At 39.3% G+C, this 131,200-nt stretch overlaps 3 protein-coding genes across 8 annotated transcripts; 1 reads left to right on the forward strand and 2 right to left on the reverse strand.

Annotated features, from left to right (window-relative positions):
* Window positions 1-5,114: 5,114 nt before the first annotated feature.
* LOC308515969 (glyceraldehyde-3-phosphate dehydrogenase-like) lies at window positions 5,115-6,031 on the reverse strand. Its single transcript, XM_081086687.1, has one exon. It carries the CDS (start codon window positions 6,017-6,019, stop codon window positions 5,324-5,326), a length of 696 nt encoding a protein of 231 aa, XP_080942813.1. The 5' UTR covers window positions 6,020-6,031; the 3' UTR covers window positions 5,115-5,323.
* A 14,932-nt stretch (window positions 6,032-20,963) lies between these two features.
* On the forward strand, window positions 20,964-86,440 carry FXR1 (FMR1 autosomal homolog 1). 6 transcript variants are annotated; one of them, XM_081087848.1, is made up of 18 exons: window positions 20,964-21,260; window positions 45,187-45,239; window positions 46,943-47,036; window positions 60,527-60,598; window positions 60,975-61,123; window positions 61,350-61,443; window positions 61,883-61,999; window positions 63,873-64,043; window positions 65,437-65,515; window positions 69,150-69,259; window positions 72,884-72,970; window positions 74,220-74,277; window positions 74,365-74,427; window positions 77,942-78,145; window positions 80,054-80,254; window positions 80,964-81,044; window positions 84,553-84,644; window positions 85,375-86,440. In XM_081087848.1, the coding sequence occupies exons 1-18, from the start codon at window positions 21,210-21,212 to the stop codon at window positions 85,543-85,545; spliced, it is 1,947 nt and encodes a 648-aa protein (XP_080943974.1). In that variant the 5' UTR covers window positions 20,964-21,209; the 3' UTR covers window positions 85,546-86,440. The 6 variants fall into 6 exon arrangements, with proteins under 6 accessions (XP_080943974.1, XP_080943972.1, XP_080943975.1 ...); XM_081087846.1 differs by having other exon boundaries at window positions 74,220-74,427; XM_081087849.1 differs by lacking the exon at window positions 80,964-81,044.
* Window positions 86,441-93,766: 7,326 nt separating this feature from the next.
* Window positions 93,767-97,925, reverse strand: DNAJC19 (DnaJ heat shock protein family (Hsp40) member C19). Its single transcript, XM_081087852.1, has 6 exons — window positions 97,747-97,925; window positions 97,156-97,207; window positions 97,003-97,076; window positions 95,735-95,814; window positions 95,138-95,208; window positions 93,767-93,914 (listed from the first exon to the last, which is right to left on the reverse strand). The coding sequence occupies exons 1-6, from the start codon at window positions 97,747-97,749 to the stop codon at window positions 93,844-93,846; spliced, it is 351 nt and encodes a 116-aa protein (XP_080943978.1). The 5' UTR covers window positions 97,750-97,925; the 3' UTR covers window positions 93,767-93,843.
* Window positions 97,926-131,200: the final 33,275 nt, after the last annotated feature.

Consider the following 131,200-nt stretch of genomic DNA (forward strand, 5'->3'; position numbering starts at 1 on the left):
CGTGGCCCCTGGCCAGGTCCACAGGCCCGGACACCGCCACAATCAGCCCGCCACAGTAGTGACAGGCCTTGACATTTCAGTGGCAGGGCTGAGGGGACTGGGCACGGCCATCTTGTGGCTATGGGTGCCTGCATCTTTGTGACGGAGTGATGGAGTGATGAAGTGATGGTTAATTTCCATGCTACTCTTTTATTAGATAGGATTGTACTGGATGTTCTAGCCAGGCAATTAGGCAAGAAAAAAAAAAAAGACATCTGGATTAGAAAGAAAGAAGCAAATGATCTACTTGAAAATGATACAATTTTGAATGAAAAAAAAATCTAAAGAATCTACTAAAAAACCACAAGCACTAATAAATTATTTTAGCAAGTTTGCAAGATACAAGATCAATATGTAAAAATCAATTATATACACTAGCAATGAACAACCTATAACAAAATTAATAAAACAATTCCATTTATAATAACATCAAAAAAAATACTAAGGAATAAATGACCAAAAATAAGAAGTCCAGGACTTGTACCCTGAAAATTACAAAACATTATTGAAAGAAATTAAAGATCTAAATAAATGAATACATATCCCATGATCATGGACTGGAAGACTTAATATAACTATGATGGCAATATTTTCCAATTTGATCTACAGATTCAACATATCAAAATCCCAACTGCAGTTTTTGCAGAAACTAACAAGGTGATCTTAAAATTAATGTGGACATTCAAGTGACCCAAATCACCAAAACAATTTTGGAAAAAAAGAACAAAGTTGAAAGACTCACCCTTTTTTATTTTGAAACTTACTATAAAAGCTACAATAATTTTTTTTTAAGTGTAGTACTTGAACAAGAATAGACATGTAGATTAATGGAGTATAATTGACAGTGCAGAAATAAACCCTTACATATACAGTTGGTAGCTTTTTGTCTAGTATGCTCCCCTACCGGAGATCAAACCAAAACCCAGGTATGTGCCCTGACTGTGAATCAAACCAGTAACCTTTTGGCATACAGGACCACACTCCAATCAACTGAGTCACGAGACAGGGATGAAGCTGAGTCATTCTTAAAAATGGCTTTATGGTTCTTTAGAGACTATCCTTCCAACTGAAACTCCCATGACATAAGTTATTATTTCTGTATTTATAGCTACTGATCCACCCTCAGCTGCTACTGGATACAGCAGCCCACCTCTCAGAATCTCTATTAGAGAGCCACCAACTTCCCAGGCAATCTTCCTGGAAACATCCTGCTATGTGAAATTATACATTTTCCTTTTTGTTGAAGTCAATCGAGTCAGTTTTAGGTTATCTACAACCAAAGCACTTTCACTGATAATGGTGACTTAAAGGTTATTCTTCTCTTCATTGTATCCTGCTTATTTTGTGGGAAGGAGTTACTGATTGTTTGCGTGCGTGTTGATTTCTCTTTAAGAAGTTTCAGTGGTCCTGGTTCAGATGCTCTAAGCTTAGTGCCTTCAGACAAAATCAATGAATTATAATTATGAATAAAAATTATAATAAAAAAGTGTTTTTAAAATTCTCGAGAGCCTATCCCAAAATAAAAGGCAACATCCTTCGACTTTTCTCCTTAAGCCTCCTCAAGTGAGTTCTTTTTAATTGACATTTTACTTTTACTGTATTTTGAAAATTAGAATGCCCATATATTTAAAGCAATAACTATAATATACAGGTGTCCCCAAAAATGCAGACTCACTTTAACCGTTGATAGTTCAATTTTAATGTATTTTAATAAACACTGCTTTATAATTATTCAAAGTGCGTGTATACATTTTTGGGGACACTCTATATTTGCTTTAAAAACTGACAAGAAAACAAAAGAAGTAAAACAAAAAGCACTAATTTTGTACCTGGCTGCATGTTAAACAGACAATGAACCAATTTGAACCCAAATATAACTGCTATTTTCAGATGTCTGTTTAATTCTATAAATAACACATAAATATATTTTATTATAAAAGATTCAAACAGTCTCAAAGTAACTTTCCTTTTTATAAGTATTCGAATACATACGTACATATAAATTTAAGTAATTCACATAAATGGAGTCATTGTGAATATACTATTGTTCTGTGGCTTGCATATTTATTTAATAACTAGAGGCCCAGTACACAAAATTCGTGCACGGGTATGGTCCCTAGGCCTGGCCAGTGATTGAGGCACGAGTGTCTGGCATGGGAGGGCAGGTCCCAGCTGACGTCTGGGCCCTGGGCAGCACCTAGGTCCCCAGGCTCCCACATACCCCTCTCTGCCTGAGTCATCGGGCCGCCACTGGTTGCCTTCTGCAGGACAATCAGCGGGGCTATTGGGCTCCCTCAGCACCTGGGAGTGAGGCGGTGGCCCTGCACCCCGCTGCCACCACTGGTCAACATCTGCAGGGTGATTGGTGGGGTGATCGGTGAGGCAATCAGGCCCTGCTCGCATGCACCTTGGCCTGGTGCTGACTGTTCACCTGTTCCACCACCCCGCCACAGTCCCGCTCTCATCAGGGCTCACTGGGGCCGGCAGTGCCTCTAATGCCACCTGTTGCCAGCACTGCGTCGCCCGCCATGTTCTGTGCCTCCCCCTGGTGGTTAGCGCATGTCATAGCAAGTGGTTGAACTGCCTGTCAAGGGGACAATTTGCATATTAGGCTTTTATTATATAGGAGGATTTGTTTTAAAATGTTTTCTAAGTCAGTACGCAGAGCTCATTTTAACAACTGCATAATATTCAATAGTGGAGTGCATATAATTTATTTAATCATATCTATTAATGGATGTTTAGGTTAATTCTAACTTTTGCTTATTAAAACAATGCTGCAACTATAAACATTAATTTATTCATATTTTTCTATAGTATTTAAAAACTCAATTGAGACATATGTACCTAAAACAATAAAGTATTCTCTGAATTATTCCCATATGCTGCTCAAGTTACATATAGACAATTGTGTAACAGGTTATAATAATGTATCAATTGAACAAACAGATCACTGCCTACGTGGTCATTACCTAAAATAGTATGCTTAATAAATGTCTCATGTCTCAAAATGGAACTGTAACACACAAGTTCATGAGCTGACTAATCTAATTGGGAATGCCAGCTGACTTTAAGCATTGTTTGTTAGACCAAATTTTCTTCCTCCTTCCCCATAGTCTCCCTTCCTTCTCACATTTGTAGATATCAGTTATTGATTAAATATTTTATATTATACCTTTTAAGTCTTGGTACTTCCATTACCCACTGAAGTATATCTGTGTAATAATGATTATATATGGATAACTATTAAGAGGTGTTTCTAATTTTCACAACCTGTTAGAAGACTGAAAGATTGATTTTGAAAAGTAATCCTCTTTTAAGCAGTTACAGAATTATACTAGTCAAACTGTTTGTTTTTCATGATAAGGGAAGACTTGCATTACATTTTTATTGCCTGAAAGAAAACCCTGCCATGCTTTTCATGTAGTCTATATATAGATTTTTCTAATTCAGCAGAAAGGAACCAGATATTCTTTTTCACATAAGGTATCAAATACTCTTGTGGTTCATGGATCAACAGACCAAACAATGACACCAAATCTTCCTCACATATTACCACCTGCATTAGCAGTAATTCTTAGTTTAGCAACCTAAGAAGAATATTGTAACAGAATCAAGGTCTGGCGGTATCATAGGGTATTTTTAGATTATTGTGGGGTCATGATCTGCTCTTTTTAGGTGTGTATTTCATGTGGTAAAATTCAATAACTAGTTTTCCCAACTTCATAAAGTCCTTAAGGCAAAATGCATAATGAAAACTTTTATGGGGTCTCAAATAGTAACAAAGGATACATTTTAATTTTAATTCCAATGTAGTTTTCAGGAGTTATTCCACTTGTTTACTGTTGTGCTCTAGGTCTTCCTAGGCAGCCAGTTGTAAAAGGCTTCTGTGATTTGGCAGCATAAGAGCCCATAAAGCAATCAACACTAAGTCATTCCAATTATCACACATGCCAGGTCAGCTATCAGTCAAGTGCAGCAATAGATAACATTCCTTTAATGTGTAAGGAATTTTGTTAAACAAAACATCCTGCCAGGTTGAATTTAATTGTACTAAATAAAGAAAACTTTCAGAGACTTAGTGAATAGAAGATGGCAATAAATTTTACTTAAGTATTTCAGTTGAGCCTTTTAAAAAAGTCTTAATTATATATACTCTCTCAGCATTTTCATACTAACATCCAAAGCATTCTCTTCTTACTTTGACCAAAGATTGTTTTAAATTGTAGCCGAAACCGGTTTGGCTCAGTGGATAGAGCGTCGGCCTGCGGACTGAAGGGTCTCAGGTTCGATTCCGGTCAAGGGCATGTGCCTGGGTTGCGGGCACATCCCCAGTAGGAGATGTGCAGGAGGCAGCTGATCGATGGTTCTCTCTCATCGGTGTTTCTAACTCTCTATCTCTCTCCCTTCCTCTCTGTAAAAAATCAATAAAATATATTTATAAATAAATAAATAAATAAATAAATAAATAAATAAATAAATAAATAAATAAAATGTAATGATTTATGCCCGACCAGCATGGCTCAGTGTTTGAGCATCAACCTATGAACCAGGAGGTCACAGTTTGATACCTAGTTGGGGCACATGCCCAGGTTGTGGGCTCAATCACCAGTGTGGGGCGTGCAAGAGGCAGCCGATCAATGATTTTCATCATTGAAGTTTCTATCTCTCTCTCCTTCTCCCTTCCTCTCTGAAGTCAATGAAAATATATTTAAAAATAAAATAAAAAATAAAAGGCATCCAAATTGGGAAGGAGGAAATAAAACTCTCATTATTCACAGATGATATGATATTTTACATAGAAAACCCTAAAGACTCCATCAAAAACTAGTAGATTTAATAAATGAATTTGGCAATGTAGCACAATACAAAGTTAACACCCAGAAATCAATGGCATTTTTATACACCAATAATGAATTCTCACAAAGAGAAACTAAACAAACAATCCCATTTACCATTGCAACAAAAAAAAATTAAGATACTTAGGAATAAACTTAACCTAGGAGGTAAAAGACTTGTACTCAGAAAACTACAGGATGATGAAAAAAGAGATGGAAGAAGATATAAACAAGTTTTTTTTTTTTTTTTTGGCTGGGTGCAGTGAACTTTATTGATGGTGCACGACAGAGCAGGGCTCCCAGGGCCCCTCCCCTTCTCCGGGGGTCTGGGATGGAAACGGTGGTCAGGAGATTCTCAGTGTGTCAGGGGTTCGATCTGGGGCGGGGACTCCCCAGCAGCGGAGGGCCTCTCTTCCTCTCGCTGGGGCTGGTGGTCCGGGGGACTCTTACTCCTTGGAGGCCATGTGGACCATAAGGTCCACCACCCTGTTGCTGTAGCCGAATTCATTGTCATACCAGGAAACAAGCTTGACAAAGTGGTCATTGAGGGCAATGCCAGCCCCAGCATCAAAGGTGGAGGAGTGGGTGTCACTGTTAAAGTCGCAGGAGACCACCTGGTCCTCAGTATAGCCCAGGATGCCCTTGAGGGGGCCCTCTGATGCCTGCTTCACTACCTTCTTGATATCATCGTATTTGGCAGCTTTCTCCAGACGGCAAGTCAGATCCACCACCGACACATTGGGGGTGGGGACGCGGAAGGCCATGCCAGTGAGCTTCCCATTCAGCTCAGGGATGACCTTGCCCACAGCCTTGGCAGCGCCAGTAGAAGCAGGGATGATGTTCTGGGCAGCCCCTCGGCCATCACGCCACAGCTTCCCAGAGGGGCCATCCACGGTCTTCTGGGTGGCGGTGATGGCGTGGACTGTGGTCATGAGTCCCTCCACGATGCCAAAGTTGTCGTGGATGACCTTGGCCAGGGGGGCCAAGCAGTTGGTGGTGCAGGAGGCATTGCTGACAATCTTGAGGGAGTTGTCATACTTGTCATGGTTCACACCCATCACAAACATGGGGGCGTCCGCAGAAGGGGCAGAGATGATGACCCTCTTGGCCCTGCCCTTCAAGTGAGCCCCAGCCTTCTCCATGGTAGTGAAGACACCAGTATATGGAAGAATATACTGTGTTCATGGATTGGTAGAATTAACATCATTAAAATGTTCACACTACCCAAAGCAATGCAACTCATATTAAAATACCAACAGCATGTTTCACAGAGCTAGAACAAATACTCCAAAAATTTATATGGAACCAAAAAATGACCCCAAATAGCTGTAGCAATCTTGAGAAAAAAAGAACAAAGTTGGAGGGATCACAATACCAGATATGAAGTTATACTACAAAGCTACAGTAATCAAAACAGACTTGTACTGGCACCAGAACGGGCATATACTAGTAGATCAATAGAACAGAACAGAGACCCCAGAAACCAACTCAAGCCACTACGCTCAATTAATATTTGACAATGGAGCCAAGAGCATTCAATGGAGTCAAGACAGTCTCTTCAGTAAAAGTGTTAGGAAAATTGGACAGATACATGCAAAAAAATGAAACTAGACCATCAACTTACACCATACACAAGAATAAACTCAAAATGGATAAAAGACTTAAATGTAAATCATGAAACCATAAAAATCCTAGAAGAAATCATAGGCAGCAAAATCTCAGACATCTCTCATAGCAATATGTCTACAGATACATATCTTAAGGCAAAGGAAACCAAGGAGAAAATAAACAAATGGGACTACATCAAAATAAAAAGCTTCTGCACACCAAAAGAAACTATCAACAAAACCAAAAGGGAGCCCACAGTATAGAAGAACATATTTGGAAATGATACATCTGATAAAGGATTAATATCCAAAATAATATTAAGGAACTCATACAACTTAACAAAAGAAAGACAGTTCCATTAAAAAATGGGCAAAGGACTTAAATAGATATTTCTCCAAAGGGGACATAAAGATGGCCAAGAGACATAAAAAAATGCTCAAAGTCACTGATCATCAGAGAGATGGCAATGAAAATGACAATGATACCTGTCAGAATGGTGATCATCAACAAATGAACAAATGACAAGTGCTGGTGAGGATGTGGAGAAAAGGGAATCCTAATACAGTGCTGGTGGGAAAGCAAACTGGTGCAGCCATTATGGAAAACAGCATGGAGTTGTCTCAAAAAATTAAATACAGAACTACCATTTGACCCAGGGATCCCATTTCTAGGAATATCCTATATAATAAAAGGCTAATATGCAAATTGACCCTAACAGCAGAACGACTGGGAATGACTGGTCACTATGACACACACTGGCCACCAGGAGGCAGAAGCTCAATGCAGGAGCTGCCCCCTGGTGGTCAGTGTGCTCCCACAGGGGGAGCTCTGCTCAGCCACAAGCCAGGCTGATGGCTGCCAGCACAGCAGTGGTGGTGGTAGCCTCTCCCACCTCCTCAGCAGCGCTAAGAATGTCTGACTGCAGCTTTGGCCTGCTCCCCGCTGGCAAGTGGACATCACGGCTGCCAGAGGGATGTCTGACTGCCTGCTTAGGCCTGATCCCCTGGGAGTGGGCCTCAGCCAGCAGGTGGACACCCCCCAAGGGGTCCCAGACTGCGAGAGGGCACAGGCCAGGCTGAGGGACCCTCCATCCCCCCCGAGTGCACAAATTTTTGTGCACCAGGCTGCCGGGAGCCGGTCCATCCTTGCTGTTTCAAAGGACCTGGCATATATGGCATACTGTTCTTAATATGTTTGCTCACCTTCTTGGCACTATGTGTTTTAACAAAGGTCTCTGAGAAAGATTGTTTCCCCAGGTAGGGATTTTCCCCTGAAGTTAGGGAGGGAATAAAACCTCTTAACTAAGTGCCAGGTGGGTAATTAATCACTTTAACTACGAACAATCATGCTTAAGCTACATAATCTTTACTCCCTGGAATGGAGATAAGAAACGCCCTAACCTTTGAAATAGAGATTGATAGGATTGAATCAACTGGTATAAATACAGATGTAACAAGACAGCAAGAGACAGAGAGAGACAGAACCTAGGCACAGAACCTACACAGAACGTTCTCTAGAGACAGAAGAACTTCGCTGGAGAGAACATGGCAAAAGATCCTGGACAGAAACTGGCCTCAGAACCTAGAGACAGAACCTAGCGAGAGAACATGGCAAAAGATCCTGGACTGAACCTGACTACAGAAATTGGCAAGAGAACCTGACTAGAACCTGGTGACTGAACCTGGCTGGAGAACCTGGACAGAACCTGGCTGGAGAACCTAGTGAGGGAACATGGCTACAGAACCTGGCTGGAGAACCTAGCAAGAGACCATGGACAGAGAACCTGGCCGGAGATCCTAAACCAAACTTCGCTGGAGATCCAGACCAGAACTTGGCTGGAGATCCTGGCTAGGCTGCTGATCAACTGAACGCTGTCTCCGTGTCATTCCTTCTTCGCCGACTCCGTCCACACCTTTGCGGACCCCTGGACCTGCTGGGGTTGGACCCCAGCACCAGGCCTCTAATATATATATATATCCTAAGAAGCCTGAAACACCAATCAGAAAGAACATATGCATGCCTATGTTCATAGCAGCATTATTTACAATAGCTAAGATCTGGAAACAGCCCAAATGCCCATCAGTAGATGAGTGGATAAAAAAGCAGTGGTACATTTACACCACCATGGAATACCATACAGCAGTTAAAAAAAGGATCTCTTACCCTTTGAGACAGCATGGAGGGACCTGGAGAGTATTGTGCTAAGCAAAATAAGCCAGTCAAAGAAAGACAAGTATCACATGATCTCACTCATTTGTGAAATCTAATGAACAAAATAAACTAATGAACAAAATTCTATGTCCAGAGACATAGAATCTCAGAAGGAAGGCGGGGGAGCGTGGGTGGGAAGGAAGAGATCCCAAGAATTTGTTTGCATATATGCATAACCCATGGACACAGACAATAGGGTGGTGAAGGCCTAGGGTGGGGGTTGGGGGCAGGCTAGAAGGGGTCAATGGGAGAAAAAAGTGGACATTTGTAATATTTTCAACAATAAAGTTTTTTTAAAAAATAAATAAATAAAATGTAATGAGTTAGAATCAAGTTTGCATTAGTATTTCCAGAAGCACTTACAAATTAAGGAAAACAATTTTAAATACATTAGTATAGCACAGGAGGTTTTCATTCTAATTCTTATTCACTCTAAATAATCTTAGCTTTCATACCATTTATTTCATAAGTGCTTTCACAAATTTTAATTGTATGATAATATAGTGTTTCATTATTTTTTCAAAGTTTTGAAGTGTGAATTTTAAATGATTGTATTAATTACATATAAAAATAAATGACTATTCTAGTCTTTTAATTTTGCAGCATATGCAATTTCTTTGATTCCTGCTTGGTGGTAGCATGGGACTAGATCATAAAAGGGAGAAATTCTATTCATTATTCATTTCAATGACCAAGGTTTGCCAAATATTCATCATTAATCCCTTAGCTGCTTCCATTTTATAGTCAAGACTTGTAGTATGAGGCATGGAGATGTTGAATAAGTTTCCGAAGCTCACATATATATATATATATATATATATATATATATATATATATATATATATACACATACACACACACACACATATATATACATATATATACATATATATACATATATATATATGCAAATTGTCCCCTCAGGAGTTCGACCAGGAGACCAGAAATTCAATTGCTTCCTATGAGGTGCACTGACCACCAGGGGGCGGCACGAAATGAAGGAAGGCCCTGGCCAGCAGCTGGAAGGAAGGCACCAGTCGGCAGCCGGAAGGCCCCGATCGGTCCTGATCGCAGGCCAGGCCTAGGGACCCTACCTATGCATGAATTTCATGCTCTGGGTCTCTAGTATTTTAGTACAAAATCAGAATTAGATTTCTGGAAATTTCAGGATGGACAATTTGCCAAAATATCTTAAAATATCAATGCAATGACTGAAGACAGTAATGAATTATAGCTGATGACATACAGCAGTAGTGCAGAAGCTCATCATATTTCACATGTGTCCTACGAGGGGAAAAATATATAAACAGAATAAGAAAATAAGTAGCCTATTAACATATAAAGTATGTACCCTCACTAAGAACTAAAAAAAAAAAGAGAGAGAGAGAGAGATACATAGAAATATGTGTACAAGGACACACACTCCCAACAGTAGTTACTTTGGGGAATCAGGATTGTGGGAGGAAAGGAAATTTACATTTACATTTTACTTTCAAATGTAAATATTTTTGTTTTGCTTTATTTTTGTTACAACCAAAAACTATGATAGTCAACAAATATTTACTAAACTTCTACAGTGTATGGGCATTGTGTTTGGAATGTATCAGTGAACAAAACAAAATTTCCTCTTGCTATGGAGCTTACATTCAACTTCTGTTACATTGAATTTAAAAACAGCTGAAGAACCTTAAACTTAATTCAAAAACCACAGCAGAAAAATTTAACAGTGAGAATTGTTGTCTCAAGCAACATAGGTTACATTGAGGTGTGTTTATTTGTTTGTTTGTTTGTTGTTTATTTATTTTTAATGGCTAAGAGAGAAAAAGACCTATATGGAAAAAAGGGACAAAATAAAAACAATTTAGTAATAGGTAATATTGCAATATCCACACTATCTTTATCTTTAATACTAGTCATGTTTTATGTTTTTTTTAAAATATATTTTTATTGATATCAGAGAGGAAGGGAAAGGAGAGAGAGAGAGAGAGAAAGAAAGAGAGGGAGAGAGAGAGAATATCATCAATGATGAGTGAGAATCATTGATTGGCTGCCTCCTGCATGTCCCCTACTGGGGATCAAGTCTGCAACTTGGGCATGTGCCCTTGACTGGAATCAAATCCAGACTCTTCAGTCCGCAGGCCGACGCTCTATCCACTGAGCCAAATCAGCTAGGGCTGTTTTATGTTTTTAAAAAGTTATCTAAAGCATGAATCAGAAGACTTAAAGTAAACCAAGAATAGGAGTTAGAGTTTATATTTGTAATAGAATTTGATTTCTGTATCTCACATTTGAGAGACCTTTTAGCTTTTCATAACTTGGATGTCAGATGACAGGAGGAAGAAATCTGTGAAGGAAATGAGAGTACATCAAAATACAATCTGAATTGGGGCTTTGAGTCTTAGCCCACTGGTTCAGCTAATTTGCTGAACAAAGTACTGTTAATATTCCAGAGCAGGGGCATTTACTGATTTGGAGCAGAATAAACCAATGGACAAAGTGACTGCTTCAAATCTCCCTTTAATTAAAAATTGATCCCCTTCTTACAAAGGTCACTCATATTTTTTATTTTTATTTTCCCTTATGAAAAGTGGCTTATGTTGTTCCACACATAGAAGGCACTGATTTTTATTTATGAGCACATACATATTTTTCAAATGTCTTTCAGATATGTACATGAAACACTGTATCGTTCATGGTATCATTTCAATCAGCTTTAATTTGTAAATGTTCTTAAATTTATACTTGAAGATTTTTTTCTGCTACAGGATACATTTCACCTGCATTTGATTTTGGATGGTACAACGAAGTTTGCAGAATGCTGTATATACCTTGAAGTTTGTCAATTATACTGAAGAAAACACTAATTTCCCCAAGTACTCACCCAAAACAACCATAGCTATATTCCTATTGAATACAATAAATTATGCTATAGAGAACTATTGCACATATGAAGGTAAATTCTCACATACATTCATTCAACTTTCATTCTGCTAATCTTGGATTCTGCAATATATTTATATATAATATATGATAAAAATATATTTTATATATACCTATATATCACAAATTTTTTTGTACATTGCATGTATGTGTTTTTTCTTAATTTGTTTAACTACAAAAAAGAAAAAGTCAAAATAACACTGGTGAAGAATGACTTCTTAATTATTAGAATAAAGCAATCAATATTCTTGGTATTTAATATTGTTATTTTTTAAATGTTAATACTTGCCAGGTAAGCATTCCACATTTAAAATCACATTTTCCTGGAAGTAAGGAAATATTTTAAAGTGAGTCAAAATGTTCTTGATGCTTTTATACATGATTCTTCTAAAAGTTTCTTGGTAAAATGAAATAGTCATCTAAGAATAGTTGACATATTTTTTGGAATTCTCTATATTTTTAATAAGTTGACTTTTGTTTTTATCTTCTCAAACGAGAAATTCTATTTTATGAATTATGAACTAAATTGGTATTGAAAATCTTGAATTCATGCCTAAAACTCTGAATTTATGCAACACAGGCACATTAGGGCAGGCTAGAATGATTAATTTTGCTGTGGTGTTAGGAATCAGCCAGAGTAGGTTTTTACGGTGGCCAAGACATGGAGGTAACCAAAGTGGCCTTCCATAGAGGACTGGATAAAGATGTGCTACATATGTACAACGAAATACAACTCAGCCCACAAGAAAAGATGAAATACTGCCATTTGCAACAACATGATGGACCTTGAGAATATTATGCTAAGTGAAATAAGTCAGGAGGAAAAAGCTAAGAAACATATGATTTCATTCATATGTGGGACATAAAACTGAAATTCATGGACATAAACAGCCATGTGGGGGTTGCCAGAGGGAAAAGGGAGGGAGGCTGAGGGGGAGGGGGAGAGGGAGCTAATATATGGTGACAGAAGATAATTTGACTTTTGGTGGTGGGCACACAGTGCAATATACAGATCTTGCAACATATAAATCTGCACCGGAAACCTATGTGACCCTATTAATCACTGTCACCCCAATACATTTAATTTTAAAAAAGAGTCTGTTTTGATTCTCGTTTAATTCTAAATTAATCCAATGTCAATGAAAATACACACAAAATAGTTACATGTTGTTTTAATAATAGAAAGGAAAAAAGAAATAGGTAAAATTAATGAGGACCTAAATTTGCCAGGAATTTATACGGTTTTTTTTAAATTTTAATCCTTATAACAGTATTATGATGTAGGAAATGTTATTTTCAACAACTTAGAGGTGCAGAAAAGTAACCTTTTTAGTGCCACACAATTAGTAAGTGGTTGTGTGGTTCAGCCCAGGATTTGTGACTTCAGAAGCTCAGTCTTGAACAACTATAACCTGCTGCCTGTTTGGTCTTAATTTCCTTTGTCTCCTGTTTTACTGTTAATTTCCTATTTTCATCCTTCTTTCTTTTCTCCTCCCCCTCCCTTCTTTTTTTCCTTTTCCAATACAAATGGAGAAATACAAGAAAACAGCAAATATTACTTCCTTGTATTGAGAAAACGACACTATGGTTGTCCTAGATATTTTACCTTATTTATTTTTAAAAAATTTTAGAGTCAAAAACAGCAGAGTTCTAAAGGGCTCTGTCACTTAGGAACTGGCAGAAAATAGGTGGCATACTCAAATTGGGTAATTTGAGGAGAGTTTTATTTGTTAAATCTATTTTTATTGATTTCAGAGAGGGAGGGAGAGGGAGAGAGAGCTAGAAATACCAATGATGAAAGAATCATTGACCAGCTGCCTCCTAGGAGCATGCCCACACTGGGGATTGAGTCCATAACCTGGGCATGTGCCCTGACCATGGAATCGAACCGTGACCTCCTGGTTCCTAGGTCGATGCTCAACCACTGAGCCATGCCAACTGGGTGAGAAGAGTTTTAATAAGAAGAGGGTCCTCTGGCAGGTAACTTCTATCTTCAGTCAACAGATGCGAACAGGTGTCAGACAGTGGAACCAGCTCCTGTGGCTCTCTGCCCTCCTCCCATCTCCTGCTGGGGCTCTCTGTTGGCGGCATCCATCCAAAGCTGGGAGGCAAAAAAGCCTGCTGAGGCGGTCTGTGCAGTCAGTCTCCCAGGGCATGGAGGAAGCTGGAGAAGAGTGGAGAAAGGACATAGCGAACCAGCACAGGTGAAACTTGTGGTGAAAAGAGGTAGTTCAGCTACTCTAGCTAGACATATTTCCTTGTCTTCCAAAAGCTTTCATTTTTGCCAATAAAAAAAAAAAAGAAGCTTTCCTTGATTAAACCCATTAGAATTCATGTAATTTCTTCATACAGATTTCAATGACATTAAACATTTTCTCTGTGCCTGATTATCATATCTTTCATACATATCATTGTTCCTACATTTTTGCAACATGTGCATGTTATGTATGTTACTACTGAGTCATAGAAACAGCAGGCCTAGGGCCCCCTAGGTCAGATGGGTAGGCCCTGATACTAGGGTACCCAAGGTTGAGAGTTGCTATGGTCCCCAGACCATACTAACCTCAGGCAGCTGGTATTACACAGCTGGTATTCCTAAAGAATTGAAGCTCTGAAGCCAGACTCTGCTGATAGCTAGGTGTATCATGTTGGGTAAAATATTTCTGCCTATTTGCAAAATAGGAAGAAATTATACCATATATCTCAAAAGGTCATTTGTTCCAAGGTTTAGATGAATGAGTACTAGTATGTGCAGTGATTACAGCAATGCCTGACACAAATGTTAGCTTTTATTATCTCAAAAATTAATATTTTTGGTCTGACACAAATTGGAGGATTATAAGAAGACCATGTGTACAAATTAAGATAAATCAGTATAAATTACAATTAGTAAAGCAACTCAGCATTATATCCCATATGTGCCTAGAAAAATAGTAAAAGTCTAATAAATCCTTGTAGAATGAAGGAAAAGTCAAAGCTAGTGCTTTTTCTCCATTTTACTAAAGTTTATTTTTATAATTGAGTATTATTACTTAAAAAATGAATTTTATCCTCATTTAGCATGTAAGCAGCCCAGCCATTGTCTCTCTCTCTCTCAACTGGCCCACTCCTCGTTTGGAATGTATCTTCAATAAACCCCATTTTGCTTTATTTAAAAAAAAACAACTCAATATGAACATTTTGCATAGAAAATGCAATAATTATAAAACAATATCATTAAAATGCCTTCACAATATATTTGTCTAGAAAACCAGTGTCTTTGAATGAAGATCATCAATAAGATAAGCTTCAGAATTATCATACATGCTGAGTTGTTGTGAGTTAGTTACATATTATTCTCCAAAGATGTCATCTTGTCAAAGACAGCCTCTTCCCTAAGAAGATAATTCCTTACTTAAAGAAGCAAAAAATATGCCTATTTTCTAGCCTTGGTAGAAAAAGAATTTACAAAGCAGGATCAGAAAAGGAGTAAAACAAATCTATAAGAAAATTTATAATAAAATATCAAGACTGCTTGGGTGCATTAATAATTTTTTTTTTTAATTCTCGAGTTTCCTAAGTGAAGTCACATATAATTTGGTCTTTCTCATAATGAATGCCAAGCCAATCTTCATTTAAACACACTATTTGTGAATAAGTTTTATGGTTACTATCTTGATACTAAAGCTTATGCACAATTTAATTAGTAAACTGGGGAATTCAAAGGAAATTGAGGATCCAAGCATTATCTCCCCTTTCTCCTCTTTGCTTCCACACTTCACTTCCTGGGAGAAGATGGGGAATTCATATAATTTTTAAATTTTTACTCAACATATACCCATCTACAGAATATGAGGGTTAAAAATACTGACCATGACTTTTTTTGTGCTCTTTATGTACTGAGCATTTAGGAAATACTTAACATGTTGTATATATTCCAGAAATGTTAAATTGATGAATGAGTGAAAAACCATTTTTATAAGTATCAGTTATATTTGAAATCATACTAAATTTTCAAAAATCTTACTCTCCTTACAAATAATGCTCTCATATTCTGCAGATGGGTATATGTTGAGTAAAAATTTAAAAACTATATGAATTCCCCATCTTCTTCCAGGAAGTGAAGGGTGGGAGCAAAGAGGAGAAAGGGGAGATAATGCTTGGATCCTCAATTTCTTTTGAATTCCCCAATTTACTAATTAAATTGTGCATAAGCTTTAGTATCAAGATAGTAACCATAAAACTTATTCACAAATAGTGTGTTTAAATGAAGATTGGTTTGGCATTCATTATGAGAAAGACCAAATTATATGTGACTTCACTTAGGAAAACTTGAGAATTGTAACCACTTGGTTACATTGTAACCAATATATCTAATAATACCTAGCAGAGGAAAATAAACCTTATTTATGGATAAGAACCTAGTTTTTTTCAGTGGATTGAATCCAATGCACCCTCCTTGTCATCTCCTGCTCTTATGGTTTCTCTTTTCTTTTAATTTTTTAAAACTACATTTTTATTAATTTTTTAGGGAGAGAAGAAGGAAGAGAGAGAGAGAGAGAGAGAGAGAGAGAGAGAGAGAGAGAGAGAAACATTGATGTGTGAAAGAAACATTAAGTTGCCAACTGGGGACCACAACCACAATCTGTGACCTGACAGGGAATCAAATTGGTGACCTTTGGCGGATGGGATAACACTCAACCAACTGAGCCACACTGGCCAGGGAACTGATGGTTTCTTTGTAGCAGTGTGTCATTAGTATTATTACTGAAACTCCTTTTAAAAAAATCATTAACAACAAAAAAAAAATCATTAGCTTTTTCATAAGGAACAAAATGAAAAACAAAAGAAAAGCAAATAAATCTAAGAACAAAGAGTTCTATCTACCCTCAATTAGAGTAGATGTCTTCCCATATTTGCCCAATTGCATCTACCTGATTTAATGCTCTTTACACAGAACTATCTTCCTCTCAATATCACCAAGTATAGATTCAAAGCAAAACAATTTTAATCAAATTCACATGCAGATTATAGTCTCCTCGCCACTTCCTCTTATCACAATTGGCCAGAACTGTGGTACTGCCGTGCTTTATAGAGTTGTAGAATAATTTTCTTTGATGCACATTTCATATCATTTTGAAATGATATGGCCTGTTTAAAAATATGTTTTATAAAATCAATTCTTTCTCCTGTCTTAATAACTTGAGAATATTGGACAGTACAATTTTTGAAAGTTATTTATTTCCATCTTTTTGCCTTTGAAATGTCCTTTATATTGAAATTTGGAGAAAACACTATTAATATTCATCTGTGTTTCAAAGTAATTTTACTTATCCCAAATATATTTTAAAAATACTACAAAGTATATATCATCTGCAGTTATCTTTCAAAATGTCTCCTGGAAATAGTCAAAATTAGCAAAAGCAGTTAATCTAAAAATACAAAGAATTTTACAGTAAAATTGAAAATGTTGATTTTTTTTAAAGTTTTCAAATAATCTTTAAAAAATTTAAGGTATATCATGTACTCAGAAAAGTATATAAAAATCAGGCAGTCTAGACAATAATAATAATAGAATGAATACCCATTAGCTTAATATATAAAATATTATCAGTGTCTTAGAAACTATTTTAATATCCCTGCTTGCTGGAAAATCTTTGTTTCTCCCATCCCAGGAGGTAACTGCTAACTATTTCCTTGCTTTTCTTTATAATTTGTATTATCTATCCCTTATCAGTTTCATGCTTACTGTTTAGTTTTGAAAACCTAGTAAATGATAAATCCCAACCTTGGTATGTGGTAGGCAGTTAGGCAGACATGAGCAGAGCAAGGATGATGGGCCAGGTACGGAAGGTCACCAGGATGGAAAGCCCCAAGTACCTAGCAGAGGACAGTTGTAGGATGGACCTCCCCCCAAGGATGACCTTGTTCATGAGGTTTGGACACCCTGACCTTTCCTGCCTAGAGATAACATCTAGGCTTCAGTTGTATTTCAGCTCCTGGCCCAGAAAAACAGCAAAATCAGACAAGAGACCCATGGCTGACCTCAGGACCAGCTGCATTGACTAATGACCCCCTGCCCTGGTGCTGACCAACCAACCAATCAGGGGAGACCTAGATTTTGAAAGGATACACATGGAAAGCTGCTGAATGTTCTGATAAGATTTTCCCCTGGGCCCTAGTCAGTTGGCTCAGTGGACAGAGCATCAGCCTGAGGACTGAAGGGTCCCGGGTTAGATTCCTGTCAAAGGCATAGGCCTAGGTTGTGGGCTCAATCCCCAATAGGGGGCGTGCAGGAGGCAGCTGATCAATGATTCTCTCTCATCATTGATGCTTCTCTCTTTCTCCCTTCCTCTCTGACATCAATAAAAATAAAAAAATAATAAAAATAAAGCTTCCCCTGAGACCTCCCCTAAAATCTCCATTCTTAAAACCAGCCGTGGGCAAACTACGGCCAGCAGGCCGGATCCGGCCCGTTTGAAATGAATAAAACTAAAAAAAAAAAAAAAGACCGTACCCTTTTATGTAATGATGTTTACTTTGAATTTATATTAGTTCACAGAAACACTCCATCCATGCTTTTGTTCCGGCCCTCGGGTCCAGTTTAAGAACCCATTGTGGCCCTCCAGTCAAAAAGTTTGCCCACCCCTGCTTAAAACCCTTAGGACAGAGAACCCAGGGCGCTCTCCCTCCTGGGAGCAGGTCTGTGCCTGTGCCTTTCCCTGTCTTTTAAGATTCCCTTTCCCGCCTACACCACCACATGCGGCACCCCCCCCCCCGCCCCCCCCCCCTCCGCCGCCATTACCATTACATTCCTCACTCCCAAGCTCCAAGGGCCCTTTATTTCTATAACTGGTTTCCTAAGCCCATTTCTTCTAGGAATTAATTCTTCTAGTTCTGTGATTTACCAAATAAATGCTCTCTTATAGTTTGGGTCTTGACTCTGAATTCTTTCCTAGCCAGAACCCAAGTACCGAGGTTGCTGAGCCCAGATCCAGACCAACCCCACCCGTCTAACACCTAGTGCCGTTCCAGCCGCCTAAAACTGATAATGTATGGAAAGGGCTATGTTGCCAATGTTACTAGGTGTACCGCTTAATAATGCGCGTTTTGTAATCAAAGAAAACACGATAATTTCAAGGGAAACATCAAAAGTGCTTTATTCAAAGTAATGTCCATCGCAAGCTACACATTTCCCCATCTTTCAGGTAATTTGTGGACACCGTCCCAATAGAACTTTTCTGGTTTTGAGGCAAACCATTCAGAGACCCAATTTTCCACTTCTTCGTATGTTTTGAAGTGCTGCTCAGAAAGTGCATGTGCCATCGATCGGAACAAGGGGTAATCTGAAGGAGCAAGGTCTGGTGAATACAGCGGGTGGGTTAATACTTCCCAGGCAAGATCTTTTAACATGTCTTTAACTGGTTTTGAAGTGTGTGATGGTGCATTATCATGAAGCAAAATTACCTTGCCGTGTCCTCTGGCCCATTCTGGCCCATTTTATGATCAAAGTGTGGTTCAAATTGACCTGGATGTTCTTTGTCTTTCACATCGAAATCATCACTTTTAAAGCATTTAAACCAGCGTTCATAAGTATCTTGAGATGGAGCATGTTCACCATAAGCTTCCCGAAGTATATGATAACTTTCAGCAGCACTTTTCTTCAAAATAAAGTAATGAATTAAAACTTCCCGCAAATGCTCTTTTTTTTGGCATGAAATTTGACATTTTTAAGCATAAAAATATCTATGATGTTAACACCTTCAGAAAATTTGACATATGAAGTTTTGAAGCTTGTTGTCAATACAACAAAATAACATACATATCAAATTGCATATATATATCAACACACGCATAACTCCATCTATTGAAAAAAAATCCGCATTATTAACCGGTACACCTAGTACATATACCTTACAAGGAGAACAGAAACTGAACAGAATTTGTATGCTACCAATTGCTTCAGTTTCCCTGAGAGTTTTATTATTAATCCTTACCCAAGGATGTGCTCTTGCTCCAATTTAGTCTTATTGGAATTTACAGTATGGTATGTGAATTATATCTCAATAAGGCTGTTGGGGAAAAAAGCAAACTAGAACATTATACTTCTGAAGGATCATAATAGGATGGTATTTAATTTGATTGCTTTCTTCACCATGATCAACATTTTTAAAAACATTCTGTACCTAGCAATACAATAGTGAGCACTTTTGCAGCCACCATTTTCTTCCAGAACTTTTGGAGATTAGAAGTGCTGACCAAATATCAGGTACATGTTTCTTTAGGAACGCCCCTCTTATCCCCCAAAAAGACTGGGCTAGTGGGCATCTCCTTGAGAGTATAGAGCAGTGATGGAGAACCTATGACATGCGTGTCAGGGGTGACACGCGAACTCATTTTTTTGGTTGATTTTTCTTTGTTAAATGGCATTTAAATATATAAAATAAATATAAAAAATATAAGTCTTGGTTTTACTACGGTTGCAAATATCAAAAAATTTCTATATGTGACACGGCACCAGAGTTAAGTTAGGGTTTTTCAAAATGCTGACACGCCGAGCTCAAAAGGTTCGCCATCACGGCTATAGAGGGTCAGGAAAGCATCCCCCACCCCCTTTTTTTTTAAAGAAATTTTCTGTCAAAATGACAATACAATATACACATAAAAGAGTCCTGGTATTATTTGTAAAGATCTCGTTTTGGGAAAGAGTTTTTAAACTGTTAAAACATTCCAAGTGTCTGCATCCTGATGCTTACAGGACTGGTGTTGGTTCTGGTGGACAAGCCTCCCAGTGGGTTCTGCCTTGGTCCTATGTGTGGACGCCCCAAAGCCTGGCCGCGGGGGCACACGCGGTCCCGCCTCTGCACAGGGTCCCGGCCGCTTCCAGCAATGCTCTCCCCCAAGCGCCGCTGCCGGTGGTGCCCGCGGAAGGGGAGCGGAGGCGGAGTGTGACCCAGCTAACGTGCCCACACGTGGGGCGAGGGCTGGGCCCGACGGCGCCAGGTGCGGGACGGTGGACTCTGACTTTACTCCCGCCGACTTTATTTCATTTTTATTTTTTTTTAAGAGATAGGCGAAAGAATGTGGAGCACATGGGATGGACACTGTTAGGCTCTCTTCTCCCCTGGAAAGTTTGTGTCAGTGGGCAAGTGGCGCCCCCCATGTCGACTGCAGGCTTCCAGCACCTGCAGAAGTTGGGGGGCCAGGTGACCGACAGCGGCGGGATCCGGATGCGAGGGGCGTCCGGGGAGCTGCCTCCCCGCGGCCGCAGGGCGGGACCGGCGGGGTGGGCGACCCGCCGGAGCGGGGGGGCGGGGACGCAGGGGCGGGTCAACAAAGGTCGGCGATTGTTCCGGGAGGGAAGCCGGGCGTGGGCGGCGGCGCGCAGAGCCGCGGGCGGGGGATGTGAGGCGCGGAGGGCGCGCCCGCGGAGAGTCGGGGCAGCGCGGCGAGACCCCAGGGGTGTGGGGCGGGGTGTTCCGGTCCCCGCCCTGTTTCCCCGCCCCTCCCCCGCCTCCTGCACGCCCCTCCCCCGCCTCCCCGCTGGTTGGAAAGTTTCTAGAACCTCTTCCCAGCGGCCTTTGCGGTTCCAACATGGCGGAGCTGACGGTGGAGGTTCGCGGCTCCAACGGGGCTTTCTACAAGGTACCGTTCTGCCGCTGGGTCGGGTCTCCCGGCGGCCGGGGCAGGTGTGGGGGAGGCTCGGTGGTCCCGGGGAGTGAGGTTTGGAGTCGACCCGGGTGGCCGGACACACGCCCGGGGCCGCTGGGTTCCTGGCGTCTCCCCCCTCCGCCCGCGGTTTAACGGTCTCGGGGTCCGGGCTCCGTTATGTTTTGAAACAAACGTCGGGCCCGTCCGGCGTTTCGCTCCTCGCGGGCCTTTTTCTGGGGTGCGAGTGCGGGCCTCGGCCGGCCGTGAGGGGGAGCCGAGCCGCTGCGGGGCGGGCGGGCGGCCGGGCGGCGGGAGCCCCGGGGAGGGAGCAGGCCCGAGCGCCGCGCGGCGGGGGCGCCGAGGAGGAGGAGGAGGAGGAGGAGGCGGTGGGATTGTGCGGTCACAGCCGCCCTCCCGCCCCGCGGACCGGCCGAGCCGGAGCGCCGCGCCGACCCCTCCCCACCCCTCGGGGGGCGCGTCGCGGAATCTGAGGAATTCACCTTTGTCCGGGGCTCGGGGCTGATAAACTTGAGCGTCCGGAGGAGGAGCGGGGGCTCGGTGGGAGGGTTAGGATCCAGGAGGGGGAACTAGCATGCCTTGCAATGTGGCGGGTTCGAGTCTTTTTTTCCTTTTTCTTTCTTTCTTTTTTTTTTTTTTTTTTTGCGGCCTGGGGAATGGGGCGGCGCCTGCGCCCCTCTAGTCGGGAAGAAAAGGCGAGAGACTTCCCGGCTGTGAAGTGTGAGTTACAGTGTGAGCCAGATGAGGGACGCGGGCAGGGAAGTGGCCCTGTTCTGGACGGCAGTCCCCAGTGGGTTGGCTTGGAAGGTGTTGAGTTTTGTGGGGGTTCCCCCCCTCCTCCCCCCCACGAGGGTGTTTTTGTTTGTTTGTTTCCATTGGGAGGAAGGAGACTGGTGACGGTGGGATTAGATTAGGGCTGGAAAAGGGAAGAGGAATGGGAGGAGAATCGAGCAGGGGCCGCGGAGCTGAGGAGGAAGCCCGCACGGAGCGGTTCTGCCATTGTAACGGTCTCCGCCGTCCCGCACCCCCCTTCCCCCCCGGGAGCGCCGAGATGGTCCGAGATCAATAGAGCCTCCCCAGCTGTCGCCTGTCAGTCAGCCTCCCGGAGCCGGCAGCTCAGATGTTGGAGAGCCCTGGCTATTTTTATGGAGGGGCCTGCCTGCTCCTGGTGCAGGAGCATTGTGCGCGCGCAGGGCTGCTGCTTGCCACCTTTCGTCTCAGCGAACCTTGTATCCCGCGGGGTTTTACTTTATTTGGGGGTCAAAATTTCCTATTTTCAGCGATTCCCCCCCCACCCCACCCCCTCCGCCCCTTTGCCTTTCCTGGTTTACGGATTAGCTCTGTAGATTTGGTGTTTGTTCACTGTCACCTGCAGACAGCATAGTGGGAAATCACAGCAAGACTGTTGGCGTCTAAAGGCTCTCCTCCCTGTGCTCTTGACAACTTTAAATCTCCTTAGGTGATCAGCGAAGTAGGAACGGCGTGACGGGAAGACATTTCAACGCGAGACTCGTTCTAGCAGCAGGCTAGGTGTCACCCTTGGTGCCAGCCAGGCCCTGGCCGGGCCGCTCCGTGGGGTGGAGGGCCCTCCCAGCATGCCAAGGTTGCTGGTTCCATCCTGGGTCAGGGCCTAGGAATGCGTGAATAAATGGAATGACGAGGGGATGTTTTCCTCTCTTCCTTAAACCAGGCAGTAAAGAAACAAACTTTAGTGTCAGACAAAGGGACCTGAGTAAAATTTGAGTAGCTACTTCACTGACTGCTGTTCTTAAGGAAACCTAGAGGTTGCCTCTGAATGAGTGCAGGCACAAGGCACAAAGGGGCTTACCCTACTTTTTCTGTCAAGGGTAAATAAGGTTCATACGCTTTGCAGCAATACTTCCTCACCCATGGAAAAGTTTAATTGCTCACTGTTTGATTACACAGTTCTTGTGTAATGGAGGCATGCTGCTTTTTTTTTCTTCTTGGTCATATTGAAAAGGACTATTTTGTCTTAAATTTTTGTGCAGCATGTAGATGGTAGAACGCCGTTGCTTTTTGGCTAAGTATACTTTATGTTGATTGCTACACAAGATAGCCTTCATTTCTTTTTTATACAACTCATTTATGATCATCATTGAAAGTTTCAGTAGACTGTTTACAGTCTTACTTTGGCTTCTCAGTATCAAGTCAAATCTCCCTATTTTGGAACTCTAAAGGTACCTGTTGTTGATCTCTACCCACCTATGTGCTAGATTCTACTTAGACTTTGACTCAGTTGCTCGGTGTTACCTAACAAAGAAGTGGTTCTTTGGTAAAGTTTGGGAAGGACCCCCAAGCCGCGTTTTTATGTACTAAAATAATTGCATTTGAACATTTGAATTTTACTCTCGCCATAATCCACTGGTACATACATTTTGTGGAAATAGTGGCCTAAAAAACTCTTAGAAGAGTGAGACTGGTGAAGTGGAAGGAAGTCCTTGATTTGAAGTTAAATAAATGGGAATTCTTATTTTTGTACTTTAGCTTACCATTATCTAGCAATGGACCCTGAACAGACCTCTCTGGGTCTGTTTTCTTTTGTGTAAAATGAGGGGTTTGAAAGAGCTCAGGGCCCCAATATTTTTTTTTTCCTACTTGGAAAAAATTGGGTTAACACATAAGCACTTTTTTATTTTTAACTATGTAAATTTAGATTAATTTGAATATACTAAAATTCATCTTTTTAGAAACACAATTATATGAGCTTTGATAAATGCTCATAGTTGTGTAACCATCACCAGGATGAGAGATAGAATAGTTTCACCATCCCATAAATTTCCTTCATCCCCCTTTGTAGTCAACTTCTCTCCTAGGTTGTTTTCTGTTCCCATAGTTTTGCATTTTTCAGAATGTCCTATTTGTAGAATCATACACCTTAATAGCATTTTGAGTGTGGCTTCTTTCATTTAGTGTAGCAGCAATTTAAAGTAATTTTTTTCTAATTGAAATAATGCATGGTTAGTTAGAATTTAGGAAATTGATCAGAAATTGCCTTGAGAATAACAGCTAACATTTTGGTGTGTTTTTTCTTCCAGTTGTGTTTTTCAATGTATAGGTGATTGATTTTCCTTTTTCTCCCCTTCTGTCTATACCAGCGGTTCTCAACCTGTGGGTCGCGACGCAACCACTGGAAAACATATAGCATATCAGATATTTACATTACGATTCATAACAGTAGCAAAATTACAGTTATGAAGTAGCAACGAAAATAATTTTATGGTTGGGGGTCACCACAACATGAGGAACTGTATTAAAGGGTCGCGGCATTAGGAAGGTTGAGAACCACTGGATACCCACAGACACACACTTGGATCTAAATGTGAATTGCCAGTGGCCCTGGCTGGTTAGAGCATGGGCCTGAGGTCCAAAGGATCAAGGTTTTGATTCCTGGTCCAGGGCATGTACCTCGGTTGTGGGTTTGATCCCCTGACTTGTCTGGGCTCTTGTGAGAGGCAACCAATTGATGTCTCTTGCTCTATCCCTCCCCTCCCACACTCCCCCCCACTCCCTTCCACTCTGGCTGAAAATCAATGAAAAAAATATCCTTGGTTGAAGATTAGATGTGAATTGCCAGTGAAGAATTTCAGTCATGGGATTAGTAGCGATATCATCCTGCCTTGAAGCACTGCTCTGTAAACATTGATTAAAGGTTTTCTCCAGGAACTGAAACTGCATTTCACAAATTAATTGGAACCAGTGAATAGCTGAAGATTTGACCAAAAATTAGGATATCCCCCCCCCAAAATAAATACACAAATAATAGCATGTTCTGTATCTTTTTTATGTTTTGAGGGAGTGAGAGAAACATCGATGTGTTATTCCACTCATTTATTCATTCATTGGTTGCTGCCTGTATGTGCCCTGAGCAGAGATGGAACCTGAAATCTTGAGGTATCTGGAGGATGCACTAAGCCCTGTGCAACTGAGCTATCCTGTCAGAGCTGTGTCTTGCTATTATAAATTAACAGTAGATCTATAGTTAGAGATAAAGACCTGATACTTTGTTTGCAGCCTTATAATCTATGGGGATTGGAACAGATGGGAGATATGTTAATTAAGTGCTTGATAGGAGATGTCATTTTTATGGAAATTTGCTTTTATAACCTTTTCTACCTGGAGCATGGCATTTTAGGGTTTATATTACTAGCCATTTAAGATGCCACCCCCCCCCCTTTTTTTTAAAAGCTGTGAGTTAGAATTTACAATCTATGATTGTTAGAGTATTTACAGTGTTGTGTAACCATTACCACAATCTTATTTTAGAACATTTCCTTTACCCATGCCCCCCCAAAACCTTGTGCCTATTTGGGGTCATTAAAATGCTTTTTAACTGATGTACCTGATAATAAGCTTTGTAATAACATTGATAGCTATGGGCAGGATATAATTTTAAATATAAGTTGAAAGTCACTCAATTTCTGGCTCATATAGAGGAAAGTTTCCATGGTGTTCCAAGGAAATGTATAATTTCTAAGATGGTTGAATGACATATTAGGCCTTCTCTATAGAAAATAGAACTAAATACTTTTAGAGCTTTGTGAGTTCTTTGACCATGTAATTGACTACAAAACAAATTTTAAAGTATATTTTCAAAAATCTTATTAACTTAGCTTATTTTAATATTAAAATGAAATTTGATAACAAAATATACAGGTTTAGCATCACTAATGATGATGACCTATGGGGTAATAGTGAAGGAGTTGTATTCTGAGAGTGTAATGACTGCAAAGTTAGTGTAGTTTAGTGTTGACTCCTTTGTGGAGATTAGTTGTTGATGAAAAAGTGGTGGCTGTCAGTAATACTAGGGACACTTAAATTAAAAACATACAATTCCAGATATTTTAAAGGTAATTTTTAGTTTTACATATTTAAAATGTGATTATTATAAAAATGTAAAAGAACTAAGACAATTAAATGAAAAGGCCAATTAACAATTTTTAAAAATTATATTTAAATACTTTTCCTGTAGTTTTGTTTTTATAAGAACAGCACGATTATGAAAACTCTGAAAAAATTAATAAAACTAGCTAAGGATGTATTGCCAAGGTCTTGGCTTTATTTACTTACAGAAAGCATGCTTTTTCCCATATTTTTCATTTTTTGCAGCAGCATATTTCCAACAGCATATTTGTGTGCCTTCTGTGAGTTAGGTAATAGTTTTCTATGAGTGCCTAGATATTCTGTGTCACTTATACATGTATTTCCTGATTTTCTTTCAAGGATTCCATGAGGTATGTGGTATCCCCATTTTACATTTTAGGAAATTGACATGATTAACTTGTTCAAGGTAACACTATGCTGAAGTGAGATTTAACTCTAGGGCTTCTCACTTCCAATTGCCTTGTTGAGCATAATACAGTGGGGCCTGGACTTACTAGTTTAATTCGTTCAGAGACCGAGCTCGTTAAGGAGCTCTTTAACTCAATGCAGCTCAATGCAAAAAATCCGCCGGAGACAGTTGGTATCTCAAAAAACTCGTTAGTCAGTCGGGACACTCGTAAGTCAAGGCCCCACTGTATTAGTTCTTCAAAGGAAATTTTAGAGTAGTGAGCTTACATTTCAGTTACGAATACAGGGCAGACGTGACTGGATAACAACTTGAGAAGTGAGTTCTCTACTACAATGTTAAAGATGTAGCAAACTAGTTTTTGTTGTGTTTTTTGTTTTTGTTTGTTTAGTGGGATGAGCAATATGCCTTCTATCTTCCATGTCTGACCCTTAATTCTTATACTGGCTGGTTGTGAGACCTTGATTTTTTTCATTTGCAGTATGAGACTGTAGGAGTGGTGGAATCTGCTAGGTTCTGTTCACATCTAGCTCTAACAACAATAACACCTATTATTTATTGAGCATGCACACTACCAGATGGTGCAGGTACTTGGCATGAATTTATCTCAGTCCTTTTATTCACAATGAAGGGGAGATCATGTTATCAATTAAGGAAACTGAGGCTATAAATGAATGTAGGTCCATAAAATTAATAGGAGGCTGATTCAAGATTCAGACTGATCTTTCAGACTCTAGAGAGCCTGATGTCTGTCATCACTACAGTATGTTTATTTTGGGGGTACAAATATTATATGGTTTGTCAAATTATTATTCATTATAGATTACTACTAATTAATACAGTGAAAGTCAGGAGGACTGAATTGTGAGGATTCCTAAAAAAATGATTTGAGCTATGTCTTCACTTTACAAAAATTTACTTTTTAGCCACATCACTGTGGCTCAGTATTTGAGCATTGACATATGTACCAGGAGGTCACAGTTCAATTCCTGGTCAGAGCACATGCCTAGGTTTTGGGCTCAATCCCCAGCAGAGAGCATGCAGGAAGCAGCTGATTGATGATTCTCATTGATGTTTCTATCTCTCCCTATTCCTTCCTCTCTGGAATCAATAAAAACATTTTCTTTTTGTAAATCTCTTTACAACAAGCATGTCAGACTCAAAGGCTAACACAGGCCAAATAAGGTTTAAGTTGATGTGGGCTGCAAAAAAACAAAAGCTTCAATTTTCATACGAACGTAGATTTATTTTGATAGAGACATGCTGAATACAAAGGGCTGAAATAAATGAGTAATCCCGAACAACTGGTCGTTATGATGTGCGCTGACCACCAGGGCACGTGTGGATCATGGCAGGTGTTGGCCACGGCAGGATGGTGGAGCAGTTGAGCGGGGGTGCCAGACCAAGCAGGGCGCCAGTCACTGTCATCCAGGCAAGCCTCTGGTGGTTACTGAAAATTCTTTGCTCCTGGTGCTCGCACCTGCTGCCAGTGCCACCCTGCTTGCACCTGCTACCAGCACTGGAGCTGCTGCTCGCACCCACTGACAGTGCTGAGTGACTGGGACCGACACCATGATCAAGCTGGCTCCTGGAGGCGATATATATAGTCTATGTACTATGGGGCGGACGGGGTGCAGGGCGTGGGAAACATATAAGAGCTTTATTGAGATACTAGAAGTCCAATGCATGGATTTGTGCACCAGTGGGATCCCTCGGCCTAGCCTGCAGGATCGGGCCTAAACCAGCTCTCTGACATTCCCCTAAGGGGTCCCTGATTGTGAGAGGGTGCAGACCAGGCCGAGGGACCCCCACCGGTGCACAATAGGGGCCGGGGAAGGATGTGCGAGGGCTCCAGGGCGTATCTGGCCTGTCTCACTCAGTTCCTATTGGCCGGACCTCAGCAGCAAGCTAACCTACTGATCTGAGCATCTGCCCCCTGGTGGTCAGTGCACGTCATAGCGAGCAGTTGAACAGCCTGAGCATGTCATTAGCATATTGGGCTTTGACTGGTTGAATGGACAACCAGACACTTAGCATATTAGGCTTTTATTATATAGGATAATTCACATACTGTAACATTCATCCATGTAAACTATACAATTCATTTATTTTTAGTATATCCACAGAGTGCCGGCAGACAGGAGACTGGGGTTGGAGGATGGCGGAAGGGGCCGACGGGGATGCAGAGGATGGGCCGAGACCTGCCCCTGTGCCCACCACAGCCTCGTGGCCCACGGTTCCTTTCAAGGGCACAAATTCGTGCACTGGGCCCCTAATCATTAACAAAATAATAGAGCATTTTAATAAAAATTATTTTTTCTGAACATTAACTTACCAGACACTGAATAACTGCACAAATTAATAAGCGTAACGCTAATAAACCTCTTTTTCTTGTTCTCGAAAGGAAAATATTTTCTGTTGGCGCACACCAAACAAGTCAGTACAAGACTAATAATGTAGCAGTTGACTGCTAAAATATCCACTGCTAGTATTAGTGGAGAGAAATGGTGCGCCTGCGCATAAGGGAAAATGAATGCAACACAATTATAGTAATCAGTCATTAGCGAACATTGTAGTTCTGAGTTGAGGTATTCTTTAGCTGTAAAATCCATACTAGATTCCAGAGACTTAGTATGAAAAAAAGCATACATATCATAATTTTAAAGTAGTGATTACATATTGAAATATTTTGGATATGTTGAATTAAATTATAAAATTTTTACGAATTTGTATATTAATGTGGCTACTAGCAATTTTAAAACTGGATTATGCATCTTAAATTATAATTTGTGCTGGATATAACTTCATGTGTTTATATCATCCTCAGTTGTTAGCTTTATATTGTGTAAGGTATTTTGGAAAATACTTGAAATATCCTATATAATAAAAGCCTAATATGCAAATTGTCCCCTCGGGTGGTCATTCGACCTGGAGACCGGGAGTTCTGCTTGGGTACTGACCACCAGTGGGTGGTGTGGAACATGGCGGGCGTTGGTGATGTACTGCAACCTCTCACTGGGGGTTGGGGGGATGGGGACGGAGGTGCGGTGAGAATGCACCAAGCCCACTCTCATTCTCCCTCCTACCCTCCCCTGGGACGCTCCTGCACTCAGGTGCCCACAAGGAGCCCGCCTCGCACCTGTGCGGCCTCTTCTGGGTGAGCCAGGCCACAGCTGCCGGGACTGCAGGAGCCAGTTGGGCTCCCCGTGGGTTTACAAGGATGGGTCTGAGAGGCCGGCTGGGAAAAAGTGTGTTGCCCTCTCTGTGCAGCGCCACTGGGCGGCCCAGAGGCCCATACTGTGTCGGGCTGCGCTCACCACATCTCCACATGGGGACTTGGGCTCCGTGACTCAGGCAGAAGGGGGTGTGTGGGGGACTGGGAGCCCAGGTGCTGCCCAGGGCCCAGAGGTCAGCTGGGACCTGCCTTTCCACTCCAGACGCTCACGCTTCAGTCGCCAGCCAGGCCTAGGGACTGCACCTGTGCACGAATTTCATGCACTGGGCCTCTAGTGTTATATATGCATGTGTAGTATGAAACTTTTTTAAATAATGTGACATTTCTTGGTGGTAATCATGCCACATAGCATATTTCTTTCAGGGTACCAGAGCTTTTTAAACAAAAGTTTTATTTCCAATTACAGTAGATGTACCATATTATATTAGTTTCAGGTGTGCTATATTATTTAGACGTTTATATACCTTCTGAAGTGATAACCCTGATAAATCTAATGCTCATCTGACACCATACATAGATATTGCAATATTATTAACTATGTTTAGAAGATTCTTTGGCAGATCTTTAGCAAATAGTAAAACTGTTTTGGTGGCTATTAAATTTTCTAGGACCAAATCTTCAAAAAACAAAAACAGCTCAAGCAAAACAAAAGCAATACTAGGCATTACTTTGTTACTCTGAGCATGTATATTTAGATGTATAACAATACTTTTATTATTTTAAAGAGGCCAAAAGAATGGCAAAAATTGAACCAACATTAAATCTGAGTTAAATACCAATCGTTTTGTCTCTACTATAGCTTCAACACCCTTTGTTTAGTTTTTTTGGAGGATGAGTCTCTCCCAGTAATAACTAATGGAGTTTATAGATATTGTTGGCAAAGGAACATGCATTCCCCTGGCAAGATTTCTTCAGGATAATTAGTCATATTAAAACTTTCCTTCCTTTCCCATGTTATAACTGTTTAGTTTTATAGTTTTTCAGGTTATTTTCAAGTCTCAGGTTTTTCAGTAACTTGATGTGTGTACTTAGTAGTAAGTCTTCAATACATATTGAAAGAACAAATGAATCAGTTATTCTTGGCTTTTGGACTCTGATATATTGTTAGACTTAAACATTATAACATTGCATGCATACAAAACTTCATTTTAAATTTTGATTCAAACAACCTAAATTGGCTTTTTTTTAGGGGTTATATATTAATTCTTGTTAAGTTCAGCTATTGTAACAGAACTTTATGCGTACGGAAAGAACTATTGGGAACTTCAACTCTTTGCAATAGAAAAGTCATAATAGTTTTGGGTGGCCATTTGGAACCACTAAGTCATTCCATTTTAAGGTGAACTGTTGGATTTTACAAACTTGTGAAATTAACAAGCAAAGAACATTACTGGTATGCAAGCATTAGTAGGTGCTTATGCATTCTTATGAAATTTTCATACCTTCATTGTCATTTTATTTAGAACACTTAAATGTTCAATACTAAAGAATGCTGAAGGCTTACCTTGAGTAACTTTTTTCCTTAACACCTTTTGCACCGCTCAGGAGTTTTCTCGTGTTTCGCGTGCCATCTGTTAAGGACCGCTTACGAGTGTTCTCGTTTTTCACGCCCATGGAAAAAGGAGCGAATCTAGATACTTATGTATATTTTGTTTGGTCCCTCTTCATAGAGGAAAATGTTTTACGCAGTACCATACGTTAAAAAAGTACTAGGAACTTTAATTGTTTAATTGTTTCTGTAAATAAAAATGTTATAATTATTGAAAAACAACACCTAAAGTGCATTATGATGATTTAAATAAAATGCAGTTTGCCCAGAAACGTGTGGTCCCTGGCGTATCTTAGAGATTTCTATGCAGTACAAAATGTGTTAATATAACTTATTCCATAATGATGTAATAATTTATGTAAGGTATAATGTGATTAGTAAATTTGCAGATTTTTTTATTTGTGGGATGTGTACATTGATTTAAAATATCTGTTTGTAGATTAGTTTGTCTTTAGTGTATTGTTTGAAGCTACTTTTTTTTTTTTTAAAGAGATTTGAAAAGTTTATTTGAAAATCCATAATTGTGACAGGACATTTTAACATGTTTTCCCAGGGAATGAAAAACAATATTTGGTAGACTATAAAAGCTGAGAGAACAGTTAATAAAATATTTTTATGAAACACCTACAGAAACACCCCAAAATACATGTACTTTTAATCATATCCAGTCAAACAATTGAAAGTATATTGAGGGAACGCCCACAGTCTTCCTGACAGGTGGAAGGTGCTTATTCTCATATGTATGAACCAGGTCAAGGCAGCCAGTGCACGTGGCACCTGAGAAACAAACGCCAGTGTCCTTTTTGACTGCATCATTGTAGATGTCATGGCGAATCAGGAAAGCATACTCACTGGCACGGTTAACTGCAGAAGGTGTTTTCTATACAAATTAGACCATATCTACATATATAAAAGCCTAAGCGACCAAAGGACTGGTCAACCAGTCGCTGTGGCACACACTGACCACCAGGAGGTGGACGCTGGATGCAGGAGCTGCCCCCTGGTGGTCAGTGCACTCCTACAGTGGGAGTGCCGCTGACTGCCCGGCCCAGCAGTCCACCAGCCCGGTGGCAGCCACTCACTCCCCCGGTAGTCCTGCAGATCCATTCTCCAGGGAACGGGCCAGGCACTGATGGACTGGCACCGCCTGCACGATCCCTACAGCTCTGCCAGCCTCCTGGAAGTCGGCCTCGGGCGCCATGGCCACTTCCCCTCCCTAGATACTCTGCAAGGAAGAAACCATTTAAAATCGGCCGCGAGGTGGCTCCCGACAAGGCGTGGACAGCTGGCATGAAGTCAGTGGGATGGATCTGGATCCCTGGCCGCAAGGGCGTCCCACTGCCTGCCCAGAGGGCCGATTGTGTCACAGCTGGCCAGTGCTGCTGTGGTGATGCCGGCCTCTTCCGATTAGGACTGACAGGGCGTGAGCCTGCGGTGGGCACAGTGGGGCTGGGATGAGCTGGAGCGGCAGGCAGGCAGGAGTGGCAGGCGGCGTTGGACTGCCGGTTTTGGCCTAATCCCCGCAGGCCACGCTGAGGGACCCCACCCATGCGAATTCATGCAACGGGCCTCTAGTACAGATATAATCTAGAGAAGAGAGAAATTAGACATAAACATGGGAGTTTGAATCAGTTACCTGGTGAAGTTAAGACTTTTTTTTTAATTGCAGCAGCAGTCTTGAATGTTCATGCTTGTTATTGGAATCAAATTACAGCTTAGATTTTTTAAGTGTAAACATAAAAGTTTGTTAGTTTGAAAGTAGATTTGAGGTCCTAGAGATGGAAATATTTAAAAAGGTGTGCGGAGTAGTAATGTATATATATGCTGTAAGGAAAAAATGCTGGCTTAAGATATATTTATACATAAATGTACATATGTATAATTTTACACATGCTTAAGTATATTGCTTTATTGTAATTTTTAAAAATATGTGTGCTTTTTTAAAAAAAAATTTCAGAGAGAGGAAGGGAGAGGGAGACAGGGATAGAAACAACAGTGATGAGAAAGAATCATTGATCAGCTGCCTCCTGCCCACACCCTACTGGGGATAGAGCCCAAAACCTGGGCATGTGCCCTGACCAGGAGGAATCAAACCTTGACCTCCTGGTTCATGGGTTGACACAACCACTGAGCCACACCAGCTGGGTGCTTTATTGTAATTTTTTCCCTCCTCTTGGCTTCCTTTCACCAGTTGATATCCTTTCTTCCCCATTTTATTTTAGGTAATCCTTTTATAGCCAAGTATACATCATACCTGATTTGCCTACATACTCAGTAGAATGGTGTATAGATACACATTCAGATACTCATGTATGTTTTTTCCATAGTCTATGAAAAAAAGATAATCTACATCTTGGCTCTTTTTACTTGGAATGTAATTATGTTTTAATGGTTATGTAATGTTTCACAGGAAGAATTACCATGAAATTCAGTCATTCTCCAGGTAGTAGATACTTGGTTCTCATTTTTTTGCTACTCCACATACCTGTTTCTATTGGGTAGATTTCAAAATGGGATAGCTTGTAGAAGGGAACTTGTTTTTGTTTTTAACTCTAATGTTAACAGATTAAATTTCCAAAAAGGCTTAGCACTTCCTTTTTCTTCCACCAATGACTGTCAGTGCTTTTCTTTACATCTTACCAGGAATGGGTTTTATAATCTTTAATTTTTGCCTGTGTTGGATGTAAAGGATTATCTCATTGGAACTTTGACTTGCAGAATTTTAATATTTGTTGGCCACTTGGATTTACTTTTCCATAAGTTGCCTGTCATTTGCCCATTTGCCTATTGGGATGTCATTTGTCCCTTTTTGGGATTGCTTAAGAGTTATTTATTGTAAGAGTTCTCCTCCACATCTATTATCTGTTGACATTCTGGTATCCCTGGCCATAGAGAACTTTTAATTTTTTTTTGTATACTGAACTATTTTTTCCCTGTTAAGGCTTTAGGGTTTCCAGTCCTGGTTAAGACATCCTATGTTCAGATTATACATAACATTCCTTAGGTTTTCTTATAGTGTTTCATTCATCCATTTTATATTTACTACATCAAGACTTACTTTTGAATATTTATAGGCAGTTGTATTAGCACCATGTATTAATGGGGAATGGGGAGATGTGGGGGAATTGGTATTTGCTCTCTTTAGCCAAGTCTTCCTCAGTTCTAGGATTGGGATGGTAGGAGGATGTCCAACTCCAAGAAAGCTGGGTCTCATTCAGGGTTTGTAGAATCTGGTGAGAATTGCCCCAAAAAGTCTCTTAGGTGCTTTGGGAAGACCATAGCGTCCCTGAAGTGGGACATTGTGACTTGCTTTTGGGCAAATAAGCGAGTTAGGAGTCTTATTTTCCTTATCTTACTGTCCTGGGCCCTCTTTTGTTTTACCTACCACATAAATAGTGGATTTGAGCCCCGTCTTAATAGTGAAACCCCACTATACTATTGTGCCTTTAATAAGAGATTTTTTCCCCTTTCCCTATTGATGAGATTTTTTTTATATATATATGTTAACTGTATACATAGTTCAGAAACACATTGCTTTATTATAAATTATTTAAATTGTGTGACATAAAAGCTCCAGGAAGATTTACCATGGTATTTATTGAGGGTTCGGGAGAGGAGGGATAACTTTAAATACTTCTAGCATACCTTTGAGTGCCTGGGAATACCTTAGTTTAAGATACTTCAACTGTTTGCAAATTGAGACTCATATAAAACTAGGATTCGTGCACTGGCCTGGCCTGCGCCCTCTCGCAATCCGGGGGATGTTGGAGAGCCGGTTTTGGCCTGATCCCCGCAGGCCAGGCCCGGGGACCCCACCTCATGCACTGGGTTTATGGTATGCATATAAGATCTTTGGTTAATCTCTTCCTGCCCTCCCCCCTCTTCCCTTCCCTCCGAGATTCATCAGTCTGTTCCATGTTTCCATGCCTGTGATTTCTGCTCCTGTGTTGAGCATCTGCCCCCTGATGGTCAGTGTGCGTCATAGCTACCGGCTGGTCAGCTCATCCCTTAAGCTTTTATATATGTAGATTGCGTAGGTTATGATGACCACTTATATCTGAGAAGCCCCCAAGTTAGTTTTCTCAACCTAATAGAGTTTCTCATCTGAATTAAAAAACACACTCTTCTCAGTTTTTCAAAGATGGTGTATAGCTAGTGCCATTCTATATGCATGGGAGAGAAGTTAATTTATTTTGGACAATGAATGCTTTCATGATTGGGCTCTTAGAGACTTGTGTTGTATTCAGTTTTCTCTTTTTAATCCTGTAAATTGGATCATATGTGTATAGAGTGCAAAGTAGGACAACAGATGATGCTGACTGTTGGCATGTTGATTGGAGCTGTAGAAGTAAGCCAAAGGTAGAGATGCCTCTAGTTGGAAGTTGGGTTTAGATTCCAAGTACTAGGTTATTTTTCCATTTGGGAAGTTAGTGGAAGATCCATACAATTTCACTGTATTGAAAATGGCATCAGGTGTAAGAGGCATTAAGTGGAAATATTGTCAACTAACCTGAGAGGTAGTTTTCTTTATCTTTTAGAATTTTTTTATATACTTATGGAAAGGTCATCTTCAAACATCTTGCATACATAAAATGAAAACATAAGCATTACATTTAAATTAAATTCAATTTGGTTAAAACACCTTCACAGGTGATTGTATTTCTTCTTACAATATCTTCTTCAGTGCCATGGAGAGCATTGATGTTGCAAGCAAACTTTAAAAGAGCTTTCCTCAATTAATCTCCAGGATTTTCTCCCAAGAGTTTTCACCCACTCTGCAACATTTAGTGCTGGTGCTTTCTTGATTTTATCAGAAGGTGTCAGCAGAACAGCCTTCTGGTAAGAAACGGCAGTCTTTCCTAGAATGGTCCTTCATTGGTTTGCTGAATGAAATGTCAAGGTGTTGTCAAGTGTCAAAGAAAATTGCAAGCAAACCAAGTTTGAGCATACTAGTACTTTTTAAAAAATTGATTTTAGAGAAAGAGGAAGGGGGAGAGAGAGAAGCATTGATTTGTTTTTCTACGTATTTATCTATTCATTAGTTGATTCTTGTATGTGCCCTGACCAGGAAACAAACCTGAAATCTTGGTATATCAGTACAATGCTCTAACCAATTGAACTCCTGGCCAGGGCTTTGAGCATACTTAAACAGTAACACTTATATTTATATTCTGACTGCCATATGGTTATCAGCTATTCTAAGATGCCATCTATCATTGTAAGAAGCATTCCGATTTCAGAGATATTAAATCATTGGTATTGATGGGCTGAGAAGGCAGACTGTGGTCAGAGGATGAATCATTAAGTAAACTGATAATTGATCAAAGGGTAACAAGTAATAAATCCATTGTGGCCATTCTTGGAAAGCAAAAACCTGAGGCAAATTTTGCATAAATTATGCTATTAAACTTTTCATTTTTCATGAGTCACGCTTTATAATCACATTTATCCACAACAGTAAACTTTACCTAATGTAGTTGGGAAAAATGGAGACTTAACCCAGTCAGATAGGCCCTATATAGGACCTGATATATAGAGAGAATTTATTCTAATTAATTTGTTTATAGATTACAATATTTAATCACCTTTGCTTCCGTAATTAAGCCATCAACTAATATTTGGAGAAGGCATAAAAAATGTGGTTACTTCACTGTTGTGTCAAATAGATGGAAAAATAAAGTCTCTAAATTTCACAACAGTAATCCTGAGAAAGAGTTTAAGAGTTTTGGATCTGGGCTTCCACTTAACCATTAAGAATTCATGCTCTCTAGTTTCTGTTAGTAGTTTCCTGAGTAGTAATGTTTTAAAGTTTCTGTTTCCTTATAAGGAATGTAAGTTTAGGGTTGAAGTGAATTACAATATTAAGAAGTCTGGATTTTTAAAAAATCTAAAGTAATGGGCGGATTTTAAATGATAATTACTTTCCAGTCAAAGGAATTTTTCTAGACTAGGATGATATGTTCTTAATGAAGTTAGTAGGAATGTTCCAGAGGGATTCATGCTTTTCTGTAGGTTTCTAAGCCTCAACAAGCAATCTCTGATAAATTGATTCATACTTTAAACATTAAAATTTTATTTTAACTTACATTTATGTTTTGGACAACAGAGCTGCCTCTTCAGTTGTGAACTAGATTTTGTTCTGGAACTTTGGCTTAAATAGGCTTTTAGGAAAAGGTGCCTTATTTCTTCACATTAGTATTGCTACCAGACTTAACCTTTTGGAGTTTAAAAATACGAATTAGCAAAAGCATTTTATCATCTGATTGCTCCAGACCGAAAAATAGGTTTTTTTGTTTTGTTTTGTTTTGTTTTAAGTATTTTTGATTGATTTCAGAGAGGAATGGAGGAGAGAGAGAGATAGAAACATCAATGATGAGAGAGAATCATTGATCTGCTGCCTCCTGCATGTCCCACACTGAGGACTGCGATGGCAACCCGGGCATGTGCCCCACTGGGAATCGAACTGTGACCTCCTGGTTTATAGGTAGATGCTCAACCACTGAGCTATACTGGCTTGGCAGAAGAGGTTTTAAATTTAGTAATTATAATAGAAACTTTGGGCTATGTATATGTGTATGATTTCAGCTTCTTTTCTCTAATGTGAGGGAACTGAAAGGTGTATAAGAGAAATTTTGTCCATCTTCAGAGTCATTGCCAGGGTCCATAATTCACCCCTTCTTATTTTTGACTGTATATCTCAATTTTTGAATTCCTATAAGAATTCCATCTTGCTTTCTGTTTAACCAATAAGATTTTCTTCCACATGAGTACCTACCAAGTTGAAAAACCTGTTTTTCAGTTGTGGTGTTCTGTAACTTCAAAAATGTATTCTTATGTTAAGCCGATACAGCTGTGTTCCTTGTACCACAGGCCATTTAAGCTCCCACCCCAAAATTGCCATAAACCCTATGCAAATGTTTAAAAAATGAAGTCGATTTTTATGTTCTAATGAGAAAGGATCTACAAGATATAAAGTGGGAAGAGAAAAGCAAAGTTCAAAACAAATTGTAGTAAATTTGTAATACTTTAAAGAGGATTTTATACATGTCTAAAATTACAACTTACTTTTTTGTGACTTGCCCTGCCCATTTACATAATTAATACCCATTCTTATCAGCTTATTTCAGCTTGTTCTTACTAAATCAGCAAATAATACTATAAATTGGGATTTTAACTGTTGTTTCACTCCCCTTTTCTTTTTTTGTGATACTGTTTGCTTAATCATATTTTAGCCTTTAGTAATATAAGTTTATCAAACTTTTTGTTTGTGGCTCTGTTTGTTGTTGTTGTTTTTGGGTACTTGTCTTGGGCTTTCTCCTAAAATCTTTATTGATTTTTAAAAAGTTTGAAACATTCATCCATTGATTTTTGGTGAAGAAATCCATTTTCTTCTGTTTTTAGCTTTCTAGATGAGTTAAACCTATTTTTTGGAATCTGTGTCTTTTTTGTCTCGATTATTGTAGCTTTAAAATGAACTTTAATGTTTGGATAGAGGTAGTGTATTCTAGTTAACTCCTACTCCCATTTAAAAGTTTCCTTTTTGAATACTTTCTTGTTTTGGTGTAGTTTTATTAGGAATGACCCATTCTCCAACAGAATCATATACTCCTTTAGTATTTTAATGGGATTCCATTTAGGGATTTATTGAAATTTTTGTAATATCCAGACCCTCTATAACTGGTTCTCAACCTGTGGGTCACGAACAATGAAAATACAATCCTGCATATCAGATATTTACATTACGATTCATAACAGTAGCAAAATTACAGTTATGAAGTAGCAACGAAAATAATTTTATGGTTGGGGGTCACTGCAATATGAGGAACTGTATTAAAAGGTCGCAGTATTAGGAAGGTTGAGAACCACTGCTCTATAAGAATGATGTGGTTTACATTTTCCAAAACATTTATTAGTCAAGTTTCAAAGATTTCTGCACATTATGCACTTTTTTGTTTTTGAGGGCATTTCTACAGTTTTGTTTTTAAGGCTGTTAGAATATTTTTTGTCCTTTATTTTCCAGCTGCTTGTTATTTTTATCTAGAAAGCTGATTATTGGTTAACTTGCCACCTTACTGAATATTTAAAAATAAATTTATTTTAGGCTAGATTGCATTTGAAAAATAATTTCTTAAAATAGTGCTTAACTACTTACGGATTTCTGTTCCCTTTGAAACCAAAAATGCGGGTGTTTTGAGTCCCAGTTCTTGTCTCACCCCCCCCCCCCAAAAAAAAAAAATGAAATCAAGGACCAAAACGATTAATGGAACCAAAGTTTATTGGGAGAAGCCAGTCCTGGAAAAGGTGCAGCTAGGGTTCTAGGAGCAGGCCAGTGTCCAGAACTTCCTTCCATGTTACAGTGGGAGTAGTTTAGTATCCAAGCTAATTAAAGTCTCTAATAGTCCATGTGTGGAAGGCCACATGGCCATAAGCCATGTGGGCTCAGGGGACATGCTCCCCTGCAACAGGAATGTTAGGTATCAATTGTGCACTGCACCAGGGGAGAAGGGAAGGGAGTGCTCACTCTTTTGTATATATATTCTTGCCCCACAGCCTTGTGATTGGTTATCTGCATGCAGTCTTTGCGATAGCCATACATTTTAAAGGTAATGCCTCTGGTGCACTTGCTTGCACGCATCCTTCCTTCCCACCCCAATTGGGGTGTTCTAATATCTTTGCCTAGCTGGGTTCTTGGTTTCACTTCCTCCTGCTATAGTCCCGCCCCTACCTAGCTAACTCTTTTTGGTCTCACCATCTCTCCTCCCTTACCCCCAATTTACACATGATTTATGACATTCTTGGGTTTTCACTACATGATGCTCTTTCTTCTTGGAGAACATTCTAAGATACTTTGATGACATGTTTGAATGAACAGATTAAGGGACTATTTTATAAAGATGCCTTGGAATCTTTCATATTTGCGTATGTATGCAAAGATGAAAAAGAAATGTGAAAAGTTCTGTTCTGAGAAATATGGTTCCTGAACCAGATGATTGTGAGTAGGAAGAGAGATAAAAATCCCTAATGTTGGAGTACCAGGAGGAAGACAAAGTTACGGAGAATTAAAGTCATAAAGGCGCCCCCCCCCACCGCAAATACGCAATGTGCCGACAAATGTAGCTATTGTTATTTGGTGACCCTTGATTCAAAGACTTTGGCAGAGATGCCACTCTGCTGTTTGGGGTCTCCTTAGTAGAAAGGGACCTACCATTATTCTGCTGACTTGGAGAGTACAAAAATGTCTTGAAAAGTATTGACTTTGACCTGCACCAAATGGACACAATTTAATCGAGATCTAGCCACCAAAGTATCTTATCCTTAGCATCTAGGTTTTGGGCGATGGGACATATTTCCTAACTATTCACTACAGTCCAAATGCACTTTAAGGACTGGCTGTCAGGTCCTTAATCTATTTAATCTTATGCCTGAAGGATTTAAACAATAAGAGTAGGTGTCCAGAGCTTTATTTTTTTCTTAAAGATTGTGAAAGTGTGCATCCAAACAAAGCTGATACTGATGTGCTGGAAGTAAAGTGGGGGTGGGGACAGGTATAAGCACTGATTTTTAATGGAAAAAGATTTTATTATAATGAAGAGTAGAATTTCCCAGTGACTTGGAGCTCTGATTTGAACTAGTCCACATTATACAGAAATGATAAGGATTGATATAATGGAACATTCCAAATTCTGAAAGTTGTTTGTGAAGGACTAGAAAATAGAAAACATTAGTGAAAGCTGAAAAGTATGACTGACCTCTGATGGTAAGATATGTTTTACTCTAATATTCATGAAATTGAAAATTCTAAGTTTCTGAAACATAGAAATTGCAAGAGTGTAACAGAAATAGATGTGCTGGTAACATAACTATGAAAGTGCTCACCAAAAAATGATTGCTGAAAGTAGATGTGTGAATGAAGTACTAGGAATAGAGAAACAGACAAGGATATCATTAATATAGTATGGTCAGGTAATCAGAGCTTGTACTAGAATGGCAATTCTTAATTTTTAGCTTTGGGAGGAGAGGAATAAAAAAAAAAATGAGCCCAGAATTGCAAACAGGAACCATTATAGCACTCGTGAAAGGAAAATACACTACGCTCTCACTTAACATCATCCATAGGTTCTTGGAAACTGGAACTTTAAGCAAAACTACCTATAAGAAAACCAATTTTACCATAGGCTAATCCTATATAATAAAAGGGTAATATGTAAATTGTCCCCTCCACCGGGAGTTCGACCAGGTGGTGGGGCCAGCCCACCCGGGTTCCCTCCCCCCCCGCCAGTCCAGCCCAATGGACCCCGATCAGGGCAGCCAGCTGGACCCCACCAGTGCAGGAGCCTCTAGTTGATATATAAACAAGAGTTAAATTCCTAAAGCATATTTCTGATCACAAAAATGTCACCAGATTTCTAAATAAAGATTCAAAACACATTTAATATTAAACATTGAAATTTGAGTTATATAGACATTTAAGAAAGATGAATAAAAACGATGATTTTTCAACCTGCTTTTTCCACTTCAGGGTTGGGGGATGGGGAGGGGATTGGAGCCTATCCTGGCAACTTGGGGCACCAGGCATGAACCAGCCCTTGACAGGAATCCCTTCCATCTTGGGGCACACTCCTCCCACACTCACTCAGACTGGGACATTCACCTCATGTGCATATCTTCAGGATGTGGGAGAAAACTGGAGTACCTGCCTAGAGAACACCAACACCGATACGGGGTGAATGAGCCAACTCTACACAGGACGGGAATAGATTTTTTTTACTCTCAACATGAAAATGAAACAGTACAATTTGAGAACCTGCTGTATCCTGAGTTTTAGGCCTCAAAAAATGTTTGTATTGATATAACCCATAACACAAATAAATCAGGTTATAGGCTTTTAAAGCTGGAGAGAGATCAGGGTCAAATTACAGATCATATAATTGAGTAGCAGATGTGGGAGGAGGGTACTGAGAGATGAATTATAGTTATCTACATTCTGTGAATGGTGATTTTTTTGTTTTTAATCCTCACCCAAGGATATTTTTTTCCCATTGATTTCTAGAGAGAGTGGAAGGGAAGGGGGAAACAGGAGGAAAAAAAAATCCACATGAGAGAGAAACATCTATTGGTTGCCTACCTACATGCCCCTTACAACCCCTACTGGAGCTGGGGAATCTGCAACCCAGGTACTCACTCTTGACAGGGAATCCCGTGACCGGGTCTGAGGGCAGAAGGCCATGGCTAATGCTCTAAACAAACCAGCCAGGGTGGCGATTTCTATATTATTAAAGAAAATGAATTTTTTTTTTTTCTTTTTCAGCCCCCATCTGTTACCCTCTTCTAAGTTCCAAAGATTTTTCTGGAGTGGTATTGTTGATCTTGCTTTTTGCCTTTTCCACTACCAGTTTGTTTCATAGTCTTTGGTTTTCTGATTTACTTAGAAGAATGTCTAAAGTATAGTATTTAAATATTGGTAGTTGTTGCTTTTTTAGAAATTGATTAGGCTTCTACATCTATTTTGTGAGTTTACTAAATTTTGTTGCATTTTTGTGTGTGTTTCTTTTGTATGTGTGTGCGTGTGGGGGGTTATCCCTAAAAATCTTTTTGGTATTGTTTAATGGGCTTCTGATAAGGAGATGAGGTAAACAGATGTGCTCATTTCTGCTCTCTTTTAACAAGTAACTGAAAATGTATGTTTATTTAGATAGTTTTAGTGCATCGTATGAAGTCTAGTCTGATCTTTGTTTTGCAAAAATATTTACTAAATACCTGGTGTTTCAAAGTGTGTGTATGCGTTTGGTTAAGGTTGAGAACTTTGCATTTCTGATTGACAGAAATATAAAGTGTCATTTAATGTCAGTTGTAATCATAATCAGGTGCCAAGGACTGCTTGCCCAAGGTTATATAGCGATAGAGCCAAAGATTTGAATAACAGTTGTTCTGTACTTGAGTCCTTTGTTCTTTCTTGAGTATGTTAGGTCTAACGATTTCTTTCAGCTATATTCATCAAATGAAGGTAGAGTAATTTTAAGACTTAAAAATGACTACTGGTTTTTATTGAGAATCCTATATAATAATCCTATATAACAAAAGACTAATATGCAAATCGACCTAATGGAGGAACAACCGGTTGCTGTGACGCACACTGACCACTAGGGGGCAGACGCTTAATGCAGGAGCTGCCCCTGGTGGTCAGTGTGCTCCCACAGAGGGAGCGCTGCTCAGCCAGAAGCCGGGCTCATGGCTGGCAAGCGCAGTGGTGGTGGCGGGAGCCTCTCCTGTCTCTGTGGTAGTGCAAGCCTCTTCTGTGGACACACCGCCTGTGCGCTCCTTCCCCATCTGGACCAGGATTGGGACCAGTATCGAGACTGACTGGATGCAAGCCTGCGGCTGCTTCTCACTCATAAGCACACTGGTATCGCCCTAGGATGGGTGCACAGAGACCATAGTAGAGTGGCAGCAAGCCTACCGAGCGGTGGTGGTGGCAGGTGCAGCAGGGCCATGATGAGCAGGAGCGGCGTGGCACCAGGCCTGGGCTCAGACTCCTCCCTGGCCGCCTGCTGCTTCCTGCACTACTACATCCCTCGGGGGATGTTGAGCTGCCAGTTTTGGCCCGATCCCCGCAGGCCATGCTGAGGGACCCCAGTGGTGCACGAATCCATGCACCAGGCCTCTAGTCTATTTATATTCATTACAAAATGGTTTTGAGGCAGTGTACTCACCCTTTTTTTTTAAGCAAAGAAGGAAGAGAAGTTCTAGGAAAAATAAGATTAGGTTAATGGTAAGGTTAGTATTACTAATGTGGTCTTTTCGGCCCCGGTGAGGCCGAGACGGCCCCGGTGAGGTCGAGACGGCCCCGGTGAGGCCGAGACGGCCCCAGTGAGGTAGTAATGGCCCCGGTGAGGTCGGGATGGCCCCGGTGAGGTTGAAACAGCCCTGGTGAGGCTGAGACGGCCCCGGTGAGGTCGGACGGCCCCGGTGAGGACGAAACGGCTCCAGTGAGGTTGGGACAGATAATGGGGACCAGTATAGACTGATGAACAGGGGTAGATGCAGAGGCAGAGCAGCATTGAACAGACTGTCAAACTACAATGGGAAGCCTGGAGAGGGTTGGGGGGGCGTTAAGAGATCAACCGAAGGACTTATATGCATGCATATAAGAATAACCAATGGACACAAGAGACTAGGGGGTAGGGGCCGGGGGAATGTCAAGGGGGGGAAAAAGGAGACATATGTAATACTCTTTGTAATACTTCAAGAAATAGAAATTATAAAAAAAAGAATGTGGTCTTTTCAGTTATTAAAGGTGGGCTATAATTTAATATTTATAACTAATATTTATAATAAATTTGAGTTTTTTCCTCCATGCCAAGTACTGTAAACATTAGTTATTTTACTTGATTCTCAGTTACATGAGGTATGATATCTTATTCAAGAATGTATAAGTGATAGAGAGCCTGGCATGTGACTCCTGAAAGCCTGACCCTATTATTAGTCACAGTACTAAATACTGGCTCACTTAGTTTGAGTATTGACTAATACCTATGATGTTTCCGGCTTTTTACTAATTTCAAGTTGGTATGTGAAACTGAGGTTATAGTACTGTGTGAAAACAGGTTCAGAGAGTTTAAATAAATTCCAAGTCTTACATTTCACAAATGATGAGATGGAAATCAAACCCAGATTTGCCTAATTCTAAGCTCTGTGTTCTTTTTTAGTACTCCATATTTTCTTTATATCTCTAGTATTATTGCCTTTTAGAGTTAACATAATGTTTAACTGAATATTGATATACTTTTAATAATGTTTTTGGCTTTTGCAGGGATTTATCAAAGATGTTCATGAAGACTCCCTCACAGTTGTTTTCGAGAACAAGTAAGTTGTTTATTTATTGATAGAGATCTTAATTTTATTTTTTTAAAATATATTTTATTAATTTTTTACTGAGAGGAAGGGAGAGAAATAGAGAATTAGAAACATCCATGAGAGAGAAACATGCATCAGCTGCCTCCTGCACACCCCCCACTGGGGATGTGCCCGAAACCAAGGTACATGCCCTTGACCGGAATCGAACCTGGGACTCTTAAGTCCACAGGCCGACATTCGAGCCACTGAGCCAAACTGGTCAGGGCGAGATCTTAATTTTAAAGATGGGTAGTGCCAAACGGTTTGCTTTTGATTCTTCCTGTTGCCAGTGAAAAATGACCGCTTTTGGAAAGGCTTTTAATGGCTCGGTCATCTTATGAATTTAAACAATTCTAGTTTTGATAACTCTTCGCCTGTTTTTCTGCCCACCATTTACTCATTACTTTTTTTCATGACCCTTTTCTTTGCCAAAACACATGTGAAAATGAATCAGTAAGTAGTTTTTGCAAAAATAGATGGCACAAATGGGATTTTAATTCTTAAAAAAGCACAGATATTAAAATAATGTTGTAGGAAGCCTTCTGAGTGGCTACTGGTAGTCATTTTCAAATTGTTTAAATATTAAGGAATTTCAGTTTATAGATATTGTAACAGCTAGGTAATGTTTTAAAATATGGAAGACAGTATGCTGGCTTTGTTTAGGAAGGGTTATAAAGGAGCACTATGTAACTGAAGGTCAGAAAAGAACTGTTCAACTTTCACTTTTAAGCTGCTCTGGAACTGCCTGAAAAGATATCTGCCCAATAGCTGTTTCATGTAGAAACAAGTGTTGTGATGATTTCTGTCTTTGAACAGCTGCCATTTAGATAGTAATGGTGAAAAGAAAGCACTCAGAAATCTTTTACTTGCCTTCTATTGTGTGTGTGTGTATCCCATGCATCCCATGAAGATAGATGCTAAAAGAACATTTTATGTGCTGGTATACCTTTCAGACATATGAATGACCTATTAGAACTTAAAGTTATTCATCAACTCAGCTTATAAAATACAACATAAAAAATGTCAGTTAAACAATAGCTAAATTAGTAACTTTGATATATATTTGCTACAAACATTTAAACTAAGCTTTTACTGGTTTTAATTATGTATGTGTTCATTGTTGAAAAGATAATTTTTATGTGAGGAAAATGAACCTCAATGTAATTCAGCTATTCAAAATAATTGAGTAATTTTCTGTGTTTCTGTGAACATGTACTAAAACAGAATTATGCTGTTTATATTGTTTTATAATCTCTGGAATTATGTCTCATCCATTTATAAATGTGTTTGAAGTTGATTCCACTGCTGTTATTTGGCAGTGGTGTTGATGTGATACTATTTTGAATCTAAGTTACTATTATGAATGTAGCCCATATCATTTGCAGAATAATGTATGTACTGTTCCCTTAGGATGAGTAATTTGGCAGGTAATATGTAATTATTTCAATGATGTTAATTATTTATAAACTTCATCAAGAATCATGTAAAATTTGTTCTACCTCAACAAACTAATTACTTGGAAAATATATAATATGAAAGTTGTTTTTCTTAGGGAAAGCTAAATGATTAATTTGAAAAAAATATAGCACTAAGCATAGATTATATAGCTTCCATAGTAGGGGGTATTGGGGTACTATATTTTGATATTTTTTATTTCTCTTCTAATCCTTCAGTTGGCAACCAGAACGTCAGGTTCCATTTAACGAAGTTAGATTACCACCACCACCTGATATAAAAAAAGAAATTAGTGAAGGAGATGAAGTAGAGGTATGTATTTGTAAGTTTATTTTCTTGTATGCCTTGTATTTTGTATTTTGTATGCCTATTATTTTGTTTTAAATAAATATTCTTGTAGGAAAATCTGATGGAGAATAAATCTAATTCCATTTCTCTTTCTGTTCGCAATGGCTGTGTAAGTAACATACTTTAGTTTGGAGTCAGAACTGGGATTCATGTCTCAGCTCTACAATTATTAGCTTTGTGGCTTGGTCAAATTTCTTTATCACTAAAATGAAATGTGAGAGTTAAGGATGATAGTGCATTTGAATTGCTTTGCATGGAATCTGGCACAGTGAACTAATAATCATGTTAGTTGTTGGTTTCCTTCTTTTTCCTAATTATTTTAAAATTTGTCTTGTGCTTTCTTCCTCAGTATCTTTGTAAAATACTAATTATCACCCTTTATTATAGTGATCATTGATATAGTTTATATGTAATGTGAAATATTGTAATTAGTATACTGCCTTGTTGAATATTCTAGAAATATCTGGAGCTTTTCTAAAGTATAGGGAAAATTCATTTTCATTTAAAAATTTTGCCCAGATTTTAGCTCTAAGTTTCCTGTGTACTCTTGCTTTTGCTAAATCAAAAAGCATGCTATAACTTAATTGTGTTGGGGCACCACACCATGAGCCCACTCCCTAATAATGTTACAGCCTTTCACTTTACTCACCTTTTTCTTTTTTAGTTGACCAAAAGTGGGTACTTTTTTTGTACGGAAACCTGTAAATGTAGTCTCAGAGTGGTGTGTAATTGTGTCTGAGTACCAGTAGGTGGGTCCTATGAATTGTAGCAGTAATGCTGCTGATTACTACTGTACTATGTTCACTTGGACATTAGACTCCAGTAAAAAGTTGTGTGTTTTTTTCTTTTTTCTAAGCAGAAGCAAACTTTTATTTAGAAAGTTCCCAGAGGTAGCAGAAGTGAGCCAGCTGGGCTGCATGGGCTCAGGAAATAAATTGCAGAGGCAAAAGAAAAGCCTTTGGAGCTTAGGAAACAGAAAGGCAAAGAACATTCATCCAGGGGAAGGTGAGGAGAGAAAGGCAGGGGCCTGCTTCAGAGAGCAAGAGAGCCCTGGAGAAAAGGGTGTGGAAAAGCAGGGTGTGCTCAAGAGAGAGAAAGAGCAAAGAGTGAACTTGTATTCTTTTCTAATCAATACCTTTCTGTGAGGATTGATAAAAGAGTTTGATTTGCTTTCATTTTAAAAAATTCGTTTTAGAAGTCCCGTCCCTGTCCCCCCCGTCCCCCCCCCCCCCCCCCCGAATTCTTAGTTTTGTTCTAGAATTAGAAATATGTGGTGGCCAATTCTGAGAATAGTGCAAAAGTATTGTTTAGACACTTATTGGTAGTTTAAAGGCTCAGATGAAAGGAAAAGCTTAGAGCGCTAAGGATGTTAACAGTGTGCTTTTCCCAATTTCAGACAAGGGAGGCCTTATCTATTTCTTGGACCACCTTTGTTGTTCATTTGGAAATTGATGATTGCTGAGTGTTTTATTTCAGTTTATTTTTTGTTTTAGTCTTAGTGAAATTTGCTCCTTATAGTGTGAGAGTCTGTACCTGAAATTAAGATGTTGCTGTCATTTTTTCACTTGAAAGTTATGAAAATTTACATAAGGAAGAAGCTTAAAGTTAATCTTGCCACCTTTATTCCCCCCCCCCCCTCCCCCCCTTTGGTCACCAGTACTTAGGAATCTCTCCATATGACCTGGAATGTTTAGGAATTATGGTTGTTAGGCTTTATATTTTGAACCAAATAATTTTTTGAAAGCCCCCCCCCCCCTTCCCTTTAAATTTAAAATAATAAAAGATTAGTGTAATAAAATGGTAGAGAATTAAATAAAATGGGAATTTTCCCTCTTAGTGTAGTTGTGCTTATTGCCCACCCCAGTTTTAATCTCATTTACCAGAGTTGAGCACCTCTTCAGATTTTTTTAAACATATATATATATATATATTTTCTTTTTATTGGTTAAGGTATTGCAAATGTGTCCTCATCTCCCCATTAACCCCCAACCCCCAACGCCGCCCCCCCCCCACCCCCCCCACCCCCCCCACACACACACACACTCATGTTCTCATCCTCCTGTTGTCCATGTCCATTGGTTTGGCTTATATGCATGCGTACAAGTCCTTTGGTTGATCTCTTCCCCTTATACATTTATAAAGAATATATGAGTTTGTTACAAAAATGAGAATCTATTTATATAGAAACCCTGGGTATAACGCGTCCCGTTTGAGGCTCAACCAACTGGAGGGAAGTCGGTCCTGCAGGAGTCGTCTTGGCAACGGCTGCACCCTCCCTGAGCTGTTTCCCACGAGGGCAAGGTTTCAGGCAGGAACGCGCCCTCAGAGCACGGATGCACTGCGTCCTGGATAGCCTTGCCAAGGGCTGTGCCCTCCCTGAGCTGTTTCCCCTGAGGCCTGAGGGAAGAACCCACCCTTGGAGCGCCAGGAGTGCCCAGTAGCAGTCAGCCCTGGGTTGCTGAGGTGGAGGCCATGGCATGGTAGAACTCTGGGTCTGGCCCAACAGGGGGCATGGCCGGCCTTCAAACCAGACCCTGACAGCAGGGAGGAGGGAGCCCCATTCCTCACAAAATCCGCTGTTGAATAGCTTGCTGTCAGTGGCTTGCCAGCCAGGAAACTCATTCACCTGCATCCTGGACTCTGACAGGAAGGAGGAGGGAACCCATTCCTCATGGAATCAACAGGTGGCCAGCTTGCTGTCAGGGGCCTGCCAGCTAGGAATCCTATTCATCTGCATATCTGTATAAAGTTTTAATACATTATATTAGAGGTTGTGGCGGTTCTATTTTACCCACAGCATCTACAGGAATTGCTGCAAATTTACTTCTCGGTGGTAGGACCTTTCATTCCCAATATAAATTACCAATCCCATTAAATGAAACTTCAATTTCTAGACTCGATATAAACAGTGAAGTTGCTAAAACTATTTAAAAAGGCCCAACTTCTCATTGATGAATGCACCATGGCATCCAGTCATGCTATAAAATGCCATAGACAGATTACTAAGAGAAATTATGAATTTGAATGTTGTATTTGGTGGGAAAGTAGTTCTTGGAGGGGATTTTCAACAATGTCTCAGTATTGTACCGCATGCTATGCGATCGGCCATAGTTTAAAGTACTGCAATGTTTGGGGATGTTTCAGAAAGTTGTCTCTTACAACAAATGTGAGATCAGAGGATTCTGCTTATAGGGGATGGTTAGTAAAACTTGGCGATGGCAAACTTGATAGCAGTTTTCATTTAGGAATGGATATTATTGAAATCCCCTGTGAAATGATTTGTAATGGATTTATTATTGAAGCTACCTTTGGAAATACTATATCTATAGATAATATTAAAAATATATCTAACCATGCAATTCTTTGTCCAAAAGCTGAGCACGTTCAAAAATTAAATGAAATTTTGTATATACTCGATGGAGATTTTCACACATATTTGAGTGATGATTCCATTGATTCAACAGATGATGCTGAAAAGGAAAATTTTGCCATCGAATTTCTTAATTTCCTTCGGGAATGCCGTGTCATAAAATTGAAAGTGGGTGCAATCATCATGCTTTTGAGAAATCTTAATACTAAATGGGTTCTTTGTAATAGTACCAGATTTATTATCAAAAGTTTACGACCTAACATTTTAGAAGCTGAAGTATTAACTGGATCTGCAGAGGGAGAGGTTGTTCTGATTCCAAGAATTGATTTGTCCCCATCTGACACTAGCCTCCCATTTAAAATAATTCGACGAGTTTCCTGTGATGCCAGCATTTGCGATGACTATTAATAAATCACAAGGACAAACTGTAGACAGAGTAGGCATATTCTTACCTGAACCCATTTTCACACATGGTCAGTTATATGTTGCTTTCTCTCGAGTTCGAAGAACATGTGATGTTAAATTTCTAAATACTTCATCACAAGGGAAGTTAAGTCAAGCACTCTGAAAGTGTTTTCACTCTTAATGTGGTGTATAGGGAGATATTAGAATAAGTTTAATCACTTTATCAATCATTGTTTGCATCACTGTTGTTTTTATATCATGTTTTTGTTGTTTTTATATCATGCCTCTGTTGTTATATCCTTTTGTTACTGTTTATTAATAAATGTATATATTATTTTCATATACATTTACTAGTTTCCTTTCATCTCTCACACTTACATTATAGAGAAAGGGCAAATAGCAATATTAAAATATTTCCTCTAATTTCCTTTTAATGTGCACGAAATTCGTGCACCGGGCCACTAGTACATTATAAATTTGTGACTTTTGTTTTCAGTTAATTAGGATACCATAAACATTTTCATGTCTGAACATACAGATTACGTCACTTTTTCTAAGCATTCCATAATATTCCTTAGTTCTAGAAGACATTGAAGTTAACAATTTTTTTGCTGTTACAGAAAAGCTAGAATTAATTAATGGTCTTTTATATAAACATGTTCTGGTAATACAGTTCTAAGTGGTACACTTGCTGAATCACAAGGCATGTTACTTAAAATTTTGATATCAAAATGTATTATTTAAATACAAAATGTATCATTTTGTCTTCTAAAAATGCTTTTTTGAATTACCACTTCATAACACCTGAAGGTGTTTGTTTCCTCATTGATTGACTGGCTGGATTATTATTAATCTGTAAAGTTTTAAAAAACCCAATAGAACAGCGGTTCTCAACCTGTGGGTCGCGACCCCTTAGGCGGTCGAACTACCCTTTCACAGGGGTCGCCTAAGACCATCCTGCATATCAGATATTTACATTACGATTCATAACAGTAACAACGTTACAGTTATGAAGTAGCAACGAAAATAATTTTATGGTTGGGTCACAACATGAGGAACTGTATTTAAAGGGCCAGAAGGTTGAGAACCACTGCAGTAGAAGAAAGCTGGTGTCTTCTCATTCTTCCTTTCCTTGATTATGGAGTGTTTTTTAAATTAGATTATTGGCTGTTGACCTTTTGTTCTGTGACTTTATTTTTTTTGTCCTTGTAGTTTTTGATGTAGGCATTCTTAGCATTTTATGGATAAGTTTTTATCTGTTATATGTTGTGTTGTCATTCAGACAATTTAAATAATACTCTGTGGCTTTCACCATTAAGAAGTTATACTTTTACTTATTCAGATCTGCCAGTTTTTTTTTGGTGTGGCCTTTAATACTCATTTTAGTATTTCTATAGGTTTGTGCTCCACAAGAGTATTTAGGTTTTTAAACCAATTTGCTACTTTACTCTAGGTAATTTATTGCTTAGTATATTAATGTTTTCATTTACGTCATTGGCCACTGTTTTCTTTTTGCTAGTCACCTGATGTTCAGGCGGGCAGGCAGAGGGGTTAGGGACGATCAGGCAGGCAGCAGGCGAGCAGTTAGGGGCATCAGGCAGGCAGGCAGAGTGGTTAGGGATGATCAGGCAGGCGAGCAGTTAGGGGCAGGCAGGCAGAGTGGTTAGGGGCGATCAGGCAGGCAGGCAAGCGAGCTGTTTGGAGCCAGCAGTACCTAACCCGTAGGGATAGGGCCTAAACTGGCCATCGTACATCCCCCTGCCCCATGCCATCGTGCACGAATTTCGTGCGCCGCACCTCTAGTATGATCTATAATAGAAAATTGGTTTTGAAAGGTCTAAAATGCAAAGATTTATTTTATAACCTAATTAGTGGCTTTTATTTAACTTTAAAAAGTTGTGGTATACCCTGGCCGGCATGGCTCAGTGCTTGAGCATCGACCTATGAACCAGGAGGTCACAGTTTAATTTCCAGTCAGGGCACTTGCCTGGGTTTCGGGCTCAATCCCCAGTAGGGGGTGTGCAGGAGGCAGCCAATCAATGAATCTCTATTATCATTGATGTTTCTATCTCTCTCTCTCCTTCTCCCTTCCTCTCTGAAATCAGTAAAAATATATTTTTAAAAAAGCATGGTGGGATATATTTTCAAATATAATTAACATTTTTGATAAGTATTTGCTTAATGGTTTATGTTACTAATTAAAGATTGCTAAGAAAATGCTCAGCTTTACAAAGTTGGATGTAAAGGGAAAATGAAGAGTATCTTAGATTCTCTTAAGTTGGTTATCCTATATAATAAAGATATAATATGCAAATAGTCGTTACGCCGTGAAGTGTAACGACTGACCGCATCACACCCGGATCAGCAGGAGTGTGGGGCAGCAAGCTACAAGTGGGCAGCAGAGAGCTACAGGAGGGGGCAGGGCAGCAAGCTATGAGGGGGAGCAGGGGAGCTACAGGAGGGCTGCAGCAAGCTATTGGCACACGGATTCATGTGTAGGGCTACTAGCATAACCCTATCTAATAAAGCGAGAATATGCTAATTGACCCTCATGCTGTTGCAAAGATGGCGGTGCCCACAGCCAATAAGGAGGGAATATGCTAATTGACTGCCCCGCCCTCAAAGATGGTGGCGCCCACAGTCACAAGATGTCAGGGCCCAGTCCCCTCAGCCTCATGGTGGCAGGCGCATGGCAAGCCGGGCCCGCCCTGCACGCCTGCCTCTGGACTCCCCCGGTCCCCACCACCCCCCAGCCGTCCAGGGCTGGCCCGAGGCGCAGGCAAGCCTTGGATGGTGGCTGCCTAGCCACCCAGGGTCGCCCGAGACTCAGGTAACCAGGGGCAGCCAAGGCTTGCATTGCCGGCAGTGGCAGCAGCAGAAGTGTGATGGGGGTGTCGCCTCCCCCTGATCACCAGGTTGCCTCCCGCCCCTGAGGGCTCCTGGACTGTGAGAGGGGGCAGGCTGGGCTGAGGGACCCCTTCCTCCAAGGCATGAATTTTCATGTACCGGGCCTCTAGTACAGCAGTTCTCAACCTATGGTTGTGACCCCTTTGGCAGTCGAATGACCCTTTCACAGGGGTCACCTAAGACAATCCTGTATATCAGATACTTACATTACGATTCATAACAGTAGCAACATTACAGTTATGAAGTAGCAACAAAAATAATTTTACGTTTGGGTCACAACATGAGGAACTATTTAAAGGGCCAGAAGGTTGAGAACCACTGCAATGTTCTGGGATATTGATTTCACATGAAGTGAAATCAATAGATACTTACATTGTTTAGCAAATTAATATACACACTACATAGAAAGCCTTACATCTCAAGCTAATGTATAATTTTACATGGCTTTCAAAGTTTTCTTATTGGATTTAACAATTTGATCATAAAAGTTTATTTTTGACGTTTTCTGGTTGAAATAAGAATTGGCAAGTTTTGTTTCTTACCTTACAATTTTTTAATCCAACATTTGACTTATACAAAAGTTAAATGTATGTGTATTGTTAACATACTACCTTTAAAAATGTTTCTTGTGACCAATCTGAAAATTTTAGCTGTCTGTAGTTAGTCTTTCTGATAATACCAAGTCTGTTGTTAGTGTTAGTGCGTGGGAAATGCTGAAACATTAAAAAAAGATGTAAACATATTTTTATTACATCCTTGTCTTGGAAAATGGTGTTTTTTAAGATGTATGAAACCCACTTGTTAGGTTATCAGTCTGAAATAATGAATGAGATGATATTGTACAGGTAAATTAGTGTGTTCTAGTTAAGCTTGCTTTTCTAATGTACATTTTTTTTTCTTCATAGATTGTAATGAGACGAAATGGTGAATACAGGGGAACGATAAATGTTTCTCATATAGTTGTAAAATGGTTCATTATGATTAAACTAGGGGCCTAGTGCACGAATTCATGAACCTTGAAAGGAACTGTGGGCCGCGAGGCTGCGGTAAGCACAGGGGTGGGTCTTGGCCCATCTTATGCAACCCCGCCCGGCTCTTCCTGCCAAGGCCCCGGTCTCCAATATGCAGGCAGCCCCTCTTCTGCCACTGCTGCTCCCATGCGCTGATAGCGCCGGCCCTGCTCTCACCTGCTGACAGCACGGAGTTATTGGGGCTGGCGCCAGTAGTGGATGCGAGCAGGCTGGCACTGTCAGAGGGTGCGAGCGGCGGCTGCTGCCCTGATTGCCCCTTAGGAGCAGGGGAAGGTGGAGAAGTCCTCAGGGGCGATCAGGGCCGGCAGCCTCCGCTTTCACCCGCTGATGGTGCCGAGTGATTGGGACCATCGCTAGGCACCAGCAGCCTGTGTGATCAGCAGCTCTGCCTCCTGCTGCGGGACCAGCACTAGCAGTGGGTGCAGATGCCCAGCTGGACCACGGCGTGTGGGAACAAAGAAATTTCAGTAACCACCAGTGGCTCTTCCCGATGACAGCGATTGGCACCCTGCCTTGTCCTGGCGCATGCGCTCACTCCACTATCCCACCGCGGCTAATGCCCACCATGTTCTCCACATGCCCCCTGGTGGTCAGCGCACATCATAGTGACCAATTGGTTGGTTGTTCCATCATTCAGTCTATTTGCATATTAGCCTTTTATTATATAGGATAATCAGTTTAGTGCTTAACATTATTTAGGAATTTTCTTGATAGTTCTGTGAAAACTGGTAAAAATTTCATACCTCTGGTGTTTATTATCTCTGTTTGGTTGTGACTTTGAAAGGCATAGTTGAACATTATTAACATAAATGAAAAGTTAGCAACATCACCCTAGAATTTCTTTTTAAATCACAATTTGGTGTGTTAGTTACAGTTTGGAAACCATTTTGTAATAAGGTTTGAATTGGAGTCATTTGTTAGAAAGAATCCTTAAGTGGGCTTTTGGAATTTGATTCTTCATTTTCCATCTTTCACTCAAACCTTTAATCTGAGTACTATTATGTTTTTAGGTCTCCCATGGGCACTCCTTAATCTCCTGCTTTTTTGAGCTCTTTTTTTTTTTTGGATTTGAAGAAATTTAGTGTTGAAAGCAAAGAGGGCCGTAGCTTTAGAGTGTGAATTGCTCCCTTGAAACAGTTTGGAGATTTAAGTGAAATCTGAAGAAGGAGATTTCTATGAGGTGCTCTTATTCCAATAACATAGTTGTAAATGAATTTAGTAATCAACATTTGGAACATAGTACACTAGGGTACAGTTTTAATTCTGGGTTATTAAAGTGATTAAAAAAAATTGCACGAGATACAGGACCTCTTATCAAGGATGTGATTTGACTCACAGCACTCAGGTGGAGCCAGACTCATTGTTGGCTTCATGACAGTGGCCTTGTCTTTCAGGGATAAAGTTATTAATGAGATTTACAGAGATGGATGTAAGTGTAAAATGGGATACAACATTTCATTGTTCAGTGAGAAGTAAAGCCTCAGAGCAGTCCAAAATGGTTTATTCTCTGTTTTAGGTAAGCTTACATAGCAAGCCAGATTCCTAGAAGGTTATAATTGCTTTGGTAAAAATAGAAATAAAATAAAGGTAGTTTTAGGACCCGTTTTTTACAGCACTTAAACTTGAGGCACCCATTCACTATAGGTCACTAAAAGATACTTCATCTAGCTGAACTGCCTTCCTGAGCTAGTGCTTGGAATTGGTAAGAATTTTCTGTTTTTAGGATTTTCTTTTTGTTTTTAATCCTTAGTATGCTAGGGAAAACAGTCATCACTTATCATTTGGGGCCAGTAATCCATATTTACTGGTTTTAAAAATATTTTTAATTCACTTTACATATAATTTTTTCAGAAGTAAAAATGAAAGGATGGCAATAGTCAACATTATGAGATACCTTGATAAGCATTTAAACATAGCAAATCCAACTTTTTTTAAAATAAATATATTTTTATTTCAGAGAGGAAGAGAGAGATAGAAATGTCAATTTTGAGAGTGAATCATTGATTGGCTGCCTTCTGCACGTTGGACCGAGCCCGCAATCCAGGCATGTGCCCCGAGCGGGAATTGAACCCAGGACCCTTTGGTCCGCAGGCTGACGCTCTGCCCACTGAGCCAAACTGGCTAGGGCATCCAACTTTATATTACACATTTCCTTGGTTTTGATAATAAATATACCTAAAATGAGTATAGTTCCCTAAATATTTCTGTTCATCAGCTATTATACTTAATCCCAAAACATCATATAAATACTGATATCAATTTTAAATGCATTTCTAATTTTAGTTTATTTCTTCTGGTTCATTTGGCATATGAATTATCAGGATGTAGTACTTTAAGAATATTTGGAACTGTTGGTGGCTTCTAATTTTATTGAACAAAGCATAGTCCTCTTTGTGCTATAATTACACCATTTTAAAAAATTGCACTATTTTCATATTTAACCAATTGGGTTGACTAATCCACTGAATTTTTTGCATTTTTTCATCTGTTTCTTTCTAGTCATCTTTGTATACACATCTACCTGTGGCATTTGGCCACTTACTAACTGAATCGAGTATATTTTGGTGTGCAGACATAAAAGATGAAACAATACTGTTACGTGTCCTTATAGAAAAACAAGAATGGTCTAGCTGCTTTTTGCAGGATTTTGTATAATGGAGTCCCAGTTGAATGATTAACTGGGTGAGAATACTAAATTTCCTTTTTCTCCTTAGAAATGTATTGATTGGGAATATTGATTTAGGATATTGTCATTTGAAGACTTCATAGTCTGAGATTCTGCTTATGAGATAAATTCATATTGATCATTAGAATCTGGAGTGCTGTTGGCTCTTGGCACCAGTCTGATATCTATACTAATAAAAGGGTAATATGCTAATTAGACCGGGAGACCTTCCGGACAAAGCCATAGTGGCGGAGCTGAGGCAGAGGTGGTTAGGGACAATCAGGCCAGGAGGGGAGGGCAGTTGGGGGCAAGCAGGCCGGCAGAGGGGGCCATTTGGGGCGAGCAGGCTGGGGGGGGGGCAGTTGCGGGTGAGCAGGCTGCCAAGGGGGGGAAGTTGGGGGAGAGAAGGCCGTGCGGGGGCAGTTGGGGGCGAGCAGGCCGGCAGGCAGAGTGGTTAGGGGCGATCAAACAGGCAGGCAGGTGAGCAGTTAGGAGCCAGCAGTCCCGGATTGCCAGAGGGATGTCCGACTGCAGGTTTAGGTACACAGTCGGACATCCCTCGAGGGGTTCCTGATTGGAGAGGATGCAGGCCGGGCTGAGGGACACCACTCCTCCTGCCCCCCCCTCCCCCCCACACACACACGAATTTCATACACTGGGCTTCTAGTCTCTAATAATTGTGAAAGTCTTGCCTCTGTAAAGTTTTTTCTCTTTGTAATTATAGGTTGAAAATAATAATTATGAATTCTTAACTGTTCAGCAATATCCAAAAGCAGACTAAAAATGGTGTTTCTAGTCTTTATTTTCCTGAAAGACTATGCAATAAACTAGAGGGTGATACAGTAGTAATGATATATTTCATTGTTATACCCTTCCAAGTAATACCATCATTTTTCTGTTTCCTTTATATTTTTAAAAAATCATAGTTGGGAATAATTGAATGATGATGAAATAGCAAATTGTTTCAAGATAGAAGAAAAATATCACTAGATTCCACCTTAGATATATAAAAGGAGCCACAGGATTCATATACTAATTTCAAGATAGAGTAATTTTCTATTTTTAAAATGTTCTTATTTTTTTGGAAGACCAATGAGAAAGGATAAAAGTCAAAGTAGTTAGATTTGCTCATTAAAGAAATGCAAAAGCTAAAATTGAGTCCCTTGGAGCCTAATTGGTACAAAGGCTTTTTTTTTTTCTTTTTTTTTTTTTAAAGCTTTTTTTCTAATGGTGTACATTAACGTTGATCATAAGGTTTTGGCTTACTCATTTACAGATTTGATTTTACATTGCTTCCAAAATCACTTAGATTATCTTGAGAGAAGCTTCAAGCTTTTCAAAACTATTTATGTATCAATAGTTTGCATTTATCTCACAGATAGCTGTTAACACGTACTGATAGATTTCTCTGGCCACCTCTGTAAGAGTAACCTTAGTTTAGTCTTCTCTTCTCAGCCCCCCCATTTTCCATATATTGAAAATACATTTAAAAAGCTGCTGTATTGCCCTAGCTGGTTTGGCTCAGTAGAAAGAGCGTCAGCCCACGGACTGAAGGGTCCCGGCTTCGATTCAGATCAAGGCCATGTACCTTGGTTGCAGGCTTTTTCCGCGAGCCCTAGGTGCGTGTGGGAGACAACCAGTGGATGTATCTCGCATCGATGTGCTGTTTCTCTCCCTTCCACTCTCTTGCAAAATCAATGGGAAAATATCCTTGGGGTGAGAATTAGCAAGATAAAAATAAAAAGCTTCTGTATCATCTCCATATATAAAAGCCTAAGCGACTGAATGACCGGTGGACCACTCGCTATGATGCGCACTGACCTCCAGGGGACAGACACTCAATGCAAGAGCGGCCTGCCCTCTGGTGGTCAGTGCTCTCGCACAGCCAACCTCCTGTGGCCCCACCTGGCCATGCCAAGGGACCCTACCTGTGCATGAATTCGTGCACCGGGCCTCTAGTAAGACATAACTATAATCCCTAATGGAAACTTTTTAAATGTATAATGTTAATATCTCATAATTACAGATACAGAACATACTTTTTTTAGATAGGTGTTGTAAGATACTTATGTACTCTGCTAGATGTATTAATATGTGTAATTTTTTTTTAAAATATATTTTATTGATTTTTTACAGAGAGGAAGGGAGAGAGATAGAGAGCCAGAAACAACGATGAGAGAGAAACATCGATTAGCTGCCTCCTGCACATCTCCCACTGGGGATATGCCCGCAACCCAGGTACATGCCCTTGACCAGAATCGAACCTGGGACCCTTCAGTCCGCAGGCCGACGCTCCATCCACTGAGCCAAACCGGTCTCGGCAATATGTGTAATTTTTTGTTCAGCTAACCATTTAGTACATGTGATCTAGGTTCCTCAGCAAGGGATCTAAATGTCATATCCTTGAAGGAATTTTAAAGTAGGGTTTATAACCTTTTTTTTCCTTTTAATGTTTTTACTGATTTTTTTTTTTTTTTTTTTAAGAGAGGAAGGGAGATGGATAGAGAAATAGAAACATCAATGCCCGCAACCCAGACATGTGCGCTGACTGGGAATCGAATTGATGACCTCTTGATTTCTGGGTTGATGCTCAACCGCTGAGCCGCACAGGCCAGGCTATGGTGTTTCACTTCTGAAAAGAATTCTTAATTTGAGCATCTTATAAATACTGTCATCAGATTTACAATACACCTCTAATAAGTTCTAGCTTATCCTTCTGCTACTTGAACCATCAAAATGCAATGTTTGAAGATGAAGAATGGTAACAGAAATTGTTGTTTTACACTGTGTAAAACTACCTTGTAAGAAGCATTTAATATTTGTTTAGTAAACCCTCATGAATTTGAATTTGATTTTCAAGGACCTAAATTGCCCAAAAAAAGTTGTTTTATTTTTCAGCAGTAAAATGTAGGTTTACATAAGTCTTATTAAACTGTTTAGTACACCAGTTTCAATGCTATAGTATTTTTGATTCTTAAGTTTAAAGGGACTTGGCATTTATAATAACTTATTATTTAAAATATCGGAAACCTTTTAGGATCAATGGTTGAGGGCATTTTTTTTTTTTCCTTTCCAGGTATATTCAAGAGCAAATGACCAAGAACCTTGTGGATGGTGGTTGGCTAAAGTTCGAATGATGAAAGGAGAAGTAAGTAATGTTAACTCTTGGTTCCTATAAATGTTACTCCAACTCTATTTTGTTTTTAAAAGCCTACTTTAGAAATAATTGGTCACACATTTCATATATTCATCAACATTAATTTCTATTTGTGTTCTGAATTTGCAAACACCAAGGCTGCTCTCCAGAGATACACCCTAAGTATGTGAGGACTACCAAAGTTCTTGCTTGTGAAAACCTATAATCTACTTTAGGCAAATCAATTTGATGTAACTAAGCTGTTCTTAGCATTTGTGCCACAAGGGGGAGGGTCTACTATTTAAACTGAGCAAGGTAATTAGAATTTCATTTAAAGCTTATTAATTTTGTTCAGATGGGATTTTTAAAGTATTTTGATGTCTTTTAGTTTTATGTCATTGAATATGCTGCTTGTGATGCCACTTACAATGAAATAGTCACATTTGAACGACTTCGGCCTGTCAATCAAAATAAAACTGTCAAAAAAAATACCTTCTTTAAATGCACAGTGGATGTTCCCGAAGATTTGAGAGAGGCGTGAGTAATTTTATTTGCTATTATTTAGTGAATTAGGAATTTTTAAGTGCTACAAAATTTTTTTCCCCCCAAATACCCAATAAAAAACTTCTGATAGAACATCTTATTAATGAACAAAAGTTTTAATGGGTGGTGTTAAAATGAGATACTGGGTTTTGTATTATTATACTTGCCTCTAAATTTAATCTGCTATTTAGATCTTACACATGAATTTATTTCTCCATAGGTGTGCTAATGAAAATGCACATAAAGATTTTAAGAAAGCAGTAGGAGCATGCAGGATTTTTTACCATCCAGAAACCACTCAGCTAATGATACTGGTAAGATAACTCCATAGTTTAGGTAGTTAATAGATATTGCAGAAATTTTGTAATTAAATATTCAAAAAAAATAAAAGCTAACTTAGTGTATAGTGAATTTGTTAATACAGTGCGGGAGAAAAAATTTTTGTAGTTATAAAATGTTAAATTTTTATCTTTTCTGAAGGAGGAGAAGTTTTCATGTGATATTCTTAACATAAAATTAATTCTTAATGTGTGGTGTATTGGAACCTCTCACCCCCCATCACAATATTAATAGCAGAGTTAAATAACATGGGAATTCAGGAAGGAAAGTAAGGTTACTTCTGGGAAGAGGGGTGTATGTTAGGTGAGGAGAGAAGTGTAGTTGATGAGAATCATGGAAGGCTTTATTATGACGGTCCTGTTTGTATTATCTTGAAAAATGGTTGTTTTGAGTGATTAACTTGTTTGTTTATAGTCTGCCAGTGAAGCAACTGTGAAGAGAGTAAATATTTTAAGTGACATGCATTTGCGAAGTATTCGTACGAAGTTGATGCTTATGTCCAGAAATGAAGAGGCCACTAAGCATTTAGAAGTAAGTGAGTTTACTCATAAAAGGTATTTTGTGTGTCCCGGTTTTATTAGTATATATAAGCTCCCTGACTCAAAATTACTTACTTTACTGTTAGGTAAGGTAACTTGGGACCTATTTTGTGGCTAATACATGGAGTCATTGTGTCCTTGAAGAATTGCTGTGTATTGCTAATTCTTCTTTACAATGTTCTTAACTTTTTATTTATTTTTTTACTTCCCTGTCAGTCACAACACACTTCCATTAGTAACTAGATTATTATAACAACTAGAGCTGCGGTTCTCAACCTGTGGGTCATGACCCCTTTAGGGGTGAAAAGATCCTTTCACAGGGGTTGCAACCTAAGACCATTGGAAAACACATATATAATTACATATTGTTTTTGTGATTAATCCCTATGCTTTAATTATGTTCAATTTGTAACAGTGAAATTGGGGGTCACCACAACATGAGGAACTGTATTAAAGGGTCGCAGCATTAGGGAGGTTGAGAACCACTGCATTAGTTGGACATCCTCAGCACTGCCACGGAGGTGGGAGAGGCTCCTGCCAGCCATGAGCCTGGCTTAGGAACCTGGTTTTTGGCTAAGCGGCACTCCCCCTGTGGGAGTGCACTGACCACTAGGGGGCAGCTCCCGTGTTGAGCGTCTGCCCTCTGGTGGCCAGTGCACGTCATAGCAACCTGTTGTTCTGTTTTTTTTTGTTGTTGTTGTTTTTAAATATATTTTATTGATTTTCTACAGAGAAGAAGGGAGAGGGACAGAAAGTCAGAAACATCAATGAGAGAGATCGATCAGCTGCCTCCTGCACGCCCCCCAGTGGGGACGTGCCTGCAACCACGGTACATGCCCTTGACCGGAATCGAACCCCGGACCCTCGAGTCCGCAGGCCGACGCTCTATCCACTGAACCAAACCGGTTCGGCTGTTCTACTGTTTGGTCAATTTGCATATTAGCCTTTTATTATATAGGATAGGATTCTTGTATAAGAGAAGAGTAGGACACATAGCAAATAATTTTTAAAAGAACCTATTGTTGCTTTTCTATCCTGTCCTAAAATACTACTGCTCATCACTGGGAGACTTGCAAATACACACTGTCTAGAGAAATTGACAACTTTGTTTATCTTTAAGACAACTTTTAATACCCTTACAAATTTAAAAGTTACAAGTAGAATATGGGGATGAGTTTTGAAACATAAATCATCTGAATTGGAGAACTGCTTGTATCAGTTATTCTGGGGAATTGTTTTAGAATTACTCTTTTCTGTGGCCATGACTAATAGACTTATCAAACCATTTTTTCCCCTTCAATTATGTGACCCAAATGAGTTTCCTTTATTCCTTTTTCCTTTTTTTTTATTCAAATTGTAACGTTGACATAACATAAAATTTATCATCTTAACTATTTTTAGTGCAGCTCAGTAGTGTTAGGTATATTCAGATTGTTGATCGATCCCCATGTCTTTTTCATCTTGCATAACTGAAACTATATACCCATTAAACAGCTTCCCTTTCCCCCTTCCCTTTCAGCCCCTTGTAATCTCCATTCTGCTTTCTGTTTCTATACTTTTGACTACTCTAGATACCACATATAAATGGAATCATACAGCATTAGTCTTTTTGTGACTTGTTTACTTCACTAAGCACAATGCCTTCGATGTTTATCCACATTGTAGCATGCTAGCATTCTCTTTTTAAGACTGAATAATTTGCGTTGTATGAATAAATCACGTTTTGTTCATTCATTCATCAGTCTGCATATTTAGTTTGCTTCCAGTTCCTGACTCTTGTGAATAATGCTGTGAACATGGCTTTATAGAAAACCATTTGTATTTTTTATCTTTTGTAATAAATTCTAATTTACCTCTTTTACTAGTGTACAAAACAACTTGCAGCAGCTTTTCATGAGGAATTTGTTGTGAGAGAAGATTTGATGGGCCTGGCAATAGGAACACATGGTAGTAACATACAGCAAGCTAGGAAGGTTCCTGGAGTTACAGCTATTGAACTAGATGAAGATACTGGAACATTTAGAATCTATGGAGAGGTAAGCTGTTTTCTGTCCCTTACCTAGGATAACTTTGCTAAAGCATTGATCACATTTATTTGGAATTTCAGCTTCCCAGTGAAAACACTTTAAAATCATTCAGATTAATAATCATACATATGTGTGTGAATTGAAGATGATATTGTATTATATAGAGCAATGAAAGATTTTTGAGTAATGTGTACTATTTTCAGAAGTTTCTTAACCATAAGCTGCTTCTGGGTTTAACTCAGTTTTCTGTGCATTACAAATAATTTATTCAGATGTTTTTTGCATTCTTATTATGTGTTGGGCACTGGCAGTTGTAAATAACATAATAAAACAGCTTTGGTAGAACTTGAATTTAGATAATATTTTGTAACTAAAAATGAAATTTGTGTGGATAGGAAAATCTGAGAAATACATAATTCAAGTTTTTAATTGAGACCATCTTTCACATTAAAATGTATGGATAAGGTGTTTTTTGGGGTGATAATTTCAAGTCTTAGCTTTTCATAAATCTGACCAGAGACCTGATTTTTATTCCTGAAGACTTTAGACATGGGCATTATAACAGAGTAATTAAGATGAAAGGCTTTGGAGTCATAGTGGCTGAATTAGAATTCTGTGTTTACCCCTCTGAGTGGGTTTGGAGAATGTTACTTAATCTCCTTGTATAATTTTCTTCATTGTAAATGAGAAGTATAATAGTGCTTATTTTATAACCTATGCGGATTAAATACATTTTTTAAATTGTTATTGTATGTGGTGTATTACATGAGTACACAATACAATTGATCTAAGGTTATTAAAGAACAAGCAGTAAAAGTGGAAGTTAATGTTACTGAGAACTGAATTCCTCTTCCCCCTCTTCCATCCTTTAGTCTTTTAAAATTGTACCCAGGAGAAATTAGGAATTTAATGATGTTACTGATAGGTACTTTTTTCTAATGCATCTCTGCAAAACCAGCTTAGTAAATCATTGTGAGAATTAGGAGAGAAAAAAATGTAGACAGTATAGACAATGTGAACAATTTATTTTTAATATTCCCCTGGAGATATTTAGCATGGGAAAATGGACCAAATAAATATATTTTCATGGGTTTAAATTTGGTAAACATAAGTAAGTTAATTTCTTGCTAATTTTTTCAGAAGCTTACTAGTAAAAGGGACCTTAGAGATGACTAACCTGTTTTTGTTCTAATGGTACTTTTTTCCTAGCTTTTTAATTACTGCTTTTAAAAAAAGGTACTTAATGAATTATTTGACCTGAAAGGTCACTCTAGTAGGCTGAGCTTGTTACTAGAATGTCATAATTCAGATTTTCCTCATTTCTCATATTTTTGTTTTGGACTGTGGGGTTTATTCAGGGTTTATTTCATGTTTGTTTCTCTCTCCCTTCCTACTGTCCCAGAGTGCTGATGCTGTAAAAAAGGCTAGAGGTTTCTTGGAATTTGTGGAGGATTTTATTCAGGTTCCTAGGAATCTTGTTGGTAGGTATTTCTTCTATATGTTAAAGAAAAATGTTATTTAATTATAGTGACTTAATTGAAAATTAGTTTTGTCTGATATTTTACTTACAGTTAAGTATTTTGATAACCATACTTATTTTCATTATTTCAGTAATAACATTGTATGTGACTTGTATTGGTTGTGATAAAAAGTAAGGATATCTTCTGTACAGGGTAACCCACTAGTAAGACCCATGGCTTTTATAACAGTTTGCCATTACAATTTTTCTTAAGCCAATTTAGACCTTGGGCTCTTTCTTACTATTTTCATTCACTTAATGTATTTTTATTATTCATGTTTATCAAAATTGTAAGTACTTTTTGAAAATGTATGATAAATTTTTTTGTTTATTTAGTACCAAAGAGAAAAATAAGAGTGAATTTACAATATGGTAATAAATAGTAAAATTTTACACAATAGACCCTGAATAAATAATGATTGGTTTTTGCAAAGGTATATGGGCAGGAGAGGAGGATGGTGATGATGATATGATAGGAGGTTTCGCTGTTACGTGTTGGATGACATTAATGAAGACTATTGTGCCCATGGGTTATAAGTTGTGACACATTTTGAATCTGGAGTTAAGTGAGCATTATAGCTTGGAGTGAGTTGTTGAATAGCTTTGTTATTAATATCCTGTAGATCTGTGCTGTCTGTCCTTTTAAATGCTAATTGAGACAAATGGGAAAGCTTTTGTCACATGTTAAATACTCATGGATTATCCTAGAAGTTTAATATAAAAATAAAAATACCATAAGGTAGTGAAATTTACTAATTTACTAGGAGAGATGAATTTTCGTCACCTATCGAATTTTTTACCTTGTTGAAATAGAGCCGTTTGGGCTCCATTTTATAATTAGGCCTATTCAGCCTTTAAGAAATGATTTTTTTTTCCTTTTTTTGCTATCAGTGTTTTATTTGGCAAATTCTATAAAACAAACACTGGGGAAAAAATTTAAAAAAAAACAAAAACTCCCACCTGATAAAGATGTTTTTCTAAGGCCTATGACAACTAGAATACTCTGGTACAAGAATCTATATACAACACAAGTTGGATTTTGTTGCTACTCAGCTACTATATAAAAAGCTTTTCAATTTTGCCTGAACATTTGGATAGTTATGACATACTGCCAATTAAGCAAACTACTTTATCTGTTCTTGGAAATCACTGTCCTCTGTAGAATACTTTCAGTATTATGGTATGAAGTATTTATTGTCAAATGAAATCACTGTAGACAAGAAAGCTGCTTTTGAAAATGATCCCCATTTTGTTTAAATTCTACTCAGTTATTGACATCTATCAGTACTAACATTGGTTTGCTGCTTTACAGAGTGTAATTTAACTTAGGTTTCTTTACCTATAAAAATGATTTGAGGTATGTACTAGAGAATCAGGGTTCTTTTCCAACTCAAGAATTCTGTAGAAGATAGCCTTGATCTTAGAGTTTGTGGTAGTGTTAATTTTTAGTAAAAAGTCCAGATATTTCAGAAGTGAGGAAATTGGATATATTTGTAGTTTTCTGATTCTTTATTTATTTTGTGCAACAATGTCTGTGCCTGTCATGTCTCTTTTTTCCTCTACCTGTCTTGGTTGGCTTTGATTTGGGTTATTTGTGTACTCTTTAGGAAATATACATTAGCAGCAACTATTATACGTTGGTGAAATTTTCAGAAGAAGTATAAAGATTTCAATTGGTTATTGTGTATAATAATACTACATTTTCCTCCAAAATGTTTTATGGGTGAAGCAGACTTTTGAAAAGTAATACATTCTTAGTCCAAGTGAAAGAGGAAAAGAGGACTGAGGAGTAAAAGGGAATGAGGACTACTTGGTGGGTAAGTTCCAGAGAGGATTCCTTTACACATTCAGGTTCCCAAGAATTCTAGAACTTGGCCATTCCCACCCCTTCCAAATAAAAAGAAACAGTACTATGTGAACATTGACTTGAAAATGAATCGAAATCTTTATCCTCCTAGAAGCCTTCCCTTAATCACTTCTCTACTCTGTCCCTTCAGCATTTTTGCTCAATACTCAATTTATACTACAGGTCTGCTTCAGTTTTATCAGTATGCTTTGGAATTTAAACTATGGAAATGATCAGTTAAAATTTTGACGGTCTCTGATGGGACTAAAATAAAACTTGCAGGTAGGTCCTTGCCACGGACCCCAGAAGGGTGATGGATGTTCACTCACCACTGATACAGTTCACAAGAAGAAAGGGGCACTAAGATTGGGGTGGGAGGGTTATGACATATCCTGACTTTCGTTATTTCGAAAAGGTATTTGCTTATTTTTAGCAGGGTCAAGGATGGAGTTGCTGCTTGAGCTTCACTGTGTTAAAAATGAAGGTTGCTTTTATATGCTGCTGCTAGAGCTAAGAGAAGACATGTGAATTCCCTGACCTACTCTTATTTTATTTTATTTTTTTTGCCTATTCAATCACTGTTGCTTTTAAATTTAGGGTTATTAGTGGGGAAGGAGGCTTGAGAATAGGGACAGAAAATCTATAATAGTGTCTTTGCTGTATTGGCTGGCTTACTGTTACCATTGTTCCCTTACTCATTCTTTAATGAAAACTTGTTCTCTCAAGCATGCAGTAGGAAAATTTTAATTTTCACCCCTTTCAACCAAAATTAATTTATTGTGGAAATAGATTGCTGACTTTAACAATAAAAAAATTATTAGGGATTTGGACTTAAATAACATGGACTTGTTTAATAACATATGGTGTTGCTGTTAATTTTATAAGAGATACATCGTTTCATGTAGGGAAGGTTACCTGAAAATACTGTTCCCAGGTAACAGTCTGCAGTATTGGTTTGTTATTTTATGTGAATGTATGTTGTAACTAATAAGTTCCTAAGGGGAAGAGAAATCTTCATGCTTCTTTTTTAGGTTGTCCTTTAATTATTGGATACTTTAATTATTGGGTACTGCTGTTTGACACTTAGAGGTTAAGTATAGAGAAGGTAAATAATTTGGATTTAATGTCATTTTATAGTATTTCATATCTAGGAAGACAGCATACCAGACACATGTTGTATGTATCTGTATAGCTGTGAAGTACTTTTTAAAAACTTAATGGTGTAAAATGTTATACTTGTTAAATGTTAACATTTAATTTCTACAAAGGGAATATTTTAAAAGTTACGTCTTCAAGTCACAGTTATCTTTTGAATAAATAGAAACTTGAAAATAAATTCAAGATTTAATTTGTTAATTGTTTGAATAATTATGATATATAATGAATATAAACAAATTGATCTGATTAATGCTAAGATAGGGGTTTTTTTTTGCCTCTATATAAGAAATGGGTTGGACTTGATATTTTAAAAATATAAAAATGATGTAGTACATTTTAAAAGTTTATTTAGACTTTGAGAATGTTTTCCATGTGAGCAGCATTGTCAACCCAGTTAATGATAGCCTGCTGGAGAGAGGAAGTTTGAGACCTACAATAAAACTTCTCAGTAGTCTTTAGGGGTGAGTTAATGAGAGTACAAAGATAGAGCATAGCTTGGTTTTTATAATTTGATAGCAAGTTATAAATTATTTGAAAGGGTTAGCAGTATTGATTTTTAACTTACCATTATATTTGTTTTCTCTTATTAAAGGAAAAGTAATTGGGAAAAATGGCAAAGTTATTCAAGAAATAGTGGACAAGTCTGGTGTGGTTCGGGTGAGAATTGAAGGAGACAATGAAAATAAACTACCTAGAGAAGATGTGAGTATTTAAAATGTAATTTAATTGGCCTGGGTTTTTTTTGTGGGGTGTGTGTGTGTGTGTGTGTGTGTGTGTTTCATATTCTTTTCTTAGCTGACTTCATGTTATTTTGTATTTTGGAAATTGTTTTATGAAATTATATCTAGTGAGCTACTTACACTCTAGTGCAATGGACTTTTCTTTTAAAAAGTTTTGTTCCTTCTGATATTTCTTTTATCAAGTCTACTTTTCATCATGGGCTCTGGGTTCTTAGTTGGTTTCTCAGTACTTGGGTAAAATGCCAGTTTTTTAATAAAAGCCTTCAATTTGATCATGTTAACAGTCCCTTTTACACTTAGAATGTAAAGCTGTTCAATTTGATACTAAACAATACAGTCTTTTATGAAGGAATTCTTGACAACTCTCCCTAGCATTTTTATAGAATCTGAAAGCACTATTTCTTAATTGAAATCTGTAAGGTTTTCTGTTGCTATTTTGATATGAACTTTCTGAAATTTCTTTTCAGTCCTACTTCTCATATGTAGATATCTTGTCTACAGTGCTGTTCTTTGCTTTCATAGATCACTTCCAGGATTTCTTTATTTTGTGGCTTCAGTAATCAACTCTGTAGAGTTGACTTAAACTTTGTATGTTTGAATATAAGGCAAGAATTTTCCTACAAATTATCTTCCAGCAATATACTCATATATAACTTCTTCAGTGTTGCATAATAGATAACTGTTTGGAGAGTTTGTTAGCCTATTGGATAGAATCAGTCTCATAAAACAAAACAAAAAGCTGTAGACATTTAGCGTAAGTAAATAGCTTCACATAAGGATGTTGTAATGATGCCTGTAAGATAGTCACTTCCTTTATTCATTTTAATTAGTTAGAATGTGGAGGAAAATGAATGAGGAAAAACAAATGAATAGTGTTTATACATATGAGTACTTGTGGCTCAGATTGATTTCATTTTGCACTGTTTTGAAAATTACTACAAATCTCAAGTAATTTTTACTTATTCTTAAGCAAACCCTCCTTCCTTTCTCACCATTTTTGCATGACTTTAAGATGCCTTTGAGATAAGGAATAAAATTAATGTTTCATACTATTATGGTCACTTTCCCTCTTTATGCTTAATATATAAGATAATAGAGATCTATTGGCATACTACCACTATTGAAAATTAGTCTGAAGATCATGATGTTTACTGGCAAAGGCTAATAAACAACTCAAGTATAAATTTCTTGGCTTGATACTACTATGTCATCTTCCCTTACCTTTATTTATCCCAATTGATTTTTAATATTTACCATCTTGTTGCAAGTGAATTCTAGGTTCTCCTTCAAATATAAAAATTTATACTTTTCAGTTTGTAGAATTGGTCAATTGTTCCATTTCTGTGCTAGGTTAAATGTAAATGCTTACAGAAACCAAGAAAATCATGTTAAATGATTAAGCAGGTTGAGATTTACAAGATAGGGGTGGGAGGGCACCAAGTATCTTTCTGTAAAAGAAACATGCTGCTTAGTTCTAATTTGGTTGATGTGTGGGAATGCTGCATTGTGTTGCTAGATCATCTGATATTTTTTACGAGAAGCTGAAAATCTATAATACTATAAAGAATTTTTTCAATTTCCTAAACATTTTATGTTAAAATGAATCTGAAGTTTGGTAATGGTTTATTTCGGGCCACCATTCCACAGTTTAAGCCACCTAAATCCCCTGGGGAGTGTTTTATAACTTGCTTTCTCCAAAATCTTTGGTGACTCATCTCTGGTCTGAGATGACCTTTGTATTCGTAGTAATTACTGTTGGTATACTAGGGTATGTAATGATTTTCTTTTACATTTTCTGGTTTATCTTACATCTCCAAGCCAGGTAATAAACTCAAGAAATCAAATCTGAATTTTCTCTCTCTCTCTCTCTCTCTCTCTCTCTCTCTCAGTTTTCCCCTATCACCTCTCTCTCTCTCTCTCTCTCTCTCTCTCTCTCTCTCTCTCTCTCTCTCAGTTTTCCCCTATCACCTCTCTCTCTCTCTCTCTCTCTCTCTCAGTTTTCCCCTATCACAATGAATTTTATAGAGTAGGCACTTGATAAATGTTCAATTAATTAAGTTTGTTTGTTTGTTTTTTAATTTAAGATTAAGAATTCCCACCTAACCAGTTTTGCTCAGTGGATAGGGTGTCGGCCCACACAGACTGAATGGTCCCGGGTTTGATTCCAGTCAGGGGCATGTACCTTGGTTGCGGGCTTGATCCCCAGTGGGGGTTGTGCAGGAGGCCAGCTGATCAATGTTTCTCTCTCATCGATGTTTCCTAACTTTAGATCCCTCTCCCTTCCTCTTTGTAAAAATCAATAAAATATATTGAAAAAAAAAAAAAAAAGATTAAGAGTTCCCCAGTCTCGGTAGGGGCTTGTGCAGGAGGCAACCAATCCATGTGTCTTTCTGAAACGGATGTTTCTCTCTCTTCCTCCTCCCTCCCTTTCACCTCTCTCTCCCTCCTCCATCCTTTCCATTCTTTCTAGAAGTCAATGGGAAAAATATCCTTGGGTGAGGATTAAAAATACATAAATAAATAATTCACCACTTAAATTTTTAAAAAGTCAGTTTGAAAATAAGCCATAGAGTAGTTTCTTATATAGAATCAAAAGTTCTTAAGCTACACTTAGTTCCATAAGGAACTATTCTATAAAATCAAGAAAATGAGAAGAGACACTGAAACACATTGGATCACTTTATTTAGGCTATACTCATTCCCCTTAGCCAATAGTATGCTGGAAGTGTATTTCTTTTTTTTTCTTCTTTTTAATATATTTTTATTGATTTCAGAGAGGAAAGGAGAGGGAGAGATAGAAATATCAATGATGAATCATTGATCGGCTGCTCCTGCATGCCCCCTACTGGGGATTGAGCCTGCAACCCAGGCATGTGCCCTTGACTGGAATTGAACCTGGGACCCTTCGGTCTGCAGACCGATGCCCTATCCACTGAGCCAAACCAGCCATGGCTAGAAGTGTATTTCTTTGAAGAAGAAATCATCAATTAGTATCTTAATTCTCTTCTACTTTTTAAAAACCTTCCTCCTCTAAAATTCATCAAGGTAAACCAGGTCTATGTTAATCTTTTAACTTGCTTTTAAACCTGTGACAAACTGTATGCCCTTACCAATAATTCCTTATTTTACTTTGTGTAAATATTTATACTTTGTAGGTGATACTTATGTTAACAGTTGGGAAGCATTCCCTCCAACACAGACTTCGAAGGTTTCGTTATCTGAAGATGCTCAGTGTCACTAATTCTCAGAGTAATGCAAAATTAAAATCACAATGTGATAGCATCTCACACCTGCAGAATGGTTATTATTAATAAATAAATGGGGTGGGGGATGGACCAGAAAATCTGATATTTAAAATGTAATTTTTTAAATGCTAAGTTGTAGTGCAAATATGACAAATTTTTGAAAATCTCAATATTTCAAATTACATTGATATATTTAGAAGTATATTTTTAAATCTTGAACTTTAATAGATATAAATTGCTATGTGTTTTAGAAAAGTTTTCCAAATTATATATTGGTATGTCAAATTTAGGCTAGAGTTTTGTTAAAATATTAAATGCTTGAGGATGTTGTTTTCTTACAGGGAATGGTTCCATTTGTATTTGTTGGCACTAAAGAAAGCATCGGAAATGTGCAAGTTCTTTTAGAGTATCATATTGCTTATCTAAAGGTATGTATACTATTTACATTTATATCATTGTTGCTCCCCACTTTAAGCTTTATTAATTTGGTAATGTTTGTAGTAAATTTTAGATACTTATATATTTTTAATTTAGGTTCAGTTATGCCCTGTTTTCATGAGAATTTATAAATAAAACATCTTTTGCCATAATAAAATCATTTGCCTCATGCACATTGTTTCTCTTTCCCTCTGAACTTTTGCATTTCTTTCCTTACTGTTATCACTTAATGTACCTACACATTCTGTACTGGAACTATTTTGTTTTTACTTGATGCTTTACATGCAAACAAGACACAGAATCAGCAGTGAAGATAGGCTTTCTTTGTAACTGGTATTATCTGAATCAGATGCCATTTGGTAATTCCTTAACCATTGTGTATAATGTAGTCTGTTTGAGTTCATAAATAGAGCAAGGGCTTTAGAAAAGAAAGCCACATTAAATTATTAAAAGTTGTATTTGTTATTTTCTACTATTCCTCTTTTATTCCTGCTATGGTTCTCTTGTTTAGAGTATAGTAATATCCTCAACTGCTCTATCTAGTTAGTATGTTTTCCTTTTAGTCATATCATTGCTGCTGTTTTAATATTTTGAAAGCACCCCTGATACTCTCATTCCATTCTTTTAAAAAAGCTTATCTTTATATAAGTCTCAATTCAATCTGGCATTCTAAGCCCAAGTTTTACCTTTCAGTACTCTACTAACTTTTATAAAGCCAAGAGCTTTGTTTAGATACCCTCCCTTCACATCCTGTAATGACCTCAATTTCTGAATTATCAAGCCTACTAGTTCATCTAGGTCACAACTCAGGTGTCATTATTTTGATAGGAAAGTAGGTTAATGGTACCTCTCATTCATGATACCTGAACCTCATTTAGCAGAGTTTTAACTCCTTCAGAGCTAAATCTGGTAACATTGTATAATAATTAGCTTTTTAATAAATGGGTCATTTTAATGCTTATCAAACATCTCCTTGAAGGAGGAGAGTCCTGGTCTTTTTTCACATTGCATGCCTGTAGCACTTAGCATGACTGGCACACATGTTGGGCATCAGTAAATGTTTGGTGAATTGAAACAGCAAATGACTTTGCAGGTTCTGTTTACTAGGAACACAATTGTACTTGACCAAATGCCCACGATGCTTCTTTCATTAGTAGGGAGTATAGCTCTAGCTTTATTTAGACTTTAAGAAGACAAAAAGTTACAAATAAGATTTACCCTTTATTGTTTTGATTATAGGAAGTAGAACAACTAAGAATGGAACGCCTACAGATTGATGAACAGCTACGACAGATTGGTATGGGTTTCAGACCTTCTTCCACCAGAGGGCCTGAAAAAGAGAAAGGATATGCCACTGATGAAAGTACCGTCTCTTCTGTACAAGGTTCTAGGTCTTATAGTGGAAGAGGCAGAGGTCGTCGGGGCCCTAATTACACCTCCGGTTATGGTAAAAACTTTTTTTTTTTTTTTTTTTACTAGTTCTAGTTTAGGTGCTCCAATACATTTTGCTTAATATTATTTAGTTAGTTTTTTACCTTATTTTCCCTTTGAGGGCAGTAGATAGTTCTGAGGTATACGTCTTAGTAATAGTGATGGCACACTTTATGTTAATGACAATAAAAGCTGTGCAATTACAGCTGTGTAATGAAATAAAACATGTTTTTGTTACGTTGATGGTTCATTATCATTTTTATTATTAAATTGATATGAAACTTGTTTTCCAAATATTTCCCCTGTACAGTTGTGTACATTTTCCAATAAAAGTCTAATAATGCTGGCTATACTACTAGGAATCATTTTTGCTTACCCTCTGGGGAAAGTAAAAAGGAGAAATATTCTAACCACTGTGCCAAAATTGCATATAGCAAATATATACTAGCTTTTAAAATATACTTTATTGGCTCATTCAGCAGTTCTGAGTATTAATATCTCGAATTATTTTATGAAATACAGCATTTCACTAAAGTGAGGGCTTTAAAAATTAGAACCTAATTAACATTTTTGTAAAATGTATTTATTTTACTCTGAGGATGGGGCCTAACCCATATAGCAAGAGGCCAATCGATTGTGCTGGTCGGTAATTCTCTAATCCCAAATTCTCACTTATTCTTCTTCAGCTTTGTGGAGTTTTCCAATTTTCTACATTTGGACTTGGATCTTAGCAGTGACCTGGTTATTTTTTTCCTTTATTCTTTCCTTTCTCTTTACTTCTCTACTTCCCTATGCTCATTCTAACTGCCTTGAAAATACTATCTTATAATCCCTAAAATAAAAGGCATTTAGGGAAAATATGAATATATGAAAGCTTACAGTGTGCAGGTTACATATCCAAATTTCATGTCATGTTTGACTGAAGAATCATTTAATGTTGCCAGTTATGTTAAATTTGTACTATTTATTTGTTGTAGAGTTGAAAGATTAATTTTCCCTTCCCTTTCATATCTTCATTTTTTAACTTTTAAAGTTAACCCTATATTGAAACATGAAAAACAAATTCCAATAAAGTAAAACTGTTTAGCATGTGAAGGGCTGAGAATTATGGACTTATTATATTCCTGAAAATACATTTAATACAAAAGAAAAGCAGTAATGAAATAGAAATTAAGTATATACTGAATGATTTCAGAGGTGTACAAATTAATAGTATAAATAATCACATTTGACTTTTTGGATGATGAGGATTATAAGCCTCTGTGGGAAGTCAAGTCAAATTATAGATGAGCGATCACTTTTTGGCAAAATGCTTTTGTTGAGAGTAGATAATAAATTTACCTGAGAGAGGTAGAGGAATCTCATTGGTACTGAAGAAAGCTCTGCCAATTGTTCAGTAGATGGCACTCTTACCTCTGAATCTTTACAGACGGTGTCACATTCTATTTTTTTTAAATAACCATGGAACTTGGGCTTGAGAGAAATAAAGTCATTTGAATTTGGCTATAGATCTTGTCCACTTAATATCAGAAGGATTTTTTAAGGAGATAATACATATAAACTGTATAAGAAACATTTTCTCTAGAACATCCCTGAAGTTGGTATTTGTCTTATAATGGATGATGTCTTATAACTTTCATTGGCAGTATTTGTTTAATGGCACACAAAGTATGTCTTAGGATGAATGGGTGGCATGTGGATTTGATAAAATGTACTCTAACTATTAAGTTTAGCATACACAATAATTGAAAAGGATGTGAATCATCTTCAGGGGTGATTTTAGAAAGGGGAAAATCTGATTAAAATTCTGTTAAAAACCAGTCTTTTAATTTGTTGGAGTCATTAAAAATTGAATCAGTTTTATGAGTTAATTTTAAAGCTTTTTTAAAAGTTTGTAAGTTCAGACGTTCTTATGCATTCCAAAGGTTTTCTTCACTATTCATGAAATGATAAATAAGTGTTTGGGAGCTTCAAGGAGAAAGGAAGTTGGTAGGCTCCTTCACTTGTTAAACTTCATATTTTATTTCCTATACTTAGTCCTTTTAACTTTTGTATCTGAAGAGCTCTTGTGTTTCGCTTTTATCATCAAATGACAGTGGCATTCAAATGTAGGGAACTTATAGTTTAGTATGGAATCACTCTTATTTGGGAGTTTTAGCAAAGGAACTTCAAAATCATGCAGCAAGTTTACTCAACAGAAAATGGTTATGTTCATTGCTAGGCGTCTGGGAGCAGTTAAAGGTATGAGACAGAGCTGCACCCTTTACATTTATCATAGACCAAGTGAGAAGTAGATCCAAAAGGGATAAAAATAGAAAACAACATTCGGCAACAGTGCATGACAGGTATAAATTGCTTCTAAGAAAATAAGAGAAGAAGAGAGGTCTGTTTTCATTTACATTGGTCTGAACCTAGAAATTGAACTGGGCTTTGAAAAAAATGTTTGGTTATATGATAAAAGGAAAAGGTGGAAGAGACACCCCAGAACTACCTAAGAATAGAAGTGGAAATGAGTGTGATAGTGATTGGGTTACATAAATCTAATGTAATGATGATATTGTAAGGCATAGATTATTTGCGGAATTTAAATTTTTAAAGGGTCATTATTAAAATAGGTCAGTGATGGCGAACCTTTTGAGCTCGGCATGTCAGCATTTTGAAAAACTTAACTCTGGTACCATGTCACATATAGAAATTTTTTGATATTTGCAACCGTAGTAAAACAAAGACTTATATTTTTGATATTTATTTTATATATTTAAATGCCATTTAACAAAGAAAAAATCAACCAAAAAAATGAGTTCGCGTGTCACCTCTGACATGTGTGTCATAGGTTCGCCATCACTGAAATAGGTCATTTGAAAGTCAGAGATGGTCTAAACTTTTAAAGTCAGGCTGAATTTTTGTCTCATGGATCTGTTGTTGATTTGAAGTTGTCTTTCCTTAGAATAACCCTCTTAAAATTTGTTCAGTAATTTCAAATACTGTTCTAATTTAAGAAACTTGCTCATAAAACATAGCTGTTTTATGTACAGCCACTAAAAATACACTTCCAGTTTATAAGAGACCATTAGTTATCAGAAACATCCTGATTTCAGAGATATTAAAATGTGAAAAAATGGTAAAACACGCTACATAACTATTTTTCTAAATATAATTGAAGTTGCTTTTAAATATTGGGTAGCAGTTATATTTACTATACTAATTTGATATTAAACATAAAAATGGGCAATATTTTAAAAATATTTTCCCATTTAGTGCATTTTTATATTTGTATATGTAATGTTTTATATGTTTTCTGTAATCTGTTGGCTGTAAAACAATTCAGGTTTTAACTATCTGAAGAGTAGATACTATATTATTAGTATAATATTAATATTTCTTTATTAAGAAATTTTGAAATCAGTGTTTTGATTTAGTGTTTTTGAAGCAGCCAAATAGCAGTTATTTAAACAATGATTTGCAGGAAACTTTTAATTTTTTTTTTTCATTCCTATAAAAAATTGGCTTATGTTCTCTTCTTTCCCAAGGTACAAACTCTGAGCTGTCTAACCCCTCTGAAACAGAATCTGAGCGTAAAGACGAGCTGAGTGATTGGTCATTGGCAGGAGAAGACGATCGAGAGAGCCGACATCAACGTGACAGTAGGAGACGCCCAGGAGGAAGAGGCCGAAGTGTCTCAGGGGGTCGAGGTCGTGGTGGACCACGTGGTGGCAAATCCTCCATCAGTTCTGGTAGTCTTTTATATACTATGTCAGCATTCTTTTTTTGTAAACATTGTGACTTTATACAAATTAGTTTATTTTCTGGGGCCACTGATTTTTGGAAGTTTTTCTTGGAATTCACTGAAGAAAATAATACAACATAACAGTGTAAGGAAAAGCCCTGTAGAGTGTTTTATCAGTGAAAGTTAACTAGAATATTTGGGTCAGAAAAATAGGTATTTGTTTATCCCTTCAATTTTGAAGGGCTTATGTAATTAGAGTGTTTTTTCTCTCTAGAATTATTGAGTTTACGTATTTGTTGGCCAGACAGACCCAGATAATTCATATGGTCAGAAAGATCTAAATTCCTTTGGGTACTTAATATTGAAAGGTAACTGAAAACCATTTTTTGCTACACTGTGTACTATGGGAACAGGAAAAAATTGTGTATTCAACTTAAAATATATTTTTTATTATTTTACTGTTTGAGGAATTGAGTTGTAAAGAGAAGTGTTTAGAAGACTGAGATTTGAGGTGTGCAAGCAACTTTTTACTCATGTGTTTTTGAAGATTTTAAATGCTATAACTTCAGTGGAGTTGTAGAGTTGCCAGAATGTTTTTGTTTAGCATAATAGGGCTGGGGGGAGAATTGTCAGGGATACTTGGACTAGATTATATCAGGGAAATAACCATAACGTATTGTAAACCACTTTAAGAAAACCACTCTTAATGTTATACAGTGCCCTATGAAAGTTTATGTAGTATTTTAAATGTTATAAAACATATATAATTAAATATATGCCAGATGGGCAGGAGGTATATATAAAACAGGAGGTATATTATATATATATATATACACCAGATGTGCTTACAAGTTAGAAAAAACTGGAACAAGTCACAAAATTTAGGAACTTTTTAAAAGGTACTCTCTAGTTCCAGTGAAACTCTTTAATCCCTAAAATTTAGTGTATAGGTTTTCAGATAAATAGTTTTTATATTTTAGCACATTGTTCACTATTACCAAGGTTTATAATATAATATGCTGAATTATAAATAAATGTACTTAGTGTTTATGATTAATGGATAAACTTAGTGTCTTTTGCAAAGATGCTAGCTTGCTAGCTGTTACCAATGGAAGCTTAGAAATGAAAAGTCGTGATTAGGTGAATTTCTTCTATAATTTGATTGGTGGAGGCAATAAATGCACATAGGTAAGATGGGTATTTTTTTCTTAAAACTTTTCTTTTCCCACCTTCACCCCACCTTATCCCACCTTCACTTTTTGTTTCTAGAGATGGGAGCACTAGTCAACGCTCATTTCCACATTGTGCTATAACCAGTTAGAATTTCAACTTTTATAGTTGTTTCTTTCCTTTGTGTGTGTGTGTAGACTTGTTTTGATTGCTTCAGTTTATAGTAACGGATTTCTGATAAGTCGTGGAGTGCAGGTGTTGAGTATTATTTGGAAATAGTCCATTAATATTAGCAAAAAGAAGCAACAGTCACCTTTAGTTCAATAAAGGTGACAAAAGCTCTTTGTTCAAATTAATTCATATTAGCTGGATATTTATTTCTCCTTAATTTTATTTTTCTAACCTCTGGTCAGGTTTAACTAGGAATGTGAATGTCAGAAGTAGCATGTATAATATGCTATATATATCCTAACATTTTCAAAACAAGTCAAAGTGAAACAGTAGGAAGCTGAGATGTCTGCTCATCTTTTGCTTTAATTTTTCATTGCCATTTCAAGTTTTTTCATCTTTACTACTTTCCAGGTAAAATAGTGATAAAGAAAACATTTGAAAACAGAATATATTTTTATTGGGGCAAAATTCAAGTTTCTTAATTATTAATTAATACAGCTTAATATAGATGAGAACATTCCTATTTACTGCAGCTCTCTTAAACAAATATTTCTTGCCTCTGACATGCATATAGTGCTCAAAGATCCAGACAGCAATCCATACAGCTTACTTGATAATACAGAATCAGATCAGACTGCAGACACTGATGCCAGCGAATCTCATCACAGTACTAACCGTCGTAGGCGGTCTCGTAGACGAAGGACTGATGAAGATGCTGTTCTGATGGATGGAATGACTGAATCTGATACAGCTTCAGTTAATGAAAATGGGCTAGGTATGTAAGCACTTAGGGAAAAGATATATATTGTATAATACTGTTAATGTATTATGCTTGTTTCACATAAACAAAAACCCAAAAATACGCAATTTGAAAATTGGATTTTTTAGTGCTTGCTTCAAACAAAGATAGCGTTGTATCTGTCTTAAATATCCAGTTTTCAATTTGTATAGTCAAATTATTTGAAACTGAGAGGGTTTATTAAAATGCCCTTTGATGCCATTGCATAACACAGATATACAAACTGCAAGGCACTTAATACTCTTTTTGTACCTAAACCAAAATTGGGCTTTCAGCTTACCTCTTTAAAAATTATTATAAATAACACTAATGAAAATTATTATAAATAACACTAATGAAAATGGCATTAATTTGCAAAGGGCTAAACTGTCATTAACTTTGGTTAATAAATAAACTGTATTGGAGAGGAAAACTTTATCTCCCTGAATGATGGCATTTTAAAAATTAAGTCATAAAGTTTAAGAGTTAAAAACCCTCTTAATTTCCAGATGATAATTCCATTTTGTAAATCTATTTGGAATGCTTAAAACTACGAAAGTTATTTTCCTGTCAGTAATTTATGTGTTTTTTCTTCCCTATTTAACTGAAAGTTTCTCTTTCCCTTTCCTTGAATCTTTGAAGGAACAAAGTTTTTGTTTTGTTTTGTTTTTATCAGAATAGTTCATGGTAAATTTTGCAATTACAGATGATAGTGAAAAAAAACCCCAGCGACGCAATCGTAGCCGCAGGCGTCGTTTCAGGGGTCAGGCAGAAGATAGACAGCCAGGTAACTTGAGTGGACCTGTTGACAACACCAGGTCATAAGCATGGAAAAAAAATGTCATGTGTCTGCTTTCTAAATAAATTATACTTACATATACACATGTGTGCATATACATTCAAGATGTGCATTGCATAAATTGTTTACTCAACTAATAAGACTACTACTCTTAAGAAATGCATTCTTCCTTGACACCATAAATGTTTAGTAATCTGTCTAATTGAACTAATATTACTCAAATTGTTTTCATGGAAATACTGTTGAGAAGGCCATTATTTTGTCCACTTGGCAGATTCTTTACACTTGAATTGGGGTCTGCCATCCCCGGGGACTATGTTGTTAGATTGTGATTGAGGTTGATTGGCAAAACTGGAGAGCTTTTGCATGGTGCCTGCTTACTCTATCTGCATTTAGCACCTCATTTTTGTGGGAATTTTATAATACCCACATTTTTTTAAAAAAAGTATAAATGAGAAAAATACTTGAAAATGTTTTTTTCCTAATAAGAGGAATGCATGCTATGTTTTTGTTTATTGTAGTGTGATGTTTATCCCTACACCTACTAACTATTCAAATTAATAGTACTTACCTATTAGCTTTAGAATGTTAATTTTTAAGTAGTCATGTTTTTAGTAACTTCAAAGAAAACTTGTTGGTTGTGTCTATTATTTTGAACATAATTCCATTTCCTGTGTAAGAGAATCACATGTATATTCACAAATAAACCCCCTTTAAGCTAATCAATTTTGCATTCTTTCCAGAGCAAATTCTTTCATGTGTTTTCCCCAGCTAAGGAATGTAAATTCCATTATCTTTAGAATTTTAAGTTAGGTGGTTACAGAGATATTTGGGAAAACCCATTAAAGGCTATTAGTTCCCATTCTTGAAAAAAAAACAACCTCATGCTTTAAAGATATTTGTAAAACTAAAAGGAATTAAATATTGTCAAATATAGCAAATTTCCAGAACATATTTGTTTTCCCCTCTCTTCTTTACCTACTGTCTTTAGTGTTAGAGATATATTTTAGATCAAGAGATCGTATTTCATTTTCTTAAGCTGGCACAGCAGTGAATATAGTATCTGGCCATACTTTATAAATAAGAAAGTTCAAGCTGGGCGCTTATTATAGGATAAATTACAATGTAATTTATTAACTAAATGGATGGTGATTTATTACTAAGTCAATGGACATAAAAGGAATAATGTAGTGGTTTTGTCAACGAAGAGGCAGAGATTTCTGCATGGTATTAATTGAAATTTGAGTAATTTGGAATTTTTAATAACTTTTGTTCCATATCGCAATTTATTCCTATTTTACTCTGTTCTTTTGGAAATTGCTTTTCATCTTTAGAATTCTTTGCCTTCCCTAGCCTATTCCTGCCCTACTCCCTCCTCAATCCCCCCTAAAAAAACAAACCCAAAACTCAAAATAAGATAGAACAAGCACACATTTTCTCATTGCCTCTGCAGCAGTTCTAGGAAGGCAGCCTCTATCTAAAGAATATCAACATTCTTTTAAATACAGTTATTTAATTTGTTCTATTTGCTTAAAATTTCCTGCTCTTAATGTAAATTAAATAATGAATATTCTCTACTAAAAATGTGACAATACAGTGGTGTCCAGTTGATTAACTTGGACCTCTAACCTAAGAGGAAATTCTAGGGTCCAAATTATGTTGCACAAATTGTTTTTTCCCCTAGATATTTTAAATATGTATTCATCTGTATTGAACTTTTAAGTGGCTGGTATTTTAAAGACTGGCTATAGATAGGGGTTTTGTTTTTTTAATCAACTGAATTTGTTTTGGTTTTACCTCCCCTTATGGGAAAGGAGGGGCACTGGTAAGTTTTTACCTTTCCAACTAAGTGCCTTTTAATTTAATTGGTAAACTATATTAAAGTATATTATTCTATGTCTGTACATAATTGTCAGGGTTTCCAGGTAGATGAGTTCTCCAGGTATCACTGAGGACTGAATTATAGAAATATAATGGATTTAATTATTAAGGTGCTTCCCAAATTAGAATAATTCCTAGAATGGTTTTATCACCAGGTACGTAGACATAACAATGAAGTGGATTTGATAGTATCCCCCTCCCCAATTTTGGAAACCATTGTTAAATGTATTTATAATTCATTAACAGTGAATTTAAATGATTTTTAAAGCTCCAAAATGAGTACACTCAGTTTCTTCTAATTTGGAAGAAAAGAAGCAGTTTTAGACAAGAAACATCTTTAGTGATATTTCTAATAAATGATATGTATTATTTCTGAATTACATTGTTTTTTGAGCTTTTAAAAAATTCATCTAATACTTTTAGACGGTTCTTGGATCTTATAAAAGTATTAGTATGTCAGTTTATGATTAAGAAAAAATGAATTGTAAATAAATGCAGTTTTATATTACATCAAAATGATGTATTTTTATAAAATTTGAACCTGATGAACCAATTCTCCTCCTAACTAGTGACTAATTAGACATTTACTTGAATTTTCATTCTTTACATAATTAATTTGCTCCCATAATTTAAAATATACTATATTTCACATAATCAGGGATTTTTCTTCACCAGTTTCTGATACACAATAATTCCTCCAAAGAAAGAGAATGATTCTTTTGTTATTTCTTCAAATAAGTGAATTCTAAGTTGCAAGCCTTCAGAGAGAGAGGATTGAGGCATAAAGTTAGACTAGCCCAGAGTACCTGTAGACAAGAGGTCATTTGTGGCACTGGGTTGGCAGTAAGACAGACGTTAGGTTGGATTAATCTTTTCCCTAGATCACTACTGCCATCCACCTACTTGCAAACACACATGCACACCTCAATCAGTCCCTCAAAAGATTGAAAGATTGGCTAAGTGAGGAGGGAGTGGTTAGTTAAATTCACGGTGGCCTTTCTCTTACCATGATCAATGTTTACAATTTTTAGGGTGGCTTTCTGTCATCTTTAGTTTGCTTGTAGTTTTTTATTGTCGATCACTCAGAATGGTTTCTAGTGTGGAATGTTTAAAAGGAACCATAAAATACCACACTTGGATTTCTTGTGTTTCTTAAAAAATAACAGAGCTAATATTTGAGTAACTTTTTACATCTTTGCTTAAATTTTCAAACTGAAGTACACCACTCCATGATTTATACCAAACTTGCCCAATTTTTCCCCCCCAAATACTGTCTGGGCTTAGAATGCTGCCTTTCCTATTCTTGGTTGTGGATTTCTGTATCAGACTTAGGCCACAGCCGTAGACTCAACCAGAAGCAAATGGCTGGATTCCTGTGAAAGAGGACGTTAATCTAGGCTTCCTCGATCTCCAGCTTAAAACTTTTTATTGTTATTGCTAAGTTGCAGGCACATTTTTCAAGCTGTTTTTGGTTGGAGGTGTTACCCAGCTTAAGAAAAATTTAAAATTGGGTAACCCACCATTAGTTTATTTTAAAAGTAAAATTACTCTTTATCCATAAATAAACTTTAGACATATTTTTCAACACCTGTAATTTTTTTCTCATCTTCAACAGTCACAGTTGCAGATTATATTTCTAGAGCTGAGTCTCAGAGCAGACAAAGAAACCTCCCAAGGGAAACTTTGGCTAAAAACAAGAAAGAAATGGTAAGGAGAATTTAAAATGTAGGTTTTGTTGCCTTTTTTTTTTTTTTTTTTGTATGGTTTAGCTTTATTTTTACTTAACTTTCTGTATGATCGCTTGTTTCCCCCCAACTAAACAAATACTATTTTAGTTAAAGACTACTATTGAGTTTATTGTTGGCCCCAGGTAACTGAAGATAGAAATGCATGCTTGAGCCTGAAATACTTTTCCGTTAGAACTCTAAATAGCATTTGTAAAGCTCAGTCTGCCCAAAGATATTGGGCATAAAGATTATTGCTTAATTTGGGAGCCATAGGCTACATACTTCTTCTCAGTGATAGATCTAGACCTTTAAGTTTCAATTCCTTTAATGCTTTAAAGGATTTATATGTAACTGAGTTTTTAAAAAGGTGAGTAAAGTAGGCGATTATTTGATTTACTTAGGGTATTAACTATATCTTTTACATGGTGAGCTTTCAACTGGTTAAAATAAAATTAGGTTCAAATTTCAGTAATCAAGTACATACTATTCAGTAATCAGGTACCTCTAGGTACTCGAAACAAAGAATTGAAATGCCCAGAGAGGTAGAGTATATTGGTATTTATTTTGAACTTTAAGGATATTTGAATTATTTGATCCATTGTATCAAACTAAAATTACTTAGTAGCTAATTATTGTTTATGTAGTTATTTTCCTCCTCAGCTATAGATTTTATTTATAAAGAAGTTGAAAAAGTTGTCTCCCTTTGGCAGGCAAAAGATGTGATTGAAGAGCATGGCCCTTCAGAAAAGGCAATAAATGGCCCAACTAGTGCTTCTGGCGATGAAATTTCTAAGCTACAGCGTACTCCAGGAGAAGAAAAGATTAATACCTTAAAAGAAGAAAACACTCAAGAAGCAGCAGTCCTGAATGGTGTTTCATAAACTGAAGAAGTTCCTAGTTTACAGTTCTTTTACATTACATTTTACAATAGTGCTTGTACAGCTTGCCAAAGATAGAATATGGATCGCCAGTCTTTACATCGCACTTTCAGTTCCTCCATTTGGAATTCAGAAAGGGGAGGGATCCTGAAGAAATCATATGTTAAACATACTTTGACACCTACTGTGTTATAAAATATATCATCAGATGTGCCTTGAGAATAGTATATGTAACATTAAAAAAAGTTGCTGGCTATAGGAAATGTTATTTTGTTTTCAAAATATGGCAGAGATGGGGGGAGGTTGGTGGGGTGGGATCCCTGACATAATACTCTTTATGAAAGCATTAGCTGCTTTTGTTACATTTTTAATAATATGCAACCACTTCTTCACCTGAGGAAAACTAGAGTTGAAATGCAGTCTAAAATATTTTGCACTGAATTGTAATTTCTTCATTAGTTTAGTCTGGAAACTGGTCTGTTTTGATGTGTTTTTAAAATGCTGTATGTAGAGGAAAATCTGCAGACCACTGGAATACATTTGTTAAACTCTCAACTGCAGGGACACTGGGTGATATTGGCAGTGACTGTTCTATATTGAGGCTTTGTTTGGTTTATTTATTAAAGTGTACAGTATTTAAAAATCAAACATAGCTTTAGTTAAAACACTAAGCTGAATTAGTCATGTCCATTCAGACATAACCTGAACTACTGAAAAGATCACTTTCCAGAAGGTTTATTCTGTATAAACTACATGTTAGTCCAGTAGAGTATCTTTTCCTTTTCTTTTTTTCTCCCCCCCCCCCTTTTCTTTTCTTTTTTTTTTAATTTTGGTTGTTTGATGTGCAATATGTTTTTGTATGCAGGTAGTAAATAAACTTTGATCTTCCATTTGCTGATTTTTAACTTTCTACTTTTTATGCCCACTGTTGCAAAGTAGTTGGAGCTACTTAGAGGCCTAGAATAGTATCCTGATTGCTTTTTAAAAAGCATTTATACTTGCTTATAAATAATATCAAACTATTGATTGGTCAGTTAATCATTTTGTGATGAATCCTGAAATCTTAGCAATTAAAATTTAATCTGTGAGAATAGAATGGTTTAGGGAATTGATCATACATTTGATTTAGGAAAATCTTTGGAACATAAAATTGTAATCAAAGACAAATTTGGAGGGCAGTGGGGTAAAATCTAGAATTTTTTGCCTTTATTTAAAATTATTTTTATAAAGAAGTATGAACAATTTTAAAATAATGGAATAAGCCACTGGTTTGCTTTTTGATTCTCATGGAAATAGTTTTGAAGATTCTCATACGAATGATTGTATTTTTTTTATATATATATTTTAGATAATTTAGGAAGATGAAGACTTTCACACTAAGTGTGTTGCAAAAAGCAACAATTTACGAAGCTAATTGTGAGGTCATATACAACACTTGTGGATTTAAGGGAAAGTTTAGCTCCACAATATTATGTAGATCACTGAGCAAGAAAGCCCTTTTTGTCATTTGTTGTCTTGTTTTTATGTGCATAACTTGTGTTAATTTTTTATGTGCATAAAAATGTACTTTTAGTTTATAAGTATTGAAGGAGAATTCAGGGTATAGTTAAAATTGTAGTAATTGCCAGGTTAGTGCGCATAACCCTAGCACTTAAACCTATTGTTGAGGATGAGATGTGACGTTATTAAATGCTCTTTTATAAAGCCCTAACAGATTTTTTAAAGTACTAGTAAGGTGTGTTGTGTATAGCCAGTCCTTGCACGTTAAATAGCAATATGAAGTAATTTCACATCCTGGTTTTTACTACCCACCAATGTATTTTTATCTATCAATGTTAGAAACAAGTAAAATTGTTGGCCTTTTTATTCTTAGTTCTCTTCAGTAATAGGTTTACAAATTAAGAGTTATGAGAAATATGTTCATTAATCCCCAAATTGGTGAATGTGGTATAAGAAAAAAAGGATTCATTTTCTTTCACATAGAACAGATTTGCTAAAGTCCTTCCATAAAGATTGTTTCCATGGGAAAGGAAGAAAGGTGAGGAGACCACCTTAAAAAGGGTATAGCTAGCCCAAGCAGTGCTTTAGAACTGACAACCATATTCAAGGAAATAAGCAATAAGATTTCATTATAAGTAAACCCAATGTTCTGTCCTTTAAAAATATGTTTTGAAGAATCCTGATAAGCTTTTCAGGGGGTAAATAGTACATGCTCACGTTCAGAAATGAAAAGCCCACTTCCTAAAGAGAACCATTGTCGGTTCAGATAGCATTCCAAACTTATTTTGAGAGGGGTGCATCTTTTTAGGCTATTAAATTAGATGTTGGTTGCTATGGGAGAACTTAACTGTGCACATTAAACAGATACTCAAGCAAGACACTATTCTAAAGGTCTTCTGCAGCTCAAATATTGTGCCAGCACACGTGAAATAGGAACTAAATCATGAAGTGGGAGCTTCATAATGTAAAGGCAAAAGTGGTCTGCTTTTCCCGAAACCTTGGAAAGCCTAGGATTCTTGGGTTTGACATTACCTTTTTTAATGTGATGTTAAGGGAAATAGCACATCAAACTGCTGGTGACTATGGAAACTTACCTGAGACATTGTTTAGGATAAGGCCAAGGGAGGTTGTTTACATGTAATTTTTTAAAAAAGAAAGTACAGGTATATATATGCAAGCACAAAGAACGGAAACCCTAGGCTAGTAAAGGAGGAGGCAAAAGTAGCTGGTGGTTTACTCTTTTATTATGGTTCTCTATTTCAGCCATTCTTTTGGCTGGAATCCATCACCTTTATGTCTGGTATTTTTATAGCCAAGAGTCTAGTGTTTAACCGAAGAAGAGTCTTTCAAAGTTGGCATGTTAACAATGTTGCAGTTAGATTGGGAGATAGTACCATTTGTGTCCTCTGTAAATAGATTGTTTTTTTGAGGTTAAAAGGTACATTTCTCATTGACTGTACCTACAATGAGCTCAGTCTAAGGACAGATGGATAGAAAACTGGCCATAATGCAGTAAGTCCTATGTCAGATAACTGGTGATTTATGGAAATGCATGTAAAGGAAAGTTACTTTTACACTTTAATTTTTCTAGACCTCCAGGAACATGACCTGGTTACCTATAGGTTTGGCAAAATTATTAAAGGCCAAAAAAAGGATATTGTAAAGTTCCATTCAGTCTTCCTATCTTTATTATTACGGTTTGGATTCTCTGCAACCTTTTATAAGTTTATCTGGCATTTGCTGACCCTTATTTTAAAATTTTAATTCTTTATTAGGATGTGCACTTGAATGCATAGTAATTTATAATCCATGATAAACCTAAACTTTTGACAAGTGGTTAAGTATAATCGTTTACTCTAGAAATCCAATCAATAGTAGTCTAGTCAAAACCCCAAATTACTGGATGATGGTGGTACATATAACCTTATAAGGAAATACGTATTTTGTTTTTAAAAAAGGTTTATTAGCGGAACACTTTAGTCCGATTCATCTGCATTACTATTTCAAGTAACAAAATATGGTGCATAATGATGCACCTGTATAAGTTATAATGCAGCTTTTATAAGAGGAATTCTGTCAGTCAATTTGCTTATCTATTTCTTTGAGAGTTTGAAAAGATGTTGTATATGTAAGTACAGAATGGAATTTACTGTCTTCTAACTTTTTCTGTATTTCATTTTAGAGAGGGCTGGACTACCTAATCTCCTAAGGGTCTTTGCAATATTAATGTTAACTTGAGTTTATTCATGTGTAACACTTAACCATTTCCCAAGTACCTCGACAAAAGTATGGCAAATTAAAATGGTGTTTTATATATGTCCATCCCAGACATTTCCAACTATGCTGTTATGCAGTCTAAAGGATATCAAAAGCAAGGTCAAAATTATTTTTCACTGACATTCCCAGTCTTGAAGTTCCAGTATTTGTGTTTTAGGGATTGAAAGGATTTTTTTGGGGGGGTGAAATCACAGGGATATTTTCTGAATGTTTTATACCCTTGTTGTTTTATTGTCAAATGCAACTATTAATTTTCTACTTTAGAGACTTTATTACAAAAAATTTTCTATAGTTTTTCTGGTTAAATCATTTTATACTTATTACCTGGAGCTTATGCCTCAACTTCTTTGAACTCCATTTTTCAACTTGCTGTTTTCAGGTTAAGAAAAATGTCACATAAGTATTAGATTTGACATTCCATTAGTTGACACCACTAAGGTAACAGCAAGTGTTAACATGTTCCAGATTATACCTTAACACCAGACTATGTCTTCATTGGGTGAGGAATAATAAGTAACACAGAAGTTCTTTCTATATGCCGTTACTCAGGCAATAGTTGGCTCCAAGCAGATATACAGCACTCTGAACAGTGTCAGTAACACAGACCAACCAACTTACAATGGTCATTTAAGTTTCCTGGTACTCAAGGTTACCCTCAATTCAGGGTTTTTTATATAACCAAAAAACTAGCATTCTAAATAATGTTACATGAAAATAGGTGGAATACAAGTATTTTCATGGAAGTTCTCAACTGTTGAATGGTTTGAGTTTTCTGGAATAACTAAACTATTTTTCTTAAAATGCTCCCATAGGAAAACACTTGGCAAAGAATTTGCTTGAATTTCTGAGAGTGGGGAAGATTTATTTTGAGGACCACTCATTACAGCCCACTTTCATCACCAGTTTTTATAAAGTGTAATGTAGGGGTCATCTAATGTCAATTTTGAGGCCCAGTGAAGGCAAAATGAAGGATCTAGGTAGGGAAATTGAACCTCCGATATGCCAGATCTAGGTTATGCTATGGGTGGGAATTCCCCCCTAAAATATCTATTGAGAACCAAATAACTAATGAACACAATAAATTAGAGAAGATACCCAGGGCTTAATTATAGTATTCAACTAACTTCCTTTCTCCCCTTAATACCATCTTTCAAAAAGGCCCCAAGCTAGATGGTGTAATGACAAGTACCTCTGTACTAACAAGGAAAACATCTGAATTATCAGATTTGTGAAAGGTACCACACTGCTGGGGTTAACAGTATGGAACTTTGGGTTTGAGAAAAATCAGCCTTTCACTCAAGTTGCTTGGGGCAAGTTACTTGACCTCACTAAACTTCCACTTTCCTTGTAAAATGTACTAAATAAGTACTTTTGAGGTACTGTGGGTCCTTAATGTTTCGTTTAATGTTACAGTGATGAGATGCGACAGGCACTCAACTCTTGTTTATATCAATAGCCTATGGTAAAATTAGTTTTGCTATACATTATTTCACTTAAAAGTTGGAGAACTTTAGGTGAGGACATTTCCTGTACTGGGAAAATGCTGGCTCATTGTAAGTAGCTAATATTAACATTTCACATCAAATTTTTGTAAGAAAACAAAATTAAAAAGATACAGATCAGCCTTAACTGGTTTGGCTCAGTGGATAGAGCGTCGGCCTGCGGACTGAAGGGTCCCAGGTTCGATTCTGGTCAAGGGCATGTAGCTTGGTGGCGGGCACATCCCCAGTAGGGAGTGTGCAGGAGGCAGCTGAATAGATGTTACTCTCATCGATGTTTCTAACTCTCTATCCCTCTCCCTTCCTCTCTGTAAAAAAAATATTAAAATACATTAAAAAAAAAGATACCGATCATACTTGAATCAGTTACCCATTATGATCTAGAGCAGTAGGATCACCAGTTGGTGACCGTGGACCACTGGTTGGTGACCGCTGCTCCAATGTTTTCCTTAAGCCAGCGGTTGCCAACCTTTCAGACCTCACGGACCACTAGTGGTCCATGGACCACCGGTTGGTGACCACTGATCTAGAGCCCTACATAGATGACACCTTTTCCCCAAGAAAAAAGGTAGGTTTGCCTTAATAGCCTTAAATGAAATATGGATTCTTCTACTTGATAAAGGTAAGTAGAGGAAACAAAGCTGACTGATATGAAAGAAAAATTGGCTGTTGTGCTGCTTAGTATTAAAGTGGTTCCTGTCTTAATACTTGTCTTATAACAGCTATGCTATTTACATTACTCAAAAGGCATACCTACAATATGAAGTTTTCCTTTTTACAGTTCATGCTTGATTGCCTGTTGGCATATTATTACACTTTATACTTGTCTTTAAAACAATTGCATTTAAGTTTTAATTGATACTCTCTTCTTTAAGTAGTCCAAAGGTTTGAAATAAAGGGTTAGCAATCCAAAATAAGTTGATTCTCATTTCCTGGTCATTTGTGGACACACCGTGTTGAAACTTTTGAAACACCTGATATACAAAAATACAATGCTCTGCTCTGTTTTCATACTGTGCACAAGTATTCTTTTCATGATTTAGTGCCTGCTTTTTTTTTCAACCTTCGTGCTTTTTATTGGTGATTTCCCTGTTTAATGTGAGGGAAGTGCTGCCTAATGTTCCCAAACAAGAAAACTGATGTGCCACCATGAGTGGTGTTGTCTGTGAGTTAAATGTTAAGGAATCAACAATATATCACATAAGGTGTCTTTAAACACACATAAAACAAGGTTTTATATTAACTGGTTGACTAAAATGTGACTAGAGGATTACAGGAACCAGTATTTCCCCTAGGTACAGTGTTTCATTATTTTTAGTGATTTTCTAGAACATAGCTACTACGAATAACTATACCTTCATACCCCTTCCCTCTGAGAGTAACAAAAGACTTATCCTATACAAAAAGCCATGCCTGCCTTATTATACTCTTAAGACATAACAAATAATTGCTTAGATTTTAAACAAGATGGAAAATAAACCAAAAGCAGATATACCCCAACTTTGAAATGCCCCTAAACACATTCCAACACTAAATATTACCTCCATTATTTTGACCTTGAAAGTTTGTTCTCCATTAAGAACTTTAAGATGACTTAAAATTTAGATGGTAGTTAGCATACATTATCATCTTAAAGCTAAATATAGGTGCTGCTAGAGACCACAGACTAGCTATTTCCCTGGGGTGTTTCATGTAAGTCCTTTGGTTAAGATTCTTATATATTTCTTATATATGTTAGACCAGTGGTTCTCAACCTGTGGGTTGTGTGTGACCCCTTTGGGGGTCGAACGACCGACCCTTCCACAGGAGTCGCCTAAGACCATTGGAAAACACATGTAATTACATATTGTTTTTGTGATTAGACAGTGAAATTGGGGGTCACCACAACAGGAGTAACTGTATTAAAGAGTCACGGCATCAGGAAGGTTGAGAACCACTGTGTTAGACCAATAGTAAGCCATTTGCCCTCAAATGACATCTATATAATAAAAGCCTAAGTGACCATTACGGTGGAATGACCAGAATGACTGGTTGCTTTGCTGTGCACTGACCACCAGGGGGCAGATGCTCAATGCAGGAGCTGCCCCCTGGTGGTCAGTGTGCTCTCACAGGGGGAGCACAGCTCAGCTAGAAGATGGGCTCCTGGCTCACCTGAGCACAACAGTGATGGGAGCCTTTCTGGCCGGCTCTGCAGGTGGGCAGTAAGGAGTCCTGGACTGTGAGAGGGCACAGGCTGGGCTGAGGGACAACCTCCTGCACCCTCCCCTCTCCCCTGTCATGAATTTCATGAACCAGGCCAATATATATATATCACTGTATAAATTCTCAGAGTCCAAGCTAAGTATTTTGATATCAGAGCATCTCGGTTTAGCTAATCGTGCTAAATGCAAGACGATTATATAAAAGTTATTTTTACAAATGGTCAGTTTTTTAAAGGCGTTAGCTGAATACACTAAATATTTTCTTGATTAGGAACGACATACTCTTCTATCAAGTTTTTAATGTATGAAATCTGAATTCTGCCTGTGATATACATGACATCAACTTTTTTAGGTCAGAGTTGTGGCTAACCTCACTTTTACATTCAGTCTTAAGCAACTAAACCAGCTCTCTATACCTTGACAGTCTGTCCTCCTAACGTACTATAACAGCCTGTACTAATTCCATCATAATATGTATCACATTGCATTTTAATTACTAGTGTGTGGGTCTTATCAGATTGGGGTTCCTTGAGAGCAGACTTTCATGTTCACTGTGCCTTGAAGTAAATACCAATTATTTACTAAATGAGTAATGATAGAACAGTGTTTCTATTCTAATGGTATGTATCCATAATTATTGAGCATTAACTTCTAAATATTCTATAATTTGATTTAGAATCTTCAAATTTAAATAATAAACTTATACCAAGGCTTTGACTTAGTTTGTGCTAAATCATTTTTAAAATGTGTAGCTTCAGGACATTTATTATAAAAAGCTGTTTTCATATACATGACTAACAACTTAAATTCACCATACATTTACTTCATTTTTTGGCTTGACCGTCTAGTAAATCTTTAGCTTCATTGATTTTGGCTGCTATATAAGGAGATCCTCCTATAGGGAAAAAGAAGAAATATTAGATGGAGTCTCAGTTTCTGACTGGTGAAAAGCTATTCTCATTTCAAGGCTTCCTATGCTTATGAGAGGTGCAATTAGCAGAAATAGTATTCCAAAAAATAATTACGATACTGCGACTGGATAACCACATATATTGCCATATATGGGAAATGAGATTTCACAAAAACAGCAACTTTTAAAGAAGTTTAAACTGATGACGAATAGAATTTCACAAAAACCTATATAGACTTACATAACTTTGAAATAATGTAAGTTACCTACCTATACTGACGATTACAAGTCATAAATGAACAGAAATTTATTGTGCTCTGTTATTTTAAAACCTTGATATTCTCAGAGGCTTCTGAGCTTTGTTGGAAAGGCCTCACTTTGCTTTAGATCCTTTTTTTGCCCTTCATATATTTTCTTTTCCTGTTATTGTCCCTTTACAATGTTATATACAGTTTTTTTCCTACTAATCTGCTGAAGGACTAATTCTCAAAGTGTGGTCCTTAGACCAACCAGCATCAGCATCAATGAGACTGGTAGAAATGTGAATTTATGGGCTCCACCCTAGGCTTTAGTCAGAAGCCCTCCAGTTAATACAAACTAAATTTCATAAAAGGCTATGCAGTCAGATACCAAAAAATTGCAACTGTGTTTTAACTCAAAGACCTTTTTAATGAAAGGCCTCTCCTTATAAAAGGGTTTGAGCACTATAATGTAGATTTTGTGGTCTATATTTTGGCATTCCAAGGAATTACTTCAACACAGATAAAGCTTCTTAGAAGTGTATCAGAAACTGATACATTCTCTAGGTTTCTAACTATGTAAACTCAAGTTCAAAGGTCTAAAGGAATAAATTCATACTTTTGGTCTCATTAACTGAAATTGAATATTTAAAAATGTAGTCCAAATGCCAGGAGAATTTGACTATTAGAAATCAAATTTTATTACAATCGCAGATCCTCAAAACATTGTTAATGCTTATCACTACTTCCAAATTCTAGTAGTTATTAGATATCTACTCATTATTGTATAAGTAAATTTCTCACTCAGAATTCATTTTAAGACAAATGGATCCAGCCTGGGAGAGAGTGCTCACACACAGATTTAGGCACTTCCCTTATCATAGGACAAGAATTAGATATAAATTATCCCATTAGTAACAATTACAAAGTCACTACAACATGCATATGAAGAGTTTAATGACTACTTACCCTTGTCTGGGTGATTTAAAAGCATAATTCGTCGGTGAGCATCTCTTATTTTTCCTTTATTGGCAGTAGGGCTAATTTAAAAAGGAAAAGGTGGTATTTCAGACTACTACTGCATCACAAAAAAATTGTACATAAAGGGCAATTAAAGATGCAAAACTAGAGTAAGTCAACACAACAGTGTGAAACTGTTTAGGAACCTCTTCCTTATCACACAAGATGAATATTTTGACTCGGAAGTAAACAGTTCCTTAGAAAAATTAGAATTCTCAAAAATTTAATAGAGCTTGAAAATATTCAACAGTCCTTCTGTTGGAAAGAATGTTTAAGAATGTGGGAATGAAGGCAGAATTTCCCCACAAAAACTTACAGAGAACAACATTGAGCACTGTCATTACCTGTTGCACATTCACCTTTCAATGAATTAAGAAAAAGTGCTTATGTGCCAATGTGCATCTCATTGGAATTTTGTAGGGAGTGTTTAGATGTTAAAATAGACATGATACAAATAATTCCTTCCTAATGAACAAAGGTTTTTCTTACATTTATTGATAGCTCTAGAGTTGTAGAAAATATAAAAATTATTAGAAGCTATTTTACCTTACACCTAGTATTAATGCTGCTTCTCGTTTTGTCATTTTGGGTTCAAACCCACCTCTGTAATAGCCACCACTGAAGGCCTGAAAGAGGAAATGCATTAGTAAGAAAAGATTATTAGAATAAACTGAGTTGCTAAAAATAATGTCTGTGAATGTCCATAGAATTAGCAGGAAAACTAAGACATTTCCGATAACTTGTACTTCAGCTTTATAAGTAGCAACAAATATTTTAATGATCATCAAATATCCATTTTTTCCCCTAGACAACCTAAACTGTCTTGAAAATGTACGACAAAAGAACAGTGCCTCAAAGCCAGTTTTTCTGGGAGTGAAGGAAAGATTCCAAGTTAGCCATGTTCTACATAAAAATAGTATGACTATGTCGTAGAACAAGTCCCTCAAGAGGATTTAGAGATCTTTAAGACAAGTGGTTCAGATTAAGATATATATATATGGAGAAAAATCAGGCTATTAGGTCTTCTGACCTTATTATATAAGAAATATTTGTAAAGCCTACCATCACCCTCTTTTCAATCATGATGCTCAGCAAACTGTCACAACCATATTCATTCTGATCTGTGACCACAGATGGTGTCATTACATCCCATCCAGGCATCTTCTATAGCAGTGGTTCTCAACCTTCCTAATGCCACGACCCTTTAATACAGTTCCTCATGTTGTGGTGACCCCCAATTTCATTGTTACAAATTGAACATAATTAAAGCATAGTGATTAATCACAAAAACAATATGTAATTATATATGTGTTTTCCGATGGTCTTAGGCGACCCCCGTGAAAGGGTCGTTTGACCCCCAAAGGGGTCACACGCAACCACAGGCTGAGAACCGCTGGTCTACAGCCTAGTAAACTGCAGTGCTTCCTAAGTATGTTAGGGCGTGCCAGGACTGACAGTGAAAACGGATCCCGTCAGAGCTCTAGGTCCCTGTGTCTGTGATGCAAGGGGGGCGGGGGGATGTGGACAGATAATGCTGAAGTTAATAGTGTGTCAACAATAAAGTGACAGTAACTTTCGTGATGCTAAGATTGTTAACACCTCTGTCCCAATTCTGTTACGCACAAAATCTGACTTTTTAGGGTAGCACCTACAAAGTTCAGAACTTCTAAACTCGCCTTGTAGAAAGCAGAAGGGACCCTCAAAGTAATCACTTAGAACTTCACAGATGTTTGGAAATTTACCCTCTTTAAATGTAATTCTAGTTTTCATATACAGGCAGCAAAGAATTAGCAAAAATGTTTAGGAAGTCTTACAGATTTTGGTAGACTTTGAAAAACTTGTTTCACTTGAGGCTCCATATGCTTCATGGCTTGCAAAACATAACGGCCTAAAAACAAAAAGCAATAGAATAATTAAAAAGTCCTCAACCTCCCCTACTTCACCTCCGTCCCCAAACCACAACCAACCTGCAAATCCTGCAGCAGCAATGGTCAGTCCCACGGCTACCACTGTACTGGCCTGGGGAGGGGAAGCAGAGCACACATGTCACTTCTCCAACTCCCACCCTTCCCATCACACCCCAAATGAAATTAAAGTTCAAAGCAAAAGGAAACGAAAGCTGCAGCTGAGAGAGAACGGCCTCCGGATGGTTCCCGCAAACCTCTCCTAACGCACGTCCACGCCAACCGCGGGCTGAGCGAGGAGCCCGGCGTTCCGGACGGAGCCCTGCGGCAGCGCCCCGCCTCCAGGCCGCAGAGCAGAGCGGAGTCGGCACGGCCACGGGGGCAGAGCGCACCGCGGGGCAGGTACTGCGAGGCGGCGCTGGGGAGACTGCAGGACCCAGGGCGCCTCCACGCCGCGCGGGGCGGGAAGGCGGCGGGCCGCGGAGGAGCACCGGCCCGGGCGGGGCGGGCCCAGCTTTGCACCCCGGGCGGTGGGGCTCCGAGGCCGACCCCGGCCCACAGTCGCACGAGGGACACCCCGCGGCGCCCCTCCCCGCCGCGAGCTGAGGTTGACATGGGCCCGGGATCGCCCGGGACCCGCCAGGCCGCACTCACCATGGCTCCGGCTCGGCTCCCCTGCCTCCGCCGAGAGCGCGGTTCATCCCAGCCCGAAAGGCCGCGGCCACAGCTCCCCGCCGCTACCAGAAAGCGAGGGCGCCGCCAGCGGGGACCCAACGTCCACGCTCGGGCGCCCGCAACACTCGGTAGTGGCGCCGCGACCTGGGCCGGAAAACTGTCGTAAAAGGTGACAGCGGGCGGCAGGCAAGGTTGCTCTCGGGGGCAGACGGGGGACGCGGCTTCCGATTGGTGGATGGGCGGCAGGACCCGCCTCCCTGGGCTCGGCGGCGGGGCTGCTCGGAGCTGCGGGGCTGCTCGGAGTTTCGGGGTTTGCTCCCGGCCCAGGGCCTTGGGGAACCCCTCCGGGGCAGAGAATGGCGTGGACGAGCCTGAGGAAATGCTGGACAGCCGCACTCTGAATTTCCCTCCCTCCCAGAGTCTCCATTTGCAGCTTATTTCTTTTTTTTAGTGTGTTTCTTCATTGCATTTTATTTTTTATTATTACTTATCAGAAATTATTTTTTCAAGTATTTACTGTTGAAAGCATTACAGATGTCCCCTTTGTGTTTGCACTTTTTTCCCATTGACCCCCGGCACCCCGGACCCGCCCCTCCCAGGCCTTCATTCTATTGTGTGTGCCTAAGGGCTATGCAAATATGCATATAAATTCCCTGGTTAATCACTCCCCTCCCACCCCCTCACCCCGCCTTCCGTCTGAAATTCGTCAGTTTGTTCCATGCTTCTAGGTCTCTGGCTTTATTTTATTCATCAGATATTCTTTCTCATTAGATTCTACATTCAGCGATTTTTTTTAAAAAAATTATTTTTATTGTTAAAAGTATTACAGATGTCCCCCATTTCCTCCCCTTGCCCCCTACCATCCTGCTTCCGCCCGCCTCCCCCCCCGACCCCCCTTCACCGCACTATTGTCTGTGTCCATGGGCTATGCATATATACGTATAAGTTCTTTGGGTAATCTCTTCCCCTCCCTTGAACCTCCTCCCCTCTGAGATCTGTCAGTCTCTTCCATTTGTCCATGTCTCTGGACCTATTGTGTTCACCAGTTTATTTTGTTTATTGGATTCCACATGTAAGTGAGATCATGCCATTTAGTTTGTTTATAATTGTTAAGAGTAATGTCATCTTAAACATGTCATCATGAAGCCAAATGAATAGGTAGTAACCCGGAATAGCAAACTTGAAGCTGTTCCAGAAAGCCAAAGGGTGTTTCAGGGGTTGCTCGGTATCATTATTTTATTTTATTTTTTCATCACTAAAAAGGACTTATTCAGGGGGGAAAAAAGGATTGCAAATTCTCATTCTTTTATTAAAATTTTTTATTTATTTAAATATGTGAATGGACAATACCTTGTGTCAATGTTTGGGGTTTTGTTTTGTATAATGGGATTACCCCTTCAAAGACAGCTAATATTCTGAGCATGTGATATCAAAATTCCCCACAACTAAAAAGTGCTATTTACAGTTCCTTTTCACAACTCTCTCCCTCTCCTAAAATAAAAAGCAGGGTGTGGTTTTGCCTTTACAGGACATCAGTTTCATATATCCCTACATAAATACTTGAGGAGAGAAAAACAATGGAGACAATAATGGAAGTTTTACAATGCAATCTTTGGATGAGCAAAATAAGTTTGGAGTTCCTTCCTGAAGTATTAGAAATCTGTTTACATTGCAATGAAATTCTGCTTTGATGAGCTGGTTGGTTATTCGACAAGCATGCAAATGTATTGGCTTTGTTTTCCTCATCTGTCACAAGATTCTGCATTTGTATCTCTAAGAGCTTTTCTCACCCTGAGATTTTTGTAAATGTAATGTATTGTCAACAAATGATTCAGCACTAAGACAGTAGAGTTCAGTGTACATTTTCCTTTCTTGCCTCTCTTTTATCTAGCTTTTACCCAACAACCACAATAGAAATAAGTGATGCATAAGACCTTGGACCAAATTGGCCTTCTGAAAAAAATTTATTATTATGTGTTGTTGTTGTTGTTGTTGTTTTTGTATATACAAACTATGGCATGCAGCTTGCTTGAGGGACAGGTTACCATAAGGAAGCCCAGCCCCAAGGAGCCAGGGATGGGCTGTGCAGGGGGCACATTAAGTGGAGATAGCTCTCTTTTTTTGGAGGCAAATCAAACTAGATGTTCTACCTGGCTGTGCCACTTACTAGTTGTGTGACCCAGGCAAGTTATTTTTAACCCTGACTTTTCTCATTTGTGAAACAAGGGCAATGATGACTACCTTGCTGAATTTTTGTGAGGATAGCGATTAAATAAAAGTGTGTCCTGCACGTAATTGTACCTGAGTGTGTGGCTGCTGTTATCAGGAGGGAAGTCAGAGGACAGGTGGTTGTGCAGAGGCCTTTCCAATTCTCAGGACACCTTGACTCATGGGTGTAAATCCGGTATTCCCTTCCCTACCCACAAAACAGGGGACTAGCAGGCACAAGAGAAAGGAACCAAGCACATCTGCTCAATTTTTCCTCTCACATTTGTCAATCAGGTAAGTGAGGAATAAATGAGAAGCAAGAAGGCATAGCCAGAGTGTTCTTGCACTGTGGTTTCAAATAGTTTTTGATCATGATTCTTTATAAGAAGTGTATGTTACATAATGACTCAGGGGATGAATATATACTTGAACATACTCATAAACACACACATGCACATATAAGTACACAATGAATTTAACATGTATTTAAATGGAATTTAATTGAAAGTAATGTTTTTGAGGCAACATTTTTTCTTCATGAAATGCAAGCTGGTCTTTTCTATTTCTTAAAAAAAAAAAAATGCTGAGAAACCCATTAAATTCACAGCCCCTAATTGGTTATGATCTGAAGTTTGGAAGTCATCTCTCCATAAAAATCCACACTTGGAAATATGATGCTGGGCAAATAAGAGTTGGTATTGTTCCCTAAAAACTATGTGTCAGCCGTTGTGCTAAATGCTTTATGTAGATGATTTAAATTCACTCAGTGACAGTGATACTTATTTCTGTTTTGCAGATGATGACATTTTGCCAGGTACACTGTTTTCTCTTCCAGTTCCCTTCTCTACCGATTTCCATTCTGCTCTGTGTCCCAAATGAGCACATGAAGCTAGGAGGCCGACCTTAGTGAGCTCTCTCTGCCTTCTGCCTTGGGATTCATTTTGTCTGAGATCAGAAGGGAGGAGGAGTGTGAGTTCATGGTCTTCATTTCTCCATTTTTCTTTCTGGTGGTTGTCCCTGAAGAATCCAGTTCCTGGTGTGTGTGTGTGTGTGTGTGTGTGTGTGTGTGTGTGTGTGTGTGTGTGTGTGTTGTTCAGGTAATTACTACCACTCCTTGCTCCCTCAGGTCTAAGGATAGTACCGACTCCATTGGCTCTCTCTGCCTTGCTAGACACAGAACACTTGACCATCATTTGTTAGTTTCCTTCAGTCTTGTCCACATTTTTGTAAATAGTCCCTTTATTAAAGTCTCAGCCATTCCACTTGGGTATGCCATCTGTTTCCAGCATGGATTTTGACTGTTGTTAGAGGCAACTGAAATAATTCAAGTAGGAGATGATGGTAGCTATGCCAGGCCAGCTCAGCCAAGGGTTTGGTGAGCCTGAGGGGTGAGGGCGGGGTGCGTGAAGGATGTAGAAAAGACAGACAAAGAGAATAAGCTGGGTCTAGGTCAGCCGTGGGCAAACTACAGCCCACAGGCCGGATCCGGCCCGTTCGGCTGTTCTATCCACCCGCGGAGCCGAAAGAGTGGAGGGTTCTCTTGCTCTCCCCTCTGCTCCTTCACCAGCAGCAGTGTTAACATGGCAACGTTGGGAAACACGGCCACAGCTCCTTCTTCTGAGTCCAGTTTAAGAACCCATTGTGGCCCTCGAGTCAAAAAGTTTGCCCACCCCTGGTCTAGGTGGATCTTCCTGCGCCTGGCTGAGGCCACAGAGAGAGAGATCCAGAGACAAGTTGAGCCTTTATTTTATAGCTAGAGGTAACCAAGGTAGTGGTCACCATAGTTACACTGTTCTTGTGAGTTTTACTTGTTTTGGCAGCACTTGCTGCACCTCCCACAGCCCATTAGCTACTCAGATAAGATCTAGGGAGCCTCATAAGGTAAAGCCTAATTGTTCTAAGAGGGCTGTGCCCTCTAAACTGGGACTTGTTTGTGGCTTTGCCAACAGGTCAATCTGAGGCTTAACCCTATAGCAGCTCCCTACAGTAGCAGTGGATGTGGAAAGAAATGGCTGGACCCCTGCTTATATTTTGAAGGAATAGCTGATAGAATTTGCTGGTGGGTGAGATGTAGTGTGTGAGAAAAAGAAAGGATTCAAGAATGACTCCAAAGCTATAGCTTGAGTAGCTGGAAGGATTGGATTGCCATTTAATGGGACTGGAAAGACTTGAGAAAGAGAAAGTTAGAGGTGGGAACTTTTTCATGTTAAGTTTGAAATACCAGCTTGATAGCTAAGCAATGTTTTCAAGTAGGCATTTGAATATTCATGTATGGCATCAAGAGAGAAGTCTCAAGTCTTAAGCCCATAGATAGTCTTATGAAATCACCCATTGCATGAGTGGAGAGAGAAACAAGAGGAATAAGGCATGTGTTTGGGGAATCTTCCATATTTGGAGTTTAGGGATATGAGGAAAACCAGAAAATTAGACTGAAAAGGAGTGACCAGAAACCAGGTGAGTGTGGTGGAAGAATAACCAACAGTTGACTGCTAGAGATCTTTGGTGATATTTATAAGAAAAGTTTCTGTGATGTGATGGAGTGGTCAAGAGAGGGTGGGAGGAGAAACGTGAAGATATGGATCATAAGACATCTCTTCCAAGGAATTTTGCTGAAAAGGGAATTAGAGAAATAGGGCAGTGCCCAGAAGGAGAAGCAGTATGAGAGGTGTGGTTTTTTGTTGTTGTTTTTTTAAGATGGAAGAAATAAAAGCATGTTTATCTGCTAGAGGAATGATTTTATAGATAAATTAATAAAAGTCACTGAATTATATAATTTAAGACTGAGAAGAAACTGTAGAGACCTCTCCCCCCTCTGCCCCCCAACACACACACACACACACACACACACACACACACACACACACCAATGGCTTCATTTTTTAAATGAGGAAATGGTTGATTTCTCAGAGTGGTTGATTAACTTTTCTAAAGCCTTGACAGAGTCCAGTTACCACTTACCCTTATTGTCTACTTTCCAGATGTATATAATGTCAAGGTCATAAAATGAGAGGGTTATAGAATTGCCTTTCCCTATATTTCCTCACCCCTATTTTTAGGAATTAGCTCAGATTTGGATTAATGTAGTCTAAATTCCTGACCAGCAGCCATTTAGCCCCCTCACATAGTGCTGTATATAAAGCTAAATGGCACTCAAATATTTTCTTCCTTTCTCCTTCATTCCTCTCCTTTTATCCTCTTTCTTCCCTCCTTTCCTCTAATGAGCCTTCATGATCTGATAATCTGCCATTAAGAGTGCATCCTATCGTTGGGGTATGAATATTCTTGGTAAGTGGGGATACTGAGGTTCGATCATCAGACTCCTCTATGAAGTGTTTTAAGAGATCCTTTTGGTTTTATAACTAGTAAAAGGAATACTTTAATTGGGGTGTAGAAAGGAGAGAAGAAGAGATTTAGAGCAAGAGGGACTGCAGACTGGCCTGGGTAGGAATACTATGAGGACCTAGGGCAGTGGGGAAGTAGAGGGGATGCTGGGAAACCAGAGGGAAGGCCAGAGGTCCAGCTACTCTTTGCTCCAGTCAGCCTCGTGTACATCCAGGTCAGGTGACCCCGCCCTGCCCTAGGGCTATTCACAATAATTTATACTATTTCTCCTGTGAGTTTTCTCTTCCTTTTACTCAACTTGTTTCTTTTTTTTTTTTCCTCACTGCATGTGTTTTAGTCTGACTTCCTATTTTCCTTTCTAATTACAATTTATTTAATCTGGAACATGTGAGTAGAAGGCCAGAGAACTGTGATGTGTTTGACCAGAGTGACGACACCCAGGAAGCATGTACTTCTGGATAAAGGCTCTCTTCTCTTCCAGGCTAAGAGGAAGGAAATTTGAGACACTCAGGATTTCAGGGGAAACCTGGAAATTGGGGTCATGTAGACGACTTTTTCTCAATGGAGATTTCCCAACAACTCCTCATTTCATTCCATCTTTGCCTGTCTTTCCCCCTTGCCTTTCTCAGACTGTTTCCTCCCTTCCCTAGCCAGGATTCCACTTGTAGGCAGCAGCTTTATGCGCTGAATAAATCAAGCCCTCCCTGCTGAGCTGTCAGCAAATGGGACTGACCAACAGAACAGTTTGTGTAAGTGCATCTTGTGCCTGGGCCAGGCAGACAAGCACAATTATTTGATTGCTGGAGATTGCCACTAAATGAGGGTGAAATAGTGGGTCTGAGACTTGTTGGTGAATATTATTAATAATATAGTGTCATGCATTAATAACATAGTGTCATGTGAAACAAAGCTACACGGGAGGGTCTGTCTGAAGTCCCATTTTAAATCACTTTTTCTAAGCTAAGAAGTAATAAAGCCAGGTGTCTTTAGGCACTTTGGGAGCAAAAGCTCCATGAAATTCTTCCTGGCACCTGTGATGTCCTTAGTTACTGCATGGTCAACTTTCTTAGCCCACCTACCACCACAGACAACCCTTCCAGTCTCTACTTCTCCCTTCATAAACCATAATCCTGCCCAATGTGATTTGTCACCATTGTTCTCCACATGTGCCCTTGGGCTTTTATTCAAACCATTACCTTCACTCCAAGCGCCCTTCCCTCTTCCCATCTCTGTCCCTCAGCTAAAGGCCTAGATCAAATGTACATTCTGTGAAGCCTTTTTTCTTCATTCGTTTGGAACTGCACAAACATTTTATGTAAAGGAACCAGTCGTGAAATTTTAGCCTTTGCAGGCCACATATAGCTTCTGCATTCGTTGTTTTATCAACATGGAAAAAACTATCCTTAGCTCGTGGACTATTCAGAAACAGACCACAGGTAAATTTGGCTCATGGGTCATAGTTAGTTAATTTATGGTCTATGTGATCTCTTCTTTATATGAACTCCTGTACAATTCTGTTACACATGCCACTTATCACATCCAGCCTTGTATGGAAATTATTGGTATACAGGTATTTTCTGTATTAGACTAAAGATACTTGAGAGTAGAAATCATGTCTCGTGTCCTTTATTTTACACCGTACAACATCTATTCTAGTATCTGAACATAGAAAGTGCTGAAAGGATATTTGTAGAGTGAATGAATAAATTACTTCTAATGTCTTCTAGCCAGGACATAATTTTTTACCAACTTTCCCAAGCATTTATTTTGTGATAGGTGGGTCTTCCACCTTTACCCCAATCCTGGAAACCCTTAATACGGCCAGGTGCACTCTAAGTACAACTAGTAATTAGACATATAATATTGTTTTCATTGATTAAAGATTGTATTCATTGAACACTTACTATGTGCAAAGCTCTGAGAAAACATCAATGGACAGCATAGGCAGAAGCCTCAGCCCTGTGCTGCTTTGCAGTCTAGACTGGGGAGCATGATCTTAATGTGAGCTCTCCTTCTGATATGTCTTAACTTCACGTTGCTATTTTTCAGATCATTGACTTAATAATAATAATATTTGCCACTTGGTTTGCCAGGGTACAAGAAAGAATAAAAACTATAATAGTAAAAGCCGACATTTATTGTATGCCTTAGACAGTTATAGATATCCTTTTTAATATGTACAACCACATGCAGAATTTAATGAAGCAATTAACTGCATTTAGTTATTTTGTTGTCAATCTGGATAAACTGGTGATCACAGCTGTCACTTAACTGTATTATAGGAGATAAACCAGTTGACTAGAGGCAATATCTTGATCACAAGCTAAATTAAGCAACACCATTTAGAATAGGCATCTAGTGCTTAATTGGTGGTGATTTTAAAAAAATAACTTAGCTGGTAAGCGAAGGAGTAGGAAAAAAAAGGAATAGAGATTTGATTAAAAGTCTGTTTTAAATCCTAAGCCTGATCTTTCCAGTGTAATCAAAATAATGTTAGATCATGTCAAATTTTATTCCTAGCACCTATTTGCACCAAAATGAACAATAGTGAAGCAAAAATAGTAAACAAAAACAAGTACGCATACAATTAGTTGAAAAAAATTAAGATATTTTATGGCAGTCTGTAAAGAAAATACCAAAATAGGAAGCAAGATCTTAGTAGAATTAGAAGAATTCTCTTAAGGTCCTCTTTTTTTTATTGTGTCTTTCTTATTGTCTGCCCACACATTAACACACAAAATTCTTAACTCTCCCAATTCTTCCCAGTGCCATTTGCTCAGCAGTTTTTCCTCTTGCTACCACTCTTCAATCTATTTTTTCCCCTTTGAGTTACTCTCTGCCCATTTAAGATTTCCCCATTCCTTTATTATATTCTCTCTCTCCTGCAATGAACACAGTGGGAGGGCACATTCTAAGATGGCCCCCAGGATTCCCAGCCACTGGTGCACACTCCCTGTATGATTCTATCCCCTAGGCCCGCAGTGGTCGGCAAACTGCGGCTCGCGAGCCACATGCGGCTCTTTGGCCCCTTGAGTGTGGCTCTTCCACAAAATACCGAGTACGCATGTGGCTCGTGAGCCGCAGTTTGCCGACCACTGCCTAGGGTGTGGGCTGGACCAGAGAATATGGGTGGTGGGGAGTCATCCCCCCTTGATTAGATAACATAATCTGGCAAAGGTGAGGATAAAGTCACTCCTGTGGTTACGTTACTTTATGTAAGACACCATCATAGCAGGCTGGAGTGATTCTCCTGCTTGCTTTGAAGAAGTAAGCTGTCATGGTTTAAAAGACTGACTAGGACATGAGGGTGGGCTCACGGAGCTGAGAACAACCTCTAGGGGCTGACAGCCAGTACGAATGTGGGACATTAGTTCTACAACTGCAAGGACCGGGTTCTGCCAACAACTTCAGTGAGCTCGGAAGAGGCCCTCAGCCTCAGCTGAGAATACAGCTCTGGCTGCCACCTTGATTTCGGCCTTCGGAGACCCTGAGCAGAGTACTCGGTTACAGTGTGCCTAGACTTCTGAGCTAGTGAGGTAATGTGCTTTTTTTTTAAGCCAATACATTTGTGTTAATCTATTACACGGCAATAGAAAACAAATGCACGGATGTTAATTCGGTTTGTGTAATAAGGTCAGGAAATATCTGGGGAAAGGGAAAGGGTGTGTTTATACTTTTGTTCCATGCATTTTTACTTTTGTATTTGTGATATCAGTATTCTAATCTTTTTTCCCTCCACTGCAATACACAAACTGTACAGCTGAAGAATGTGACATCCTTCTATCACAAGTGACTCCTCAGATCTGTGAATCTCCAAGGGTCAGGCGAAAGCTTTTGTAGTTTGGCTAGAATATGCTTTAGGTTGAAAACTACTGCATCATAATATTTTAGGGACTGCGAAACCAGTCTGGAATAGATCATACATTGACTTTTATTTCAATGTGCTGGAAATTTGAAGTCACCTAAACTCAGAGACCAGTAGTGTCTTCCTCTTCCTGATAGAGACATAACCCTCCCTGCTCCTGTTGCCTACCTAAAGATGGAATTCTTCAGTCATCAAATCTGTTCTGGGCTTCTAGGAAAGTTGCTATGACTTTGTTGGTAATTATAGGTAGATGGTGTAGAGGAGGGATACCTCTAAGCATACATAGACCCAATAGCCTACTATTTGAGCAAGTTGCTGGGAGAGGTGGTGAAAGCATTATGGCTCCTTTTATTGAATTTTCTTAGAGAAAAAAGTGTATACGAAGGTGATATCTAATACAACTCCTCTATCTCATTGAAGGCATAAAGAGGTATGTTTCTCATCTTCCCTTTTCAGTCAGTGTTCATGTAGATAATTTACACTGATTTCTGAATGTTAACACAGTTTTGCATTCTTCAACTGGATCATAACATACTTATTTTTATGTATTGCTGGATTTGATTTGATAATATTTTATTTAGGATTTGTACCTACGTTCACTCATGACATCAACCCGTAATGTGCCTTTCTCTTAACGTCATTTTCAGGTATTGATGTCAAAGTTATATTGCCCTCATAAAATGAATTGGGAATGGTGTAGGCTAGAAAATCGCTTTCCAGGTGACATTCATGCCCTAATCTCTGGATTCTATTAATGTTACCTTATTTGGAGAAAGAGTCATTCACTCTCCATAAACTGGAATGTGGTTCATAATAAGTTAATTGCAATAGTCAGAAAGACATATATGGGCTCAGTCTCAAGTACCAAAGATGAAAAGTTAAGATTATAACATTAAGAATACAATGTAGAGAGGAGAACCAAGATGGCGGCATAGGTTAACGCGGGAGTTTGCTGCCTTGAACAACTACTTCAAAAGTGAAACTAAAAGACGGAACGGACATCACCCAGAACCACAGGAACGCTGGCTGAGTGGAAGTCCTACAACTAGGAGGAAAGAGAAACGCATACGGACACTCAGAGGAGGCGCAGTGCTGAAGTCAAATTCTGAGGTGCGGAGTGCGCGGAGCGGGCTGGTGGCGGAGGGCGCGGTTGGCGTTTTCAATCGGGAGGGAGTCACAGACTCTGAGCTCCAGATACGGGCGAGTCTTTAGGGACCCAGACTCAAACAGGAGAAGCGGGACTTTCTGGCTTCGGTCAGAGCGAGTGCAGCTTTCTCTCCGAGGTTTGCAGCGGGTGCTGGGACTCAGAGAGGCAGAGCCCTTGGGGACAAGACTGAGAGCCGCCATAACTGCTCTCTCTGGCCCACCCTGTTGATCCTGTGCGACCCGCCCCGCCCAAGCCCTGCACAGAGGCATTTGCCGGATAGCCTCAGGCAAAGGCTAGATTAGCACCTCCCTAGAGGACAGAAGTTCTCTCACTGCAGACACAGCTGATTCTCACAGCCACTTGGCCTGGAGGTCAAACCCTCCCTGGAATTAGCTACAACAATCAAGGTTTAACTATAAGACTGTGCACAAAGACCACTAGGGGGTGCACCAAGAAAGCATAACAAAATGCGGAGACAAAGAAACAGGACAAAATTGTCAATGGAAGATATAGAGTTCAGAACCACACTTTTAAGGTCTCTCAAGAACTGTTTAGAAGCCGCCGATAAACTTAATGAGATCTACAAGAAAACTAATGAGACCCTCGATGTTATGATGGGGAACCAACTAGAAATTAAGCATACACGGACTGAAATAACGAATATTATACAGACTCCCGACAGTGGACCAGAGGAGCGCAAGAATCAAGTCAATGATTTGAAATGCGAGGAAGCAAAAAACACCCAACCGGAGGGGCGGAATGAAAAAAGAATCCAAAAATGCAAGGATAGTGTAAGGAGCCTCTGGGACAGCTTCAAGCGTACCAACATCAGAATTCTAGGGGTGCCAGAAGATGAGATCTTGATATTGAAAACCTATTTGAAGAAATAATGACAGAAAACTTCCCCCACCTGGTGAAAGAAATGGACTTACAGGTCCAAGAAGCACGGAGAACCCCAAACAAAAGGAATCCAAAGAGGACCACACCAAGACACATCGTAATTAAAATGCCAAGAGCAAAAGACAAAGAGAGAATCTTAAAAGCAGCAAGAGAAAGAAACTCAGTTACCTACAAGGGAATACCCATACGACTGTCAGCTGACTTCTCAACAGAAACTTTGCAGGCCAGAAGGGAATGGCAAGAAATATTCAAAGTAATGAATACCAAGAACCTACAACCAAGATTACTTTATCCAGCAAAGCTATCATTCAGAATTGAAGGTCAGATAAAGAGCTTCACAGATAAGGAAAAGCTAAAGGAGTTCATCACCACCAAACCAGGATTATATGAAATGCTGAAAGGTATCCTTTAAGAAGAGGAAGAAGAAGAAAAAGGTAAAGATACAAATTATGAACAACAAATATGCATCTATCAACAAGTGAATCTAAGAATCAAGTGAATAAATAATCTGATGAACAGAATGAACTGGTGATTATAATAGAATCAGGGACATAGAAAGGGAATGGACTATTCTTGGGGGGGAAAGGGGTGTGGGAGATGCGGGAAGAGACTGGACAAAAATCGTGCACCTATGGATGAGGACAGTGGGTGGGGAGTGAGGGTGGAGGGTGGGGCGGGAACTTGGAGGAGGGGAGTTATGGGGGGGAAAAAGAGGAACAAATGTAATAATCTGAACAATAAAGATTTAATTTAAAAAAAAAACCAAAAAAAAAAAAAAAAAGAATACAATGTAAAGTGAGAGAAGAGGAAAATAGTTCCATGTAGATTGCTGGAGCATATTAGAACTAGAGCAAAAACAGAACTTCAACAGTTTGCAGTACCTTGATCTTTCAACCCTTTTAAAGGCAGCCATACATTGCACACAGGCTGGCCTTTAAGGATAAGGGTCACTCAGGAATGACCTTTGACTTTGGCATCCTGAATTCTGCCTTAAGACCCAGGCTTTAGAAGGCTCCATTCTGGCCCTTTTCTGGCTGTGCCTCTCCTGATGGCTGATGTGTTTGTGGGACCAAGGAGGTGTGCTCACTCAGATATTGTGTTCTCCTTTCTAGACCACTTACTGGAAACCCACAAGCGGAGACCTCTTACTGAGCAGGAAGAAGAGAAATGATGGGAAGAAAAGGTAAAGGTGGGAGGGTGCATTGTGCAGAGCTCGGAGCTTCCAATTGTCCAGGGCCCCACAGAAGTTAGGGTTGGGCCTATACTTGCTGGCATTGCGGCCCATTTTCTTTACTTTCTCCATTCTCAGCTCCTGTCTTAGATCTATATTCCATCAGGCAGTTTTCTGTTTTTAACTTTATTTATCCTTAATTCGGAGTCCCTTCATGCAAAGGTTCTGTGAATTTGAATGGGAAATTTTTACATTTTTATTTTCGCTAACTTCTAATTGAAATCTATCATTTCCTTCTATTGTGAATGTAGGCAAGTATGGTAATATTAGTAGTTTGTTACTGATAACTTTGCATTCTTCAACTGGATCATAACATATTTATTTTTACGTATTGCTGGATTTGATTTGATAATATTTTATTTAAGATTTACTAAAATATTACTAAATATTTTATTTAGTAGTTTATTATAACTAATAACTAATAACTTTGTAACCAGTATAAATCACAGATATATTTATAGCATATTAAAGTTAATAATAAGTCTTAAAATGTCATTTATACTTATACTACAAAACATTATTTTGAAATAATTCTTATTTAATGTGTTAATAAAAATGCATACTTACATATCACAAATGAAAAACAAATTTCTATACCTTTATTTTGATACTAGAGGCCCGGTGCATGAAATTCGTGCACGGGGTGGGGGTCCCCTCAGCCCAGCCTGCACCCTCTCCAATCCAGGACCCCTTGGGGTAGTGGTTCTCAAACTTCTGGCCCTTTAAATACAGGTCCTCATGTTGTGACCCAACCATAAAATTATTTTCGTTGCTACTTCATAACTGTAATGTTTCTACTGTTACGAATCGTAATGTAATTATTTGATAAGCAGGATGGTCTTAGGTGACCCCTGTGAAAGGGTCGTTCGAATGCCAAAGGGGTCGTGACCCACAGGTTGAGAACCGCTGCCTTGGGGGATGTCCGACTGCAGGTTTAGGCCCGATCCTGGTTGCCCCTAACTGACCCCCCCCCCCCCCCCGCTGGCCTAGTCACCCCCAACTGTCCCCCCCCACCCCCACCGGCCTGGTCGCCCATGTAGCCTGCTGTTCAGTCATTTGGTTGCTCCTCACTAAACCTCCTGCTGGCCTGGTCGCCCCACACAGCCTACTGTTTGGTCGTTACTATGATGGCATCCTGGACAATTTGCATATTCCTCTATTATTAGTATAGATAATCTGTGTTGTTGTTTTGTAATCCTGTGTATTTTGTTTACACATTTAAAAACTATTTTGAGATTGGCTTCAGTAGACAGGCAATAGGGCCTATGGTACAAAGTTGGGAACTTAGACACTGAAGTTTGGATCCCCTTGTCTCTTTTTCTCCCACCATCCCTGCTCACCTCAGGTAGGAACATCCCCACTAGCCACAGGCCCATAGAATCTAACTGTCCCCTGGTCCTTGGCCAGGACAGATCTACTAGGACACAACCTCTGCTAATTTCCCTGTAGCCCCACTGTGTAGCAGTGGGCGTTGTTTCATGTAGACCTTACTTTGAGTCAGGTTCATTTTCTTAGTATGTGACTTAGACATATGTCTGTTACTGTTCCTTGGGAGTCACTGTGGCTTCCATCCCTGGTTAATTCTACACTCTCCTGGTTTATCTAGGTTAATTGTCTTCTTTTTTTCTAAAAGCTTCTGTACAGCTGTGCCAGAAGAACCATCTGTGACGAGGTGGTTAAATGAGAACTCTGCCCCTTTCCTATCTACCTACCACAAGTTTTGAACTTTGTGCTTTCATTAGAACACATGGTATTTTTACCTCATCCCTACTTTGCCTTTATGGCCATAATCTCTTTTAAAAAAATACATGTATATATATATATATACTAGAGGCCTGGTGCACAAAAATTTGTGCACTCGGGGGGAAGGGGCGGTCCCTCAGCCTGGCCTGTGCCCTCTCGCAGTCTGGGACCCCTTGGGAGATAATGCCCTGCTGGCTTAGGCCTGCTCCCGGGTGGCAGAGGACAGGCCCAATCCCTAGGTGCAGCCCCTGGTCGGTCTCAGAGCAGGGCCAATTGGGGAGTTGGGGGGCCGCCCCCTATCATGCACAGAGCAGGGCAGATTGGGAGGTTGCGATGCCACCCTCAGTCACAATCAGGGTAGGGCCGATTGGGGGGTTGGGGCACTGCCCCCTGTCACACTCAAGGCAGGGTCAATGGGGAGGTTGCGGCGCCACCCCCTGTCACGCACAAAGCAGGGCCAATCCGGGGGTTGGGGCGCTGCCCCCTGTCACTCACAAAGCAGGGCCCATCAAGGGGGTTGGGGCTCCTTACCCTGTCACACACAGAGCAGGGTCGATCAGGGGGTTGGGGAGCTCCCCCCTGTGATGCACAGAGCAGGGTCCATCAGGGGTTTGAGGCGCTCCCCCCTGTCACTCACAGAGTAGGGCCGATAGGGGAGTTGGGACACCGCCCCCTGTCACCCACAGAGCAGGGCCGATCAGGGGGTTGGGGCGCCGCCCCCTGTCACCCACAGAGCAGGGCCGATCAGGGGGTTGGGTACCGCCATCCTCACACTCAGGCAGGGCCGATGGGGAGGTTATGGCTCTACCCTGTCACACAGAGCAGGGCCCATGGCGGAGGGGCGGGGGGGTTTGGGGCGCTGCACCCTGTCACACACAGAGCCGCAGGGCGATCAGGGGGTTGGGGAGCTCCCCCCTATCACGCACAGAGCAGGGCTGATCAGGAGGTTGGGGCGCCTTCCCCTGTCACGAACAGAGCAGGGCGGATAGGGAGGTTGTGGCCCTGCCCCCTGTCACACACAGAGCCGCAGGACGATCAGGGGGTTTGGGTGCTGCCCTGTCACGCTGATCCTGGTGCCGGGAGGCCTCACGGCTCCGCTGATCCCGGTGCTGGGAGGCATATTACCCTTTTACTATATAGGATAGAGGCCTGGTGCATGGGTGGGGCTGGCTGGTTTGCCCTGAAGGGTGTCCTGGATCAGGGTGGGGGTCCCCACTGGGGTGCCTGGCCAGCCTGGGTGAGGGGATGATGGCTGTTTGCAGCTGGTCATGCACCCCTCAGGGTAGGGGACCCCACTGGGGTGCCTGGTCAGTCTGGGTGAGGGGCTGAGGGCTGTTTTCAGGCTGACTAAAGCTCCCAACTGCTCCTTTTTTTCTTTTTTCTTTTTTTTTATTCTGGGCCAGCTTTAGCTCTGGCTCCAGCTCTGAGGCCTCTGCTGCTGAAAGAAGGTATCTGGTTTGTTTTGGTTCTATAATCGAAACACTGTATCAACTCCAGTTCTGAGATGCCGGCTGGCTGAAAGCAGGTGTCTGGTTTGTTTGAGTTCTAGAATCGAAACAATGTGTAACTCTAGCTCTGAGATCCCAGCTCGCTGAAAGCAGGTTTCTGGGGTTTTGTTTAGCTTCTATATTTGTTACAATGTTTCTTAAACTGCAAGCTCAGAGGCCGGCAAGGCAGGCGGGGAACGTTGGAGTTCTCCGTCACTGAAGCAAGCAAGCCTCATGTTAGTTTCAAGCTGCCTGGCTGCTGGCCGCCATCTTGGCTGGCAGTAAATTTGCATATCTCGCTGATTAGCCAATGGGAAGGGTAGCGGTCGTACGCCAATTACCATGTTTCTCTTTTATTAGATAGGATATTGATTACAGAGAGGAAAGGAGAAGGAGAGAGAGGTAGAAACATCAATGATGAGAGAGAATCATTGATTGGCTGCCTTCTGTATGCCCCCTATTGGGGATTGAGCCCACAACCCAGGCATGTGCCCTTGACCAGAATTGAACCAGGGACCTTTCAGTCAGCAGGTCGATACTCTATCCACTGAGCCATATCAGCTAGGGCTGGCCATAATCTCTCGATACCCAATCTCTCTAAGCAGAGCCTCAGTGATACTCAGCTCCTGGGCTGTCTGCTCTGTCTTATCTTGTCCCTCAATCCCCACATCTAATTGGCCACGACATTTTGCCAGTTGTAGGTTTGAATTTTTTTCTTTTTTCTTCATTCTTGCTGGTATTGCCTTAGTGTAGACTCCCATTAACTCTTGGTTGGGTCATTAGAGTAGCTTCCAACTTGGTCACCTAGGCCAGTCTGTATGTATGTGTCTACTGACAAAATCAGAATACTCTGGGCCAGTGTTTGAATGACACACACTAACACAGCTGTGGAAAGAACATTGGAATGGAAGTTAGGAGACCTGGGTACTAGCTAAAAAAGTAAGTGACCTATGGAAATGGCATGGTGAAGGAAGGTGGGATTTTCCTGATGAAAAATAGTCCTATTTCTAGGACTACCAGGGTATTGAACACAAATTCAGAGATTTAGGGTTATACGGAGATTCCACTGGTGTGAGTGGAGTGACTCTTGCTTTTCACAGTCATGGCAGGAGCCAGTCAGATGCTACCCTATGCTCTCAAAGAGCTATTCTAGTGTAAACCACATTGTGTGTTATACTTCCTTATCCTCAGGTCTTTCATAAAGTCTTTTTATTTTTTTTGTTTTTATTTTTTAAATATATTTTATTGATTTTTCACAGAGAGGAAAGGAGAGAGTTAGAAACATTGATGAGAGAGAAACATCGATCAGCTGCCTCCTGCACATCCCCCACCGGGAATGTGCCCGCAACCCAGGTACATGCCCTCGACCGGAATCGAACCCGGGACCCCTCAGTCCGCAGGCTGACGCTCTATCCACTGAGCCAAACCGGTTTCGGCATAAAGTCTTTTTAAAATGTTACTCTACTATGGAATTAAGGGGAAGAATCATTTTCTCTCCAAGGCTAGGGTATGGACATCAGCTGGATCTCCAGTGAAATTATCCTGTGTATTTGTTTACACATTTAAAAACTATCTTGAGATTGGCTTCAGTAGACAGGCAATAGGGCCTCAGCTGAGCAGCTGCCTCCAAAGGAGGGTGGAAGAGGCTGTGATGAGATGACAGGGTAGAGCACGAGATATGGAGGAAATTATTCTGGGCCATTCCTGTTGTAACTCACTAGGAAACTCCCAGAAATTATGCTGGGGGTGGCAGAAGTAAGAGCAACACTTTTAACTTCCCGGTAGTAGAGCACTGGGGCTCATATTGTAATAACTTATAGAGGAATCTCTGATAATAAGTGCAGGCTGGTAACTTAAGGGTTATTTTTTAGTATATAATTTTGAATTATTCTGGATCTCTTAAAAATGGCTATAACCCTAGCTAGTTGGCTCAGCGGATAGAGTAATGGCCTACGGACTGAAGGGTCCTCGGTTTGATTCCAGTTAGGGACACATGCCTGGGTTGTGAGCTCGATCTCCAGTAGGGGGTGTTCAGGAGGCAGCTGATCAATGATTCTTTCTCATCATTGATGTTTCTATCTCTCCCTCTCCCTTCCTCTCTGAAATAATTAAAAATATATATTTATTTTTAAAAACGGCTATAGATTCATTATGGCTTATAATCAGAGATATGTTTGTTTACAAATAAACTATTGTTAGCTGATATTTTAGTAAGGAAAAAAGCCAATTCAAATCCCTCTCCACTTTTGGTATGACATAAAAATAAATTATAACAAAAAAATAATTACAACAAGGCATAGAGAATATCTATTTACAAATTAGCCACAAAGATATCAGATTTGAACAATTTCTCATTTTCTCTGTGTCAGGAAATCTACTGAGTCAGTAGGCTTTCTTTTATAACCTATTTTTAAAAGCATCATTATTTCCTTAAAAGTCATTTCTGTTGATATTATAAATATATTTTTAAAATATTAAAAATTGAGATAATTCACATGCCATAAAATTCACCATTTTAAATTGTACAAGTGAGTCGTTTTTAATACAGTCACAAAGTTGTGCAGACATTACCATTGATTACAAGACCAACTAATCACCCCAGTACACGGTGCACGGATTCATGCACTGATGGGCTCCCTTGGCCTTGGCGTGCGCCCTCTTATAATCCAGGACTCCTCGGGGGATGTTGCACTGCTGGTTTTGGCCCAATCCCTGCAGGCCAGGCCAAGAGACCCCACCAGTGCATGAATCTGTGCACCGGTCCAGTTTCAGGGTTTTGGCCAGATCCCTGCAGGCCAGGTCTAGGGACCACCAGGCCTGTAGTATGCATATAAGATCTTTGGTTAATCTCTTCCCACCCTCCCCTAACCCCCCTCCCTCTAAGATTCATTAGTCTGTTCCATGTTTCCATGCCTGTGCATTGAGCGTCTGCCCCCTTGTGGTCAGTGCATGTCATAGGTACCGGTTGAGTGGTTGAACAGTCGAGCGGTTGGACACTTAGCATATTAGCCTTTTATATATATAGACTAGTGGCCCGGTGCATGAAATTTGTGCACATTGAAAGGGGATTAATGAGAGGAAATATTTTAATATTGCTATTTGCCCTTTCTCTATAATAGAAGTGTCAGAGATAAAAGAAAATTAGTAGAATGTATATGAAAATCTTCCTCCTGTCAGAGTCTGGGGCGCACCACGGGACCCAGAGTCAAGTCCCCGCGTCCACCCATGTGTGCCTCAAAATCGCATGAGACCCAGACCCAGCCGCCGCCCCCCACCCCCATTGGGCTAGATCCAGACCCGGCTGGTCTCACCCTTGTCAAGCCCCACCGGGTGGGGGGCGCAGCCTCAGGTCCTCTGGCCTGGCTCCGGGGCAAGGGGCGCAGCCTGAGGTCCCCCAGCCCGGGCCAGGGTGGGGGGCATGCCTTGAGGTCCCTCATCAAGCCCTGCCTGGTGGGAAATGTGGCCTGAGGTCCCCCGTCAAGCCCCGCCAGGCAGGGGCGCAGCCTTAGGTTCCCTGGCCCGGCACCAGGAAGGGGGCGCACTTTGAGGTCCCCCGTCAAGCCCTACTGGGCACAGGGCATGGCTTGAGGTCCCCCAGTCCGGCACCAGGGTGGGGAGTGCAGCCTAAGGTCCCCTGGCCTGAGGTCCCCATCAAGCCCTGCTTTTGTTTTTTTGATGTTGTTGTTGCATAGTTTTTATTTTAATGCAATTTATCCTATTTCCATCTACTACAAACATGTTTTCCTTAATAGCCTTAAGATAACTGCTTTAAAATTATTCTCTGCCAGTTATAATATCTGGTTCATCCTGAGGTCACCCTTCATTTAATATATTTTCTCTTGAATATAAATCATGTTTTGCTTTGTTTTCTCCTTTTTCTTTATATGTTAAGTAATTTTGAGTTGTTTCCTAGGCATTGAGAAAAATACATTGTCAAGACTCTGGATTTTGGTTTTGTCTTACAAAGTTTTTATTTTATTTTACCGTTTGATTCTCTTTAACCCTTTTGCCCATCTTTTATCCCCTGCCTCTCTGGCAACCAACAATCTGTAATCTGAATCTATGCATTTTTAAAAATTTTTATTTTATTTCAATTTCACAAATAAGAGAAATCATATGATATTTGTCTTTCTCTGTCTGACTAATTTTACTTAGCATAATGCCCTTGAGGTCCACCCATGTTGTCACAAATGGCAGGATTTCATTCTTTTTTTTATGGCTTAATGATATTCCATTGTATGAATGCCACGATTTCTTTATCCTTCATTAATTGTTGGACACTTAGATTGTTACCACATCTTGGCTATTGTAAAGAGTGCTGCAAGGAACATGGCAGTCATGTATCTATCTTTTTGAGTTATTTTTTTGTTGTTGTTTTCTTCCAGATAGATACCCAGAAGTGAAATTGCTTGAAAGATTTGGGAACCCTGGGGAACTTGTTGGTTCCCTTTTGTGCCAAGTCATGGAGATCATATTTCCCTATCGAAAACATTGGGACTCCTGATTCTCATAATGGGAGAGAAAATTGAGATTGAGACCATTCTACCAAATTTAGGGTATGTGATAGAGTGTATGGTAGCTATAAGAATAGGCCTAAGATGCCTGGCAAAGAAAGCCAGGGTAGAAAATGTTTTCTACTGGCTGAACTGGTCCTGGAGAGGAACCCCTATGGGAAAGGATTGATGCTGGGTATTCTCTAAGTCTTTAGAACAACTTCAGCAAAAACCAGAGGATTTTGGTTCAGTGAGGGTCTTGATTGAGTTGAATTGATTAGAATGTCTACAGGAAGTCCACAGCTTCCAGTGAACTTTTTGAAACTCGTGACCAGTATAAACTTTGTTTTCACCCTGCTTGCTAAAACCTTTTAAGTAAACTAAATGAATCTTTCTTTTGATTATGTTTCTAACTGAATTACCGTCTGCTATTTGGAAATCATAGTTTTGAAATTTACATTTAAATATAAATTGTGCACTATCACACTGATTGGTCTGAGTCTAGGATAAAGAGACGAGAATGATTCTTACAGTTTGGTCTTATTATTCATTCCAATGCTTCATCTATTTCACGGGATCCCAAGTGTATCTTAAAAATCCTGATTGGTGTACAGAGGCTTCAACTGCTTATTATTCTTTCCTCAGCTCCTCATATTTGCAGCATCTCCCATTTATTTAGGACACAGTTTTAATTTTCAAGGCCACAGTGGCTTTTCTGTGCTCTCTTAAAGGAAAACTGCCAAGCTTGATAGGTTCAAATTTGACTTTTCTTCCTAAGTGCATTTATGCATTGCCAAGATCTTCCTGCTTCCTTATATGCTTTTGATTTTAATGGTTGATGCACTTCCATTGACTCAAGGACCACGTAATTACAATAATGCCAGCCCTCATATCTGATTGTATAAATCCAGAACAGTATGCTGCTTTTCTTTGTACTTAAAGAATGTAACAAGACCAGTGCCCAAGAATCAATTTAAGAACAATAGGCTGTTGAGTTAAAGCATCATTATCATTAAGAGGTATTTTCATAATGCTTGGTATTTTTCAGTGGATGCAATAACTAGATCTAGTCTCAGCCTACTCCTACCATGACTTATTAGGTGACGTTGGGCAAGTCACCATAATGCCTCTGAGTTTCCTCATTTATGAAATGAGGGGTTAGACTGGATATTTTTCCAGGTTATTTCAGATTCTTAAGTTTATGATTAATACAATTATTCTGCTGAATACCTTTCAAGTTAATTCCACATTTATGAATGAAAATGGAACCACAATGATTCCATAAAACTCAGGATTATACAGTAAGTATTTTACCAAATGGATTTGAATTCCTAATTTTTGATCCACACTTACATTACTTTATTGATTTTATTTTTATTGATTTTAATGTTTTATTTAATTTATTGGAGTGACATTGGTTAATAATATTATATAGGTTTCAGGCATACAATTGTACAGTACATCATCTGTATACTAGTATTTTATTGTGTGTTTGCCACCCCAAGTAAAGTCTCCTTCCATTACCATTTATACCCCTTTTACCCTCCCCTAACCCTTCCACGCCCCCTTCCCTCTGGCAATCACAATAGTGTTGTTTGTGTCTGAGTCTTTATTTTTTTCTTTGTTTAATCCCTTCACCCTTCTCACTCAGCTCCCAGTCCCCTCCCCACTGACAGCTGCCAGCCTGTTCTCTGTACCCATGAGTCTAAATTTTGTTGGTTTATTTTGTTCATTTGATTCCACACATAAGTGAAATCATATGGTACTTGTTGGTTTTAAAACTTCAATAATATAAAGACAACTTTTAGAGGATAAAATATTTTAGACTCTTATTGTTTGGCTTAAATTATTTATTGTAAATTATGTAAATACTTAAGATCATAAAACTAAGCATACATTTCTAATGCTTGTAACTTCTACAGAATGGAAGGAAATCAATAAATTAAATATAAACAAAACTAAAATTTAATTTAATAAGCTGGACGATGTTGTTTTGCTGAAACCAAATAAGTCTCATTTGATTCTGTCTGTTAAAGGGTTGGTTTCTTTGAATTTGGCATACCGAGTTAATAGTGCCATGTCATGACTCAGCATTTTAACCAATTTCCTTATTCATTTGTACAGCAAACTGGGATGCCATTTGGACTCCACTAAGTATAAATATATAAGTTACTTAATCTACCTTTTCCTTTTTCTCCTTAGCTTTTAACAATTAAATCAGTAAAACTTAATGCCAGTGTGAATTTAAGACACACATGGGAATTAAAGTCATGTTGCAGAAATTAGTTATTTATTTGTTCTTCTAGAAGATCCTTCTATGCCAAGCCAGATCCTTCTATGGGCCAGGCTCTCTTCTGGATAGTGGGGGTACAGCAGTGAATGCAGAAGAAGAAGGCTCTGCCCTCACAGAAATTATGTTGCACTAGGAATCATCTGGATGATTTAGAATATTAATTTTAGATGTAAAATAAAATGAAAACAGAAATAAAAGCATTCCTATAAGGAACCTGTTGATCCTTGGGAATATGGCACATTTATAACAGGTTCGTGGATCCAACTTTGAGAAAGGTTGCTCTCTTCAGTTTATTTCTTTTGTAGATGAGCTTCCTAACTTTTGTAATTCATTGAACATAAATAGTTTATCCAGTTCTCAACTTGTAGAATTTTAATTTGCAAGGAGTTGGAATCTGAGCCATAATGCTGAGCCAGTTAAGTTAAGGCAGCACTGCAAAATGGAAGGATCATTTGTTCAGGGGTCACAAGACTGGGATTATTGTTTTGTTCTGTCATTAGAAGACTTTTATGACCTTGAGGAGGGCACTCAACCTCTCTGAACCTGTTTCCTCACCTTCAAAATTGCAGGGGGCCCTAGTGATTTATTCTTATCCTTTTTTGAGGGAACTATAACCCTTTGAGAATCAGATGAATGCTATTAAGTCTATTCATACCAAATGGCTTACACACAAAATTTGCTTATAAGTTCCGAGGATTTATTAACCCCTGCTGATTGAAAATAACCATATTAATATTTTGTTATAAATATTTTCTATTCTTTCTTTTTGCTGCTTTTACCCTATTTTTTTTTAATCATCACCCGGGAATATGTTTAGAGAGAGGGAGAGGGAGAGAGAGAGAGAAACTTCAATGGGAGAGAAACATCATTGATGGGCTGCCTCCTGTATATCCACCACTGGGGATCGAGCCCCACAACCTGTGCATGTGCCCTGACCAGGAATTGAACCAGCCACACTAGTGAGGCCTTCAATATAATTTTAATGGATGAATCATAATCTATTTAAGCAATGGCTTACCACTGGACATCATAATAGATATCTGTGTCTTTTGCCTGGTATACATTCTCCCTCCTAGTAGTAATAGTATCTCACGTTTTTTGGTAAATTCCCACTACCCAATTTTTAGCTATGTATTTCGGATAAAATAGATGCAAGAGACATTTGTCAGAACTTCTACGAAAATAATATTTTCATGCTCTGGATTTGGTGGTATTCAAATGAGAACCATAAAGTGGGCCAGTTAGAAGATAAAGCTGACCCTCAGAATTAGCTGACTCAGAAGATGAACAAAATAGGTCCTGAGGCATGGATACATGGAACAGACGGACAGATCTCAGATGGGAGGGAAGTGGGGGAGATGGGAAGAGAATAAAGGACAACATGCATATGCATAGCCCATGGATACAGATAATAATGTGGCGAAGACCTGGGGTGTGGTGGGGGCTAGGTGGAGGAGGGCAATGGGGGTAAATGGGAAACATCTGTAATATTGTCAACAATAAAAAAAAGATGGATTCTGGTGACGTTGTTGAAACCTGAAGACAGCTTTAACGTCTGCCTTTCTTGGGGATTTTTCAGTTACAAGAGCAATATATTTTCTGTTTGTTAAACCCTTTTAGGTTTAAGTTCTTGGTCCCTTGCAACGTAAAGAACCCTAATACAGGCATTTAGATTATTTTCAAAATTTTGACTGTTATAGCCCAGCTGATGTGGCTAAGTGCTTGAGCATTGACTCATGAACCAAGAAATCACTGGTTCGATTCCCAGTCAGGGCACAGGGGGTGCAGGAGGCAGCCAATCAATGTTTTTCTATCATCGATTATTCTATGTCTCTGTCCCGTCCTCTCTTTCCAAAAAATCAATAAAAATCATATTTTAAAAAATTTGACTATTGTAAATAATGCTACAGTGAACAGTCTCATATCTCTAACTCTTTGGAGTATCTTTTTAAATTTTTTAAAATTTATTTTTAATATATTTGTATTGATTTCAGAGAGGAAGGGAGAGGAAGAGAGAGATAGAAACATCAATGATGAGAGATAATCATTGATTGGCTGCCTCCTGGCCCCCCCCCCCCCTCCCACTGAGGATCAAGCATGTAACCCAGGCATGTGCCCTGACCAGGAATCAAACCATGACCTTCTGGTTCATAAGTTGATGCTCAACCACTGAGCCATGCCAGCCAGGCTAATTTTCTAAAATATATTTTTATTTATTTCAGAGAGGAAGGGAGAGAGAGAGAGAGAGAGAGAGAGAGAGAGAGGCATCAATGATGAGAGGGTATCATTGATCAGCTGCTTCCTGCATGCCCCCACTGGGGATTGAGCCCACAATCTGTATTGGGTAGAGCTGCTATGTCTCCTTGAGTTGGTAGAGTGGCCTTGTGTAATAGGTGTTCTGTAGTGCCCAGTGGCTCAGCTGCTTCCTCTTTGTGTCGGGTTTGGAAGAGCCCAGATGAGGCCCAGCTGTGAAGCAAGGCAGGTTGGGCCTTTTATTGATAGGTTTGAGACTCTCTGACCCAGCTGCAGCTTGTTTGAGAGATTTCACTCTGAGTAAGGAAAGGCCATTCATATGCAAAAGCTGCTGCACACAGCTTGGGTGGGGTTGTAAATTGGATGAGGTGGGGTCTTAGGGAATCACCAGGGCAGAGCAAACAGAAATGGCTGCCAGTCAGCACTGGGACTGGGGAGGTCCCAGCATAGCTGCAATGATCCCAGAGCACCTCTGTCTGGGAGAATGCCACCCCTGAGTTCCTGAATCAATGCTAGGAAATCCAGTTCCTCCTCATATGTGTCCATGTTCCCCAGAGCCTCGCCCTGGTGCTGGAGATTAGAGGAAGCAGGACCTTGTAAGTTCAGTTCATGTGTGGGCCTTTTAAGAAGAATAGCTGGGTCTCCAGAAGCTTCTGTGCCACTAAGCCCCAATCCACACTGGTTTTTACAGCCCATAGTTCTTCCTGCCCGTAGGGACTTCTTCTCCCAGCTCTGGGACCGTGGGCTGTCTGATGTGGGGCTGGGACCTCTTGCTCCTCGGACAACCTCAGTAGTGACAATCACCACCCTGACTAAAAAAGTGGCACATGTGGGTGCCTGACCAGCCCGTTCCACGCCTCCGCACCTCCTACCAGTCTCAGTGCGCTTTCTTCTTTACTTTTCTAGTTGTAGGACTTCCATTCAGCCAGCTTTCCAGTGGTTCTGGATGATGGTTGTTCTATATTTTAGTTGTAATTTTGATGTGATTGTGGGAAGCAGTGAGTACAGGCATTTACCTATGCTGACATCTTCAAATCTCTTTTGCTAGTTTAATTTTTTATGACTGAGTAATATTCCTTTTTATGTATATACCACTTCTTCTTTTTCCATTTATCTATTGATGGACACTTGGATTGCTCCTATATCTTGGCTATTATTAATAATGCTGCAAATGAACATAGGGGTGCATATATCTTTTCAAATTAGTGTTTGGATTTCTTCAGATAAATACCCAGATGTGGAATTGCTGGGTCATATGGTACTTCTATTTTTAATATTTTGAGGAACATTTATACTGTTTTACATAGTGGCTGCACCAATTTACAATCCCACCAATAGTGTATGAGGGTTCCCTTTTCTCCACATCTTCACCAACACTTTTTTTGTTGATTAATTGCTGATAGCTATTCTGACAGGTGTGAGGTGATATCTCATGTGGTTTTGATTTGCCTTTCCCTGATGATTAGTGATGTTGAGCATCTTTTCATATGTATGTTGGCCACCTGTATATCCTCTTTGGAGAAATGTCTACTCAATTTCTCTATTTTTTAAATTTGATTGTTTGGTTTTTAGTGTTAAATTGTATGAGTTTCTTATATAATTTGATATTAACCTCTTACTGGATGTATCATTGGTGAATATCTTCTTCCATTCAGTAGGTTGTCTTTTCATTTGTTGATAGTTTATTTTGCTGAGCAAAAACTTCCTAGCTTGATATAGTCCCCTTTGTTTATTTTGTTGTTGTTTCCCTTGCCCCAGGAGATATATCCAATAAAATATTGCTAAGAGTAATGTCAGAATGTTATCTGCCTATGTTTTCTTCTAGGAGTTTTATGATTTCAGGTCTTACATTTAAGTCTTTGATCCACTTTGAGTTTATTTTTGCATATCGTGTAAGAAAGTAATCTAGTTTTATTTATTTTTTACATATATGTTACCAGTTTTCCCAAAACCATGTATTGAAGAGACTGTCTTTACCTCATTGTATGTTCTTGCCTACTCTGTCATAGATTAATTGGCCATATAGGTGTGGGTTCATTTCTGGGCTCTGTATTCTCTTCTATTGATCAGTATGTCTGGTTTTATGCCAGTACCAAGATGTTTTGATAGCTATAGCCTTGTAAGTATAGTTTGATATTAGGTAGCATAATACCTGTAATTTTGTTCTTCTTTCTCAATACTGCTTTGGCTATTCAGTGTCGTTTGTGGTTCCATATAAATTTTAGGATTATTTGTTCCAGTTCTGTGAAAAATGCCATTGGTATTTTAATAGGGTTTGCATTGAACATATGGATTGCTTGGATAGTATGGATATATATATACACATATATATACACATATATATATACACACACATATATATACATATATATATACACACACATGTATATTTATACATATATATATATCCGATCTAATAATAGACAAACATGGTAATTAACTGTAACTTCGCTACCCTTCCCATTGGCTAATCAGGGTGATATGCAAATTAACTGCCAACCAAGATGGCGGCCGGCAGCCAAGCAGCTGATGCGAACAGGAGGCTTGCTTGCTCCAATGATGGAGGAAGCCAACGTTCCCTGCCTGCCGCTGCCGGCCTCTGAGCTGCAGTCTAAGAAACAATGTTGCAATTATAGAAGCTAAACAAGCTCCAGATACCTGCTTTCAGCCAGCTTCAGCCTCAGAGCCTAGAGCAGCCGTGGGCAAACTACGGCCCACGGGCTGGATCCGGCCCGTTTGAAATGAATAAAACTAAAAAAAAAAAAAGACCGTACCCTTTTATGTAATGATGTTTACTTTGAATTTATATTAGTTCACAGAAACACTCCATCCATGCTTTTGTTCCGGCCCTCCGGTCCAGTTTAAGAACCCATTGTGGCCCTCGAGTCAAAAAGTTTGCCCACCCCTGGCCTAGAGCGTCAATGATGGCAACAATGTTTCAATTATAGAAGCTAAACAAACCCAGATACCTGCTTTCAGCCAGCTGCAGCCTCAGAGCTGGAGCCAGGCCTCAGAGCTGGAGCTGGCTCTCAGCTCCAGTGACAGCTATAGAAGGTAAATAAATCCCAGAATAATTAAACAAAACAAAACAAAACAAAAAATGGAGAGGCTGGGAGCTTTAGTTGCCCGCCAGCCTGAAAACGGCCCTCAACCCCTCACCCAGACTGGCCAGGCACCCCATTGGGGACCCCCACCCTGAAGGGGGTGTGACCAGATGCAAACAGCCATCATCCCCTCATCCAGGCTGGCCAGGCACCCTAGTGGGACCCCCACCCTGATCTGGGACACTCTTCAGAGCAAACCAGCCGGCCCCCACCCGTGCAACAGGCCTCTATCCTATATAGTAAAAGGGTAATATGCAAACTGACCCTAACAGCAGAAGGACTGGGAATGACTGGTCACTATGACACACACTGACCACCAGGGGGCAGACGCTCAATGCAGGAGCTGCCCTCTGGTGGTCAGGGTGCTCTCACATGGGACGAGCTCTGCTCAGCCACAAGCCAGGCTGATGGCTGCCAATACAGCGGTGGTGGTAGGAGCCTCTCCTGCCTCCTCAGCAGTGCTAAGAATGTCTGACTGCAGCTTAGGGCTGCTCCCCACTGGCAAGTGGACATCCCCTGAGGGCTTCCGGGCTGCCAGAGTGATGTCTGATTGCCAGTTTAGGCCCAATCCCCTGGGGACCAGGCCTCAGCCAGCAGATGGTCATCCCCTGAGGGGTCCCAGACTGTGAGAGGGCACAGGCCGGGCTGAGGTACCTTCCCCACCCCCCCATCCCCAGTGCACAAATTTTTGTGCACCGAGCCTCTAGTATATATATATATATATATATATATATATATATATATATATATAATTTTTTTTTATTATTATTGATTTCAGAGAGGAAGGAGAGGGGATCGAGCCAACAACCTGGGCATGTTCTCTTGACCAGAATCAAACCCAAGACCCTTCATTCTGCAGGTCAACACTCTATCCACTGAGCCAAACCAGCTAGGGTGGGTAGTATGGATATTTTAATGATATTAATTCTTCTCACCCATGAGCACATGTCCTCTTCAATTTCTTTTATTAATGTCTTATAGTTTTCAGAGTACAAGTTTTTAACCTTTTTGGTTAAATTTATTCCTAGGTTTATTTTTTTTTATGCAGTTGTAAATGGGATTGTTTTCTTAATTTCTCTGTTAGTTTGTTATTAGTGTATAGAAACACAACATATTTTTGTATATAAGTTTTGTTTCCTGCAACTTTACTAAATTCACTTATTAGTTTTAATAGTTTTTTGTTTGTGTGTGTGTGTGTGTGTGTGTGTGTGTGTGTAGCAGGAAATTAGCCATAGACAATATGTAACAAAAAAACACTGGCTGTGCTCCAATAAAACTTTAAGTGCAAAAAGCAGGCGGTTATTTAGATTTGGTCAGTGAGCCATAATTGTAACAAGTTATAACACACTCGGATTGTAAAGTTACTTGGAATTTTTTCTTTTTCATTACATTTTGCCTTTAGACTGAGTGTCTACTCCTCTTTGACTCAGTTTCTGTGTTTCAGGAGTTTACTCTTGTTTCTAGGGAAGGGTCTTCGTATGTAGGAACATAATCTTGTCACCCAGCCAAGATTTTGGTTCAGAGTGACATCTGGTTTGATTTGGGCCAAAGATACTGGAAAAGACATTTTCTGGAAACTTCTAAGAAAGACTCTCTCTTTACCTTTCTCATTTTTTGGGCTGTTGTGTTAAGATAAGAAGCCCAGAAGTACTGCAGCCACAATGGTGGTATGAGTGAAGTTGGCTTTGGGATAAAGCTGATATCATGAAAGAGAAAGCAAAGAATGAGAGTAGGTCTTAAATGTTCTCACCATACCAAATCCTATATAATAAAAGCCTAATATGCAAATTGCCCCCTTGACTGAGAGTTCAACCACTTGCTATGATGTGTGCTGACCACCAGGTGGTGGCACAGAACATGGTGGGTGTCGGCAACATGACACAGGCAGTGGACGGCAGTAGAGGCGCTGCCAGCCCCGATGGGCCCCTACAAGAGCAGGACCACAGCAGGATGGTGGAGCAGGTAAATGAGTGGCGCCAGGCCAAGGCGGGTGTGAGCAGGGGCCCGATTGCCCCGTAGACAGCGACCAGTGGCAGCGGCGGGAGGGTAAGGCCACTGCAACCAACCTCCCGCAGTGCCCGGGCCGGGGGCTGTGACCTTTGGCTGGCTCTCTGGGGGCAGGGGTGATGGGGACAGAGGTGCGGTGAGAATGGGGGATATCTGCCTAGCTCACTCTCATTCCCCCTGCTACCTTCCCCCAGGACGCCAGGGCTCACATGCTGGGGAAGCTCTCAGGTGCTGGGCGCCTGCAAGGAGCCCACCCCACACCCGTGCGGCCTCTTCTGGGTGAGCCAGACCGCAGCCGCTGGGACCACAGGGGCTGGTTTGGCTCCCTATGGGTTCATGCAGGAGCCGGTCTGCGAGGCTGGCTGGGAGCGTGCTGCCCACCCGGTTTCTGTGCGGTGCCGCTGGGCAGCCCAAAGGCCCACACTGTGCCCCAGCCCGTGGCGTCCGGCTGCACTCACCACATCTCCATGTGGGGACTTGGGTTCCATGACTCAGGCAGAGGGGGGCACGTGGGGGCCCGGGGCCCAGGTGCTGCCCAGGACCCAGAGGTAACGGGGGACCTGCCCTTCCACATCAGACGCTCGCACTTCGATTGCTGGCCAGGCCTAGGGATGGCACTCGTGCATGAATTTTGTGTACTGGGTCTGTAGTATAAAAACCAAAACCAAAACCAAAGGTGACTATGTGAGGTCATGTGTTAATTACCTTGATGGTGGTAATCATTTCAAACGTTGTATACCTTAAATATATACAATTATTATTTGTCCATTATACCTCAATAAAGTTGGAATAAATTCTCTGTTTTATGAAAGCTAATTTGAGTTTGATTTTATGTCACTTGTAATATGATGTATGCCATCTGATACAAAAGTGAGGAAAGAGCTTAGGTTAGGAAGATCGGTCAAATGAAACATCAGATAGAAATGATCTGAGAAATGCAGGCTAGAAATGGGGCACAGGGCAGGAACTGGAGACATTTAGAGTAAGCAGAGTTTAGAATTTTGGACAGGAGGGAGTAGAGCTGTGAGAAAAGCACACCAAGCTGGATCCAAGCTTCTGGATACTTACAGCACACACACACACACAGTTGACTCTGAAGACATAGTCAAGAAAAGTACCTTAATATCATCATCTTTGCTTTTGAAAACCACTTTTCTCTCCCAATGAATGCAGACTATGTCATATCAAGCCTGACTTGTTATTAAAATATATTAAGAATTCCAATTCCTCCCAAAAGAATGAACTGCTGCAGGAATTGCCTTCCCATTATAAATAACTAGAAAATAGAGCAAAATATATAAAACAACTATTTTCAGATATTGGACAACAGATAGTTCCAGATTGTAAACCCTAACAGATGGTAAACAGCGAGGTAAGGTTTGTGACTATATTAATTTTCTTTCTGGGGCAGTTTCCAGATCCCACTACAAGGAGGGGAAATCCAAGCTGAGCCTGGTGAACTTATTGCATTGAAGTGATAGATCAGCCCAGCTGGTGTGGGTCAGTTGTTGAGCATGGACCCATGAACCAGGAGGTCATGTTTCAATTCCTGGTCAGAGCACATGCCTGGGTTGTGGGCTTGATCCCCAGTAGGGGGTGTGCAGGAAGCAGCCCATCAATGATTCTTTCTCATTATTGATGTTTCTCTCTCTCTCCCTCTTCCTTCCTCTCTCTAAAATCAATTATATATATACTAGAGGCCCCGTGCACAAAAATTTGTGCACTCGGGGGGAAGGGAGGGTCCCTCAGCCTGGCCTATGCCCTCTCGCAGTCTGGGACCCCTCGGGAGATAACACCCTGCTGGCTTAGGCCTGCTCCCGGGTGGCAGAGGGCAGGCCCAATCCCTAGGTGCAGCCCCTGGTCAGGCTCAGAGCAGGGCCAATTGGGGAGTTGGGGCGCCGCCCCCTGTCATGCACAGAGCAGGGCGGATTGGGAGGTTGCGATGCCACCCTTTGTCACGCTCAGGGTAGGGCCGATTGGGGGGTTGGGGCACTGCCCCCTGTCACGCACAGAGCAGGGCCCATCAGGGGTTTGAGGAGCTCCCCCCTGTCACTCACAGAGTAGGGCCAATAGGGGAGTTGGGGCACCGCCCCCTGTCACACACAGAGCAGGGCGGATCAGGGGGTTGGGGCACTGTCCTCTATCACCCACAGAGCAGGGCCGATCAGAGGGTTAGGGCGCCGCCACTGTCACACTCAGGGCAGGGCCGATGGGGAGGTTATGGCTCTACCCTGTCACACACAGAGCAGGGCCCATGGCGGGGGGAGGGGGGTTGGGGCGCCGCACCCTGTCACACACAGAGCTGCAGGGCGATCAGGGGGTTGGGGAGCTCCCCCGTATCAGGCACAGAGCAGGGCTGATCAGGAGGTTGGGCCACCTTCCCCTGTCATGAACAGAGCAGGGCAGATAGGGAGGTTGTGGCCCCGCCCCCTGTCACACACAGAGCCGCAGGGAGGTTGGGCCACCTTCCCCTGTCATGAACAGAGCAGGGCAGATAGGGAGGTTGTGGCCCCGCCCCCTGTCACACACAGAGCCGCAGGGCGATCAGGGGGTTTGGGTGCTGTCCCCTGTCACGCTGATCCCGGTGCCGGGAGGCCTCTCGGCTCCGCTGATCCCGGTGCTGGGAGGCCTTGCGGCTCTGCTGATCCCAGTGCTGGGAGGCATATTACCCTTTTACTATATAGGATAGAGGCCTGGTGCATGGGTGGGACTGGCTGGTTTGCCCTGAAGAGTGTCCTGGATCAGGGTGGGGGTCCCCACTGGGGTGCCTGGCCAGCCTGGGTGAGGGGATGATGGCTGTTTGCAGCTGGTCACACACCCTGCAGGGTGGGGGTCCCCACTGGGGTGCCTGGCCAGTCTGGGTGAGGGGCTGAGGGCTGAAGCTCCCAACTGCTCCTTTTTTTCTTCTTTTATTTTGGGCCAGCTTTAGCTCTGACTCCAGCTCTGAGGCCTCTGCTGCTGAAAGCAGGTATCTGGTTTGTTTGGGTTCTATAATCAAAACAATGTGTAACTCCAGCTCTGAGATCCCGGGCTCGCTCAAAGCAGGTTTCTCGGGTTTTGTTTAGCTTCTATATTTGTTACAGTGTTTCAAACTGCAGGCTCAGAGGCCGGCAAGGCAGGCGGGGAACGCTGGTTTCCTCCGTCACTGAAGCAAACAAGCCTTATGTTAGTTTTAAGCTGCGTGGCTGCCGGCTGCCATCTTGGCTGGCAGTTAATTTGCATATCGCCCTGATTAGCCAATGGGAATGGTAGCGGTCGTATGCTAATTACCATGTTTCTCTTTTATTAGATAGGATATTAGAGGCTCAATGCACGAAATTCATGTAAGCGTAGGACTTCCTTCCCCAGCTGCCGGCACCG

The sequence above is a fragment of the Myotis nattereri genome, assembly GCF_964212035.1.
Source record: "Myotis nattereri genome assembly, chromosome: 3".
Lineage (NCBI taxonomy): Eukaryota > Metazoa > Chordata > Mammalia > Chiroptera > Vespertilionidae > Myotis > Myotis nattereri.

Excerpts from the sequence above, each read along its gene's own strand:
- LOC308515969 (XM_081086687.1), bottom strand. The coding sequence starts at position 6,019 with ATGGAGAAGGCTGGGGCTCACTTGAAGGGCAGGGCCAAGAGGGTCATC.
- FXR1 (XM_081087846.1), top strand. The coding sequence starts at position 21,210 with ATGGCGGAGCTGACGGTGGAGGTTCGCGGCTCCAACGGGGCTTTCTAC. Across the intron at positions 62,000-63,872 it reads AGGCCACTAAGCATTTAGAA|TGTACAAAACAACTTGCAGC; the intron begins GTAAGTGAGTTT and ends CTCTTTTACTAG. Across the intron at positions 80,255-80,963 it reads AGTTAATGAAAATGGGCTAG|ATGATAGTGAAAAAAAACCC; the intron begins GTATGTAAGCAC and ends TTGCAATTACAG.
- DNAJC19 (XM_081087852.1), bottom strand. Across the intron at positions 95,815-97,002 it reads TTCAAAGTCTACCAAAATCT|GCCTTCAGTGGTGGCTATTA; the intron begins GTAAGACTTCCT and ends TTCCTCTTTCAG. Across the intron at positions 93,915-95,137 it reads TTTAAATCACCCAGACAAGG|GAGGATCTCCTTATATAGCA; the intron begins GTAAGTAGTCAT and ends TTTTCCCTATAG.